Source organism: Lissotriton helveticus, chromosome 3_1, assembly GCF_964261635.1.
Source record: "Lissotriton helveticus chromosome 3_1, aLisHel1.1, whole genome shotgun sequence".
In the NCBI taxonomy this organism is placed as follows: domain Eukaryota; kingdom Metazoa; phylum Chordata; class Amphibia; order Caudata; family Salamandridae; genus Lissotriton; species Lissotriton helveticus.
This window is the reverse complement of record NC_136061.1, coordinates 1,794,221,885-1,794,351,121: the sequence shown is the minus strand read 5'-3', so window position 1 is coordinate 1,794,351,121 and position 129,237 is coordinate 1,794,221,885. Positions and strand designations below refer to the sequence as shown.

At 45.2% G+C, this 129,237-nt stretch overlaps 1 long non-coding RNA gene across 1 annotated transcript; it reads left to right on the top strand.

Moving 5' to 3' along the window:
• Window positions 1-24,179: 24,179 nt before the first annotated feature.
• On the top strand, window positions 24,180-104,114 carry LOC144825155 (uncharacterized). The gene is made up of 3 exons (XR_013609303.1): window positions 24,180-24,302; window positions 102,708-102,806; window positions 103,827-104,114. It is a non-coding gene; the product is annotated as an uncharacterized LOC144825155 (long non-coding RNA).
• The last annotated feature ends 25,123 nt before the right edge of the window (window positions 104,115-129,237 follow it).

Here is a 129,237-nt window from a genome sequence, read left to right as displayed (position 1 = left end):
ATGTAATGCGCAGGGGCCATTTAAACAATTCACATTTTTTGGTGGATCATGTTGAGACTGATCCGAGAGGGGTAATAGAGAACTGACCATAAGACACAGAGAGTCAACTTGGATTATCCGTTTGGGAGCCATAGAATATGACCTAAATACTGATCAAGAATTACAGAATTTTCTGGGCGAATAACATTAATAGAAGTAAATTGGATGTTGTGGCAAATGTTTAATGTATTATACCATTAGTCTGATGTCCATTATAAACAAGGGCCAAATTGTATGGTTTGCAAATAAGATGTGACAATGGATATTGTAATTAGATAATGTGATCATGGTGAAACAGTATTAATAATGTGAAAAGAATTGTTCTTTGATGTCATAACAAGTTTGTTTCCATATCATTTGTAATGATATTATTAAAAATAATGTTTAAATGGGACGTGATGCAAGGAATATAGAGGGGTGGATATACATAAACTATATACACTATCATATAGGCATAGTTTCATTTCTGTGAATATGATTTCATTTGGGAGTCTGTAATCCACTAATTCAGGTACAAACATATAAAACCGTTTGAGACTAGGGATTAATACACTTTAATGTGAGGCGCAGGAATACCCATATCGGTTTTGGAGATCTTAAGAACACGGTAACAAGTTTTTTTTTTTTATATTTTGGCATATGGTCTATCACTTTGATATATACCCTGGATTAATAATAATGCTCATGTGGAGCGACCGATTTGTCAATTAGATACGAACAAGGATGTTCCAGATACACGGTACTCTCACCCTATTGATTTGGACATATGGCTTATACATAGTCCACTAGACGGTGGGTATATTCAGCCGTTTAGACAAGGAGAGCCCCAATTTCACTGCACCATGTCGATTGTGTTAACTTGTGACATGTGATTTTGTAAATTGGTCACTGTTAGGCCGGACATCATTGACGTGAGTCTCCCTTCCATTTTTGACGGATTGCCTCCTCTGTTTTGACCTACTTTTGCTGGTTGTATGTTTTGGGCCCTGTGCCACTGCTAATCAGTGCCACAGTGCAAGTGCTCCCTATGTTAAATTGATATACCGATTGGATTCCATGATTGGCTTATTTGATCTACTGTCTGACCCTAGTACAGTGCACCATGTGTGCCCAGGGCTTGTAGAGCAAATGCTGCTGGTGGGCTTGCAGCACTGGTTGTGCCACCCACAGAAGCAGCTTGTAATGTGTGTCTCAGGCCTGCCATTGCAAGGCCTGTGTGTAGTCTGTGACTACCATGTCGACTTGGCCAAGAGCACCCACTTGCCAGTTCCTAAACCTTCCCTTTGCTTCCTATTAGACACCCCTATGGTAGGTCCAAGGGCAGGGTGCATTGTAAGTATAAGGTAGGACATGCTCTGATGTGTGTAGCATGTTCTAGTAGTGAATTACAGCCATTTTTGTTTTTCACTATTGAAGGCTACCTGTTCTCATAGACTAGAATGGGCAGTGAAGATTGTTACATCCCTACAATCCTAACTGACTCAGGGAACATGGTAGAAATTCGAGTTTAGTGTGCCTGAACTCAGAATAATAAAATACATCTTTTAGTAAAGTTTATTTTAATATTCTGTGTTTGCAAATACCACTTTTAGAAAGTAGGTATTTGCTTGCCTGACCATTTGAGCCCGCCTCTGCTGACTTGTGTATTCCTTGTCTGGGTTTGTGTGCGACAGGGCTGGGGAAATTCCAGGAGACCGTCTGGGACAGCCCAGTGGTGAATAGGGAGATTTACCTCCAGATGGGAGGGGGAGTGTGCACCTGGGACCTGAATAGGGCTGGGCCTTCCCTCCACAATGCTGGCTCCACCCCCTGTGGCTTGTCTGATGTCTCTGCCCTGCACAGTGAAAGGAGAAGGGGAATCCTGTCAACAGAGTGCTCCAGAGCTGCATCTTCCCTCCCCTGTGCTGGCTCAACTTCCTGTGGGGCATCAGATGTTTCTGCCCTGCACAGTGAAAGGAAGAGAAGAGCCATGTAAACACAGTGCTCAGGAACTATTTTGAACTAGGCAGAGGCCTCTCTGCCTTCAGAGAAGAAAGGATTTTGGGGTATAAAAATTGGGACCCAGTCCCACAGACTTTAGATCACTTCTGGAACAAGAAACCTTTCTGCCAAGGAGAAGAACCAAGGAAGCTGCAGGAGTTTGGACTGCCCCTCTGCCAGTGTGCTGTTTGCTGGGTTGGCCTGCAGTGGTTACTTCATTGCCAAGGGAAAGGAGAAGGAACTTTGTAAGGACTTTCATCTACAGAATATTCTCCAAGGGCTTGAACTGTGCTTGCCTTCTACTGAAGTGTCAGGGCCAAAACTCTTCCCCCCCAGCTCCCTCCTGAATTTCCTTGCTGGGAATTCTGACTCCAGTCACTTGCGTGCCGCTGGGAGCAGGAAGCGCAATGCATAGAGAAGAAGCATGTCGCCGCCGCCGCAGCTGAAATCATCGCAACGCCGGAGAAGCGAGAGTTTGTCTCATCTCCCTGTAAGCGTGTGTTCATCGAAGCTGTCTGCTGTCGCATCGCCAGAGAAGCGCGACGCATCGAGAGAGCTGTCATCGCATCACCGGAGAAGCGCATCGTAGGGCCTGTCGCGGCTCCAAAGTACAGAGTCATCGCAAGGCTGCCAGGGCTTCATCGCATCGTCATCGCATCGCCACATCAAGGGCACCATCTTCTTGCATCACAACTGGATCATCGCATCAGCATTGCATCGCATCAAGGCGCCATCTTGCGCACCGCAACAGGTCGAGAATCTACGCATCACCTCCGCCCCGGTATGGCTCACGACGAGTCCCCTACTCTGCGCAAGCATTGAGGAAGGACGCAACCGTTCCCCCGGGTCACGGAACCGACGCATCTCCCCTTCTGCGAGCCTTTTGTTTACTTTTTGTGCCGCATCCAAGAACTTTGTTGAGAACTTTGTCGCATTTACCAACAACTTGAACTAAGAGACTTTTATCATCCTTTAAGTAACCTTTTAGTATAGTATTGTGGATTTTTGTCGTTTGTGGTCTTATGTTTAAGTCTATATAAAGATTACCTATTTTTTTTATAAAACCTGTGTTGTGTCCATCTGTAGTGCTATCACTGTATTGCTGTGTATATTCGCAAATGCTTAACACACTGCCTCTGAGATAAGCCTGTCTGCTCATGCCAAGCTACAAAGGGGGTGAGCAGGGGTTATTAAGGAGAGTAATCCCCTTGTCCTGACTTAGAAGTAAGGGTCCCTATTTGGACAAAGGTGATAACCATTGCCAACTAGAGACCCCCAGATCTAACATTGGTGGTCAGCGGTGAGGAGTTGGACTTTGCATTTGTGTTTCATATACAGTTATTGGTGTACACTACTAGTGAGTGCAGACCAAACGCTACCACATACTTTTTCTTTTTTTTATAGAATCCCTTTTCCTTGGAACTGTTATTTTTTTCTAAAGACTCCCAATTCTTACTACTTTGAGTAAACCAGCATCTGTTGCATCTATGGATCTTGATTTTGAGGAAGAGAGGTCGGAAACCTACACTGTGAAACAGCTCAAGTATCTCTGCAGGAAATTGAAAGTTGCTACACCAGGTATTTCTAAAAAGGAAGACTACCAAAAGGCGCTGAGGGCCTGGGTAGAAGCCAGAAATATCCCTGATCTTGTTGTGGAGCCTGTTGGGGATACAGATGGGCAAAATGATGGGCTAGAGTTTCCAGACACGGGAGGGGTGCCGTCCCCACCTGGCAGCAGCATCTCTTCCAAAGACCTGTCCCCCAGACAACTGGAAGACTGGGAGAGAAATAGAGCACTGAAGCTGGACTTGGCTAAGCTTAAGATGGAGGGTCAGAGAGAAGCAGAGAATAACAGGTTGTCTTTGGAAAGAGAGAGAATGAGAATGGAGCATGAGAGAATGTTGAGGGAGTTAGAGATCAAGGCCAAGGGCTTAGAGATCAATCCCTCTGGTGGGAACGCACCATCTGTGCCTTCAGAAGGCAGGGTACATATTCCCAAGGATGTCATCAAAGATTTTCACAAAGGTGAAGATATTGGTCAGGGGTTTGCAGCCTATGAGATAGCAATGTTGGCCCACCGGGTCCCTGAGAAGGATTGGGGAGCTGGGTTGTGGGGCCGCTTTGTCACTGAAGGTAGGGACACTTTGTTAGACCTGCCCAAAGAGCATAGGATGTCTTATAACCACATGAAGGAAGCACTGATGACAAGGTATGGGTTAACTCCAGAGCTCTATAGACAGAGGTTCAGGAATTGTAAGAAACTGGAGGGAACCACTTGGGTAGAATGTGTCTTTCTTTTGCAGAGCCATGGATGGTTGGGTGAGGGGTAGCAATGTTGATAATTTTTCTGCTCTCTATGATTTGATTGCCAGGGAGCACTTATCTGCTAATTGTTTTCCAAAGCTACGCCAGCACCTTGTTGATAGCAAGTTGACTAATCCTAGAAAGCTTGCTGAGGAAGCGGACCGCTGGGTCAGTACCAGGGTCCACAAGGGTCTTGTGGGAGACTCCGCCAAAGCTGGGCAGGGTCCCCAGCAGAAGAGTGGGGGCGACAAGGGTAAACAGGGAGTTCCAAAAAGGTCCCCAAAGTAATTCCTAAGGCAACCAGGGTAAGGGTTCCCAGCCTTCCCCTGAAAAGAAGTCAGGACTCCGAACAGGTTAACCTGTTCATAGGGGGCCTGTTACCTGCTTTCAGTGTAAGCAGGTGGGACACCGTTGGTATGATCCCCAGTGTCCTCAGAAAGGACAGTATGTGCCACCCCATGCACCACCCAGTCAGATGGCCAGTGTAGCATTGGGTGGGGAGGAGATGGGTGCCCAAGGTGGGTGGGGTCCCGCAGAAATGTCCCTCGTCTCATTAGATTTTGAGATGGTCCCTAAAACTCAGCTGCCTGATAACACTAAAAAATACAGGCAGTGGGTGGCCATCAATGGCCATAGAGTGGAGGCTCTCAGAGACAGGAGCAAGTGTGACAGCTGTCAACTGTCACTTGGTCTCTGAGGAGCAGGTAGTCCCTCATGTATTCTTCCCAGTTGTTGCCGCTGACAACACAGAGAGTCATTGCAAGGTGGCTCAAGTTCCCTTTGAGTGGGGGGGGGGTCTCTGGTACTCGTCAAGTAGCTGTGAGGCCGTCCATACCTGTTGATTGTCTGTTAGGCAATGATTTAGAAAGCTCCCCTTGGGCTAAGGTGGAGAGGAAGGCAAATTTGGAGATGTTTGGTCTGCCTGAGTGGGCATGTGTGACCACTCGGTCTATGACAGCTAAGGGTGTTCAAGAGACCCTGGAGCCTGAAAGTAGGTCCCAGGGATCTGCCTTAAAGAGAAGAGGTCAGGGGCGTGGGAAACCATCCCTATTGTTCCCACGGTCCAGGAGGAAGAAGACCCTGAGGGGGATGCCCTGGAACCCACTGGTGAGCAAGTTTCTGAACTGGGGAACCTACCTGAGCTTGACCCATTGGCAGCAAGAAGGGGGTCCCTCCAGGGAGGAATTTTGTGAAGAGCAAAAGAAGTGCCCTTCTCTTGTGGGTTTGAGGCAACAGGCCACAAACCAGGCAGCAGGTGATCAGCCAGGATCACATTGGATCTACTGGGAGAATGGTCTCCTGTATAGCGAGCCTAAGGTTGCTGAGCCTGGGTCAGCCCGTGTGCTGGTGGTACCCCAGCGCTTCAGAGCCTTCCTACTGGGTTTGGGCTCATGATGTTCCATTAGCTGGTCATCTGGGGCAGAACAAGACCTTTGAAAGGCTTGTCTCCCACTTTTATTGGCCCCAGATGAGAAAGAGTTCAGATACTCATTGTAGGACTTGTCAAACGTGCCAGGCAAGTGGGAAAAGTGGAAGGAGGCACAAGGCCCCTCTCCAACCTTTTCCTGTAGTCAGTACCCCCCTTTGAATGGGTGGGCATTGACATTGTGGGGCCACTGGACCCCAAGACAGCCATGGGCAACAGGTTTATCCTGGTCTTGGTGGACCATGCTACCCGGTACCGGGAAGCCATTCCACTCAGGACAGTGACGGCCCCCGTGGTGGGACGTGCACTGATGGGGATTTTCTCAAGTGTGGGGTTACCCAGAGAGGTTGTGTTTGACCGGGGTACAAACTTCATTTCCAATTATATGAAGTCTCTGTGGAAGGAGTGTGGTGTTACCTACAAGTTCCCCACTCCTTACCACCCACAAGGTAATGGGCTGGTTGAAAGATTTAACCGGACCCTTAAGGGCATGATCATGGGTCTTGAAGAACCAATGAGGCTTAAGTGGGACGTCCTCTTGCCATGCCTTCTGTTTGCCTACTGAGAGGTGTCGCAGAAGTCTCTAGGGTTCAGCCCCTTTGAGCTTTTGTATGGTCACCCGGTAAGAGGACCTTTGAGTTTGGTAAAGGAAGGCTGGGAGCAATCTCCCAGGAAACCTCCCCTGGATGTATATAGCTGCATGCTGGCCTTCAGTAACCAAACCAGGCGTTTCAGGGATCTCGCTCAGGCGAATCTGGAAGCCAGCCAGGGAGAGATGAAGCGGTGGTACGATCAGAATGCCACTCTGATTGAGCTTCAGCCTGGACAGAAAGTTTGGGTCATGGCCCCTGTGGAGCCTTGTGCGCTCCAAGACAGGTGGATTGGTCCATATGAGGTGGTGGAGCGCAAGAGTGATGTCACCTATCTGGTGAACTTGCGGTCTCCAAGGAACCCTTTGAGGGTCCTTCATGTTAACCGCCTGAAGCCCCACTTAGAAAGGGCCGAAGTGGGCATGCTCCTAGTGACAAGTGATGGAATGGAGGAGGAGGCCGAGCCTCTTCCTGACCTCCTGTCTGCAACAGAGCAAGATGGGTCAGTGGATGGTGTCAGCCTTTTTGCCACCCTGACCCCTGATCAGCAGCAAGACTGTCGCCAACGGTTGGGACTATTTTCCTTGGTTCCTGGTGTCATAGATTGGTGCCTGCATGATGTGGACACTGGTGACAGTCCTCCTGTGAATCACAAGGCTTACAGAGTGACTGACAAGGTTAGGGCTTACATTAAGGAGGAAATCTGAAAGATGTTTGTTTTAGGGGTCATTGAGTCCTCCAACAGTCCTTGGGCCAGCCCAGTGGTGTTGGTCCCAAAGGCTGCCTCGCCGTGTCCCACACCTGAACTCCAGTTCTTTGTGGACTACAGAGGGCTCAATTCAGTCACCAGGACTGACGCACACCCCATCCCCAGAGCTGATGAACGCATTGATCGGCTAGGAGCTGCACGGTACCTCAGCACGTTTGGTTTGACGTCTGGGTACTGGCAGATCACCTTGACCGATGGGGCTAAGGAGAGGTCCGCATTCTCCACACCAGATGGGCACTACCAATTTCGGGTTATGCCCTTTGGGATGAAGAATGCCCCTGCCACCTTTCAGAGGTTGGTTAACCAGGTATTGGCTGGACTGGAGGATTTCAGTGCTGCCTACCTGGATGACATTGCAGTGTTCAGCGCTAGTTGGGAGGAACACTTGCAGCAACTCTGGGAAGTGTTGATGGCACTGTGCAAGACAGGCCTCACGATCAAGGCAAGTAAGTGTCAGATCGGGCAGGGTTCCGTTGTGTACTTGGGTCACCAGGTAGTAAGCGGCCAGGTGGCGCCCCTACAACCCAAGATTGATACCATCCTGGCATGGGAACCCCCAAAGATTCGGACACAGGTGAGAGCCTTTTTAGGACTCACTGGGGACTACAGGAGGTTTGTCAAAGGGTATGGCAACATTGTTGCACATTTGACTGAGCTGACTTCCAGGAAGCAGCCCAAGAAAGTGAACTGGACTGACACCTGTCAGAAAGCTTTTGATGCCCTGAAGACTGCCATGTGCACAGCACCCGTGCTTCAGGCATCCAACTTCTCAAAAGAATTCATTGTACAGAAAGACGCTTCAAAGCATGGTGTGGGGGCTGTTCTATCACAGATTACTGAAGACGGCTTTGACCAACCTGTAGCCTTCATCAGTAGGTGGTTTCTTCCACAGGAACAGAGGTGGAGTGCAGATGAGCATGAGGCATTTGCTGTGGTTTGGGCGCTGAAGAAGTTGAGATCATACTTGTTTGGGACTCACTTCCAGGTTCAGACCGACCACAGGCCCCTCAGATGGCTGATGCAGATGAGGGGTGAGAACGCAAAGTTGTTGTGGTGGTCCATCTCCCTACAGGGTATGGACTTTACGGTGGAACACCGCCCTGGTACAGAACACGCCAACGCTGATGGTCTGTCCAGATTTTTCCGCCGTAGTGAGGAGAACTCCCAAGGGGAAGGGTCGTTCTCCCCACATTTCAGCTGGAGGGGACACGTGTTAGACCTGACATAATTGGCGTGAGTCTCCCTTCCATTTGTGACGGATTGCCACCTCTGTTTTGACCTATTTTTGCTGGTTGTATGTTTTGGGCCCTGTGCCACTGCTAATCAGTGCCACAGTGCAAGTGCTCCCTATGTTAAATTGATATACCAATTGGATTCCATGATTGGCTTATCTGATCTACTGTCAGCCCCTAGTAGAGTGCACCATGTGTGCCCAGGGCTTGTAGAGCAAATGCTGCTGGTGGGCTTGCAGCACTGGTAGTGCCACCCACAGAAGCAGCTTGTAAAGTGTGTCTCAGTCCTGCCATTGCAAGGCCTGTGTGTAGTCTGTGACTACCATGTCGACTTGGCCAAGTGCACCCACTTGCCACTCCCTAAACCTTCCCTTTGCTTCCTATTAGACACCCCTATGGTAGGCTCAAGGGCAGGGTGCATTGTAAGTATAAGGTAGGACATGCTCTGATGTGTGTAGCATGTTCTAGTAGTGAATTACAGCCATTTTCGTTTTTCACTATTGAAGGCTACCTGTTCTCATAGACTAGAATGGGCAGTGAAGATTGTTACATCCCTACAATCCTAACTGACTCAGGGAACATGGTAGAAATTTGAGTTTAGTATGCTTGAACTCAGAATAATAAAATACATCTTTTAGTAAAGTTTATTTTAATATTCTGTGTTTGCAAATACCACTTTTAGAAAGTAGGTATTTGCTTGCCTAACCATTTGAGCCCGCCTCTGCTGACTTGTGTATTCCTTGTCTGGGTTTGTGTGTGACCGGGCTGGGGAAATTCCAGGAGACGGTCTGGGACAGCCCAGTGGTGAATAGGGAGATTTACCTCCAGATGGGAGGGGGAGAGTGCACCTAGGACCTGAATAGGGCTGGGCCTTCCCTCCACAATGCTGGCTCCACCCCCTGTGGCTTGTCTGATGTCTCTGCCCTGCACAGTGAAATGAAAAGGCGAATCCTGTCAACAGAGTGCTCCAGAGCTGCATCTTCCCTCCCCTGTGCTGGCTCCACCTCCTGTGGGGCATCTGATGTTTCTGCCCTGCACAGTGAAAGGAAGAGAAGAGTCATGTAAACACAGTGCTCAGGAACTGGTTTTAACTAGGCAGAAGCCTCTCTGCCTTCAGAGAACAAAGGATTTTGGGGTTTAAATATTGGGACCCAGTTCCACAGACTTTAGATCACTTCTGGAACAAGAAACCTTTCTGCCAAGGAGAAGAATCAAGGAAGCTGCAGGAGTTTGGACTGCCCCTCTGCCAGTGTGCTGTTTGCTGGGTTGGCCTGCAGTGGTTACTTCATTGCCAAGGGAAAGGAGAAGGAACTTTGTAAGGACTTTCATCTACAGAATATTCTCCAAGGGCGTGAACTGTGCTTGCCTCCTGCTGAAGTCTCAGGGCCAAAATACTTCACCCCCAGCTCCCTCCTGAATTTCCTTACTGGGAATTCTGACTCCAGTCACTTGCGTGCCGCTGGGAGCTGGAAGTGCGACGCATCGAGAAGAAGCGTGTCGCTGCCGCAGCTGAAATCATCGCAATGCCGGAGAAGCGAGAGTTCATCGCATCTCCTTGGAAGCGTGTGTTCATCGAAGCTGTCTGCTGTCGCATCGCCGGAAAAGTGGGACTCATCGAGAGAGCTGTCATCGCATCACCAGAGAAGCGCATCGCAGGGCCTGTTGCGGCTCCAAAGTACAGAGTCGTCACAAGGCTGCGAGGGCGTCGTCGCATCGCCGCATCAAGGGCGCCATCTTCTCGCATCGTAACTGGATCATCGCATCGCATCGCATCAAGGCGCCATCTTGCAACAGGTCGAGAATCTACACATCACCGCCGCGCTGGTAAGGCTCATGACGAGTCCCCTACTCTGCGCAAGCATTGAGGAAGGACGCAACCGTTCCCCCGGGTCACGGAACCGACGCATCTCCCCTTCTGCGAGCCTTTTGTTTACTTTGCGTGCCTCATCCAAGAACTTTGTTGAGAACTTTGGCGCATTTACCAACAACTTGAACTTAGAGACTTTTATCATCCTTTAAGTAACCTTTTAGTATAGTATTGTGTTTTTTTGTCGTTTGTGGTCTTGTGTTTAAGTCTATATAAAGAATACCTATTTTTTATAAAACCTGTGTTGTCCATCTGTAGTGCTATCACTGCATTGCTGTGTATATTCACAAATGCTTAACACACTGCCTATGAGATAAGCCTGTCTGCTTGTGCCAAGCTACCAAGGGGGTGAGCAGGGGTTATTAAGGAGAGTAATCCCCTTGTCCTGACTTAGAAGTAAGGGTCCCTATTTGGACAAAGGTGATAACCATTGCCAACTAGAGACCCCCAGATCTAACAGTCACTATATGTGCTGTGCATGGCAATATATAACTATTTGAGTGTGTGGCAATACTATATACTGCCATGACCATAATTGGTATTTAATAATGATGTTCTCAGGACACTGGATAAATATACTGATTAGGAATGTTTAGGTTTTCCGCAAAGGTAACAACTTGGACTATATATATGTGGTGTATCATACACTACACATATTGCTTATGTTATTTTCCAGTCCTGAGGAAGTCGCGGGGAACACCCTAGATGACACAACACGTGTTGGCTCGCTGGGCAAATCAAAAGAAAAACAATTAAAGATTAAGAAAAATACAAGAAATTTGTTTCATACTGACTCATTTACTGAATAGGTTTTAGTATGTGTTTGGGAAACTTGTTATTGATACAGTACAGATACTTATACCCATAACTTAATAGCGACAGAGTAACCTGGTATATCATCACCCATCGTAGTAGGAACATGGATGCTCTTTATGACTGGGAGCCAGTGAAGATTCGATATGTGACGGGACACCGAAACACGTGGAGGAATTTTAGAATTAAGCGTGCGGCAGAGTTCTGGTATGTTTGTAAGCTTAACGCTAACTGCCACCTGGGTGTTACCGAAAGGACTCTCGGAGCTGCCAGTCCTTTATCCTTCGGTATACCGCTGTTCCAACGAATGCTCGCCGCACCCGCTTCGCTGCTGACAGCGAGGGGCAGAGGCTGCTCTAACGATTCAAGCCGCTGGGAGGAGGAATTGACGAACTGCAAGGGCGTGTGCAGCAGGGACTGTCTAGACCAGGAGTCCCTGCGCTGAACAGGTGTGTACGGCCGCGCCCCCAGCATGACACGCCCCCCGCCTGCAACGCCCTTATTTATTAGCTCGTCTGGCGCTCAGCGGGATGCGAGCGGGACGCCGAGCGAAGCCCGGGCAAAGGGCGGGGAGTCTGTGGCAGTCAGGGGCTGTCAGAGGCTGGGCTGGGCCACCCCCCTGTCATTTACCATCTTAAGTCCCAGATCTAGTGGTTCCTCTGTGGGCTTAGAGGCCCAAATGCCTACCCGTTCTGGGAAAGCTCTGAGGGGTGGGGGAGAGGGGGCTACAGGGAGCTCTATGATAGGCACGATGGACAAATTCATCACAAGAGTAGCTGCTGTCATTGAAAATGAGATTGTGATTACGGACCGCCGCCTCTCACAAGATTCCTTCCCGGCTAGACGCTCCTCGTTAGGAGCAGTGGCACATGCCCTGTCTCCAACCTCCACCCATCCTGCCTCCCCTACTCCAGGGATTTTGTCCGAGCAGCCACGGATTGTTGCAATAGGGGCAAGCATTGATAGGTTGGAAAGCATGGTAGTACAATCTTTGCCCACTAGTTCTAGCCCTGTGGTTACAGGACCCGCATCTACTATACCCCCAAGCACTCCCACCGGTCAGGTGCGCCAACTGTCCCCTCAGGTCCTTTCTCTGGCTCCTAACCCGTCGTGTTTGGTACGTGGCTCCCTGGTTTGTAATAAGAGAAAAAGGGTCACTAGTATAATGAAGGGTAGCTTCATATCACTTCATAAGCGTCCGAGGAAGTATGTCCCAAAAGGCCGTGCCCTACTAAACGGCCGTGGATCTGCCACACCGACCATAGACCCAACCGGAGGAAATGATCCCCTGGTAACTGAGGCCGAAATTCCACAAGCAAACTCCATCGCCCCTGCTCCACCAACAGCTCCCCATGAAGTGCCTTCCCCTAAGCTCATCGAGAATTTGGTTAAGTCCTTACTGGTCCCGCTTATCGACCAAGTTAAGAGTCTGGGGGATAGGCTCGATAGATTCGAACAGACCACCCGGGATAACTTTTTCTCCCTGAAAACTCTTATTAAACTACAGTCTAAATCTAGGGAGGACAATGCGGGTGGGAATGTCGGGAGGGGGGACTTAGGGGGCTTAACCCAGGCAACACCACCGTTAACATCTGTATCTGCCTCAGCAGTGGGGAAGGACCCGGCAATTGCTAGCGAGACCCCTGCTACTGCAAAATCGGGAACCATAATTCATACTGTCCAGGTCCATGCTAGTACTCCCCCGATAGCGAGGAATGCAAAGTCCAAACCCGACCAAAAGAAGTCGCAGGTGGAAGGGGCTCTTACTAAGCCAAAACGACCGCCTCCCCAAACTGTTGATGCCGGGGTAGCTGCCCCGGTCTTAAAGGCACAAGCAGCAATGAGACATCCTGGAGCCCCTCCTCCGGCGGCCAGACCGCAAAAGGTGGCTCGAAAATGTCCCCCAGTTAATCTTCCCCCAGAGTGCCATCCATACGTTGCCGTCCTCATTAATGTCCCCGTCTTGAAGGACGCCCAGTTAGAAAACCATCAGGCACTGAAGAATAAAACCATCCACTGGCTTAAAGCCAACAGACCCCTTCCTATGGGTATGGATGGGGTGATTCTCGGAGTGCGTAGGGTGGGATGGATTGGACAGGGGAAGAAATCGTTTGAGGGCGATTGTGTGGTAGTCAACTTTCAAGACATGAGAGTTGCTCACGCAATATGTAATTCAGAGCAGGCTACGGGTGGACCAGGTATTGATGTGGTTGACCTAACATTCTTTTACCCACGGCCGGCTATGAATTGTCCTGGCCAATTCCCTGTGGCTACCTGTCAAAACATCTCTGGCAGCCAATGGCCTCCTGTAATACCTCCATTCCAGCCGCATGCGGTGTGGCCGAGGTCGAGCTGGGGCCTTAGGGGGTACTGACTTGATGACTCTTTTGGGGAGGCTCAGGGGGATTTAAAAATTGTGGGAGCTATCCACCCATCCCCAAAGTTGACGGGTTCACCTACCGCAGTAGGGGGGCAGGTAGCCCTAATGGCTAGACGGGAACCAGGTATGGGGCGGGACCCAGATGAAGTTCTTATTGACAACCTCGTTTTGCCAGAGGTATGTTCGGACGGTACTGTCGCGTCTAGTAGCGCTGCAGCTGTGACGGACCCACCTATTAGGGTTTTCAGCTGGAACGTGGCCGGACTAGATAGAAAGTTGGCCTTACCTGACTGGAATGCTCTTGTGGAGGAATACTCCATTTGTGTGTTCCAGGAGACCTGGAGTAAGGGGCCCCTACACAAGGCGGGTTATTCATCCCATTATACACCTGCTGTATACCCGGAATCAGGCAGGGGACGTCCTTCGGGAGGCCTCCCTATTTGGGTATCTTCCTCCCTTAACTGTAGGGTAGAGGAGCACCAAACAAATTGTCCGGACCTCCTTAATATCACTTTAAATAATTCCAGGGGTCGAGTCATTCTTAACATCTTTAACATTTATGCGCGGGGCATAAAGGGAGGCAGACAATCACCCACTATAGATCTTTTAGAGGGCCTGCTTAGATCTTCCCCCCACAAGCTATGTACCCTGGTCGCGGGTGACTTTAACTGTACGTTTGAGCCTCTCGGCTCAGAAGTCACTCAAGACCAGGAGGAGGAAGACTATAGGAGGGGGATACCGGCTCTAGATCTTGCCCCAATCAAGAGATGGACGGAAGTGGCACTCCAGGTCAATTCTCTCACCATGGAGTTTGACCTGAGGGCCCTTAATGGAAGGACTAGATCCGATAAAGTGGGAGCTCATACGTACAATAGGCCTAACCACACGTCAAGAAATGACTACATTCTGCTTGACGTCCACCTATGGAGCTCGGTGGAAGATATGGAGATCATACCCTCCGTTGAGAGCGATCACAACTTGCTCTCTCTCGCCTTGTCCCCTGAGCGGTTTGAGGGCACAGCGAGTTCGGCTGCATGTATTACTGTTCCCGGTGAACCAGTTGTCTCGAACTGTGGCAGACGGCTGAAGTGGGCCAAGCTCACGCTCTCGGGTGAGAAGATGTCTATTATAACGCAGCTCCTAGCCACAGCCTTAGACAATCTGGATTCTCGTGAGGGTGGGTCGGTGAAGCTGGGTGATTTGTTCTGTAATCTCACTCAGGCCATAAGTAACTTGTTTATTGTTCCATCTAGTCATAACGGGAGGAAGACATGCCCCCGGAAAAAACAGGGTTGGTTTAACCACAATTGTAGGGTAACTAAGACACAGCTTGTTGAAGCAGTGAAATCCAAGTCCCAAACAAGGACTAGGGAGGCCAGAAGGTTGTATTCACAATGTTTGAAACTTGCCAAAAAGGAATGGGAGGATAACTTCTGGCAGGATCTCTTGGTTGCAAGTAGAGGGAGAGACGCCAAAGGCTTTTGGGACCTGGTGGGCAGTAGGAATCGCCCTGATGACACCTTGAGAACCTGCACGATCCCAGCCCAGACGTGGTTCAACCACTTCAAGGCCCTATATTCGGCTGTAGAAGGGCCTCTTGATGACCCATTTTCCCTGCCCCCATTTTCACTGGCTGGAGCCACTGACCCCTTCACTGTACGGGATGTTACGAACTTGATTAAATCCTTGATACCCCTGAAAGCAGCTGGTCCTGATGGGCTGCCAGGGGATCTCCTCCGAGCCTATCCGGGTGAATGGGGCACACTGATTTCTGCTCTTTTGAATGCCATCTTAGAGGGAGGTCCCGTCCCTGAGTCTTGGAAAGGGGCAGAGGTAGTTCCAATTTTTGAAAAGGGCTGTCTGGACCAACCAGGGAACTACAGGCCAATAAGCCTCATCGCTTCTACTCAAAAGGTGGCAGGGAAGGTGATTTTGGGGAGGATTCTTCATTGGGTGGATGAAAACCACATATTGTCCAACTTGCAGGCAGGCTTTCGCTCCGGTACAGGAACTATTGAGCAAGTGTTCAGATTATTGCTTCTACACTGGAAGGTGGTGGAGCTGGGCAAAGGCAGTCTTTACCTGGCCTTCATAGACTTGAAGACTGCCTTTGACCTCGTTCCTAGGGAGGAACTCTGGAGGGTCCTGCAGGGTCTCGGGTTGCCCCCTTATATTTTACTGCTTCTCATCAAACTATATACCGACAACTATGCCCAGGTGCGATGGGGGCAGAATGGGGAAAAGACCGATAGGATCCCGGTGAATAGGGGTGTCCGACAGGGTTGTGTATTAGCTCCCACACTATTTTCCCTGTACGTGAATGGTGTGGTAGAGCACCTGCTTGAAGAGCCAGCAGACGCCCCCTCCTTGGGGGGCGTGAGGATCCCAACCCTGTTGTTTGCGGACGACACCCTCCTCATCTCAAAGACTCCCCAGGGCCTCCAGAAGCTTTTAAACTGTTTTCAGGACTTTTGCTCAAAAAGAGGGTTGGTTATTAACGTGGACAAAACTAAATATTTGATCATAAAACCCTCCACGCAAGCTTGGTCGTCCTCCAGTATTGAATTCTGTTCCCCTTGAGAGAGTCTCAGAATTTGATTATTTAGGGATTCGTATGAGTAATGTCATGAGCTGGTCACCCCATATTAACAAATTGACCATCAGTCACACAAGGGTGGGGGGAGCATTGTTGAGTGAGTACCGTAACTACTCTAAGCAATGTGTAGCTCCAGTAATTGACATTTATAAAGCTAGAGCTGTCACAGCATCTCTCTACAGGGCTGAGCTATGGGGCCTTGGTAATTCTGAGGCTCTATCCAAGGCTGAGAATACATTTCTGAAGGACCTTCTGGCCATTCCGTTGAGTACTCCAACAGTTCCGGTGGTTTTGGATGCGGGTTGTAAATCAATTAAGGATCCGGCTCGCCTCCGGCCCCTTCTTCTATGGGCTCGTCTGTGGAGGGTTCCTGAATTGAAAACATATGCGGACGGGCTGTCAGAGGTGATGGGAATGGGTGGTTGGCATAAGATCAAGTGGCTTAGGGACATTAAAAACCTCCTGGGAGACCTAGGTCTGGGGTCCTGCTGGATTACACAATCTGCCCCGCCGAAGGCGACCCTGAAAAAACTATATTGGGAGTGGGTCTCTGCCCAGCTAATCAGCAATCCACGTCACTGCAACTCCACAGCAGCTTACTTGAAAATAAAAGACGCCGTTGCCTTTGAGCCCTACTTGGACCTAATTACAATTTCTGCTGATCGGGCACTTTATTTTAAATTTAGAGTAGGCACTTTACCATTAGGAGACCTGCTCTCAAGATGGAAAATGCCCATGCAGGCATCACCACATTGTGCATTATGTACAACTAGGCCCGAAACTGTGGCTCATTTCTTTTTTGAGTGCCCTGACTACACCCGCCCAAGAAGTTATTGGCTCAAACCTCTCTGCAGACAACTGGGAACTCGCCAGTATATGGTGGCTTTATGGATTTTATTAACTGATACATCTTCCCCCATAGTTTGTAGTGTGTCTAAATTTTTAAAATGGGCATGGTTGATTCGCTCAAAAAGACTGTCATTATCAATTTAATTCTTTTTTAAATAATTTATTGTTGTACAACTAGAAATGTTTTATTCGACTTGGGTTTTAACTTGTACAGTTCTTCACGATGTGCTATTTTATATACTTTTGTAATGCTTTTATGATATGCATATCGAAATAAAGCTATCAACCGTCAACCGTTTGTAAGCTTTGAATTCGATATTGCTGGTAGACCCAAATACAAGCTGTTGGCATAGTACAGTTTGGAAGGAACGAAGGCATGGACAATCATTTTACGAAAGTCTTCGGGAATGAGATGGAGCATCCTTCTTAGTGCCCTAAGAGTAGCAGAACAGGTTGCAAAAATCACCTTGATTTGGGGCTCAAAAGTAAGGTTCGAATCACCCAGTTCTGACAGATGCCAGATTCTGGAGACACCTTGGGGCAAAAGAAAAGACTAATACTCACCACTGTCCATAAATTAGCAAACTCCTAGGACGCTGTCCACAGCAGTCTCCGTTATATCAGACAATTTGGCACTGGGCTCTCTGCCACACCATTTTTAGTTAAAGGAATACCTTCTGCGGATGCACAATGATATTGCAGACCTCCTCAGCAGGATACGGCAACAAGTCCACAAGTTAGAACTCCACCCGCAAGTCCTACATTACTTTCCCAAATGGGGGTTTCCCTCAAATAGATCTGTTTGAACCTGCAGACAGCGCCAAATGCCTGAACTTCGCCTCCAGGTTCCCACACACACAGTCCAGAGGTAATGTACTATGGATGAATAGGTCAGGGATGTTTGCTTACGCTTTTTATCCTCTCCCTCTTCTGTTTATGGTTCGGAGGCTTCACCAAACCTCCATCATGGTTATCTGGGGAGCTCCCACATGGTCTCACCAGCGGTGGTTCACAACTCTGTTCCAACTCTCTGGTCAGGAATGAGAGGCTCCCCAACAGGCCGGACCTTCTAACGCAGATCCATAGACAGATGAGGCACCAAGATCCCTGGTCCCTCAACCATGCGATTTGACTCCAGAGTCATAGAATTTGGATACCATAATCTTCCAAGTGGTGTCTTCAACTGACTTATTACATGTGGTTAATTAACTATCAGAATTATTTGCGTCAGGGCTCTCCTATAGAGCGGTTAATGTTTACAGATCAGCTATAGCAGCAGATCATTGTTTGGTGGACGGAGTCTCTGAAGGTCAGAGCTTACGGACTAAAAGTCGTGCGAAGTATGCTGGTATTAAACCCACCTACTGCGAAATATGCTGTTTTATGAGATGCTAGAGATGTTCTACGGGTCCTACTGAGTTGGGGTGAGAACTCTAGTCTGCCTCTGAAGCATATCTCTTGTAAGCTTTCAGTTTTTCTCTGCCTGGTGTATTTCAGACAGACTTCTGACATGATGGCATTGGATGTCACGAGCAGATGCTATTAACCTGAAGGGGGTTGCTTTTATTTTTAAAGGAAAGCAAAGACTATGACAACTTCTGTTTCCCATACTTTCCTTACACTGAATGAAAGACTTTGTGTAGTGAAATGCTTGAAGGAGTATGAGGGAACTGAAGGTTTGAGAGGAAATACAGCACAAATATCTCATAGATGGTCTGAAAGGGCTATTTCTTCCCACCTTAGCGAGATGGGTGAAGGAGGTTATGAATGAGGCCAATGTGGATGTTACTATGTTTGGCGCACACTCCCTTAGGGGTGCGTCCGCTTCCAAAGCTTCTACCTTGGGGGAGAGGTCTGCAGAAATCCGTAGGGCTGCAGATTGGTCCAATAAAAATATGTTTAAGAGTTATTTTGGACTTGTCAAAAACGCAATTGATAATCTGTTAAATGCACTTTAAACTTGCATAATGTTATCCTCTGTGTCATGCCATAAAAGTTAGATTTTTCATAGCTTGGTGGGCAGAAATTCTGGATTTTATTAGACCTGTCGCAAACGCAATTGATAATCTGTTAAATGCACTTTAAACTTGCAAAAGGAGAGCAAAGACTATGACAACTTCTGTTTCCTATGCTTTCTTTACACTGAATGAAAGACTTTATGTAGTGAAATGCTTGAAGGAGTATGAGAGGAGAACTGAAGGTTTGAGAGGAAATACAGAACAAATGGTAATATTTCATAGATGGTCTGATAGGGCTGTTTTTCCCCATCTTAGCGAGATGGGCGAAGGAGGACAGTGTGGATGTTACGATGTTTGGCGCACACTCCCTTAGTGGTGCGTCAGCTTCCAAAGCTTCTACCTTGGGGGAGGGCGGGGGGTAGGTCTGCAGAAATCCTTAGGGCTGCAGATTGGTCAAATAAAAATATGTTTTAAGAGTTGTTATTTTAGACCTGTCGCAAACGCAATTGATAATCTGTTAAATGCACTTTAAACTTGCATAATGTTATCCTCTGTGTCATGCCATAAAAGTTCGATTTTTCATATCTTTGTGGGCAGAAATTCTGGATTTTATTAGACCTGCCGCAAACGCAATTGATAATCTGTTAAATGCACTTTAAACTTGCATAATGTTATCCTCTGTGTCATACCATAAAAGTTGTATTTTTCATAGCTTTTTGGGCAGAAATTCTGAATATTATTAAAGAAACGGAGCTATGATTATCCCTCCACTTTGATACCCTCACATGTGGGGTTAAAGTTTCTTATCTCAAAATGTCTTGGTTTTTTCTTTCAAAAGAAGTTTTCACTGATTGAGCTTTAAGTTCTGAAGTTTAAGTTCTTTGGAGTTATCTTGTTCGCAACTCCAAAAGAAGGAAGAACGCTGCGTGTGGGGTGACTTTATACCTTGTTGGAATGTTCTTGAAGTTTTATATTCTTCAATTGTTAATGCTGTGAGCTGACAATAAAGGAGATTTGCAAAATCTTAGCCTCCGTCTATTTAATAAAACCCAATTTTCTGCCCTCCAAGCTGAAAAATCTAAATTATCCATACACCCTTTATTCTTTCTTTATGGTACCCCTACTTACCTAATGTTTAGTACTTTTGTGATTTAGTGAAAGAACAACTGTCTCTTTTATGTTTTTATGGTGAGGGGGTGTGAGGGTGAGGGTGTGTGTGAGGGCGAGGGTGTGTGTGAGGGTGTGTGAGGGTGGGTGAGAGGGTGTGTGAGGGTGAAAGGGCGTGTGAGGGTGAGATGGTGTGTGAGGGTGAGAGGGTGTGTGAGGGTGAGAGGGTGTGTGAGGGTACGGGGAGGGTGAGGGGATGTGAGGGTGATGGGGTGTGATGGTGATGGGGTGTGAGGGTGATGGGGTGTGAGGGTGATGGGGTGTGAGGGTGAGGGGGTGTGAGGGTGAGGGGGTGTGAGGGTGAGGGGGTGTGAGGGTGAGGGGGTGTGAGGGTGAGAGGGTGTGTGAAGGTGAGAGGTCATGTGAGGGTGAGAGGGTGAGTGAGGGTGTGTGAGGGTGAGGATGAGGGGGTGTGTGGGTGAGGGGTGTGAGTGAGGGTGTGTGAGAGTGAGGAGTTGGGTGAGGGGGGTGAGAGGGTTGTGAGGGGGTGAGGTTGTGAGTGTGAGTGAGGGTGTGAGAGGGTGAGGAGGTGTGAGGGTGAGTGTCTGAAGTAAATGGTGGCAGGGCAGACAAGACAGAGAGAAGAGATTGCGTGGTGACTGCGTTGGTCAGTTTCAGAATCAGGAAAGGCAGAGTCAGCACAGTCAGCGAGGGATCAACGTGTCTAGAGGCAAAGCATAGCGGATGTAGCATTGCAGCTAGCAAGTCGAGTGTTTTCAAACTGAGTGTCCCTAGAGAGATGGCAACACAGCAACAGCATTTGAGGAGCAAGGCTACTGTAAACAAGCATGGTAGGCTTTTACTTTCATCCAGAAAAAAAACGAGAAAGGTTCAGAGAACGCCGAACAAAACACGGCTTCCCTGCGAAATGGATGAAAAAAAAAACAAGCTCTCTGCATTGCTGTGGCGGGGGAGCGGGAGCGCATTCCTTTGAAGTCTGATGGAGGGGGGCGGGGGAGCGGCTTGGGAGCGGATTCCTTTGAAGTCTGATGCTCAGACGAATGGTGGTGTGCGAGCGGCTTCCTTTGAAGTCTGATGCCGAGGCCGATGGTGTTTGATGTGCACGCGCCTGCCTCACACGCCTGCCTCACACGCCTGCCTCACATGAACTGTAGGCGATCCGCAGGCTAGGTAGACTTTTCGGACTGCTTACTATAATCTCGCCTATTCAATCCCTAACGGGATAGAATAGTCGAGACCTAAAAAGAATGCTTTCTGAGCCTAGATCTAGCTTCCTGCCAAATTTGGTGTAATTCAGGTCCCTGTTTTTTGTGGTACCGCTGTTCAAAACAGTATTTGGAAAATACATGAGGATTTGGCGTCTTAGGTCACCACTTGTTGAACTACCCTGAAACTTTCTATGCACAAACTAGGCAAAAAGAGAACGTTTTTGGAACATTTTGTGATGATTCATCAAACGCATCCAAGTTATTAACAAAACAAAAAAGGCATTTCCTATGGAAAATCTGACCTAACTACAACTACCCAGTGACGACCACCACTGGGTATTATATATAAAAAAAAGTGTGTGTGTGTGTGTGTGTGTGTGTGTGTATTTATACATTTTTAGGTATTCTTATAGAAATATTTATATATATAATGTGTTCTTGTGTATACACACACATATATGCTGTTGAACGGATTTACACCAAATTACAAAAACACACTGTCTGTGTAAAGATCTAGCTTTCTGTAAAAATTGGTATTCCTTTTTGGCTGTAGTGTTGGCCAAAGTTCTTATTGGAAACTGCATGCGGAAAACGTGGTGTAGGCTCCTCCTTTTCCTCTGTCACCGCTTAACAGATCACCCCAAAACTTTCCAGAAAGGAACCAAGGTGGGTGAACTTTTCTTTCTTTAGAAAGTTTCATTAAGGGGGCGTGGCTTGGATGCCGCGCAAGATGGCCGGCTAGGTGCTGAGCTCCGCCGCACCGTATCGCCTCAGAGCAGCTTTCCCGATGTGAAGGGGGCTGTTCCTACACCTCTTTGCCGGATTTCTTAATCGGAACACGAGGAGATTAAACGGAGTGGCTTTGCGGCTTCCAGAGTGCCGCCCTTCATCTAATTTCGCGACGTGACTGTCGCGCCTCACTGAACCGCCATCTTCGACGCTCCTCACGCTACCGGACCTCTGCCTCCACAAACCGCCAGGATAAATTTCTTTCACCATGTATTATCCTGCATCAACGGACTTTGGGGTGAGCAACCGGGACTTTCAATAACTTTCAATAACTTTTTCCTTAGCCTTTATTGCTCTGTCTATTCTGTGGAGTGGCTGCTTGGAAGCTGCGTCATGGCGCCACCTGTGTGAGATTCGCCATTTTAGGCGCTCTGTCTCTTCAGCGCTGCAGACTCTCCTAGCTTATGCGCCCTCCTCCTCACCGACAGTGCACCAGTGCCTCTCATAATGGATTCCTAATGAATAAATGCTTTATATCATCAAGCCTCAGGTGCCCCACGATATCGCTCCTTATAATACGCCATCCCCAGCATTTCTATACATGGCTGCCATTTTAAGCGCTCTGTCTATTTGGCGCCGCTAGCGTATAAACCATTCAATCCACTGGCGCTGTTCTAATGCAACTTTCAAGTGCATCCTGAGGAAAATAATTTTCATTTCGTCCACCTCATGTTGCTGCATCTTCAAGTACTTTGTTTTTCAATATATACACTCCCGGTTTTCATGACACGCACAATCCCTGTGCCCACTGGTGGTGTTTTAGTGAACCCTGCTATGGTCTCCTAGGGCTTTCAACGCTGATACTTCTCTTTCTGTTGGAGTTACTCATACTACTATATTTCTGGAGCATCTTGTAGTACAATATTATTGACCTAATTTATGCTGGAATGACCTTCTGAGACACATTTACTTTGATTACAGAAGCGTGTACTTTCCGCACACTTTTGTCTTCTTCTCAGAGAATTGAGATTAGTTCTTCGACTAGAGTGCAAACTTCCTATGGTAAGGTTACGTAAACCTAAGTTTGTTTTCGCTCCTTCTGTGATTACCCCGGTGACCTCTTCAACTGTTGCGTCTACATCTATTCAATCTACCAAGATGGCGACTTCTTCTCAGCGATCCCCTTCGGGACAATCTTCATCTAATAGATCCTCCCCTCCTGCTACATCCAGTAAACGACCTAAACAAGATTCTCCTACACCAGATAACTCCTCTTCTTCATCCTCCATTGATCTAATTTTGGAAGAAATTCGTGCAATGCGTCCTTTCATCGAAGAGACGAGTAATAATATGCAACTTTTAAAAGATAAATGGGAGACCATGGATGCACGCCTCTCTTCAGTTGAACAACAGATCCCTGAAGTTCAGTCCAACACGCAACGCATTGTAGCATTAGAAAAGACTGTCCTTTCTCTACAGCAACATACGGAGGATTTGGAAAATCGCAACAGAAGAAACAACCTTCGTATTTATGGTTTACCAGAGAATCTTGAGGGTGACGATCCAGTGACTTTCTTTACCTCCTTCCTCCCGAAACTTCTAGACATGCCCCCTTCTACGTCTATCAGTATTCAAAGAGCTCATAGACTGGGAGCACGAACAACTTCATCTACAAAACCTCGTGGTGTTATTATTCTCTTTTTGAAGTTCACAGATCTTCTCTCGATTCTTTCAGCAGCAAGGACCAAGAGGCAAATAACTTGGCTGGGTCAACGAGTCTACTTATCTCAAGACGTATCTAATGCTACTGCCTCCAGGCATAAGGAATTTCTAGCTCTCCGCCCTTCTTTGCGCTCCCTTGGAGCACGATATGGCTTGTTCCATCCTTGTACCTTCAGAGTTACTCATCGGAATAAGACATGGTCTTTTCAAGATCCTGGTGAACTACGAAACTTCCTCCTTCTGCAGAGAGAGGAGGGAATGGAAGCCTCTCCCTCAAACAGTGGCTGAAATGTTTTGTTGTATTTGTATAATGATCTCTAGTTGTTTTCTCTAGTCTCATTTACTCTTATCTAATTCTTTTCTTCGCCTTTCCATTCTTTGCTTACTACTCAAGTTTCCCGTTGTACCCTTGTCCTTCTTCTTGTGTCTCCTCCAACATGTTCTACACTGCTCTTCTTATCTTTCACTTCTTTTTTTCTTTTTTCTTATATCCTGTCTTTGGTTATATGCTTTGTGTCACAGGTTCCGTGATGTACTAATTATTTTCTTTCTTCCCCCATGCAGATATGTATCGGTTGTTCCCTTCATCATCATGGTCCACCCTTTCTACTTTTTGTGAGGTCTCGGTGCGGTTGTGCTTCTGTTCCTGGTCTACCCGTCTTGTAACGCATCACCACCTCCCCACTTGCCCTTTGTGTATTTCCCCCTTCAGGTATGTCTCTTACAGTCATCCTTATGGATTTGTACTGTCTTCTATACCTTCTTTCTTTTCTTCCTTCTCCTTCCTTTGCTGATCCTCTTTCCTTTCGTCTTTTTCCTTTCCCTTTCCCTTTTTCTCCTCCTTCCTCCTATTCTTCCTTCTAATCTTTTAATGGTTTGCTTATTTTCTCCTTCCTTAAAGTTTGACTTATTGCTTGTACAGTATATTTTTGCATTTTTCATTTTGAACAGTTTACTATGTTTTCATCTTCAAAGTTGTTTCATGGAATGTGAAAGGATTTAACCATCCTATTAAGCGGCAAAGAGTACTTTCACACATCTCCTCTTACAATCCTGATATTGTTCTCATTCAAGAAACCCATCTTTCAGATATTGAATCTATGAAGCTAAAAAGACTATGGGTTGGTACTGTCTTGTTTTCTCCAGCATCTCATAGAAAGACTGGTGTTGCTATTTTGATTCACAAACGTCTCAAATGTAAAGTACTTCTTGAAGAAAAGGATGATGAGGGTCGTTGGATTCTAGCTAAATGACTTATCAATGCTATCCCAATTACTTTGTTCAATGTTTATGGCCCTACATGCTTTGACTCCTCTTTTTGGCCCTCGATTACTGCAAAATGCATCCAATACAAAGACGATTCTTTCCTATTAGGCGGAGACTGTAATCAGATTATCGACCCTTTTTTAGATCGTAAGTCCTCTGTTCGTTTCACCCTTCACAAGCCCCATAAACAGTTTCTTGATACTATTACTCAAGTTCATCTTGTAGATTCATGGAGACTCACTCACCCAGACACTATAGATTTTTCTTTTTTCTCTCCTCCACATGCTTCTTTCTCTCGTTTAGACTACATCTTTCTTTCCTCCTCTTTATCTCAAAATCTTTTATCCTCTTCTATTGAACCCATTGTTATCTCTGATCATGCTCCTATTATTACTGTATTTGATCTTCTTCCTCCTACTCCTAAATCCTCTCGCTGGCGCTTTAATTCTTCTCTTCTCGCTGATCCTCTTTTTTCTTCCTCTTTTCGTTCTTTCACTTCTAAATTTTTCCAACTTAACTCTGATCCTGATACCCCTCCCCATGTTCTTTGGGATTCTTTCAAGGCCACAGCCCGCGGATTTATTATCGACTTTGTCTCTAAAAAGAAGAAAAAATTCCTTCAAAAACGTAAAGTTGCCCTTGCGCATATTAAGTCATTAGAACATCAATTCTACACTTTCTCTCCAAATCATATGTCTCCTGACCTTCTTCGAGCTAAAATTGCTTTTAACAAACTTACTACGGATTCAGCTTCTTCTTTTCTTCTTCGAAGTAGTGCACGGTACTATGGAGGTCGCAATAAATCGGGCAAATTACTTGCTAATTATCTAAAATCGCGTAAAGAACGGACTATCATAGACTCTATCTATTCCCCTTCTAATGTCCTTTTACATACGGACGCAGAAATTTTGGACCAATTTCAATCTTTTTATGAATCCTTATACTCTCCTGAAAATCCCCCTACCCCAGATCTCCTCCAATCCTATTTTGAGAACCTGCCTAAACCAGATACTTCCCAACTTAATTTCTCGGACATTGATACTGATCTCACCATTTCTGAATTATCCACTGCTTTGTCTTCTCTAACCAAAGGCAAGACTCCTGGGCCTGATGGCTTTCCAGTTGAATTTTATTTACACTTTTCCGACCTCCTCCTACCCAAACTTCTCTTTCTTTTTCAGTCTTTTTGTTCTGCCGGTCTGGCCCAAGGCTCATTCCAAGATACTACTATATGCCTTATCCCTAAAGAGGGTCGTGATCCCAAATTTTGTAAGAATTATCGGCCAATATCTCTAGTTAATGTAGACTATAAGATCTTTGCAAAATTCTTTGCTCTTCGCCTTGACCCACTCATGCCACATCTCATTGGGAAAGAGCAATGTGCTTTTGTTAAGGGCCGCCTCACCTCAGACCACTCCAGACTCTTCCTTAATGTTTTAAGTAAGGCCCCCTCTCTGTCTATTCCCATTGCAGCTATTTCGGTTGATGCTGAGAAAGCCTTTGATCGGGTTGACTGGTCCTTTCTGATGGCTTCACTGAAATGGCATGGCTCTGGTCCTAAATTTATTTCTTATATTTCTTTAATATATTCTATGCCCAAGGCTTCAGTTCTCGTCAACGGTCAACTTACTCCCCCTTTTACACTTAAACGTGGAGTTCGTCAGGGCTGTCCTCTTTCACCTCTCTTATTTATTTTAGCTCTCGAACCCTTCATATCTTCTATTCGTACCAATCCCTCCATCTCTGGCTTCCCATACGGTGATCATCATCTTAAATTATCTGCTTACGCGGATGACATACTTTTATTTATTTCAGATCATGTTGCCTCTGTCCCTTCTTTATTAGATGAATTTGAGAAATTTTCCCTGGTTTCAGGATATAAAATAAATTCGGATAAGACGGAGATTCTTCCTCTAACTAAATTTTGCCTTCCACATTTCTTTACTTCCACTGGCTTTGCTTGGAATTCTAAGAAAATAAAATATCTTGGTGTTCTTTTCTCTAACTCTATCTCATCCTCTATCCAACTTAATATGAATGCAGTCATCTCTAGAATAGATTCTTTACTCTCCTCTTGGAACCCTCTATTTCTTTCCTGGTGGGGTCGTCTTGATTCCATCAAGATGATGATTGCTCCGATCTTAATCTATTTACTGTCCATGCTCCCAATCCAAATCCCAGCGCTCTACTTCCGTCGTATTGACTCTGTTTTATCTAAGTTTCTCTGGAAGCAGAAAAAGGCTCGTATATCTCTCTCAGCCCTTTGTAAGTCTAAATTAAATGATGGGGTTAACTTTCCGGACTTCCGTCTTTATCATAAGTCCTTCTCACTTCGCCAAGCTTCTCGCTGGTTATCACAGGATATCTCCCCTTTTTCTCCCCTTTGGCTCTCTGTTGAGCATGAATTATTACTCCCTTACTCTTTTCAGGAGGTCATTCGCTTCACTGCTAAGGCTCCATGTCTTAATCCCCTCTTATTTAAACACACTTCTTCTCTTTTACGGCCCTTGGTATCCACAGCTTCGGTTTCTCGGGAATCCTTCTTATTATTACCCATTTGGTATAACTCACTCATTTTAATACGCAATAGACCTATTGCCTGGCCTTCGTGGAGATCGAAGGGTATTATCTGGGTTCACCATCTTTTTGATGGTTCATCTCCTTGCTCCTTTCCTCAATTTCAATCCCAATTTCACTGTCCTTCCTCGTTCGCAAAGAAATATTTCATTCTTATGGAAATCGTTCTTGATCGATACTACTCTCTTATTCCTGATGTACTGCCCGCTTCGTCTTCCTCTCTACTTACCATTCTTTCTACTACCCCTAAAGCTTCCCTTATTTACCGATACTTCTCAGCTCCTGATCCTGATCGTCCCAAATCAAAACTGGAACTTTCTTGGGAAAAAGACTTGGGTCACTCCTGGCCGAATTCTCTTTGGGACAAACTCTGGGCTAAATCCTTGAAGACTTCCCGTACTGCATCTCTAACTCAATCCCTATTTTTCTTTTATCATAGACTTTACCTTTCTCCCCTTTCTCTCTCTCGTTTTCTATCCTCTTCTACGGCTAACTGTTGGACCTGTAATGCCCCCAATGCTGATCTTTTTTATCTCTTCTTCCTCTGTCCCTCAGTTCGACTTTTCTGGACACAGATATGGTCTTGTGTTTCCCGTATCTTTGATCTCTCTATTCCTTTTTCTACCTCTTTAGTGTTTCTGGGTAGCCTTTCAGAATCCTTGGACCTCCCTCCACATTCACATGGTCTTTTTGACCTTATGCTAGCCCTTGCACTACAACATATTGTTTCTAATTGGAAATCTCTGACCAAACTTTCCTTAATTTTCTGGTGGAACCTACTATGTCATTCACATAGACTTGATGTTGCTTTCGCGTCCTCCTGCAAACCCTCTCGAAATGTTGAACTCTATTGGTTGCCTCTCACCCTATATTTGGATCAGTCCGCCAAAAAGAAATACTCTCCATTTTCCTCTGACAATTTCAAACCCCCTTGAACATTCGTACTCTTGCTTGCAGCTACAGGTTTTTAAATTTCACTAATGCAGTTTCTATTCTTTATTCATGTTTTTCCTATCGTTCATCTTTCATATATTCGCTAGATAATTGTGTATTTACTGTACTTTATTGCCAACATTCATTATGCTTATTTCTGTGTCATTTTTGGATTGTGTTATCATGGTTTTATTCCCCTCCCTTCCCTTCTCCTCCCCCCCCCTTAAAATTAAAAAAATGCTTTGCTTTTTCATTGTGCCATCGGCTGCTTATGTTTTATCTCTCTCATAATTTACCTTTTCCTATTGCTTTGCTGATGTCACCTTATTGTATTGACAATTTCACCTTAAATAAAGCTTTCAAACATAAAAAAAAAGAAAAAAAAACACAAAAAAAAAAAAAAGTTTCATTAAGCTTCGTCAAACGGCGCCAAAGTCATTATAAAAAAAAATGTATTCCAATGAAAACTCGGTCCTAACTATAATTTCACAGTGATGACCGCCACTGTGTAATACATGAGTAAATACCGCAAACATTTGTTCTAAGGGTCAACGATTACCACGTGTTGCCAAAATTGTGGTATTACATGTGTGGTAACATCATACAGCCATTTATTATGTTTCGTTTCTGTAATCCCTTGTAAACTCCACCTTAGTCAGTGTGTAATTCGTGCTTTTGAGAGCGTAAGTAGTAAGTACTAACTGATACTCAATCTCTGACAGGTGTTTTGCTTTGTTCTGGCATCAGACCCGTTTCCATTGGCAAACAGTAGGCTACTTCCATAGGCTTTTGGAAACAGGATGTGTGAAACAGTGGGACAGATGACTTTCCTTTCCTATATACTGCCTGGTCACATCAATCGGCCTCTGTGAATATATACAGTAACAGTACGTGTGTGACCCCTGTGCTCTTCTGGGAAATGGCATATAAACAGTAAATCGCGGATACGCCTTTTCCTTTCTCGTCCTGCAGCTTCCAGAAACAAAGTCTCCGACTATTCTTTGTTTAGTTATATTTTGACTATTCTTTGTTTAGTTATGTTTTTTTAATGAAGTTGTTCGTAGTTGAACTGTGTGTTTTCCCATCTCGGTATCCTCATGCATGCCAGAGCGTGCTTTATGTCCAAATTAGGTTGATCTGAATGGAAAATCGCTTCAGCTACATCCATGCGATGGCCCCTGAAACTGTGCTGTATTGAGAAATTCGCTCGTGTTTGCTTTTGTCAAGCGACAAGATTTTTTGAGTTTAGTTCTGCTGCCGTAGCGCCGTGGATACAGTTACCCACGCTCATGCACACTTACAAACTAATGTCTTTTGTTTCAGGTGTCTCCAGCCCAAGTGGCATTGCATTTTCACTAGTTTGGTTATTGGAACATACATAACTCATGTGCAAAATGTTTTATTGAAACAAGAGAAAATATGGCAAATGTTTCCACCATCTATCCCCATGAGGAATGACAGCAAAGGTAGATCTCTGGATCTGCTGATGCCAGTGTGTGACACTACACCCCATCCTGACTTCACTTTCCTCTTCACAGCTGCTCACCCACCTTACACTTCCACAGTGGCGGCTGCAACCCCCAGACTTGCTGCAAGCTGTTCTTCGCTTCGTTCCTCCGCTTGCACCCAGGTAGAGCAGCATTCACACTGGCTCATATTCTGTGTCCACTTTCCAGTTTTACTACTGGGGTGTCATAGAATAATCACTTCACATATCAATTGCTCTTTAACAGAGAAAGGGGGATAATGCACAATGTGTTGGTTGGAAACCCCTAATGTCATGAAAGACCCACAGGGAAGACAAAGGAGTGCAAACAAGTAGATACACGTGGCGAGGAGGTTGGCCAATGGAGAAAAGCATTATGAACAGTTAGTGCAGGGAGGGCTAAGAGTGAGATAGAGTAGGAGAGGGGTAATTCATGTTTGTTGTGGCCTGGAGACAGAACAGGTAATCTCTGGGTCGGGCAGCAGAAGTAGTACTGCTCACTCCCACATCGCAGTGTGCATAAACCGATTCACTTTTGTCATACAGGAACAGCAACGGCAGCACTATGTGCAGAGTAGGAAGCAGAAATGCACAAGAATGGCACAACCCTGCCTACTCTTTGTGGAACACCTATGCAATTCTTGACTGCTAGAGGCAGTAGTATGCCAATACTCACCATAGCATAATACAAATATATCACGAGCATAGAAGAGGCCTCAAGATGTGTCTTAGTTAGACCCTCAGGCTTAGGGGGGCACTGCACTATCAAAAAAATAGAAAAACTGCAGGATCAATTCAATTGGAGGAGTATCTCACCATACTACAAGGATTCTTACAAGGTCATCTCAGAATCATGGTATATATGTATATATTTTCAACAACTATGTTCAAGAAGAACATAAGGAATCATCAGTCATCATCCAAAGTTTTATTAAAAATATGTATTGCTTAGTGTAGTCCTCTCTTTGTAAGCATCCTTGTAGTATGGTGAGATACTCCACCAATTGAGTTTATCAGGCAGTTTTTCTATGTTTTTTTTTCTTATGCATTTGTTCCCCTGTTAACTGTTTGTTCACTCCGGGGCCCTCTTGTGTTTTTGATTAACTTGGCACCGCAGTATGTTCAGGTCTTCAGGCACACAACATTCCCATAAAGTTTGTACATCCAACAAGGCCATGTTGATCCTCCAGTAGGTTTTTGTGGAGATATTCGAACTACCAGGAACCTCAACTCTTACTTCATGTGTACTACCAGCATTCTCTTTATTAATTGAAAGTTGGTCTACCCTGGGAGGACTGCAAGTCCAAGGTATACCTCAACTCATAGAACTGATGTACATTTTGCTGCACAGGCATCCACATGCTCATCCGCTTTCGTGTGAAGGCCGTAGAGTGACTCACCATCTGGCAATTCACTTAGGAATATTTCCCTGTTTAACAGTTCCATCACTGACTGGGCCATCGAGTGGCCATCTTACTAGAAGATCTGGGTCTCCTCTTTGAGAGCCCAGCGTAAAAATGTGTTTATTGTATGAGAAGCCCTAAAATGCAGGGTGGGTTGTGGGAGTGTAGGCAGTACCACTGTGTGCTACAGACAGCTGTGGATATATTATGGGATTGTTTGTTCTCATAATATCAAAACCGTACAATAAGAAAGTGAATCCACAAGTTATTTCATCCATATACACAATAATTTAAGTTAAAATACAAAAATAAGAGCTATTAAAAAGGCTAAATACCCAAACCCATAAAACCATTTGTACCAAAAAAAATGATATGACTAAGTTTGTCATTACATTAAAAAAAGCCTTTATATCAGCTTAGCTTATATGCACGGATTACCCACATCCAGTGTAAACATTTGCAACAGCAATAGCTATAGGTTCTGTACAATCAGTTTTTAAAATCCGTAATGCCTCTTTTCCTGTTTTACTTCACTTTAGTAGGCAAATGGGCTTCAGCCATGTGTGCCTTGGGATTTTATACACTGGACAAATAAATAAAATATGTGCTATAGTCTCCGGCTGTGACGGACAAAATGGACATCTCGTGCTAGCCATGGCGCGCCATTTACTGGTAAATGAATTTACTGGTAAATGAATTTACTGGATGCGTACCTACCCTAAATTGGTGGTACCGTTTCCTATCACAAGGCAGCGTAATAAAGTCCCAGTACCCTTCATATACATTATAATGTTTGATCTCCAGTAAATCTCTTGATAGTGAAGGACTAATTAAGATCCTAAAAGGTTTCATAGAGACCATGTTCCAGTATAGCTCCTTAAGGATCTTCCTAGGCAGAAAGACATTGGCTGTGGGGTTTTGCCAGAGAAAGGTTAGACCCATTGCATTGTAGGTAGCCTTAACCTCTTTAAACCATGAAATCTTGCCCGCACTATCGGCAACGATAACCTCAAGAAAAGCCTGGGCGTACTGGGAGAGCTCAGGGGTAACTCACAGTCTCCTCCAGTAAGCCAGGGGTCTATAACGTGCCAAAATCCTCTATACGTTGGTATCCCAAATCATAGCAGAGGGGTAATAATGGCGTAGATTGAGGGAGGCCAGTTAGTCCCCTCATGAACTTGTTTTGGGAACTCGTCAGCGCCTCTAGATTACTGAACCCCCATAGTTCGGCCCCATACAGGATCGACGCACTGATTTTGGTATTGTAGATTTTAAGCACGGGGGCAATGGGTTTTGTGAGTGAGTGGCGCTGTTCTTTTAATAAAGTGCCTGCAAATTGTGCATGTTTAAGGCCAGGTAGTCAGTGTGAGGTTACAGTCTATTTTAGAACCTAGGGTTATACCGAGGTAGGAGAAAGCTTGGGTCTGCTCTAGCGTGGCTTCATTCATAACCACCCTCCCTCTTACATGCTTGTGTTTATGTAGCACCATGAACTTTGTCTTGTTCACATTGACAAAAAGACCATGGTCCTTGCAGAACACCTCAAATCTCACGATCGCCCTCTGGAGACCTTGTTGCGTTTTAGAGATTAGCAGGGTGTCATCTGCAAACCTTAGCAGAGGGATCTTCCTGCCATCAAGTGTGGGGGCGTCTGTAGGGTGATTCACAAAATACTGGATCACCCTGTTAATGTACAAAGATAGGAGTGTTGGTGCAAGTAGGCACCCTTGATTAACCCCTCTGGCAATTGAACATTTATCGGTTACTCTCCCTTACTGGCCCCAGCGCACTTGTGCAAAATTTGCCTCATGAAATTTAATTAAAAAGGCCAATATGTCAAGTGGCATGCCTTGTTCTGCGAAGACACCCCACATCTTGGCACGCGGCACTAAGTCAAATGCCGACTAAAGAGCTACAAAAGCGGCATACAATGTCCCACCTCTAAGGATTACCATACGCCAATAAATTAAGACAAATCTAAAAACCTGATCAATAGTGCTCGTGTGAGAGCAGAAGCCGGCCTGTAAAGGAGTCAAAATATCGAACTCGTCGATCCAGCCTTGAACTCTGCTCAACACAAGCCTAGCAGTCACCTTCTGGATACAATCAATTAAACTTATGGGTCTGTAGTTACCGGGATCTGAGCAATCCCCCTTTTTAAAAATTGGGATAATCTCTGCACCCTTCCATGAGTCAGGGAAAGGGGAGCTTTTTACAATGGCATTCGCCAGGCACTGGATGTAAGTCACCCATACTTCATGTAAGAACAGGTCGGCTGGTACACAGTCTAACCTGGGCGCTCTACCCCTCGGGACCGTGTTAAGTGCAATTTCAACCTCCTGCTTAGTGAAATGTAAGGATGAAGTGTCTGCAGGAATATTTGGAAGATCAACCAGCACCTCAGAATCTCGAGCGGGGAAGGCAAATTGAGTCGTAAAATGTGATACCCACGACTCAGGTGCTACATAATTGGAAGGTGGTTCACTAGGCTTCCCCTTACCCCATTTAACCAGATTCCAAAATCCAACCATATTCCTGTCTTTACTGGCATGGTACAACTCAGTCCAATACAGCTCGTCCCATGCCCTTTTTGCCTTGTGTTGCACTTTCTTGTATTTCACCCTCGCCTCTTTAATCCTATCCCTGTTTTTAGTTCTCATCGCCCTAGATAATTCTTTATTCGCTTCCATACAGGATTTCCCATACCATGTTTCCACCTATGGTTTCGCCTTGTTCTTAAAATTGTGTACATTGGTTGTAAAAAAGCCCTTGAGCTTATTAAAAAGTTTAATATGGATTGAAATGGCCTTAGACACCATTTCCTGTTGCCTTAAACAATTTAAGAGATCTACTGTTGCATCCGAAGCAAGCAGTCTTATGGCAACTAATTGTACCTCCTTAATGAGGCAATTCGATCATTTCACTCTCCTGGTATCGTTGGTGAGCTGTATTTCAGTACCCACTGAACAAACTTCTGGGGCATAGCTTCCTAACAGATGAAAAGACAATACCAGAGGATTATGGTCACTTTGCACCCTTTCCATAACAACCATATCCTTGAGAAAGGACCAGTGGTCCTTATTAAAATGTATATAGTCTACACGACTACTACACATTCCGTTATTAAAAGTGGGAGCACCCTGCTTATCAGATTTCGTCCTCAAGTTCACAGCCCTTAACCCCTGTTCTAGGCATAGCACTTTAAGCTGCAATGCAGCTTCAGCCCACCATTTTCATCAACATAGATTTTAAAACCGCTACAGGCTGCAAATTCAGAGTATGTGCATAGATTGGTGGTCGCACATTGAAAAGGAACAACTCATGTCATGCCTACTTGATTTTTCACTTTCACGTCTATCATGTGGGCACTTGTTAACTCAACTACAGAAAAAACAAAGATCAGAACTACACCAAATTTGGCATTAAGCTAGCACTTTAGTCAAAGGTGTGCATTTGCTTGGTTTGGTGTAAATCCATTCAATTGTTTTTAAGAAATGAGTGTTACAAATGTGTTGGGAATGGTTAAAATGTAGAGAAATCTTGTCCCATTCAGTTGTGTGTCCTCCTCAGCCTTGCGAATCCGTGAAGGATCCGCAAATCTATTTGAAATAATAATGCATGCCATTGGATAAGGGAGCTTTTGTTCCCATCTTCCATGGTCAATTTGCAGATCCACAAATCTGCACGTTCTCTAATTACGTGTCCACAACAGAAACAATCTGTTACATCCAACATTATATTACACAGTGTGCTGAGCACCCCATTGTAGACAATGAAAATAAAAATAGGGGTGAAAGGTGAACATACCCTGATCCCTGGCTCTATGTGGGCAGGGACCAACAGAATCCACCCCTCCCAAACATTAAAATTAATTTATAAAAAATAACTTCTTTTATGGAATTCACAGATCCTGGGGACTCCGGTTGCCCGAATCCTAAAAAGTCTTAAAAGAGTACCTCACCTGCACATACTTAAAGGTTGTGTGCATTGTGCTTTGGCTGCCCACATAAGATTGGTTGCTGTGGCAGCCTCTGAAGCACTGGAAAATGCCTTCCCTTCCTATATCTATAGAGGAGGCTATAGCAGCTACTGTAAAATTAAAATCTAAGGAATCTCCTGGCCAGACTGGTACACTGCTTATTTTTACAAGCTCTATTGTGCTAAAATAGCACCAATACTTTCGCTCCTCTTCAGTGAATTAGGGGAGACATGCCCCCGCACTGATACCATGTGTGAAGCAACTGTAGATTTCCAAAGTCAGGAAATGACCCCTTCTGTTGTGTATCATTTAGGCCTCTCTTTCTCTTAACCCCTTCAACGCTCATGACGAGCTCAGCTCGTCATGAGGTACACCTCTTGTACACTCATGACGAGCTGAGCTCGTCATGAACCGCGGGTTTTTGAAATCTTCAGCGCACAGCGGAAATCTGCACCGCGTTGATGCGGTTAAATATTGACGTAAAACTAGTCACTGCCATTTTGGCAGTAGGCCTGGGGCCCTTCCTCGCTAGCATAATGGAGCCTGATCAGGTCAGTTTCATTCCAGTAGGCAATGCTGAGACAATATGAAGAAACTACTCCATATGTTCAAGAATGCCCAAAGGAAATAAAGGAATTTTTTACTTCTGTATGCAGAAAAGGCATTTGACAGAGTCAAATGGATGTATGTGGTGTGGGTCCTACAGAAATTGAGATTGGGGCCTTGCATGCCAAGATAGATAAAGGCAAAATACCAAAAGCCCAAATTATAAGAGTGTAATATAACAGTGAAAGTAACAACATCGCAGTTGATTTTAATACAGAGGGCTACTAGACGCAATTATGGGAGTTAGCACTGGAAAAGATACCTTTAAACTTACGTTGTTTGCAGATAACATCAAGCCCTCCTTAACAGATCCACTGAAATCCATAACCCAGGTGCTGGAGTGATTGCAGAAATTTCAAGCAATCTCTAATTCTTAAATCAACATTACTCCGTCTCAGGAGCCTCAGCTGCATCCCCTATCTATCAATCAGAAAGCCTATATCAAATCATACCTAACTCATTCCTTCAGACTGGGTAAAATAGCATCCGAACGAAATGGCCACTGCCTAAAGTAGCTCCGGACCCCCTCAGACATCTCTGAAGATCCGTCTACGTATCTGTTTTCCTCCGCTGTCGGCAAGCGGTGACATCGTTGTGGGTGAGCCCCGGGCACCAAATAGCGGCCTGCAACGGAAAATAGACCATTGCAACGGCATCGTGAGAGGCGTTTGTGGCCCACACTCAGAGGACAAGCTTGGACCTCGAGTGCGCCACGAACCCGCAGCAGTAGGGATGCCAAACCCAGGAGCTCCACCATTGGCATAGCACGCCGACCGAAGCCCTGGACACTCCCAGGCAGACTCTGGGAGTTTACTTGCGGCGACCGATGGTCTTTCTTAGCGAACTGGCTGGCTCTGTTTAACAGGGCGCCCGGAAGACCCAAGGTGACTTCACCGCGCTGAAGGGAGCACAAGTAAGTGAAGCACTTTGCCGGTACAGCTGATACGGGGCATATAGAGTGGCGTGGTGCGGTGCAGCAACTCCTCATGCAAAGCCCATAGATCGAATAAATGCTGCACCAATCACAGCGCATGACCTACCATGCAGTGACGCAGTGATATTTCATAATAATTCGGACCGCATGTTCACGGCCGGACTGGGAAATGAAACCAGCCCTGGCAAATTTTGCCAGACCAGCCTCCGTCCAGCACGTAGCGAGCGAGCGAGCCCGACCTCCACGTGGGGGGGGGCACATTTTTCATTACATATTCCAATTGTATCAACTTTCAAAGCACAGTAAATGGTAGATGATGACCTTAAAGAACATCAGGTTACCCACCCAGTCATATGTACCCATAGGCATTCTTTCAGAGAGCACCAAAAATAAACTCAATATAATCCCCAACATCAATTCCATTGCAAAGTCTGCTCGATACCAACTGCGCCTTCTTTGGGGAATCCGTCGCTTCTTCCCGTAGCAGGACCTTATAACCCTGGTGCGATCGCTGGTCCTCTCCAGATTGGACTACTGCAATTCTCTTCCTACTAGCCTCCCCAAATCCCACTTGTCCCCCCTTAAATCTGTTCTCCATTCAGCAGCTCGTTTCATTTATGGGGCCAAAAGCAGCGACCACATCACACCGATGTTATCCACCCTCCGCTGGCTTCACATCGAGGCTAGAGCTATCTACAAGACTGCCTGTATCACCCACAAAGCCTTGCACTCCTCCTCTCCTAGCTACCTGTCGAATAAACTGAAACTCTCTGGAGGCTCTAGACCATCACGTAATGCGGAAAATCTACTGCTTGAACCTCCCACTTTCAAGAAGGAAAGATCGATGGCCCAATCCTTTTCAGGCAACGCGGTGAGAATCTGGAACTCCCTTCCCCCTCAGCTTCGGACCACCGCCTCCTCCCAGGCCTTCAAAACGAACCTCAAAGTTCTCCTCCTCCAAAGACACCTCCAAAAGTAATTCACATCCTCACTATTATCTGAAGGAAGACCTCCCATTACTGAAAATTCTATTCTCCATGACTATGGAAGTGCCTTCCCAGTGTGTTCTTGTGGTTGGAGTCTTTGCCATTTATTGCAGTATTATCCTTGTACCTGTGTTTGGTACTCTTTTGTAACATGCACACGCCACTTTCCTCTTGTAACACACTGTGTGCTACCTCTCACATTTTGTTTGCCTTTGATATTTGCACAAGTGCCACCATTGCCTACGTAACGTTTGTTCTTGTGCCCAAGTGTCTAGCATATATTGCAGTATTATACCTCTAATTGTACTTTGTTTTCTCTTGTACCCGGCACACTTGTCACTTTTTCCTCCTGTGCACTGTTTGCTACCTCATGTATTTTGTTTGCTCACAATTGTCACTTTTACCTCATGTAACTTAACGTCTGCTTTTGTAATCTTTTCACATGTAATGTTCTCCTCATGTATCAGCTCTGTTCCTATTGTGAAGCGCTCTGACGCCTTCGGGTAAAGTCCGCGCTATATAAAAACGCATAAATAAAATAAATACCCCAACCCCCAGCCGGAACTGCCAAGAGGTCTGAACACTCATGAAAAACAAATGAAGATGTCTGCATAATACATTCATTGACAAAAAATATTGCGTAGAAACGCTGGGAGCATGAACTAGCACTGACTGCGGCAATAGGTCTGGCTATGTATTTACGTGGGGAGGAGAGAGGGGGGGAGGAAGGGGGAGAGAGAGGGAGACAGAAGAAGAGAAAGGGAGAAGTAGAGGGAGAAAAAGAGGAAGAGAATGAGAGAGAGGAAGGAGAGGAATGAGAGAAAGATGGGGAGAGGGATGGAAAAAGATAGAGGGAGTTGTAGAGAGAGGGAGGGGGAGAGAGGGGAGAGAGAGGGAGGGGGAGAGGGAGAGAGAGAGGGGAGAGAGAAATACAGGGATAGAAAAGAGAAAGGGAGGGATAGGGAGAGAGGGAACATGATAGAGAGAAAGGGATAGAGAGTGGGAGATGAACCATGAGAGATATGGGAATAGAGAGGGAGAGAGGGAGAGAGAGAGAGGGGAGAGAGAACAAGAGAGGGATAGGTATAGAGAGAGAGGGATAAATAGAGAGCACATGAGGGAGCGAGAGAGGGGGATAGAGAAATAGAGAGAGAGGGATAGAGAGAGAGAGGGGGAAGGAGGGAGGGAGCAAGAGAGGGAGAGAGAAAGGGAGAGAAAGGGGGCAAGAGAAAGGAAGTGGGAGGGAGAGAGGGAGGGAAGAGAGAGAGAGAAGTACAGGGATAGAAAAGAGAGAGGGAGGGATAGAGAGAGGGAGAGAGAGAAAAGGATAGATATAAAGGGATAGAGAATGAGGAAGGTATGGGGATAGAGAGGGAGAGAGGGGGGATAGAGGGAGGTAGAGAGAGGGGGAGAGAGCGAGAGAGTGTTGGGTATAGAGAGAGATTGAGAGGGATAAATAGAGAGCACGGGAGGGAGCGAGAGAGAGGGACAGAGAAATAGAGAGAGAGAGGGAGCAAGAGAGGGAGAGAAATAAAGGGAGAGATGGGTGAGAGAAAGAAAGAGTGAGAGGGAGGGAGAAGGAGGGCGAAAGAGGGGGCGCGAGCCGCGAGAGGGAAAGAGACAGAGAGAGAGAGTGGGAGAGAGAGAGGGATAGAGAAAGAGAGGGATACAGAGATGTTTACTCCATTTCGTTATTACACAAACAGCAAAACGATGCTAATGTATTTCACAAGCCAAGTGGAGTTTGCTAACGCCAGCAGTAACAGTTCCAACACTTAGTGTTCTGCACACCACAGACTTTCAGAAATGGGGGCCTAAGTTTTTAAAGGGAAGACTTCTTTACAGTGCTTGTCACGCACAGGTCAAAGCTTCAAAGGGACTATACAATGAAGGGAACCATATTATTAATCCCAGCTTCTTACCTTTGCTTAGACTTCATTCCAGGTCATTGTTTTTCACACAGTGTGCCATTCTAGACAGAGACCATACATATGCAAATCAGTGTTGCCTAACACGTTAGAGGCTAGAATGTTTGACAAAATAATATATTCAATGAACCTGAGAAGAGAAAATATCTAGGGCTTAATTTGGGGGTAATGGCGATTAAACTAGTCAGCAGATGTAACTAGTCACCGGAAGTCAAGATTGTAAAATAGATCACTTTAAATATATTTGGGATTTTAGACATCTTGCCAACGGATATAAAGGAATTCTATCCAAAGTATAAACTTGTATGTTTGCTTTTGAGAAAGACTCAGACCATGCAACAGAGGAAATATTTTACAACAGTTTGGATAGAATCCCTTTATTATTTTTGAAGGAGTCAAATAACGCAATCAATTGTAATATTTTATAAGCTTGCACTGTGTATGCATTATATGCTTTTGAATGTCTGTGGTTGCAGTCTAGGAAAAAACTGTGCTCGAGTTTGTCAGTTTATCAGCTGAGGGCACAGCTACGTGGGCCCCGTCTTTTGTTATATAGACATATAGTGACATCTGTAATTACAACTCAGTTAATTGTAGAAATAACTCAATTCGTTTTTAATTTATATTAAGCACAAAGCAATGCAGGGCTAAGTAAATGTCATGGCATGAAGCAGCTCGGTTGTTTCTGACCCCTGCCTCATCTGAGAGAATGGAGCCTTTTGTGTCCAGAGCAACCAGCGAAGAACAACAATTAATTATGGATGAGTGAAAAGATTTGCTCTATGTTTTCATTTAGTGTCTGACGCAAAACGGGGCACATTGCAGAGCTTTGGGCACACATCTGTTGTTTTCCGCCAAGATGAACATTCCTGCTTTTGATATTTTTTCTATATTTGACACAGAGGTCCGGAATGATAGCTTTCTCTCAAACAGTTGTTTTTGGCGGGTAGAATTGAGTCTGGGAAATCCTTTCCACTCATTCACTTTTCAGACAAAATGTGGACAGCTCACAAAATATTCTACTCATAAGATGAAGAGGGCCACGATGTAAATTTATGTGCAGCATATGCATTGCGCACTAAACATGCTCCTTTATGTTTTTAGTTTGTTTATTTGTGATTTAGAGGAGATATAAATAACAGTCTGAAGCATAGGACCACTGAGGCCAGCATAACTGTGATTTGGCTTCCGGTTGCCCACTTTTGTGGAATCTACAGGCCTCCTCAATACTATAAGCAAATATATGTTTTGGTTTAAATTAACACACATTGTCAGTCCCTGGCACTTAAATGAATGTGTGGATGTGCTCCTCGACAAAGGGCAGAATGCCTTCAATCCAGTGCTTAATTTGTGAAATAATAAGTGCCGGGGCTGCTCGTCAGAAAGCCACTGCACCTTTCACCACCCATAGCTCCTACCAGTGCTGCCAATACCAGTACCAACACATCTACTAACCACCACACACCTAGCAGTGGGACAATTCAGACTATTTGAGTCCCTCATAGCTATAAGAATGGATTGTGGCACATGTTTTAGATCTGTTTAATGTACATTGAATTAATAAACAAACGTTGTTGTGCTGATATCTAAATTAGGGCAGTCTGCACCTGGTAGCGCAGTTTGTCTATGTGCCGGTGTTGACAATTGAGTGCCGCCAGTGCTGAGCACCAGAAACCACCAGCTCAAATTAAGCACTGCTTCAATCTCAGTTAAGTTTGCCAGTGGTTGAAGCGGACTGCCACGTGCAGTGTGCTGTTGTGGGTGGAAGACAAATATGGATGACTTAATTACAGATACATAAATGAAGTAGGCTGGCGAAAACCCCTATAAATGTATTATATTTATGTCAGTAAAATCAAAATGCATTGACTAAAGCCAGACATAAGAAAGTGTTTGCAGACTGAATGTGCGCTCCTTCCTACCTATGAATGGTGGAGTGGTGGAGGAAAACAATTGTATAAACATTGCACCCTTCTTTTTACTGTATTCCTTTCCCACGTATCTCAGTGTGATGTAGTTTACTATCATAAATTGACTACAAAACAAAAGATAATTCATGTTGAAGCATAATTTTTGTGCTTTAAAGCAGAATCCATAAGGAACAGTGATGTAGCTCCAAAAATTTAAATATTTGTCTAAACTTTCCAAATTCTCTGTGTCTCAAAGTCGATCTGCATTGGACTGCTTACACCACACATGAAGATGCTGACTGGTTCAAGGCATTGTGTGGACCCAGTGAAAGGTCAAGGTACATGCGAGTGGCAGGCACAGGTTGCGGACAGAGAAAGAACAAAGGGACATTTTAGCTACCTTGTCATTTATGTAGGTTAAGCCCTGCCTCTTTCCTTTGCCACATGGAAAGCATGGGAAAATGTGTATGCAGATAAGGCCCTTCATGAAATTAGGTATCTCTTGTTGTTTTTCTCTGCGTCTCGCAGTCGCACACAAAGCGGAAATATAAAAGCCGTGCTCCGGGGGCTGGCACACACTCCCTCAAGCATACATCAAATTCGCTGAGGCTCTCACCAGTCACCAACCACTCTCCAGGCCTTTCAGAGACAACCCCTAGATGGTGTCACATTCCATCACTCTCTCCCTTTCACACTCACTGACAGACAGGTTGCATAGGCTCACAAAAGCCACGACGAGGTGCTGCAGCGCTTTATACAAAACACCTGCATTTTACAGGGCAATGCTCTTTGGAAAGAAGACCACATCCATCCCTGAAAGGAAAAACATTTTGGCAAACAATACAAGTTTGTGATACAATACTTCAATGCCACAAAACAACAAAAATAGAAAAAATGCTTCCCCAAGTTCTTGTGAGAATGGCTCCGCCACACTTCCTCCTAGTACCCGTCCTTTTATCCAATCCTTTTCATCTCCCCTTTCCTCCCTCTCTGAGTGCCTTTCTCTCGGCTATCTTTCTTTCCCTCCCGCCACCACTCACACTTCTCTAACCCACAATAATTATTATACACACTTAAATCATGTCTGCCTGTGTCTCCTGCACCCCATTAGTCCTCCAATCATTCTCCTCACAGGAAATGAGAGAGCGAGCGGTGGGTGCTCTCTGTAATAGCGCCAGCCAGGGCCAAAGACAACGCAAAACCAGAGCCCGCCTTATCTGCTGCGGCTTGACAGGTCTTCAGATTGTATTCCCAGCAGCTACACGGTAACCCTAGAATAACTGGGGTGAGGAGTCGGACGGTTCCAGGTCCCCCCTGGCTTGAGGAACTGGAAGAGGCACTCAGGGAGGAGGCCTTAGGACACAGACCAGAGTCAGACCACCGCCACTACGTGAGGCCCGCCAACTCTGTGCCACCACATCATGAACACAATCTTTGGTGCCGGGCAGAAAAACGTACTCACCTCCTGCACTACAGTCCTGTTGTTGAGGGCAGACACAAGGGGGCTACAGCTAGTCAGCTAGCCAGTAGAATAATTAAATTATGGCTGCTCCGGACGGTGAAGAAGTGCGCACCTCTGCTGACAACTTGTCTCGTGACTCTCGTCACTGCAGTCACACACAATTTTAATTGCTCAATGCGCTGTGCGCATGCGGGAATCAGGGAATTACATCATCAGCGCACCCTAGAGAGGCGCGCAGACGCGGCGGAGGAGGAGACAGTGCATAATTCTGCGCGCTGCGCACAGGCACCTCCTCCTCCTCCGTGTTTGATTGCACAGACACCATGCGGCGGGCGGTCAATGAATTAACCTTGCTGTTGATGGCCTGGCGCTGCTATTTTTCCTGCAGGCTGAGCCTGCAGCTAGAGCGGAGTGGACTCGCCTCGGTATTCAGGCCTGGTACAGTATTTGACTGGGGGGCCGATTTTCAATCCGGCCATCACTACATCAGAGAGAAGTCACCAGCCAGGTGTAGTGTCTGTCTGAGACTCTCAGACACGACACCTGGTGACTTCTCTCTGAAGTAGTGACGGCCGGAATGAAAATCGGCCCCCCAGCCACAAAACCGGCCCCCTGTTCCAAAACCGGCCCCCACCCCCATCCAGCCTACCGGGGGATTGCCCGGTGCCCGAAAGCACCAGTTCGGGCCTGCGCACGTTCTCCAGCCCAATACCACACAGACTGCCTTGCAATAGAGGGGTAATAATCGGCAGCACAGCACTGATCACGGGCAGCACGTGTTGGGAATCTGCGGTTTGAGACTCAGGCTTCCTATGCATTATAGGCGACAGAAGGAGAAATCCCCCCCTTCTTTACCACAAACATAAAACGACAAAGGCCTAGTAAGCGCAAAGGCGAAGTCAAGAAGCCCTAATACGTCACTCCAGTGGCCCCCAGTCAAAGACCTGGGTACAGCGGAGACCCCACCAAGGGGTAGGAAATCCGAAAGGCCGCAGGTGACAGTGTGTTACCTAGGAAGGCAGCGGTGAGTACTACTGCCCACGTGGTTACCCACAGCGGAGCGCGAACTAGACAAACAACGATAGGGGGCCGAGGCCAACGCGTCAAGCAACAGGATAAGTTGGACAAATACGCCTACACTTAAACCCAGCAAGAAACGATAGACCATTCGACAGCTACAACATTACACACAGCCTCGGGGGAGGGGCCGGAGGTCACAGTACCGGACATACTTACCACCCTGAATAAAGTCCATACAGCTCTGGACTCCCGGATTGGTGCAATATCAGTAGAACTCTCCCTGCTCAGAGCCATCTTTCAAAACATGAGTGCAAGAGTCTCAGATGTCGAAACCACCACGGGCACCCTGCGCGATGATACCAAGGACCTTCAACATCAAGTGCACCCCCTCGAAGTTGAAAGTAAGGTAATGACTGCTAAATTGGATGACCATGAAGGCCGATCTTGGCGCAATTACGTTAGAATAATTGGTGTGCCGGAGGGGGCGGGGAGGTCAGCAATGGGCTTATTTGTGGAAGATTTATTCAAGCACTATCTACAGCCTAAAGGCCTATCACACTTCTTCTTGGTGGAGAGAGCACACAGTGTTCCTGGTGGCAGACCCAGGCTGTGTGCACTGCCTAGGCCGATCCTCGCCAGCATTTTTTATATCCGTGATCGTGACCTCATTCTACAAACTGCAAATGTGGCTCGACCTGTGCGTTTTGAGAACAGTACGATTACTTTCTTCCCGGACTATACAGCTGCAGTGACCAAGCAACCACACAGCTTTCTTGACGGCAAAAAAGAATTGAGAAATAGAGAATTGAAATACTCCATGCTATATCAGGCAAGGTTGCGAGCCGAAGCAGAGGGGAAAATATGTTTTTTTTGCCACACTGGAGGAAGCCAAGGAGTGGCTTGAAGGACGGCATAAAGTCACAAAAGCAGGGAAGGCAAATAACAAATCGCACCAACTTTCGAATGCAGCTGCAGCGAAGGCAGAATCGGTGGAAAGACACTGAAAGGGCAACGATCCCTCCAAGGGATTACAACCGAAAAAGAAGCAGACTTCCACATGTAATGGACAGAGGTGCCTCTTTAATTGACGGCTCTTCTAAAGGACTGAAAATTCTCTTTTTTTGGACTGCCTGCCACTGATTGAATGATACTTCATGTTAACGAATAATATCGATGTACGCGTACTCATCTATGCAAATTTCATAACTTTTTACTGTCATACACTACTGTTGCAGTGATGTTCCGGGGGAAATGATGGAGAGACTACCCCCCTACAAAGGTAATGGGGAATGGGACATAAGCACTCTGCATCGTTGGGGAGGCGAGAAGTTTTAAGACTGTCATGCAGGGCGGCAGGGAGGGGGGCGGGACCAGATACAGGATTTGTTAAGAGTTTATGACATTGTTTCTCATTGTTTAATTTGATCTTCACCGATACTTGCAAATGTTTATGTACTGTTTCCACGTGTTTCCTTACTGTCGATATCTTGCAGACCTGGCTCAAATAACACTAATATCTACACCCACAATCCCTGATATTCCTCTGACACACCACACATGCGCACCATCATTATCACTCATATCTTGGAATGTCAACGGCTTGAGAGATAAGCTGAAGAGAGGACTAGTGCTGCAACATCTCAAACGCAGGGCACCAGCAGTAGTAATGCTCCAAGAAACATACCTAGTAGGATCGACATGTAAGGCGCTAGACCGATGGGGTTTTAAGTTAGCGGTCCACTCCGAATTCACTTTGGGTTCTCGGGGGGTTGGAATCCTGATTAAAAAAAAAATTCCCACTGATTATCCACCACACCTTTACAGACGATCAAGGCCAATTTTCAGCGCTTTCCTGCCAATGGGAGGGACGCATAATTAACTTAGTGACTGTCTACATCCCCCCTGCACTCCATTCACTGGCCTTTCCAGCATTGGGTACATTTCTGCTTACACTGCCAGAGGAGAACTGATAATTGGTGGCGACCTCAAAGCAACACTGGATGACACCCTAGACCGAATGCCTCCTAGACCACAGCACCTCACACGCTCCAGCTTTGCTGATTTTCGAGACGCATTTGGCCTGATAGACACTTGTCGCTTTAAATTCCCGCAGAAACGTCAATTTACCTATCACTCTGGGGCTCATACCAGTCTCTCTCGCATAGATTAGATATTCACAGCCACAGATAGTGGGGGTAGGTTTAGGGAAATATTGCATCTACCCAGAGGTATCTCCGATCACTCCCCTGTCTCGGCTGACTACACCCTACAGATTCAGACATAATGTCGCATGTACCCAATATATCCAGGATATCTGTAAAACCCCAAGATACGGAAAGGTTTACTCACCACAACAACGCACTATTTTGCAGAAAACGAATCGTCAGTGTCCTCACCACTGATACTTTGGGAAGCATACAAACCGGTCTTACGAGTATAAGAGTTGTAGAGGCCCTGGAACAGAAAGTGCACCATTTAGAGACACTGCATGCTAAAGACCCATCCGACGATAACACACATAAGCTTTGCACAAAATAGCAAGAATACCAGAAATACTTATGGGCGGACGCTAGAACCCGACTCTCAGCAGTTTGACACAGGGTCTATGAAACTGGGGATAAGGCAGGCAGGCTTCTCGCCTGGCTAGACAATTGAGCACGGGCGGACAGATGGGTGACAGAGCTCTGACTTGACGATGGTTTCACCACGTGAGACCCGCAAGAAATAGTGGACGCATTAACGATGCACTTAGAGCACGTTTCCACTCCTACAACTATGATTGGAGTGGAAGATGCAATAGCATTCCTAAGAGACATACACTTACCAACACTCACAAAGGAAGAAACTCAGTTACTAGAAGCTGACTTGACAGCGGACAAGTTAATGCTAGACATAAACAAGATACAGTCGGAGAAAGCTCTAGGTCCCAACGGCATCCCAACAGAACTCTACAAGCAAACAGCTGTTAAACTGGCCCCCATCTATTAAAGATGTATGAGGCAAGCCTAAATCAAGGGGAACCTCCCATAGACCAACGTATAGCCACCATAATAGCCATCCATAAGCCAGGCAAACCCCCCTCCGAAAGCACCTCCTATCGACCGATCTCTTTGCTCAACGCTGAAGCCAAGATACTGGCCAAAACGTTGGCTCTTCGACTGATCCCCCACCTTTCCAAATTAGTCGACCCGGATCAATCAGGAGGTATGCCGGGAAGAAACACAGCGCTAAATTTTAGATTCCTACATAACGTCCTAAGGTTCAAACATACCATACAGGAGGAAGCCACCATATTGACTAGGTCGAATGGCCGTTCCTCTTTGTGGTCCTTCATCATATGGGGCTTGGGCCCAAATTATGCTCATGAGTTTGATTACTATACACTAACCCACTTGCACATGTTGTAGCTAATGGATATATCTCACATGAATTGAGACCCGTAACACGGCAGGGCTGCCCTCTGTCGCCACTCCTTTTTGCCTTTGTCCTAGAACCATTAGCAACCTGGATAAGAAAAGACCCAATTATCCACAGACTTCTCTGCGTGGAGGGATGGGAAGACCGCATATTCCTCTACGCGGACCTACGCAGACGTCATTTTGGTATATATAGCATCCCCCAAATGCTCCCTTCATAGACTCCTAAACATATGCGAGGTATAAGGGACAGTTTCCGGATACACCATCAACTGGGGAAAGTCCGTACTGTATATTCTACATGGGCCTCCCCCAGTATTACCCAGGGGTTGTACAGTAAAAGTGGTCACAGACAGCTTCAAATATTCAGGGATTCAGGTCAAGTCTGACCCAGACGACTTCCTCCAGGAACCACTGCAGAGACTGCAACGAGATGCCAAACACTGTAAATCACTGCCACTTACCCTCCTGGGTAAGGCGGCGCTTTTCAAAATGATGGCATTCCCCAAGTTTCTCTATGCCCTCCATAACACTCCCTTTCGCGTTCCCGCCTCCTATTTTAACGCAATAGACTCAGAGGTCAACAATCTCCTATGGGATGGGAAACCTGCCAGGATCCCCACGTGAAAACTGGTCAGAAGCTGGTATGACGGCGGTATCGCACTTCCAAGTGTCCAGACATACTACTGGGCCGCTCAATTAGTAGTGATTAATCAATGGATCCATTCGCCCCACACCGACCTCGTGTACTGAATGGATAGGCATACCCTGGGTACCAGAGGGTTCAATCGGGTGCTCTATAATAAAAAGCAAAAATTAGACTTACTAGGACCAAATGCGCACACGGTCCATGTATGGCACGTGATAACGCAACCCCTGGGCTGGTCAGACAAATTGATGCAGCAAACACCACTATGGAACACAGGCAAACTAGGCACACTGGGCAAGAGTAAGGGGTTCCAAAATTGGGTGCAATAGGGATGTCTCAACTAGGCGAACTCTATAAAGGAGGAAAAAGTGTCACCTTTGCCCACTTACAAGCAAAATACGAAGGGGCCCCCACTGAGTTGTTTCACTATATACAGATCAAACACGCATTGGAGGCAGCCATCCCATTAGAAAAGATCCTTCCTGAAGCCTCCCCAGTAGAGGACAGACTCCTGACAGACCACATGGACAAGAGAGCGATCTCCCTCAAATACGGGAATATAGTCAACAATCACCTAGACCCTCTGCAAAAGTTGAGGGTAAAAAGGCAGACTGAAGTGGGCGAACTGGACGACGCAGACTGGCAGGAAGCAATAGAATCCCCTAGGGTAGTAGCGGTTTCCTCTAGGCCACGCCTTATACAACTTAAAGTGCTTCACAGGACTTATTTTTACTAGAGTGACATTATGCAAGATAAGGATAATCATTGATCAGTACTGACTGCGCCAATGAGGTGAGGTAGGCACCTTTTACCACACACTCTGGGAATGCCCTGTATTTAAAATGTACTGGATGGCAGTAATGAACACCATCACCTATGTTAGCGCCAGTCCTGTTCCGTCTGAACTTCAACAATGTCTCCTGAACATATGGGAACCAACAGACATGAATCGCACAGCCCAAATCTGGGCAACCCTTGGTATGATGATAGCAAAGTGAAATGTGGCCAAGCATTGGGGGGGGGCTGTTACCTCACTCCTTTAAGACTGGTGCAGAGATATGGATATGGTCATGGCGGCTGAAAAAGCCACATATGTTCACAAAGGATGCCCTAAAAAATGTGGAATAACTTTAGAGGAGGTATATGTGCCCCTTCGACAATGAGTTCGGTCTCAGATGATGATGAGTGATAGAGAAATTGTTTATTCAGTATACATTATTCAATGTTTGCCAGATGTACGATGTTCTTACGTTAACAACGGAATATGATGGAAACTGTAATCATATGAACGTGCCAACCAGTAAATGTCAATGTTGCAAGTCTTTATTCAATAAAAAAATGTTTTTAAAGAAAAGGAAGTGGCTTTGAAATATTCGAAAGCCAGAGGGATTTCCAAAGATGGCATACAAAGCAGTTCTCTTGGTTGGGGATAATTGCATTGATAAAAATGAGGATCCTACTTCAGATCCTCTATCTGTTCCAGATGAATTCCCTTCTGAGTCCACCCACAATAATCAAGCAAATCCGAAGCCTGATAAGCTCTTACATTTGGCACAATAAACCACAACCAGTTGCCAACAAGACATTGTAGAAACTAGTCACATGAGGATGCTTGGCAAGCCCACTCTTTCTATCTTTTTTCCGCGTGACCCAACTAAGATTTTTGGTGGAATGAGGGAAAAAAGAAAGAACATGGCAGTGGTGCTTTGTGAGCCACCGAATAGCGGGACTATCTTAAGAGCAAGTTCCCCGGAAAAAGGAATCACAATTGACTTGGTGTTGTATTCATCACCCATCACAAGGTCACTTTAGCGATCTGGAACATAATCACCTAGAGACTGGGATGTACTTTCTTTCCCTCCTTATTTACTCCTTTCTCATGCAACTCAGACTTCACATTAGCCTCAACAACTTTACACTTTAAAGCTTGGTGAGAATAGAAATGCATTATGGTAGGCTCCTTCTTTTTTAACTAACCAATTGTTCCTTTTGAGGAGCTCCAACAGGCAAATCAGCCTCCCTGACACCGAACGTTTCACATACGGTCAACTCCGCCACTGGGTTCACCTTCCATCAATGATAGAGGGAGTTTCAAGACCGGTCAAGGGTCTAGAAAAGTGACTCAAAGGGGGACCCCATGATAGGGCTTTGATGTCTATACTCTACCTTTTTCTCTTAGAGCACCCACCTACTGATACAACATGAGGCCAAAAGTATTGGGAAAGAGAGCTTAGACAGGAAATGTCTCACAGGGGATAGGAAAGACTTTCCATTAGGACTTGCACATTTATTTATACTCAATGTAAGGCACGAGAAATACAATATAAAATCATGACCTACTGGTATAGAACACCGGAGGAGTTTGGGAAATGGAACACACCCAGGGGTGACTAGTGCTGCAGAGGCTTGGGTACAGTGAGCACCCTACTACATTTCTTTTGGCATTGAGCCAAGCTGAGCAGATATTGGAATGATGCACATGGGGAACTTAATGGGGCCTTTGAAGTCACCCAGGGGTAAAGATTTGGCTATGGCTCTAGTAGCTGCAGTTCAGTGCCTATTGGCGTTATGGGGGAAGATCAAGCCATCGGCATTTTCAACCTGGCTAGCCAGAATATGGAACAGCCTGCCATCGAAAAGTTTACTCTAGCAATAGAGAACAAACTAAAATCATATGAAGTGTGTTGGTGTCCATTTATACACTTTGTTTCCGTAATTATAGGGAACTCTCCTTCCCTTTAAGCAATCAGGCTTGCAGTTTCACAAATGCTCCAGAAACAAAAGTTCTAGATTCCACTCAGATACTTACATAAATATGAATAACCTACCCAGACGATTTCTATGCAATTGAGGGGAAAAACATCCCTGGCATTCTTAAGATAACCAATTGCGATTCTCCTATTATCATGCCTAGAGAATCTAGATTTCATCAAAGACACAGAGGCTCACATTATGCAATGACTTTTAATTGCAGATCCAAGCCAGTCGCATCACAATACAAAGGTTCCAATAAGAACACTGAGATAAAGTAAGACATTACACATAGCAACCATCAGCCTCTTTTAAATCTGGCGAAAGTAGATCGAGTAGATTCCAGGAGATTCGAAGTAAATAGAAGCAAAATTGAAGAAGAAGACAATCAATCGACCTCCTGATGACGAAAACGTCCAAAGTAGATTAAGTAGAAGGGTTATCTGAAAGAAAGAGGACAATGAAAATTGTATCCTAAAAACAAAGAAATCCGACTCATATCCAGATGAACAATTGAACAATAATTAATAAACATTTCAAATACATAACATCAAGCTGATAAATAACATCATGTTAAGTTATACCCAATACCATGGGAAGGGTTGGGTGGGATAATGTGAGCCTCTGTGTCTTTAATGAAATCTAGATTCTCTAGGCATGATAATAGGAGAATCGCAATTTCATTACAAGAACGGAGGCTACATTATGCATGTTGGTAGCCCTGTAAAACTACATTAGACATGTGTTCAATTGGTTTACAATAATGCCTTGCAAAGGTACTTGCATAAGACCAGTCAGCAGCTTTAAGGATATCATCCAACTTACCTCCGGACCAAAGAGACTTACTTGTCATGGCACCTCTAAGAGAATGAGCTTGAAATTTGGAAATATCAATACCAGCTCAGACATAGCAGACTCAACCCATCTGGCAATGGAAGTGGAGGAAATAGCCTTATGAGGCTTAACAAAGGAAATGAGAAGTTGATACTCATTAAACGGTCGAAGATTAGACATTGTCATATCATACGCTTTCATACATTCAACTACACAAAGTTTCGGAGAAGGATCGAAACGAGGATAGAAGATTGAATCAGACATGGTCTTGGTTCTTGTATAGACCTCAAATTTAACTCCAAATAAATTATAAGACCTATTAGAGATCTCCAGAGCTTTAACATCAGAAACTCTACGACAGGAGATAAGGCAACGAAGAGTTGCAAGTTTAATAGAAAGAAACTTTCTGCTAAAAAAAGAATTATTCGGCCAGGAAGTGAAAAGATCTAGTATCAAATTCACATCCCAGAGAGAATCATATTTCGGCCTCGGAGGTCTTTTTAGACGAATGCTCTTCATTACCCTACAAACAATAACATTTTTACCGATCGACTTGCCGTTAATAAGGACATGACCAGCAGAGATCGCCAATCTATAACAGTTGATTGATCTATAACTCAATCCTTTGTCGAAGAGTTCAGCGAGAAAATTCACTATATCAACGATAGGTGCTTGAGTGGGATCCAAATCCCTCTCCATGCACCAACGAAACCAGCATTTCCAGATATTGTTGTATCTGTAGTGAGTTCCCGGTGCCCATGACTCTCTGAGGAGAGTAGAAGCTGATGACGAAAGTCCTGAGACTTCGTTAGATCGCCTGACACTCTCCAGGCAAGAAGGTTCAAACTCCCGGATAGGGTCATTAGGTGAGGATCTCCGTTTACGTCCGTAAGGAGATCTTTCAGGGAAGGAATGAGAAATGGAATTTCGAAGGTCAGTTCCAGAACAGTGGGGAACCACGCCTGTGATGGCCAGAAGGGAGTTATTAGGACCAGAAAGCATCGGTCCTGCTTCACTTTCTGCAAGACTCTCTGGATCATTGCGAATGGGGGAAAGGCATAAGCATTGATCCCTGACCAGGGTTGGAGAAATGCGTTCACTGCCTGTGCGCCGGGATCCGGCATCCAGCTGAAGTAACGCTCTAGTTGAGAGGTGAGACGGGTCGCAAATAGGTCTATTTCGAATGGGCCCCAATAAGAATTTAGTGAGTCGAAGACCGCAACGTTCAGTTTCCAATCGCTGTAGCCCGTAAGGAATCTGCAATTCCAATCGGCCGAAACGTTCGACTTCCCTGGGAAATATTCCGCTCTGAGGGTAATTTTGTGTTCTAAACAGAACATCCAGAGTTTCCTTGCTAGGTTCGAAAGGTCGGCAGACTTCGTACCTCCCAACCGATTGATGTAGGCTACTGCCGAGACATTGTCCATTTTCAGAACAACCGAACTCTCCTGTATTGAGTGCTTGAAACTCATAAGGACGTAAAGGCCGGCAGTAAGTTCTAGGAAATTTATATGCTGAGTTGACTCCTCCTGAGACCAAACGCCACCCGTATTCCGGTCTAGGAAACATGCACCCCAACCATGAAGGGAAGCATCTGATTCCAAAACAAAGTCCGGTTCCGAACCGAAAATTGCTTTCCCATTCCAAGCCTCCAGGTTTTCCAACCACCAATATGGCTCTGTTTTGGCCTCTGAACCTAGCGTGATTCGGTCTTCGTACCAAAGACCGGATCTCAACGCCCTTCCTTTTATTCTTTGCAAGGCTCGGTAATTCAGAGGTCCTGGGAATATCGCCTGAATGGAAGAAGATAAGAGACCTAGGAGTCTTGCCAGTTCCCTTAGAGGGATGTCTTGCTGTCTCAAAACATGACGAATCTCTTTCTTGATCTTCGAGATCTTGGAAGGAGGTAAAAGTAGAACACATTTGGAAGTGTCTAGAGTGAAACCCAGAAACTCCAGAGATTTGGAGGGGGTTAGAATAGACTTCTCTTTGTTGACAATGAAACCTAGACTTTCCAGCAGATTCATAACTGTTTCCAGGTCGATGCGAATCTGAGGCAGGTCCTGGGACATTATCAAGATGTCGTCGAGGTAAATAATAAGACGAACACCCCGTTCTCTTAGGAAGGAAGCTACTGCTCTCATTACCTTGGTAAAACACCAAGGGGCGGACGAAAGCCCGAAGGGGAGAGCCTTGAACTGATAAAGATGATTTTTCCAAAGAAATTGTAGGTAAGGTTGATGTATTTCCGCCATCGGGATAGTGAAGTAGGCGTCCTTCAAATCTAGTTTGACTAACCAGTCTTCTTTTTGAAGAAGGTCTCTTAGAAGATGTATTCCTTCCATTTTGAAAGGCCTGTAAATGAGAAATTTGTTCAGGCCCTTCAAATTTATGATCGGTCCCCAACCTTTTCCTTTTTTCTCTACAAGAAACAAAGAGCTTACAAAGGTTAGGGAATCCAGGGGAACTTCTAATATCGCTCCTTTTTGGAGCATAGAGGAAATCTGTTCCTCTACTATTTTCTCCTTCTCTACTGAGATGGGAATATCCCTCGGGAATGAGGTTTGAAACGGAGTTTTAACAAAATCTATCATAAAGCCTATTTCTGTGGACAGTACCCACGGATCTTGAGTTATTTCCTCCCATTTTTCGAAAAGTGTTTCAGTCTGCCCCCCACTTTTGGAGGGATAGAAGGAGAAAGTAAATGAAGGGAACTTACTTGGATGGTTTGAGGAGAAAGATGATCGAGATCTTCCACCTCTTGCTCGATTTCCTCTTCCACGGTTGGAGGTGTTGTAGTAATTACTCTGGTATGAGCCTCTTCCGAAGGGGCGTGATCTCTGGTAGGGCCTTTGGTTATACCGGCCGGAAGAAAGGCCCCTTCTTCCGGCCCTTCCAAAAACATTATTGCTGAATACTCTCTTTATATTCTTTTGGGCCTTATCAAGAGCAGTAAAAGTTGAGGCATACTTTCCCAAAGATCTTATAAGCTCTTCACCAAAGAGCAGGCCTTTTGGATTTCAGGAAGGTTCCTTCTCAGCCATATCTGTGAGTTTAGGGTCTAGTTTAAAAAGGATGAGCCTACGCCTTTCAGCGTTAATGCTAGTATTAGCATTACCTAGGAGAATGAGGGCTCTTTGACTCCAACCTCTTATTAGATCTGTATCAAGCTGGGTACCTTTAAGGTAACATTCCTCAGCGGAGTCAAGAATTCTGCTCAATGCACCAAGCACGTCCAGTAGGCGATCTTGGCACCCTTTAAAGGCTTTTTCAAGACCTTTCCTAGGGTCGCGCCCAAGTCTAAAAAGGTACTTAATTAATTTGGGGTCCATATTAGGGGCATAACAAGCTTTCTCATCGATTGAGGGTCTTGAACACTCAGCCCTTAGAATATTCCTTGTCCCTCTTTCAAGAGGGAAACAAATCAATTTTTAAATAAATTTAGAGACATGCTCCTGGGGAGACCATTGTGAGGAACGGGGATGTTTTAGATTTAGGGGGGGAGAACATCTCCTCTCCGAGGGGGTTTAGAATACTATCTTTGGAAGTAGAAGGGGTTTCATCCTCCTCATCAAAGACTCCCCATCATCTAAATCCATAACGTATTCGTCTGGGTCTATGTCCTCATCTGAACCCTCATGGTAGTCTTGAGCACGTTGAAGCAATGAGCTGCTAGGGGCATCCAAGGTATTTGGGCCGCAAGGGGCACCCGAATGATGTGTGTCATAAAAAACATCTCTATTATTTGAGGTGCGAAGACCATCCAAAGATTTTGTGGTGCTAAGACCACCAATAATATCAGAGGTGCTAGGACCTCCCGTGCTCACTTGCGTCCCGGTAGCAGTGTGGTTGCTTTTCCTGGTACGTTTGGCTCCCAGTTTCTCTTGAATAAAAACATCAGACACATCCTCTTGGGAAGGAAATGGTCTTTTGTGAGGAGCAAATTGGGCAAAGGTCTCCCTTAAACAGTATTTCATTTCCTTCTGGATCATAATGCGAAAATCCTCCTTATTAAAATTAGGGAGTGTAGCATTGTTAACATCTGAATCTGAATCAGATACGTTTTCCATATTGCCCCCTTTTTTTTTTTAATTAATAAAATGCTATTCGCCCCTATTGTATTCTCCCACTTAAAAATTGTCACTATAAGGTCTAGTTATCATAAAGGCTATTTATGAAAATAATTAGAGGATTTTTAAGGAAGCTCTAAGCATTTAGACATAAAATTGTGAAGGCCTAGAGCCCTTTTCACCTAATAGTACCAAAAACGCAAAATATGCAGGAATTGTCACTCTAAAACTCAGACAGCGATGCTCCGTGAGAGCCTCTAACAGCTGTTACCAACTGTCGATGGGTGAGGAAAATTCCTAGGGGAGACACTCACGAAGCGTGAGACTCGCCAGGGAACTTTCCTCTAATGCGCTTCGAATGCGTTTCATTTGTTACCCTCAGCACGGACTGTGGAGGGGAATATTCCTGATTTTTTGTTCAGCGCTAAGTGCTTAAGTGGGCAGCGATTCCAGGCCTCGCCACGATTATTGAGGCCTACGCTTCGTTTGTAGACGGCGCTTCCTTTCTGGTAAGGCTATTCTGATGTGATTCAACAGATCGCGTTAAACGTTTCTAAAAGCTCGCGCTTTGAGGTTGCGCTTAGCTTCAATATTGCGCTTCGTTGTGAAAGAATGAGCGAGATTAAAACTAGGTTAACAGATACGTAGAGTTAAGAAAGACGATCGCTGTGCCAATAAACAACTACCTAGCGCTAACAATTTAAATAAGCCGATTTCTTGTAGACAAAGACAGTAATCACCATAAGGCAACCCAACAGGGAAAGATAAGGACAGTAATCACCACAATACAACCTGAGAGCAGGGGAAGAGAGCAGAAGGAGAGGATGATCTCCATAAATTGCAGATCATGGGGAGAGGGGGGGAGGTGGGGATAGCCATCCTACACACAAGCACCCCCAAATGCCAATCTATTGAAAAAGACACAATATTAATCAAAGTATAGGAGAGAATAAAATGAGCTACTTATCTGCTTGGCAGCACAATCAATCCAGTAAAACTGAGGGTGCTAGAACACATGCAGGCGATCGCCAACAGGGATTTTTCTTATCCGGTCGCTCGACATTTTGCAATAAAGCACAATAGCAACAGGGATCTGTTGAGGTTCTTCTGTTTGGACTGTGTCCCTGATAACCCACGAGGTGGCAACAAATTACAGATACTTAGAAGATTAGAATCCCGATACATTATTGATTTAGAGACCAAAGCACCGGGAGGCCTACATATGGGGGAGGAAATGGTATCTCATTTGGGCTAATGTTGATTGCCAGTGATCGGGACATGACAAATTCTGATGTAATTGTGACCTATTTACATGCAATAGTGATTGGTATGGAATAATGATTTACTGAAAGAATTTTATATGATTGATGTATTCAACATGAAGGTTTGGAATTGTCCTTAAGGGTACCATTATAAATGACATTCACAGTATGATCGTATTGAAGTATTATAGGTCTATTTGAATATATTTGATTAATCTGGGTATTGGCGACCTCCTTGGCTGCAATTGCCGATACATGGCAAGATAACAACTGGACAGTGTCCTATTTATATGCATGAATTGTGAGAGTGCTGTATTTTTCCAACCCGGCTGGGTAATATTTGGGAATTTGGAGCAAACAATAATGTCGCGGGGCACCACAGCGGAAACAGCACCCGCTGCTTGAGTGACTAGTGTTATTGGTGTTTACTGGAGCCTGAATATATATATATATATATATTCCAGCAAGGTGTCACCTGGGAGATGTAGTATTTGCAGCACTCCTGTAGTTTGCTGGTCAGGTGATGGGGGACGGTCAGAAACTCCCTCCAATGGGGAAGTGCAGGATTTTAAAAGGACGCAGGTGGGACATTACTTCTGATTTACAGCGGCATCTGAAGAAGGCTGAAGGCAGCCGAAATGCATCATGCCACATTGCTGTCTCAATAAAACGTCTCCGAAGAAATCCCCTGCGTGGCCTCTACCTTTCTTGACTGGAGGGGTTTGGTGCATATTTTCACGTCTGCCAGAGGCGTGTATAGAGGCCCCATCCTACAAGTTGGCTGAGGTTTTACTGGCTTCTGCAGCAGCAGTGTTTTCGTCTCCAAGTGATTGGATTACCTCAGCCCGCCTCTACAAGTGAGCTAGGCAAGGGCTTCTGTTCTTACAGCTCGTGATTCTACGAGGAGCAGGTTGCACTGATTTCCTGTTCGTGGCCCGGTTGAAACTTATTTTAAAGGCTGGGATGTTATGGGGACTCGAGGGAGAGTTTTGTTTTGTCATCAAAAGACATTTCAAACATCGGACACTCTGCGCCCTTTTCCTGCTCTGCAATTATTTAACTGGACTGAATCTAACAAGTCCATCCCCTGACAGCATCGGTTCCAGCAAGGTGTCACCTGGGAGATGTAGTATTTGCAGCACTCCTGTAGTTTGCTGGTCAGGTGATGGGGGACGGTCAGAAACTCCCTCCAATGGGGAAGTGCAGGATTTTAAAAGGACGCAGGTGGGACATTACTTCTGATTTACAGCGGCATCTGAAGAAGGCTGAAGGCAGCCGAAATGCATCATGCCACATTGCTGTCTCAATAAAACGTCTCCGAAGAAATCCCCTGCGTGGCCTCTACCTTTCTTGACTGGAGGGGTTTGGTGCATATTTTCACGTCTGCCAGAGGCGTGTATAGAGGCCCCATCCTACAAGTTGGCTGAGGTTTTACTGGCTTCTGCAGCAGCAGTGTTTTCGTCTCCAAGTGATTGGATTACCTCAGCCCGCCTCTACAAGTGAGCTAGGCAAGGGCTTCTGTTCTTACAGCTCGTGATTCTACGAGGAGCAGGTTGCACTGATTTCCTGTTCGTGGCCCGGTTGAAACTTATTTTAAAGGCTGGGATGTTATGGGGACTCGAGGGAGAGTTTTGTTTTGTCATCAAAAGACATTTCAAACATCGGACACTCTGCGCCCTTTTCCTGCTCTGCAATTATTTAACTGGACTGAATCTAACAAGTCCATCCCCTGACAGCATCGGTTCCAGCAAGGTGTCACCTGGGAGATGTAGTATTTGCAGCACTCCTGTAGTTTGCTGGTCAGGTGATGGGGGATGGTCAGAAACTCCCTCCAATGGGGAAGTGCAGGATTTTAAAAGGACGCAGGTGGGACATTACTTCTGATTTACAGCGGCATCTGAAGAAGGCTGAAGGCAGCCGAAATGCATGATGCCACATTGCTGTCTCAATAAAACGTCTCCGAAGAAATCCCCTGCGTGGCCTCTACCTTTCTTGACTGGAGGGGTTTGGTGCATATTTTCAAGTCTGCCAGAGGCGTGTATAGAGGCCCCATCCTACAAGTTGGCTGAGGTTTTACTGGCTTCTGCAGCAGCAGTGTTTTCGTCTCCAAGTGATTGGATTACCTCAGCCCGCCTCTACAAGTGAGCTAGGCAAGGGCTTCTGTTCTTACAGCTCGTGATTCTACGAGGAGCAGGTTGCACTGATTTCCTGTTCGTGGCCCGGTTGAAACTTATTTTAAAGGCTGGGATGTTATGGGGACTCGAGGGAGAGTTTTGTTTTGTCATCAAAAGACATTTCAAACATCGGACACTCTGCGCCCTTTTCCTGCTCTGCAATTATTTAACTGGACTGAATCTAACAAGTCCATCCCCTGACAGCATCGGTTCCAGCAAGGTGTCACCTGGGAGATGTAGTATTTGCAGCACTCCTGTAGTTTGCTGGTCAGGTGATGGGGGACGGTCAGAAACTCCCTCCAATGGGGAAGTGCAGGATTTTAAAAGGACACAGGTGGGACATTACTTCTGATTTACAGCGGCATCTGAAGAAGGCTGAAGGCAGCCGAAATGCATCATGCTACATTGCTGTCTCAATAAAACGTCTCCGAAGAAATCCCCTGCGTGGCCTCTACCTTTCTTGACTGGAGGGGTTTGGTGCATATATATATATATATATATATATATATATATATATATATATATATATATATATATATATATATATATATATATATATATATATATATATATATTTCCGAAACCTATACCAAAGTACAGGGAGACGACGCCATGTCTTGCATCAAGTAAGAATTTATTTACAAAACGGCTACTGGATGCATTTCGCCTGACTCGCAGGCTTGTTCAGCACAAAGTGAATAACGTTTGCCACCATTTAAAACTTACAGAAACAGTGTCACGTGATCGGAACTACACAATAAATGTAATGGAAAACAGACTCGTAGTTTCCGCTACATGGCTGCTTAAAACATTATACAAAATTATTTTGTCATAATTTGTAAATAAATTATACCGTGATAAACTTATTAATTACCACATAATTATTACAACACATCATTCAATTGTGCTTAAGATTGTTTTAAACTAATTATTAGTGGTTACCGAAACGTTGGCAATGAATTTCACTTCATGACTATGTCATGAATCTTGTAAATGGCATTCGAGGCAAGTGCCTAATTCATCCGAATAAAAAGACAATACAGCCAGCATTCATTTTCCACAGATATCGAACATGGCTAAAATCAGTGCCACAATCATGTATAGCAAAACCGAAAAATAGCAAATAGAGCCCAAGTGGACATTTTCAATCTATCGATTCTTATTGTGTCTTCCTTCTGTTTCACAGTCTTAATTCACTCCCATAACAAAACAAAGTGCCAAAATAAATACATAAAGATAAAAACATTAAGCAAACAGGGACGGAGGATTGCTATTAGCCAATATCTACACATGTGTATGTAAATCTTCTTCCATATTTAAACCTCCCGGGGTATTGCTATTGAGTTTGATTATGTACGTTGACTCCAATTTTCTCAATTTTTTCTCACGGTTCCCACCCCGTTCATTTGGTTTAATCGCATCTATTACATAATACACTAAACCAGACATATCTTTTTGATGCTGTTTGTCAAAGTGTCTTGCCACCGGGTACGTCTTGTCTCCCTTTTTGATCGCTCTTAAGTGCTGCAAAATCCGCATGTGTACCGGAAGTGTTGTGCTACCCACGTACTTCAGGTCACAAGGACACTGAAGCACGTAGATAGCAATTTCCGTTTTGCAAGTAAAATGGCCTTTGATTTTAAATTCCTTATCTGTGAGGTTAGAAGTATAGGCTGAGGTTTTTTATTTTTATCCCATGGATGCATGCTTTGCACTTAGTGCATCTAATTAAGCCTTCCTTCTTGTTAAGCCACATCGAAACCGGTCTCTTGAATGGTGGGGCTTTCAATGTATTGCTTACTAACATCTGTTTAAAGCATCTTGCTTTTCTAAATGTTAGTTAAAGTCTCCTGGCTACTATTTTGCCCCAAACTGGATCACTTCGTATTAGATGCCAGTGTTAAAATACTTCTAACTCGATTGTGCTGAGTGTTGTATGTAGTTATCATTCTGCAATCATTTTTGCCACCACATTCCTTTCTTTTTCTACTGTTGCTCTTACTAAAGAGAACCTCTTCTCTAGTACGCTTCTTAGCTTTGACAACAGAAGAATTACTACACGTGTCAGTGTAGCCTCTAGCTTTGAAACGTGTTTTTAATGTTCTCAAAGCTTCCTCACAGGTCTCATTATTGCTACAATTGCGAATAGTTCTCACTCTCCCCATAGGGGATACTCATAATGAGTTTTGGTGGATGAAAGCTTTTGGCGTGCAACAATGTGTTGACAGCCGTTGGCTTCCGATACAGTGCAGTCTCAAGTTTACCATTTTGGATGTAAACTGTCAAGTCCAAAAAGTTTACCTCTGTCCTACTGATGTTGCTGGTGAACTTTAAATTCAGATCGTTAATTTGCATCGTTTTCACAAAGTTTACCAACTGCATTTCCGGACCCTTTCATACGATGAAAAGGTCATCGATAAACCTGCTCCAATGCATGATGTTATTCTGCCAAATGTCTGGGTACTGCTTCTGGATCACATGCTCCTCCCACCAGCCCATATGCAAATTAGCAAATTAGCAAAGCTGGGGGCGAAGCAGGTGCCCATCACAGTACCACAGACTTGATGAAACAGTTCACCATTGAACAAAAAGTAGTTGTTTTTTAAACATAAAGACGTCATTTCTATTAGCATTTGTGTGTGCGCCCAATATTTCACTGATCTGTTGCCAAGGAAGTGTTTGACTGCATTGAGGCCATCACTATGACGTATACTGGTGTAAAGACTTGTTACGTCGATTGTTACTAGCAGAAAATCCTCCACCCAAGGTAAATCATAGACCCTTTTAAGAAAGTCCCCCGTATCTTGAATATAGGAGGGGAGGGACTTTGTCAATGGGCATAGAAAAGAGTGTATATACTTCGAGGTGTTAGAGAAAGCACTCTGGATTGCAGATATGATGAGACGGCCTGGGGGATTGTGCTGATCTTTATGCACTTTAGGTATTAAGTACATTACAGGTGTCACTGGTTTATCTATTTTGAGAAAAGACATTTCCTCTCTTTTAAGCAAACCTTGTAAGTACCATTCAGACAATATGCAATTATATATAGCATGACTGTTGAGCATAATTGATTCCGACACTCTTGTATAGTTAGAAGGATTATTCAACTGTTTGTAAACCTCTAAAAGATATTGTTCTTTACCCCAAAGTACCACATTCCCTCCCTTGTCTGCATTGCAGACTATACAATCTGAATTTGTAGCTAGTTTATTCACCAACGCATAGTAATCTTTTTGCTGCTGTGAAACTTTATTAGATTTAGTGAGAGTACTGGTGCAAAGTTTTTTCAAACCATTCACAACTAATTAATTGAAAATGTCAAAAGAATCTCTTCCTGACATAGGAGTAAATCTTGAAGCTGGTCTAAAAGCCGTCGGATCATTGCTCATAATATTTAATCCTCTTCTTCCGCTACCAGAGCCGCCTGACTTGTATTCACTGTCATCAATACATCAAATTCTGCCCCTGCTGGATTTTCTTGCATTTGGTATACATCCAACATTAAGTTCATATCACTCACTCTCAATTCATTATTTTCCCTTATCTCAGGAGAAGTTCTTTCTGTGGTTGGAGCATTGATGTTGTTTATGAAATGTTTTTTCAATTTAAGGATGCGAATAAATTTAAAAATTGTCTATTCTTGTTTTCACATAGTCAAAGTCTTCCTCCGGGCTGAATTATAAACCTAACTTGAGAATTTTTTCTTCTGGTTCTGTCAAACTGATGTTCGTTAGGTTAACAATAGTAGTTTTATCTTCCTCTATTCTTTCTTCTTGCTCTTCAAGTTCTCCAATGCGTTGGCGTAATTTTGCACCTTTCCTCCTCTTTTGTCTTTGCCTCTTCCCCTTTGAGGCTTTGCGTATTGGACAAATTGTCTGGGTCTGAGATTGAATCTGCGCTCTTGTTCTAAAAAAGCGAACTCATCTATTACCGACGGTGCAGGCCCACTGTGTGTATCCCGACTACTGGAACCTTCATCAGCATCTGTGTCAACTTCTGAGCTCACTGCACTGCCCAACTCAGATTGGCATTGAATTGAATTTTTGCTTGCCATGTTGATCTTTTGTCTTCTTAACATTTCGAATTTCTTGGCACATGTATAAATCTGGCCTTTCTCATAGTCCAATTTATCGTGCAAAAACTTCTGCGCCTTTCTTTCTTTAATGGAGGTTTCTAGTTTTCGCAGTCTTGTTTGCATGTCCCCTTTAAATTTGTCTATAAATTCCTGGTCGCTCTCTTTGGCCAAAAATTCACTGATTTGATTGATTTCTTCAATGATTTTTAATCTGTCTGTTTCGGCGTACTTAATGAGAATTAGCAACATCCTAGCCGAGGACTCATGATTGTTCTCCGCCCATTCTCTTAACATCTTAGGGTCCGGGTCCAAATACATTGGCGCTACTAAGATTCTGAGTCCTCTCGGAATTCGTTTCAATTCTAAATATTTAGTCAAGGATTTCGATTCCCACCACTTAGATTATTCCGCTCTTTTCAGTTTCTCCAACCTTTTAAGACGTGCTAGGACATTTACTTTGTCAGCATCCGGTTGAATCGCATTACTGGTTGTCGGTTTATTCGTTGTAACATCAAATACGGCTAGGGCAGCTTCCTCCCTTTCCCTTAATTCATCAGCCAACATTTTTAATGTCAATATTGAAAACTTCCTGCAAGAACCGCCAGTCTCCACACTAATGATTCAGCGCGAAAAGGCTCCTTCTTCCTGGCTTCCACTTTTCCCCTTGCAGACGTTTAAATCAATTACCCTTCCTTACCTCGAGTCTCAGTATGGGGCCGCGGGTCCTCCGACTCGTGGTCTCACCACCTACTGTTCCAGGCTCTGCTTCGGGGTATCTCCAAAAGTACCACTTCCTCCGGTACTCGACAATGCGGGGGAGGCGGCAGTCAATTGTAACACAGCTCCTCACGCCAAGTCGCAGTTAGCGACTTGGCGTGAGGAGCTGTGATATATATTTTCACTGAAAATACAGAGGTTCCAGGGATGTTACGGTTAGGGAATTTAATTAAAAAGCCTTAGAAATTGACTGAAAAAACAAAAGGTTGCAGGGACATTATAGTTAGGTTCAGATTTTACACACACAAAACCATAGGAATTCAGCATTTATAGTTATCTGAGCTAAACTATAACTACCGCCCCCACAATGCACTGCTTATGACCTCACATATTACATCACTCATTACATGGTCAGTGACATCAGTGATGATATCACTGGTGATATCTCAAGTGACATCACTGATTACATCATCCAGTAAGTGTGAGTGCTTCGCAAAAGTTTCTGACACTGACCGTTATATACTGAGCCTCTGCATAGGTTAAATTACTATTCTTTCTGTACTACTGAGTGTTGTGGTTTGCGATAGACTAGCCTGTACTTTGTTCATTAGTGTTTAGAGTAGTGGTTTAGAAGAGAGATGACTATCCACTCAGAACTCTCTCCTGAGTGATAAGAGAGTGTAGTAGTTGATACGGTTGCAGTGAACACTCTGTTGAATGTATCTCAGCTTTCTCCTTTTCTTATTTAAAAAACAATTAAATTGTATTTTATTAAGTATACTGACGTTTAATTTTCTGGGTGATGTCATCAGTGATGTCATTTGAGATGTCGCCAGTGATGTCACTGACCATGTCATGAAAGATGTAATATGTGAGACAAGAAAGAGGACAAATAGGTCTTATAAAGGTCCAACGTACGTACCCTGAGCTAAGTCAAAAGAGAAGGGTATGAAGTTTAACCACCCTGTATACGTACTCTAGGTAGTGAGGACATGGGGAATTCCTCCTATCAGACCTAGGGCCCTCACACACCCAGCAAGCTAGGTGTCATGCTTCATCATTTGGGCCTGCTCCTCGTCGGGCCGGTGCTGCAATGCACGACGGGCACCCATAAAGGGGCTCTTTATCAGAGATCTTCAGTTCCTTGCCGTATGGGTGCCAAGGGTGTGAGGGACCTAAGTGAGTGTAGATGTGAAAGGTGAGTATTAAAACAGGTGAGGGAGTCCTCTATGGTAAACTTTATTGTGGGAGGGTCCCAACAGGGCAAAAAAAGAGAAAGGGAAGGCGGCGGTTTTGTTATAATGTAACAAAAATTGGTCTCATCCCTTCTCTTTTGATGTAATATGTGAGGTCATAACCAGTGCATTGCAGGGGGTCATAAGTTCTAGTTAGCTCAGGTAACTATAACTGCTGAATTTGTATGTTTTGTGTATGTTGAATCTGACCCGAACTATAACGTCCCTGAAATCTTTGGGGTTTTTTCAGTGAATTTTTAGGGGTTTTTTTAACTTCTATTTCCTAACTCTAACGTCCCTGTAATCTTTGTTGTTTTTTTGTGAATTTCAACTTTTAGTGCTATTTCCTAACTATAACATCTTTGTAACCTGTGTTTTTGGTGTTCATTTCACAGTTTTTTTTATATTTGAATTGTACTACAATTTGACCCATAGGTTCAATTTACTATTATACATTTTCAGAAGTTTATAATTACATTTTTTCCCCACATTCATTCATATTATATATTTTAGAACTAAAAGTTAAAAAAGAAGGTATGGTAACTTATGTAGTCTTTCTTTAAATGCACTAAGTCTTTCTTTATTTGTATCTATTTTATGGATCCGCAGATCCATTCCCAAACAAAAGCACACATTCAAAATTAAAACAACAACATATATGTAATACAAACATAAGCTATTGCAATTTCTATAAGGGTATCACTGCCTGTGTGTGGGTGTGTGAGTGGCTGTGTGTTGTGACTTTGTGGGTGTTTGAGTGGCTATATGTGGGGTGGGAGTGGCTGTGTGGGTGTGTGAGAAGGTGTGTAAGTTGCAGTGTGGGTTTTTGAGTGGGATTGTGGGTTTGTGAGTGGTTGTGTGAGTGGATGTATGGGTGTGTGAGTGGTTGCATGAGTTTAGAGTGGCTGTGTGGGTCTGTGAGTGGGTGTGTGAGTGGCTGTATGAGTGTGAGTGGGCCTGTTAGTGGTTGTGTGGGTAACTGGGTGTATAAGTGGTTCTGTGGGTAACTGGGTGTGTGCATGCAAGACCATGTAGGTGTATAAGTGGATGTGTGAGTGACTATGAGTGGCTGTGTGGGTCTATGAGTGGTTACATGGGTGTGTGAGTGGGTGTGTGAGTGACTGTGTGGGTCTGTGAGGCAGGCGTGACTGGTTTTGTGGCTCTGTGACTGAGTGGCTCCATGGGTGAGTGAGTGGTTGCGTGGGTGATAAGGGGTGTGTGAGTGGCAGTGTGGGTCTGCGAGTGGGTGTGTGAGTGGGTTTGTTGATATCTGAGCGTGTGAGTGACTGTATGAGAGGCTGGGTGGGTGTGTGATTGCAAGTGTGAGTGGCTGTGTGGTGTTGCAGGGATTCTGCTCAGGAGCAGAACTATACTTGGGACCATAGAACATCAGGAGACCGGGACTGAGTCACCATACTATCTCAGTACCCTGAACCTGAGTCCGACTAGCTATAGTGGCTCACTTGCCCTCCTACTCATAACCAGAGGAACAAGTGAATTGGCACCCCAGAACACAACACTACCAACCATCTCAGGGATTGTGGTGAAAGGACACTCCCTTCCGCTCACACACTCATACTCATCCACCGTAAGATATGAAAGAGACACAAAGGAAGTTTGAAATGTTTACTTAAACTATTGTGCTCTAGAACTCAGTATATGTGCCACAATCAGAAAACAACTGCCTAGCAAAAATATCATCAACATAGTCAATAAACCGTATATTGTGAAAAGCGCTGTCATAATATGAGACAGAAAAGCCTAACCCCACACCACTTCTACAAATGCAAACTGATTATGCCGCAAAGATCTCTGGGTTTAGTAGCGGACCCTGTACCTTAGCATACACAGATGAACATTCTAATTCTCAGATACTGCAATGATCATCTCTCAGGAAAAACCTCTCTCTCTCTCTTTCTGTGTTATATTGCTGTGCATAGCATATGACAAGGTTCACATGTTCATAAACAACAGCTGCATTCTGTGTTGTGCCTAGGTGTGAGCGCCTGATCAGAACAAAATAACCAGGGACATTGTTGTTTGACCTTGTTTACTGTTCAGACTAAATCCTAGGAAACAATAGAACGAGAAAACACCTGCAGGTTCTGTGTGAAAATATGATGTGTCACAGAAGCAAAACGTGTTTATATAGTAATGTGTGCAAAGCTGATGTGGCTTGTGTTGTGCACAGTTAAGCTAACATTAGGAAAACCAAAATGGGCCCTGTACAGAACACATGACAATGGGTCTGTGAGTAGGTATGTGAGTGGTTTCATGGGTCTGAGTGGGTGTGTGACTGGCTGTATGGGTGTGTAAGTGGATGTGTAAGTGGTTGTTTGGGTTTGTAAGTGGGTGTGTGAGGGTGTGAGTCGGTATGTGAGTGCATGTGTGAGTGGTTGCGTGGATTTGTGAGTGGGTGTGTATGTAGCAGTATGGGTGAGTGAATAAGTGATTGTGTGGGTATGCGAGTGGCTGTGTTGGTCTGTGAGTGGTTTTGTGGGCCTGTGAGTGGGTGTGTGAGTGGCTGTATGGGTATGTGAAATGCTGTGTGGATGTGTGAGTGCATCTGTGAGTGGCTGTGTGGGTCAGTGAGTAGGCATGGTAGTGAATTTCTGGGTCTATGAGTGGGTGTGTGAGTGGCTACATCAGTGTATTAGTGGATGTGTGGGTTTGTAAGTGGGTGTGTGAGTGCATGTGTGGGTTTGTAAGTGGGTATGTGAGTGCATGTGTAAGCCTATGAGTGAGTCTGTGTGTGAGTTGTTTTGTATGTTTGTGAGTGGTTGTATGGGTGTGTAAGTGGGTGTCTGAGTGGTTGTATGAATGTGTAAATGTGTGTGTGAGTGGTTTCTGGGTCTCTGGGTGTGGGTGGCTGTATGTGTGTCTGAGTTGGGCGAGTGAGATTTTTTCTGGGTCTCTGAGTGGGTGTGTGAGTTATTGTGTGGGTGTGTGAGTGACTGTATGGATGCGTGAGTAGTTGTGCGGATGTGTGAGTGGGTGAATGTGTGTTTTAATTGGAGTTTGGATCTGCATATCCGCTGTGAATTCACATGGGGGATTGTGATAAGTGCCGCAGTGGATAGACACATTTTTGTGTGCCAAAAAGGAAACATTTTTGGAACATTTCTTGCCCATGAGCTTCCTCCTCAAACCGCTCAATCAGTCCCATGGTGTCGTGATACCTCTATCCTGACCACTTATGTGCTGTTTATATTGTATTTCCACCCCGGGAACCGTGTCAGGATTCACAACATGGAAGCCAAACTTTTCTCTGAGGGACAAGTTTCAGTGGTACGAACCCACCCGGACCCTCTGCTCCTCCGTCACCAACCTTGTTAGAATACCCAGGGTAAAGAAAGTGACCCTGGGCGGAAGAGCTTTCAGCGTGGCAGCAGCCCGCCTTTGGAATAGTCTCCCTCTTGAAATCAGGAAGACACAAGGACTGCTGCTGTTTCGCAAGAAAATCAAGACCTGGCTCTTTCCCAGGTGCAATAGTAAGAGATCCTTGTTGGTATGCAATACCCTTGCTCTCACAGCTGACTGTCTCCTCCGACCTATCTCATCGCCAGGATGCCCGCAGGGAGTACAGTGCACTCTACAAATGTCAAATAATAAGGGAACGGCCAGCCAATCATGGCATTGCTGTTGGCATGTGGATCCACGTATCCACTGTGGTGGATACGTGGATGATCCAGTCTCTTAATATACTAAATCTTGTATCTTTAAGAGATCCAAAACTACTGACCAGATGTACACTAAATTACAAGAAGCACTGTTTGTTGACCAATATCTAGTTTTCTACCGAGTTTGGTGTAATTCTGTTCAGTGGTTCGGGCTGTGGTTTTGTCTAAAATCCCTAGGGGGAAATTGCATTGGGAAAACATATTTTGGGACCCTCCCTTTTTCTCTGCCCCAGCTTGGCGAATCACCCTGAAACTTTCCAGACAGCATATGAAGTCATTGGCCCACTAGTTTCGAAAAGTTAGTGAAGATTCATCAAACAGCGCTAACTTTACTAGCAAAATAAAAATGCTTTTCCTATGGAAACTAGGTATATATATATATATATATATATATATATATATATATATATATATATATATATATATATGTATATATGTATATATATATATATATATATATATATATATATATATATATATATATATATATATATATATGTATATATGTATATATATTACCTACTGGCGGTGGCCAATAGGTAGTTATAGTTAGGACCTTGTTACCATAGGAAAATGGCAACATTCTATTCCCAATAACTTTGGCGCCGATTGACGAATCTTTGCAAAATTTTTCAAACAAATTCTTTGTTGCGATCAGCCCCTATGTTAAAAGTCTGGGGGTGATTCGTCAAGGGGGGTACGAGAAAAAAGGGGGTCCCAAATCGTGTTTTTTCAATGTTAATTACCATAGGAAACTTTGGACAAGGCTACAGGTCGAACGGGTGAACGGAATTACCCCAAATTTGGCAGGGAGAAGGGTCTTGGTCTAGAAAGCACGCCTTTGTTTATTTGGTTTAAATCCGTTAAGTAGTTTTTGAGAAACATTGAAATGTACAGATATTGATATTTGGGAATTCAGCCAGATGATTGGCTGAGGCGTTACGAGCATGAGCTTGCTGCTGATTGGCTTCGAGCGGTTGCAACTGGGAAGTGTTGGCCGCCATTTTGGGATTCCGTTCAAGCGAGTAAGGGGAAAAAAGGGTGAAAAAAGTGGGAAAGAGGAGGGTAGGAGCGCTGAAACCTCTGTGGGTTGTTTAGGGTGTGATATAGAGGGGGTGCGAAGCGAAGTATTCACCCTTACCGGTGTGAAAATGCTGAGCTACGGAAATTAAGTGAGGTATTGCCTAGTGTGTGATGTTGCTAAGGTGAGCTGGTGCGTGACTCGGGGATTAAAGCGTGAGCCCAAAGTGTGTGTCTCATGCTGTGAAGTCATGTGCCATGGCCGCTGCACTACAGTTGTGGAAGTAGTGTCAGCATATGTTTAGAACTACTAGAATGAACTACTGACCCGTACTGGTCTAAAAGTCCTGGGGTACGGAAAATATGTGAGGTATTGTCTAGAGTCTCATGCTGCTAAGCTGAGCTGCTGCCTGACTCGGGGATTAAAGCGCGAGCCCAAACTGTGAAGTCATGTGCTCTGGCCGCTGTGCCATACCTGTTTAAGTAGTGTGAGCATGTAGTTATACCTACTTGGATGAACTTTTGTTCAGAACATTGTAGCTTGTGTATGGTGCTTAGGGGGCGTTATGGAGGGAGTGTGAAGGTAAATTTGTGCGTATCGAATCAATTTGGTATTTGTGAAGTGCTAACTACTCACTCCTACGGGTATGATGGCGTAAGCTGAGATGCTGATGGACTCGGGGTAAAGTCGCTGAACTAATGACCCCTACCAGTCTGAAGGTGCGGGGTACGGATATTAAGTCAGGTATTGCCTAGAGTATCATGCTGTTAAATTGAGCTGCTCCTGGAGTCGGGGATGAAACGGTGGGTCTAAACTGTGTGTGGTATGCTGTGATGTCATGTGCTCTGGGCGCTGTGCCAAACGTGTTCAACTTGTATATGGTGCTAAGGTGGTGTTGTATAGGGAGTGCGAAGGAAAATCAATACATTATTTGTAAAGTGCCAACTACTGACCCTTATGGGTGAGTGGAGCCAGGGTTCAAAGCGAGAGCTCTATGCTGCAAAGTGAGAAGGTCTGCCCGCTGCGCCACAGCTGTGTGGAGCATACATTTTGGCAAGGGTCCAGGAGTTGCTGTTTTCTGTCTCTAAAATAGCGGGCCTAAGTTGTCAGTTATAGGGTGGTTCTAAAAAGAGCCCTTGTGTTCATTAGTTGGAGCTAAATATAAGTGTGGATGCACAGCTTCAAGTTATTCAGGAAAACCTGGTTTCCCTAATCTGTGAAGTGTACTCCATCCCTTCTGTATAAATCCGCCATATCAAAACGTATATTGTTGTTGTATATGGACCCCATTTTGTGGTCTCTGGGGTATGCAGAGACAGCTTTGTTGACTTTTTTCCGAGATTTTTCAATCAGAGGACAAAATTGTTTGGACCATTTCCACTTCTGTCTTTGGCATATATTGGAATATACCAGGACAGTTTGAGGCAAAAGTAACATCAATTGTCCAAAGGTGTCCTTCATAAGCATTTCCAAACCTACCCCAGTCAATGTGCCTAGGCCTTTTCCACTGCAGTGCACAATCATGAGGTCAGGGTGTTGGAGATGCAAACAAGTTTTTACCAAAGGCACCAATTGGTGCCATGTCAATCCTCTCTGTCCAAACCATTTAATATCCACATTTAGTAAACCAAGGTCTAAGTCAATACGTCTCTGTTCTGCATACCTCTTGCACCAGAAAACATAGCTATGTCCTAGGATCCACACTAGCATTTTGAAGGTATGGCTGAAAGGTATGGAAAGATGTCTGTAGCTCATGCAGTTCCTTCAAAGAATAAGAGTTATGTTTAAAGATGGGGAACTAGTTTCTTTTCGCATACAAAACGGTACCTGATTGGGAGATGAAAAGCATTGTTTTTTAAAAGTAGGGTGCACATTCGTTTTGTGGAAAAGCATCGTTTTGTTTGGTTAAGAAAAAGCAGTTTGCACGTGGAGTACATATTATAGGATACATTTTGCTCAACTCAACCACACCTGCTACTTGCATTTGGAAGGCACTGTTCGAACGTAAAACAAACGTGAACTTATAACCTGTACGTGCCGTTAAATGTTCGAGGAAATGTTGCAAAAAAATATCGTTAGGTTTAAAAAAATGTATGAACTTTTAACCTCCACATGTTATAGAATGTTCTAGAAAGTGTGTTGATAGAATACGTTGCATTTCTGACTTCTATGTGTACTTGAATATTAATAAAATTGTTTATATGAGAAAATTATAAAGACAGTAATAGAGAGAAGTTTTGAAAGCTAAAAGAATCAAGGAACTATTCTAATTTGTTCTTTATTACCTACTGGCGGTCGCCATTAGGTAGTAATCACTGTTACCTGTCTGAAAGTGCGTTGTTGCTCAGAGTGGCATGGTGGTGATATGATATGGTACTACACTTGTGTACGAAATCGAGAGTATGAACCGTGAGATAATTGCTGTAAAGTGATGTGGTCTGGTGTTTGTAGCATACGTGTGCAAGTAGTGTTAGTAGGCGTTTATACCATACAGGGAGTGGGAAGTGAACTACTGACCACTATTGTGTGTTGATAGTATACCGAAAGCGGGAAGCGAAGTAGTTACACACTACCGGTGTGAAGACTTGGGGATGAAATCGAGGTGATTGCTGTAAAAGGATGGGCTCTGGGCCCTGTAGTATACGTGTGTAAGTAGTGTTAGTAGGCGTTTATACCATACAGGAGTGGGAAGCAAACTACTGACTGGTACCGTGCATTTATACTATTCTGGAAGTGGGAAGTGAAGTACTCACGCCTACCGGTGTGAAAACTCAGGGATCAAACCGAGCTGATTGTTATAAAATGATGGGCTCTGGGTGCTGTAGGATACTAGCCGCTGTAGTATAAGTGTGTAAGTAGTGTTAGTATGCGTTTATAGTATATAGGGAGTGGGAAGCGAACTGCTCACCCCTACTGGTGTGAAGACTCGGGGATTAAACCTTGAGCCTAAATTGTGAGCTCATTGCTGTAAAGTGATGTGCTCTGGGCGCTGTAGCATACCTGTGGAAGAAGTGTTAGTTTACGTTTATACAATATAGGGAGTGGGAATCGAAATACCCCTACCGGTCTCAAGACTTGTGGATGAAACCATGAGCTCATTGCTGTAAAGTCATGTGCTCTGTATAGTATTCCAATGTAAGTCATAGTAGAATGTTAGTACGAATTCTACTAGAATCTAAGTATGTGATGTTAGAATGTAGGGCTGTCATGAGGGGAACCTTGCAGAGTTTGTACACTGTGCTGGAGAAGACGGTTGCCTTGTTGTCTACTCCTGTTGGTGGTTGTATAGGCTGTCTTGTTTTCCTGCAGTAAATCTAGTTATCGGATCCACTACTGTCTGCCTCTTCAGTACATACATTTGGTGACGAGTGGGAGAAGAAAAAAAGAAGGCAGCACTCACCAATATTTCGAGGGTGCTTGCGTTGTGCTGAAGACCCGTTTTCTTTGTCTAGCTGTTTCTACTCATGCCAGGGTCGTTGGCTCATTGAACTGTCATCCGACTTCTGGTAGGATTTATATTTTGCGCTTCCTCTGCTTCTTCACTACATTCTGGTCCCTGTACTACACATGTGTAAGTAGTGGTAGTATGGGTTTATACTAACAAATGCATCATGGTCTTAGGGAGGGCGACATGTCAGGCGCAGGGCATACAATGTCCCCGGGGTGTGCATTCACAGGACATTTGTGTTTGCTATTAAAGGGCTGGTGCATGGCTTCCACCTTGTGATAGCAAATACGTGTTTGACTACTTGAAGCGAGAGGAGGAAAACCTTGTATCGCTTTAATAGAGGGGATTGCGGATGGTAAAAATGGAGAAAAAAAAAGAAACAAACAAAAAAAAAGAGGTGTCTCACCCGTTCTTTTAAATGAGGCCCCTGGTGGGTAATGTTCCCTTGCCAATCCAATTATTATATTGCGGGGTCTTTGTAGGACTGGGGATCTTAATGTCACATGTAAATTAGGCGCGGAAGGACACAGAGACATTTTGCAGCCTAGAGGACGCCACCTTCCCGGGTATTGTTTACTAATTGTTCGGGAGGTTCGAGGCCAACTGAAGTCCGGGGATTGCCACACTCCGGTGCTCTATTTAAATATGCAGGGTGGGAGGCAGTACTTATGGTGTTATGAAGTGATATTTATTTATGGATTTTATAAAGCGCACGGCTACCCCCAACGGGGGTGTCCCGGCGCTAAAATTATCTGCTAGAAGAGAAAAGCAATCTAGATAGAAGCGAACAGCCAAGTTTTCAGGCCTCTTCGAAACAAAGCTTCAGATGGGGCGAATCTTAGGTTGATTGGCAAGCTGTTCCAATGTTTAGCAGCTAAGACAGCGAATGCTCTGCCACCCGTTCTTGAGCGACGGAATCTAGGCACAAGCATGAGACGCAGATTGTTAGAACGAAGGTCTCTGACTGAGTGAGACAATCTCAATCTCTTTCTTAAGTATTCTGGGCCGGAGCCGTTCAGAGCTCGATAGGCCAGAACAAGCGTTTTGAATTTGATACGATAGGCTATAGGAAGCCAATGGAGTTCTTTGCGGAACGCAGAGATAGAGTGTCTATATGGGATGTTACCAATCAGTCTTGCCGCAGCATTCTGAACCACCTGCAGGCGTTCAATTTGATATAGAGGGGCCCCAGCATACAGACTGTTGGCATAATCCAGATGGGCAGTGATTAATGCCTGAGTAACGGTTCTGCGAGCCTCCATTGGCAGAAAAGGAAAGATCTTTCTCATCATTTTTAATTTGCCAAAGCAGGTCGCAGTAACCTTATTGATTTGAGGGCTACAGGAGAGGGTGTCATCAAATGTGAACCCCAGGTTGCGGGCAGAATGGACCGGGACTGGAGGGGGGTTAAGTACCGTAAGCCACCAAAGTGGGGGTGGAATGGTCATTTTTTGGTTAAAAAACAGGACCTCAGTCTTGTCAGTGTTAAGCCGTAGATGATTCGAGGACATCCACGCACAGATTTCGCCCAGACAATGGCGGAAGCTGGAGAGGCTGGAGTCAGAGTGATCTCTAAATGAGAATATCAACTGTGTGTCATCCGCATACGAGATCACTCTGACTCCACATGACTCCACCACCCTGGCTAGCGGGGCCAGGTAAACATTGAAAAACAGAGGACTTAACGCTGAGCCCTGTGGGACTCCGCGTTCTAGAGGTTTGCATCCAGATTTAAAAGGTCTGAGAAGAACCCTCTGTGAGCGTTCCAGAAGAAAAGAACAGACCCATGCTAAAGCAGTGCCGCTCAGTCCAATCTGCTCCAGTCGGCCTAGAAGAATTTGGTGGGACACTGTATCGAAAGCGGCGGATAGGTCGAGGAGAACCAACATGGCCTCCTCGCCCTTATCCACACATTCTCGTACAGTCTCCGAAACCTCTAGTAGTGCGGTCTCCGTACTGAAACCAGCACGAAAGCCGGACTGGGAATCATGTAGCAGAGAGTAGGTCTCTAAATACTCTGCCAGTTGTAGTTGGACTGCCTTCTCCAAAACTTTCGCGGGTTTCGGGAGAAGGGAAATGGGCCAGTAGTTACTGAATTGCATAGGGTCAGCATCTGATTTCTTTAGGATGGGCACAAGAAGAGCCTCTTTCCACGCAGAAGGAAATTGGCCTAATCGTAGGGAGGCATTCCAGATGGTGGTGAGTGGCTCCAGCAGTAAGGTAGACAGTTCACTCATGATTTTTGGGGGGACCGGGTCTAACGGGGAACCCGATTTGCACTGTAAAAATAATTTAAGTGCAAGGTCCGGAGTAAGATCCTTAAAGGAGTCTAGGGTAGGAACGATATCCTGGGTGGTAGAGGCCAAGGGGAGGGGAATGACAGGTGTAGGAAAGGAGGCTGCAATTTTTTCTTGAAAAAAATCAGATAGTCCGCTGCAAAGAGACTGGTTGGCTAGGTTGTTGGGAGTCATAGGGGGTTTTACAAAGTCTTTAACAATTTTAAACAGTGTCTTTGCTGAGTTGTCAGCGGCTTTTATTTGGGTGGCGAAGAACTCTGTCATGGCAGATTTTTTAATTTGATGAATTTCTTAAGGGCCGTTCTGTAGATAGTTTTAGCCTCAGCATCATATGTCCGTCTCCAGCAGCGTTCTAATTTTTTACAGTGACTTTTCTCTTTACGTAGGGCGGCTGAGAACCAGGGAGCAGAGGGGCGGACTCTTGCGGATGAAACCGATAGGAGTGGGGCAATTTCGTCCACTGCAGCCGATAAGGTCGTATTAAATGTGTTGACGCAGTCATTGATATTTACCACTTGAGACTCCAGAGGGCAGCTAAATAGCGGCTCTAAGGCAGAACAGGTGATCTTATGCCTTTTTCTCCTGTAATCTGTACCCAATACCACCGGAGTCGGTGCCTGAGGGAGGGGAATGTCTACTCTAAGTAAAAAATGATCAGACCAAGTGAGGGGGAGGGAAGGATAGGTGATGGCCCCTGGAAGGTTGGAGAAAATAAGATCCAGTGTGTGGCCAGCAACATGCGTTGGACCTTGGATTAGTTGCATCAGGCTCAAGCTATGAAGGGCGTCAAGAAAACGCCTTGCTTGAATGCAGGCGGGATCATCTACATGGAGGTTGAAATCTCCTAGAACAATAAAGTGCGGGTGCTTGAGGGATAGATCCGTGATAATGCCTATCAACTGAGATAGTGCGGAAGGAGAAGCTTTAGGGGGATTGTAGACTAAGATGCCGGTTAGGTAAACTGCAGCTAGGTCAGCAATAGAAAAATACATAGCCTCAATCGGTCCAATGTTCGTAATTTTTTTAATAGTAATATTGAGGTGGGATTTGTACAGAATAGCGAGCCCACCTCCCGTTTTTCCCTCTCGGTTAATACCCAGAAAGCGATACTCCGGGGGGGTGGCTAGATGGATATCCGGGTTAGAGGTATCTTTCGTCCAAGATTCTGTAAGGAATAGAATGTCCCAACTGTGAGTGGTCAAAATCGACCAAATTTCGTTGGCGTGGCGAGGAAGGGATCTACAATTGATCAATGCTAGTTTTAAAATGCGAGCACCCGGGGCGAGAGAGGAAGGTAAGGTACGTTCACTCCAAGGGGGGAGAAATAGGTTACACTGAGGACAGTTAAAGGCCTGTCCATCCAAGTAATTAGGGGGGCAGCGGGCCGGTGGGGCACAGAAGCCCACTCCTATTTGTAATAGCTGTGCCCTAGACCAACTTACACGTGACTTGGTGGTTGCCTGAGCAGGGGAACTGGCCCTAGGCCCGAGCCAGGCGCGGGCGGGCGCAGACGGGCTTGCCTTAGGCGCGCCTTTGGCGCGCCATCGGCGCGCCCGCTGCGCCCGCCCGCTGCGCGGTCGGGACGAGTAGTTGTATTTACACATGAGAGGAGGGTGGGAGTGGTCGAGAAGCTGGACCGCTACCCTGCCTGCCTTCCCAAGATGATTCAGAAAAGGGGGTGATGATGAACAGAGTGCCTGAATTAAGCAGACCACTCTTACCCAGTCCAAAGATCAGGGCTTGATCCATCACCGTTTTTTAGCTCACTGCACCATCCCAGCTCAAAACTTGGCTATATGCAAATTAGTCTGTTCCTGTCCCAGTGCATGATGGGAACAGGGCAAACCAAACTACCAAGCCAATTCTTATACTGGGAAGGAAACAAGCTACCGGGGACCGGTTTCTGGCATTTCAGCCTCGTCGGCCCGGCTTGCTTGAATCCTGATGGTGCAATGAGCAAGGGACTCACATCTGAGTATACCCTTCCACGCTTATGGTGGACAAAATGATTCAGAAAAGGGGGTGGTGCAGAAAAGGGGGTGGTGATGAACAGAGTGCCTGAATTAAGCAGACCACTCTTACCCAGTCCAAAGATCAGGGCTTGATCCATCACCGTTTTTTAGCTCACTGCACCATCCCAGCTCAAAACTTGGCTATATGCAAATTAGTCTGTTCCTGTCCCAGTGCATGATGGGAACAGGGCAAACCAAACTACCAAGCCAATTCTTATACTGGGAAGGAAACAAGCTACCGGGGACCGGTTTCTGGCATTTCAGCCTCGTCGGCCCGGCTTGCTTGAATCCTGATGGTGCAATGAGCAAGGGACTCACATCTGAGTGTACCCTTCCACGCTTATGGTGGACAAAATGATTCAGAAAAGGGGGTGGTGATGAACAGAGTGCCTGAATTAAGCAGACCACTCTTACCCAGTCCAAAGATCAGGGCTTGATCCATCACCGTTTTTTAGCTCACTGCACCATCCCAGCTCAAAACTTGGCTATATGCAAATTAGTCTGTTCCTGTCCCAGTGCATGATGGGAACAGGGCAAACCAAACTACCAAGCCAATTCTTATACTGGGAAGGAAACAAGCTACCGGGGACCGGTTTCTGGCATTTCAGCCTCGTCGGCCCGGCTTGCTTGAATCCTGATGGTGCAATGAGCAAGGGACTCACATCTGAGTATACCCTTCCACGCTTATGGTGGACAAAATGATTCAGAAAAGGGGGTGGTGATGAACAGAGTGCCTGAATTAAGCAGACCACTCTTACCCAGTCCAAAGATCAGGGCTTGATCCATCACCGTTTTTTAGCTCACTGCACCATCCCAGCTCAAAACTTGGCTATATGCAAATTAGTCTGTTCCTGTCCCAGTGCATGATGGGAACAGGGCAAACCAAACTACCAAGCCAATTCTTATACTGGGAAGGAAACAAGCTACCGGGGACCGGTTTCTGGCATTTCAGCCTCGTCGGCCCGGCTTGCTTGAATCCTGATGGTGCAATGAGCAAGGGACTCACATCTGAGTATGGGGCAGTGAGTGAATCGTTTTTGGCCACTATAGGTGTGGCAGGGTATACTCAGACATGAGTCCCTTTCTCACTGCTCCATCAGGATTCAAGCAAGCCGGGCCGAAGAGGCTGAAATGCCAGAAACCGGTCCCCGGTAGCTTGTCTCCTTTCTGGTGAAGAATTGGCTTGGTAGTTTGGTCTGCCCTGTTCCCATGATGCACTGGGCCAGGGACGGACTAATTTGCATATAGCCAGGTTCTGAGCTGGGATGGGGCAGTGAGATAAATAACGGTGATGGATCAAGCCCTGATCTTTGGACTGGGTAAGAGTGGTCTGCTTAATTCAGACACTCTGTTCATCACCACCCCCTTTTCTGAATCGTTTTTGGCCACTATAGGTGTGGCAGGGTATACTCAGACATGAGTCCCTTTCTCACTGCTCCATCAGGATTCAAGCAAGCCGGGCCGAAGAGGCTGAAATGCCAGAAACCGGTCCCCGGTAGCTTGTCTCCTTTCTGGTGAAGAATTGGCTTGGTAGTTTGGTCTGCCCTGTTCCCATGATGCACTGGGCCAGGGACGGACTAATTTGCATATAGCCAGGTTCTGAGCTGGGATGGGGCAGTGAGATAAATAACGGTGATGGATCAAGCCCTGATCTTTGGACTGGGTAAGAGTGGTCTGCTTAATTCAGACACTCTGTTCATCACCACCCCCTTTTCTGAATCGTTTTTGGCCACTATAGGTGTGGCAGGGTATACTCAGACATGAGTCCCTTTCTCACTGCTCCATCAGGATTCAAGCAAGCCGGGCCGAAGAGGCTGAAATGCCAGAAACCGGTCCCCGGTAGCTTGTCTCCTTTCTGGTGAAGAATTGGCTTGGTAGTTTGGTCTGCCCTGTTCCCATGATGCACTGGGCCAGGGACGGACTAATTTGCATATAGCCAGGTTCTGAGCTGGGATGGGGCAGTGAGATAAATAACGGTGATGGATCAAGCCCTGATCTTTGGACTGGGTAAGAGTGGTCTGCTTAATTCAGACACTCTGTTCATCACCACCCCCTTTTCTGAATCGTTTTTGGCCACTATAGGTGTGGCAGGGTATACTCAGACATGAGTCCCTTTCTCACTGCTCCATCAGGATTCAAGCAAGCCGGGCCGAAGAGGCTGAAATGCCAGAAACCGGTCCCCGGTAGCTTGTCTCCTTTCTGGTGAAGAATTGGCTTGGTAGTTTGGTCTGCCCTGTTCCCATGATGCACTGGGCCAGGGACGGACTAATTTGCATATAGCCAGGTTCTGAGCTGGGATGGGGCAGTGAGATAAATAACGGTGATGGATCAAGCCCTGATCTTTGGACTGGGTAAGAGTGGTCTGCTTAATTCAGACACTCTGTTCATCACCACCCCCTTTTCTGAATCGTTTTTGGCCACTATAGGTGTGGCAGGGTATACTCAGACATGAGTCCCTTTCTCACTGCTCCATCAGGATTCAAGCAAGCCGGGCCGACGAGGCTGAAATGCCAGAAACCGGTCCCCGGTAGCTTGTCTCCTTTCTGGTGAAGAATTGGCTTGGTAGTTTGGTCTGCCCTGTTCCCATGATGCACTGGGCCAGGGACGGACTAATTTGCATATAGCCAGGTTCTGAGCTGGGATGGGGCAGTGAGATAAATAACGGTGATGGATCAAGCCCTGATCTTTGGACTGGGTAAGAGTGGTCTGCTTAATTCAGACACTCTGTTCATCACCACCCCCTTTTCTGAATCGTTTTTGGCCACTATAGGTGTGGCAGGGTATACTCAGACATGAGTCCCTTTCTCACTGCTCCATCAGGATTCAAGCAAGCCGGGCCGAAGAGGCTGAAATGCCAGAAACCGGTCCCCGGTAGCTTGTCTCCTTTCTGGTGAAGAATTGGCTTGGTAGTTTGGTCTGCCCTGTTCCCATGATGCACTGGGCCAGGGACGGACTAATTTGCATATAGCCAGGTTCTGAGCTGGGATGGGGCAGTGAGATAAATAACGGTGATGGATCAAGCCCTGATCTTTGGACTGGGTAAGAGTGGTCTGCTTAATTCAGACACTCTGTTCATCACCACCCCCTTTTCTGAATCGTTTTTGGCCACTATAGGTGTGGCAGGGTATACTCAGACATGAGTCCCTTTCTCACTGCTCCATCAGGATTCAAGCAAGCCGGGCCGAAGAGGCTGAAATGCCAGAAACCGGTCCCCGGTAGCTTGTCTCCTTTCTGGTGAAGAATTGGCTTGGTAGTTTGGTCTGCCCTGTTCCCATGATGCACTGGGCCAGGGACGGACTAATTTGCATATAGCCAGGTTCTGAGCTGGGATGGGGCAGTGAGATAAATAACGGTGATGGATCAAGCCCTGATCTTTGGACTGGGTAAGAGTGGTCTGCTTAATTCAGACACTCTGTTCATCACCACCCCCTTTTCTGAATCGTTTTTGGCCACTATAGGTGTGGCAGGGTATACTCAGACATGAGTCCCTTTCTCACTGCTCCATCAGGATTCAAGCAAGCCGGGCCGAAGAGGCTGAAATGCCAGAAACCGGTCCCCGGTAGCTTGTCTCCTTTCTGGTGAAGAATTGGCTTGGTAGTTTGGTCTGCCCTGTTCCCATGATGCACTGGGCCAGGGACGGACTAATTTGCATATAGCCAGGTTCTGAGCTGGGATGGGGCAGTGAGATAAATAACGGTGATGGATCAAGCCCTGATCTTTGGACTGGGTAAGAGTGGTCTGCTTAATTCAGACACTCTGTTCATCACCACCCCCTTTTCTGAATTGCCTTCCCAAGATGGCGGCGGCAATTCCGCGTCTACCGGCGTCAGCGCCTTGACTCGGCTGCGCCGGTAGGATCAAGCTATAATTGTAGACCCAAGGAGGTAAATTAGATCTCACCTTCTAGGTAGCGATTTTACAGGGGTGATAAAAGAGCGCCCAGTAAAATATGTACAATAATTAAAACAGTCCTGAAAAATATCCTACACACTGTAATTGATTCTACATGTGAGAAGAAAAGAGCGCCCCCGGCTTTTCGCCTCAGGGGAAAGTTTAGCAAACAATTTTACCGGAGGAGCCAGCAGACGATCCTTAAATAAGGCGGGAGGGCGGGAGTGGTCGAGAAGCTGGACCGCTACCCTGCCTGCCTTCCCAAGATGGCGGCGGCAATTCCGCGTCTACCGGCGTCAGCGCCTTGACTCGGCTGCGCCGGTAGGATCAAGCTATAATTGTAGACCCAAGGAGGTAAATTAGATCTCACCTTCTAGGTAGCGATTTTACAGGGGTGATAAAAGAGCGCCCAGTAAAATATGTACAATAATTAAAACAGTCCTGAAAAATATCCTACACACTGTAATTGATTCTACATGTGAGAAGAAAAGAGCGCCCCCGGCTTTTCGCCTCAGGGGAAAGTTTAGCAAACAATTTTACCGGAGGAGCCAGCAGACGATCCTTAAATAAGGCGGGAGGGCGGGAGTGGTCGAGAAGCTGGACCGCTACCGTGCCTGCCTTCCCAAGATGGCGGCGGCAATTCCGCGTCTACCGGCGTCAGCGCCTTGACTCGGCTGCGCCGGTAGGATCAAGCTATAATTGTAGACCCAAGGAGGTAAATTAGATCTCACCTTCTAGGTAGCGATTTTACAGGGGTGATAAAAGAGCGCCCAGTAAAATATGTACAATAATTAAAACAGTCCTGAAAAATATCCTACACACTGTAATTGATTCTACATGTGAGAAGAAAAGAGCGCCCCCGGCTTTTCGCCTCAGGGGAAAGTTTAGCAAACAATATTCTCATATTCTCATAGAACTCTAGCAGTTGTACAATTACCCAGGTTTCATTTGTCTAATAGTCAGTTAGATTATGTTTAGTAGGTGCACTCTATTAGGTAAGTTTGTCCTTAAAATCTCCTATAAACAGATGATTTTCACAATAAATAATAGTGTTGTCAGAAAAAGAAGACCTATACACTCAGTTATTTATTTGAAAAAAAATAACCTTTATTAAAATACAAATAAATAGAAACGTAACTTTAATAGAAGAAACAGTATAATAAAAAAAATGTGGGTTGGACTCCAGTGGAAGCAGCGCAGGAAACCCGCAAGACAAAAATGAGACATAAGTATGTGTGCTATGTGTAAGAGGTAAAGAAAGGTAGTGCTAATGAAAGGACGATAGTGAGAATGGAAGGGAGGGGGAGTGAGTGGAAGGGAGAAGGGGAGGGAGAGTCAAAAGAAGAGAGGGAGGGTAAGACAGAGCGTCATCCTACTGCACCCAGCCCTTAGTGTTTACCCTCCTGTCACCCATTTGTCTAGGATGCTGGGGTCCGCGAGAAAGAGTGTGGTCCAGCAAGTCCTTAAAATAAAGAGATTATGGGCCATATTATTAAGGAACGGCGATAACATTATCGCCGCTTTAGCGGCAGGAAACTGCCACTAAAGCGGCGATAAGGGGTTGATAATATGTCCTTGTGAATTCCCATAGAAGCCCAGGTTCTGGTGTGAATCTGGGCTTCTATGGGAATTCACAAAGGCATATTATCAAGCCCATTATAGGTGCTTTAGAGGCAGTTTCCTGCCGCTAAAGTGGTGATAATGTTATCATCGTTCTTTGATGATATAGTCATACATTATTAGCTACGGGAAATCGCTTGAATGCACCTGTACACCCATGTGTCTGTAGGGCAGTGCTGCCCGCTGGGCCAGGCCTACAGTACGGTCCAGCAGGTCCTTAAAATGAGATAGATGTGACTGAATGAGGTCAGAGATCACATTGTTATGCACGGTAACATCGCTTTTTCGTACGTACGCACTCAGGGTGATGCATCCTACCCTTCCCGCAGCATCGCGCTCAACAGGTGTCTGTAAGGCTGCCCGTAGGCTCAGGCCTACAGTATGGTACAGCAGGTCTTTGAAATGAGACAGAGATGTGACTGAATGAGGTCAGAGATCACATCATTACACACGGCAGTGCGCACTCTGGCTGATGCATCCCACCCCTCCCGCAGCACCGCACTCAAGAGGTGTCTGTAGGGCAGCACTGCCCGCTGGCTCAGACTTACAGTACGGTCCAGGAGGTCTTTAAAATGAGACAGAGATGAGACTGAATGAGGTTAGAGATCACATCATTACGCATGGCAACATCGCTTGTTCGCACCTGCACACTCAGACTATTGCAGTCCACCCCTCCCGCAGCACCGCACTCAATTGGAGCCCCTGTGCACCCAGGCCTCACTGCTCACCTGCTGTCATTGTTGTGTGAGCAAACACTCCAGGCAGCAGTGCTCACAATTCCGATGGAGTGTTGTTTACAGGATAGTCTACACCCCATGGATCCCTTTCGTAGACGACGGGCAGTAGGGCTCACAATTTAGAGCTTTTTTTTAAAATAATAGTCAGCCGAATTTGCGCTGGGTGCGTGAATCCGGCTGAGAAAATAAAAAAAAACAAAGCGCGGACTCCCGCATTTCATTGTATTGAAGCCCCCGGTAGGCCAGGTCCTGGGGGCAGTGGGAAAAAAAGTGTGGGGGCCCCAATCTCCCGCACACTGCCCCAGGCACTGCCACCTCCTCGGGGCTAAGAATAATGAGTTGTAGGGTGCACCCAGCCCCCCTGCAGCCCAGGGGAACGCCACCCACGGGGATACTTTTTTAATGTGTGGGGGGGGCCTCTAAGGCCCCCCAAGCCCTGGGGACTGCCACCCCCAGGGCTTTTATTAATTATTTTGCGGGGGCACACTGCCCACCCACTGCCTCAGGGACCGACGCCCCCGGAGCACTAATATTCAACTGCGGAGGTCTGTTACGGACCCCTGAGCCCCGGGGACTGTATTCTAGATGTGAGGGTGGCCGCGCGGCCCCCCACCTGGAGCCCTCCATGACCCTGGACACCGCCACCCCCCCCCCCCCCGGCCAGCTCCTGCAGTGTCCCGGGGTACCCACCCCCGGACACTGCTGTTTGCTATGGCAGGAAATCTTTTGCTCTTTTATCCCTCTACTATCCTTTTCAATCAAAATTAACAGAGTAATATGTTCTCCAGTATTAGGGGTGTCTTTCATAGATTCACATGCCTGAATCATTCCCCGTCGTCAGAGTGGGAGTCCCACGGTATATATAAAAGCAATAAATGCCATAAAACTTATAGCAAATATCAGAGATACTAAACCAGGAAGTAAAGTAGCACCAGCTACAGTAGAAAAAACTTCCACATTAGTGACTATCCTAGTCGTTATGTATTAGTCCAAACTGCGGCCAATCAGGCGACAGCACCCACCAGAATGTCCTCCCCAGAGGCTCAGGCTCTCAGATTTTTTACCGCACGTCGTGTGAAGGGAGTCTCCCTGAGCTCTGCTCAGTTTCTTCATTTACTTCATTTATATAAAATTTTGTGATGTCTTCTTACATGAAGTCTATTTGTTGACCCTGTGTCACTGCAAGCTGCAAGCGTTTCCGGTTATCTGCACGAATATATGGATCATTTTCTCTGCCTGTCGCTGACATGGTAGGATGAGAAGGGGATGTTCTTGTGATTTGGCTACCCCCCTTCTGATGTGGGAGGTTTTTCTTTATTTATATGGCGCCTCTATGTTGCTGTGATGTTTTTGGCTTCACTTCACCAGCTGAGATTGCTTCAAAAGTAAAGGGTCTTTGACCTACTCTGAGTCTGCCTCCCACATCTACGCCCAGGCGTTTAGACTGGTTGACAAGACGCTCTTTGTATTCTACGACGACAATCTCTGCCGTCACTGGTGCTCTACGGTGTCACAGGGCTACAGGATCCTGTTGACAGTGCCCTCTTATGCACTGGTTGTAAGTCGCAGGGAGCTGCGCAACCGACAAAGAGCTTCGTCGACAAACAGCCTCATAACCGAGTGCAATTTTGCCTCGTCGATGGTGAGCCTCGTCGACGACGAGTTTAGCCTCGTCGACGACAAGCCTCGTCGACCGTGATGGTGGCATCGTCGACGGGAAGCATCGTCGACGGCGAGGGGGCTTCGTCGACGACAAGTCTCGTCGTCGACGACAAGCCTCGTCGACGACGAGGGATCTCCGTCGACGACGGGCCTCGTTGACGGTGCAGGGTGTCCCCTGTCGACGCTGAAGAGCATTCGTCGACGGTGAAGTGCAATCGTCGACGGTGAGGAGCCTCGTCGACGGTGAGGTGCCTCGTCGACGGTGAGGTGCCTCGTCGACGGTGAAGAGTCTCGTCGACGGTGAGGTGCTTCGTCGACGGTGAAGAGTCTCGTCGACGTTCGAGAGCCTATTCAGCTGAAATAGTCAACTGAAAGCTTTGGCGACGATTGGCTCAATACCAGTGGGCCACTGACAGTGGCCCTTCTGACATGTGGTCCATCTGCAGTTGGCCATTGGCACCCAGCATCTCTTGGCTGTCAACAGTGGACCTATAAACAGTGCAGTTGGGGCCATTAACAGTGGGCACATCGGCAGTTGGCCCGCAGGCTTTAGGTCCGTAAACAGTTGGCCCATTGACGACAGTTCAGCTTAGTCAATAGCAGGCTCGTCGACGACATTCTAAGTCGACAAAATACTCTGTTCATCAAACATCCTCAGTGATGGTGAGTTTTATTGTTGAATGTTGGCCAAGTTAAGGATCAGTTTCGTGGACAATAAGTAGTACGTCTACGGAGGGTTTGTAGACTGACAGCGTCAGCGGTCACATCCATAGTAGTTTAAGTCTGCAACAGTTTTCCTTTGCGGACACTGAAGGTCACGTTTTTGGTTGACCTCTCTGATGCTGTACCAGTCCATGGTTAGGTTCGTCGACGCTTGATTCAGTTGGGTTTATATACAGTGTTCCTTTAGCCTACTTATTAGTCGTAGCCTCCTTTCAGCAAGATCCTCCGGATGGAGTGATGTCTTTTTACTCGACGCCATATTTTCTTGGAATGGCTTCCGACTTAGCCAGACTCTTAGCCTTGGTTTATTTGGGATGCCATGTCCTGTCCTTTGACGAGATCTTGCATGAATCTTTATAATTCTATCCTCCGGCGGATTTCTACGGATTTACCCTCCTCATGTAAGGAACGGTGACACGCTTACGTCAAGCCCTTGTCACCAGGATAGAGGCGGAAGGTTTTTTCTCTTTTAATTGTAGATTGGCAGAGATTTGAGCTCTGCTTAAGCCAAAGATCGGCGCTGGTGGCTCTCTGGCAATCTTTTAGCTCTCTGGACACGATCAATTTTGGCATAGGGGCACAGAATGTGCGTATCCATGAATACCCCTAAACTGACGCTTCTAGAATTTTTAACAAAAAGAATGGAAGGAGATCATCATCAACAAAACACCGTACAGTGCACATTGCATCTCCAAGTTTTGCAGTATTGTGTTGCGAAGTTACCCTTCGCCTTTGGTTCCTCGCCCACAAGTTCAAACTGAGATAATGGCCGTACCTTCTTATAGATGTTACTTCTGGGCCATCACATTGGCCAGACAATACCGCGCCTTCTGTTCTCTACAGTACGGGGATCAACCCTTTCGTGGTGCCCGAGGACAGTTTTCACATTTTATTCCAAGAAGTTCCACCCAGTATCTGGTATACAACTGTATTATGCGACTCTAAATCGTATACAGGAAGTCGTTTTTCCAGGAAACTACGACTTACTTTAGAGCCCATCCTTAGTCCATTCCAAGTGGGATAAGGGTAGAATATCTCTGGGATTTAATTTGGTCACCGATGCCATTTATCTGTGGGGAATTCTAATTGTGATGCCAAAAGGGGCATGCTCTAGAATTTGGCTATTTCTTTTCTGCTACGCCTTCATAGTGACCGCATTCACCTCATCTACGTGAGTCATTCACAAATTGACTTATGGATACATTAGGGACCGTCGGAGTGGTTCTGAATCTAATAAGGAGTTAGGTTTTTTTTTTTTTCCCTCTCAGTTCCTCATCAACTAGCTGGTCAGAAATGTAGCGCCGGATTTTTTGTCATTCCTGCGCAAAAATTTTTCAATTGTTGTACCTCAAAAAGGTTTTTCAAATGTTACTGCCAGAGGACCTGACAAGTGCACTCGACCTCCAGAGTGTCAAGGTTCAGGTGCCAATCCTTCCACAGCACGGGACGTGGCTGCTCTTTCCTCTAAGTTATATTCATTTTCTATCACAGGCCTATCTTTTTAGGACTCTCGGTCCACTCCACGTGATTCTTATCTAGATTCTGGCAGCCTATCTGTGTCTGCCACACATACGCATTCATCATTTCTGAGACAAGTTTATTTAAGAAGGATCACTCTTCTTAATAAGCAATCCAGTACATCCAGACTTTGCAGTCACTGTTTCAATGCCTGGTTTTTATCAATATACCATGTCAAGTCCTAATTATTCCTAGATACGACACAGGATTTTCTAGGAACAACAATCAATGCACATCCAGCAAGGGTGTTTTATCTCTTGCGAATGAGAAGCCTGCAACTCTTTCTTGCTGTTTCTTTTACGTACATTACAGCCTATTTCATTAGATTCTCGAAATTTTTCTTCAAGTTTCACAGATGTCTTCTTCAAAATCCCTGTTCAGGGCCTGTGATTCTTGTAAGAAGAATTCAGTTAATTTAATTTAATAAAATTCCCTTAAAACTCTGTCACTGATGCAAAACCTGGGTTTCTCAGTAAACTTCGAAAAGTCATACCTCACGCCAGCAACAAGAAAGACTTTCTTGGGAGCGACACTGGACACCAAGCTCGCCCAAGTATTCATCTCAAAGGAAAGACAGGACAAGATTCAACGATTCGCTGCGGCACTGTTATTAAAAAAGTGCGTTTCAGTGCGCATGTTCAAGTCCTTCATCGGGATGCTTTCTTCCTGCATTCTTCTCACCCCCAACTGTCGTCTTTGGATGAAGCCCTTGCAAGAAGAGCTCAGTCGCCAGTGGATCCAGGTATCAGGATCCTTCGAGGATATCATCCAAATTACACCGCGAATGCGACAAGCGATAAAATGGTGGACCCACCGATCCAACATACAAGTGGGATGCTCCTTCCTCACGGAAGTGCCCAGGTTCATAATAACGACCGACGCATCAATGACAGGCTGGGGTGCACACCTCCAAGGCATGACGGTCAGCGGGAAATGGAACCAGATCCAAATGAGATGGCACATAAACAGGCTAGAGTTGCACGCCATATTTTTAGCCCTGAAGTCCTTTCAAGCGACTCTACAAGGTGCCACAGTTTTAATACGGACAGACAACACCGCCTGCATGCATTATCTGAACAAGCAGGGCGGCACAAAATCAGCCCGGTTGTTGCAACAAGCACAAGAGATCTGGAGTTGGGCCCTGACTCACAATATCCATCTGTCAGCGGTCCATGTTCCGGGAATCGTAAATGTGTTGGCGGACTCTCTCAGCAGGTCCGGGGGCTGCACTCACGAGTGGGAACTACATCTACCATCTCTACATCGCATCTGTCAGATATGGGGGCATCCGGATTTGGACTTGTTTGCGACATACCAGAACCGGAAATGCCCATACTTTGCAAACTGGGTTCCCCACAAGGACTCGTGCGGGGATGCCCTTTCGCTGAATTGGAATCAAATATTCGCATGCGCTTTTCCACCGATACCTCGGATCCCGAAACTTATCAGGAAGATGAAGAAGCAGCCATGCCGGTTGATACTGATCGCTCCACGTTGGCCCAGGCAATACTGGTTCACCGAGCTACTCCTTCTCTCGGAATGCAACCCTATCCAACTTCCACGCATTCCGAATCTTCTCTCCACCCAGCAGGGCAGGGTATACCATCCGGACCCGAACTCGCTGAAATTGTCAGCTTGGCTCCTCAGCACATGGAATTTGCACACCTGAACCTTCCACAAGATTGCCAGGAGGTGCTGGCTAAAGCCAGAGCTCCATCCACGATCAAAACCTACAAACTTAAGTGGAAACGTTTCTGTGCATGGTGCCAATCTAATGATCTACATCCCATTCATGCGAAACCGGAGCAAATCCTTCCTTTCTTTTTGCATTTGGCCAGATTGGGTTTGGCACATTCTACTCTTAAAGTCTTCCTAGCTGCCATTTCTAGATTTCGTCAAGATGGATCGAACTCTTTGTTCTCTGTAAGGATCATACAACAATTTTCAAGGGATTATTTCGTATGTTTCCGCCTGTCCGGAAACCTCCTCCGGCATGGCATCTGAATGTCGTACTAACTCAGCTCATGCGTCACCCTTTTGAGCCGATCCATAAGGTGGACCTGAAATTTCTGACATGGGAAGTGTCGTTGTTACTAGCCTTAACATTTGCTAGAAGGGTAAGCGATATTCAAGCATTTACATCTAAAGCACCTTTCATCCAATTCACCTCGGACTCAGTGGTACTGCGTACTAATCCAACGTTCATGCCTAAAGTGCCTCTGGATTTTCATCTGAATGAGCCGGTTGTCCTCAAGACATTCTTTCCAGCCCCACAGTCTACGGCTGAAAGAGCACTACATTCATTAGACATTAGAAGATGTCTTAAATGTTATCTCTCCAGAACTTCTGCCATCCGCAAGACAGACCAACTGTTCGTTGCTTATGGACTGCAACGCCGGGGCTGTGCAGTTTCAAAACAGACCATTGCTAGATGGGTCTTCTCTACGATTGGACTTGGTCATCAGCAGGCCGGTAGACCCTTACAGGCCTTGCCAAGAGCACATTCAAACAGGGGCGGTTAGCTCTTCCACTGCCCTTTTTGCTGGAGTGCCTCTTCGGCAGATCTGCAGAGCTGCTACATGGTCTAGTAGACACACCTTTACTAGACACTACTGTCTAGATTCAGCAGACGACGCAGATGCTTCGGTTGGAAGAGCAGTGCTGCGTAATCTTTTCAAATAAGGTGAGCCTCCCGTTCCTCCTCCTCCTATATGCTCTTTAGACGTTCTTTCAGATTCGATGCTTCTTGTATAACTGGTATTCTGTTATATTTATATATATATATATATATGCATTGGATACTCTGACGTCTCCGAGCCTTATGTTAGGAGTACTGCTTACTATTCTGATTCAGGCATGTGAATCTATGAAAGACACCCCTAATACTGGAGAAGAACAATAGTTACTTACCTGTAAACAGGTGGTTCTCCAGTATTGGTGTCTTTCATAGATTCACATGCAACCCGCCCGCCTCCCCCCAGAGACTCACTCAGGCATTTTAGGGTTTCACTCCCGTGCGAAAAAATCTGAGAGCCTGAGCCTCTGGGGAGGACATTCTGGTGGGTGCTGTCGCCTGATTGGCCGCAGTTTGGACTAATACATAACGACTAGGATAGTCACTAATGTGGAAGTTTTTTCTACTGTAGCTGGTGCTACTTTGCTTCCTGGTTTAATATCTCTGATATTTGCTATAAGTTTTATGGCATTTATTGCTTTTATATATACCGAGGGACTCCCACTCCGACGACGGGGAATGATTCAGGCATGTGAATCTATGAAAGACACCAATACTGGAGAACCACCTGTTTACAGGTAAGTAACCATTGTTCTTCACTTCTCAAATTTCATAATAAACTATACTAATATACTACCCAAATAACTGAATAACATATCCACTACTCAAATTACTTCATATTTTTTTTGCTATACTCATTTTCAACAGTAATCCTTTATGTATTCCGAAATGGCGTGCTACTCGCCAGAAAAGCGATTCAACACCCATCAGGGGTAACAAGTGCTATATGAATGCAAATCTTTCTTCCCCTTTGATCCCTCCGCTATCCTTCTCACTCCAAGTAACTGACTAATATCCACTACTGAAATTACTTCATATTTCACCCTATTATTTCACCACTAATCCTTTGTAGGCTTCCTGAATAGTGTGCGTCAACAAGCACTAAATAAATACAAACCTTTGTCCTCCTCTATCCTTCTGCTATCATTCCAAATCCAAATAACTGACTAACCTACCCACCACTTAAAATGTACTTGCATGTTTCACTATACTCATTCAACACTAACCCTCTTGGGTCCCGAAGTAGCGTGCTACTCGCTGAAAAAGTGCTTTGACGCCTCGTCAGTGGTAGTAAGCACTATATAAATGCAATTACAATACAATACAATACCCATGTACTCATGCAATGACCCAGGCACAAACTCATGGCAAATACAGAGGAGGTCATGCTCATTTCAGGGGTACTCCATCGCATAGTGTTCCTTAGTGTATGTAGGTATTTTCACTGTATTCTAAGTGTCTTTTAGCATAGCACTTGCTCCGGTCCTGGTTAGACAGAGTCAGTTACCACCAGTACCCGTAACTAAAAAGTTGCGGGCACAGGAGGACTTTCTGCACCTCTGTTGGTTCTTTCTGCACATCTCTTGCTTCTTCGGGCACTTTTCTTCGTCTTTCTGGACTTCTGTTGCCTCTTTCTGCATTTGTCTTGCTTCTTGCTGCGCTTTTCTTCCTCTTTCTTCACATGTCCTAACTTTGTAGGCATAGTTAGAAATTAGCATTTAAAAAACCTTACAAATTCACTGAAAAAACCATAGGTTTCAGGGACGTTATAGTTAGTTGGACATTTCACTCAAAACCATAGAAATTCCCACGTTATAGTTAGGTCAGCTAACTATAACGCGCGCCCCCGCAGTGCACTGCTGATGATGTCACATATTACATCATTCATGACCTGGTCAGTGACATCACTGATGACATCTCAAATGACATCACTGACAAAACCACTGATGACATCATACACGTGATAATACGATGCACCTCCTCAGACTCTAATATAACCTTTGATACACCCACTGTATATTACAGACTACCATTCTCGAAACCATCTACACACCAATACCAGTTACTACGTACGCACTCACTGATTCTTAGGCCTACACACACATCCACACATTCACCCATACAATCTCTCATACATACAGTCACTCATCAATACAACACTATCATGTCAACTCATACACCTATACAGACACTCACACATCGCCACTCACACACCTAGTCAAGTTTTTTTTTTCTTCAAGTTTTTATTTATTTATGATAACGGAACTCTATCGAGACCCACATAACAGTTTATCAGAAAAAGGAAAAACAACAATAATTACATAGATAAATAAAAATATCAATACAATGTTAGAAAACATTTAAAGAAAGAAAACAATTTAAAACAAAATATTTCGTTTGGGGGATTAAACATAGCTGCAATAAAATCATAAGCAGTGAAGATACCCAACTGAAAGCACAAAGGTTTTAACCATTTGTGCCTGTGTACCATAAGGGCTGGACAAACAAAAACAACATGGTATAAATCCTGGGAATAAAGTTTACAAAAATCACAGATATCTGTACCACCATGCCATTTAGACAAAAGGCAGTTCAATGGGAGTAAATCGTATCTTAACAACAGAATAAATCGCCTAACTGCATGAGGAAGATTCCAACCTAAATATGGCTGAAGTTTTTTAATTTCACAAGAGTTACCAATAGGGAACATTCCTCTCTTAACTTTACGGGTCCTACTATCTGCTCTAAAACTCAACTCCCAAGACGTGGTCTTTAAGGATAACTTTAGTTGGGCAGTTGATGATGAAAAAAGACTTTGTTCATCTATCTGTAATAAAGTAATTGCCTGTCTGAAGTTCCTTACAATAGAGGAATAGACATTATAGGAACCCAATAACTAATTTTTTATTTGAAACCTCAGAGTGCCAGGCTTTCCTTCGGCTATATTAAAAACCCAGCGCACCACACTCGCAACTGCCTGAGACCGTGCACTGCGCAGGCCAAATTCTTGTCTTAACGAAGACGTAGAGCTTGCGGTATTTACAGAGGCTAAATTACGTAGAATTCTTCCTTCAATAGAGTCCAAAAAATTCCAGCATGCCATATCCACTATTTCTAGTCCGTAGATTAGGGATGCGGGGATTTTTGCCCGATAAACTTCGAGCAATATGGAAAAATGCCTCCTACCTGTCGCTTTATATAAGGAGATGAGACTCTTCCCTTGAGCAAGAGCTTTCCTACTATTGTTCTCAATATGAGTTTTTTCGGATAGATTGCTCGTGACTATCTTCCCAAGAAAGGGATAGGATTTAACTACTTCTAGTCTTTCACCCCCAACGGACCAGTAATAATCATTGTATTTAGGTTTTCTCCTTCCACAGAAGCACATTATTTTGCTTTTTGAAATATTAATTTTTAGAAAATGAGCCTCAGAGTAGGAGTACAAAGCTTTTAAACGATGATTCAAGCCCTTTGGGGTGAGGTCCAGAATTAAAATATCATCAGCATACATTAAGCATGCAATGGGTGATCCCCCTAATACAGGTGCAATACCATTGCTAATGGACAATATGGCTTTGGGTAGATCAGCAATGTATAAGGAGAATAACAGGGGCGCCAATAGGCAGCCCTGTTTAAGCCCATTATTTGTGGGTATTATCCTAGAAAGTCCTCTCTCACCACCCATTAAAACTCTGCACCAGGTGTCTGTGTGAAGTGCGATAACTAGTTTCAATAAGCTGGGGGGCATCCCTAACTTTATTAACTTACTCCAAAGCAAAACTCTATCCACCTTGTCAAAGGCCGTAGAGAAGTCGATAAAAGCACCATAAATACCTCCTCTACGGGCTGTGACATATTTTTCAACCAAGATTTGAAGAGCGTAAGATTATCCAGGGTACCGTGATGTTTTCTAAAACCGGTCTGCTCTAGTGGGAGAATAGCGAACATAGTCACCCAGTCATTTATAGAGTTCAGTAAACATTTGGTGAAAACCTTGCCTATGGCATCTAGGAGTGCTATTTGCCTATAGTTTTGGGGTAAATCCCTAACGCCCTTTTTGTAGATGGGGATTAACAAACTCCCTTTCCAAGAGTGTGGGACGATGCCATTGGTATAACAAGCTTTAAAGACAGGGTATAACATTTTTCCCCATAAGGTACTATGGGTTTTCAATACTGAAATTGGTATTTCATCTGGGCCTAATGCACCGAACGAGCGGAGAGCATTAATTGCGGCAGCGATTTCTAATTCGGAAGGAGGATCGTAAGGAAATAAATCTTCCTGCAATTTGTTGGGGTCAAACTCCTCACCATTACTGCTGTATAGACTCTGAACAAAATCTGCCCAGGTCTGCTCATTTATTGATATCGGAGAAGGTCTGGATCTTACCCCACATCCCTCCCCGATTAATGACCAAAAGGTCTTAGACTGGCCACTCTTAGCTGCTTCACGAAGTTTACTCCAAAGAGCATCTTCTTTCTCACATTTTAATCTAACCTTCAACCTGTTTCTTCTTCTCCTCAGAAGTGAGATTCTTTGTCTACGGTCTGAAGTAGGGGAAAGGTATTGGGCCCTGACCAATTTATTTATTTCTTTATTTAGATTACGAAGATCAGGAGGAATTTTGGGCGTTATCTTCACTGGTAGAGGCTTTCGAGCTTTTAGTTTTAAGGTTTGTAAAAATGCCGTAAAGCAGCCTAGTTCTCTGCCTTCCCATAAAGTTAAGTTATCTACTGTATATTCTAATAAATTGGTCAGGTTTTTAATAGTCCCGGCATTCCAGTGGCATTTCCTTTTTTTAATATTGAAGTTCAATAGATCATCCCCAATATTCCATAAGTCTCTTTGAGAAGATGATACATTCAATTTTACAATTAAAACATTATGATCACTAAGATCGGTAACAAACACTGCCAAATCCTTCAAAGAGCTAAAAAAAGTGCTATCGACTATCACGTAATCCAAAATCGAACCACCATTCACTGATTTATGTGTTAGATGGGCAGGGCTATCAGAGGGGAACCTTCCATTGACTATGAAACAATCTGCCTCGATTAAACTCTCCAGGATTAGTTTCCCTCTTTTATTTGTTTTAATATTCTTTGGGAATATAGCTTTAGGTATCTGGAACATTTCCTCCTTTACTTTATTTCTAAATAACTCTAAAGCTCCGTTAGATATTTTACCATTTAAGTCACCCACCAATATAATATAAGGGGGGGGACAAGATTCCTGTAAATTGAGTATAAAAGAACAGGTCTTCTTAATTCCGCAATTATGATTTAGGTCAGGAGGTAAATAAGCATTTATTATTATGACTGATTTATTAGAGCCATCATTAATAAGATTTGTTAAGGTGATCGCCTGAAATAATTTGTTCGGATCTACAAAGTGGGTATAATTCCATTTAACTTTGTTTGATAGAAAACAAGCTAACCCACCTTTCGCTCGGCCTCTTATAGAGGGAGTGGCATTACTCTCCAGCACATAATAGTCTTTCACAGCCGGCAAGTTCCCTATCAACCAGGTTTCCTGTAAGCAGATAATATCTGCATCTAAAGAGTTTAAAAAATAGCAACTTTTCGGAACTCTGGGTTAAACCAGCAACGTTCCATGATATTATTTTTAAGTTATCGCTAAAAATCTGGATTTATTCTAGATGTAAGACCAGATTTATTCGACAGAATAGAGGGTAGCCAGCTCCACTCGAAATCAGCGTCTTTTACCCTAGTTTGTTTTATCGGGAGCGGGTTATTAACTGTCACCTGCCGCTTATTTTTTAATATACGTGTTTTCAACTCTTCAGTCTTTACAGGAAGACTGCCCGAGGGATATGCATTTGAGCCCTGATAGGTTAACAACCCTTGGCAACTTTGGTCGTCTATTTTGACCGGTATAAAAGGATCGACATCGATTCCTCCTATTTGAAATTCTTCTGACCACTGTAGAATGTGATTTAGTACCAATTTAGAGTAGAATTTTACACGTGCTATCTTTCCATTTTTCGAATTTATTAGTTTTACAACATCTATGTCTACCGATTGTATTAATTTTAGACTCTCTATTTCCTGAAAACAATTAACTAGAGCAGATCTATTTAAAATAAGATCTGGATCAAAGATGGGAATAAAATCAAGAAAGAGAGTCTCTACATTTTCACTAATTTTGGGGCCTGTCTTAGATGTGGTTTCAGATGAAAAAGGGATAGCCATGGGATTAAGAGTCACTCTTGAAATAGAATCAGAGACAGGGATTACATTTAGATAGTTTACAAAGGTACGCTGAACATCAGAATATTGCTGGTTTGTATGGCATAATAGTTCTTGTTGAACTACTGTGGAAATCACCTTTGGACTTGCCACTTGTTCATGCGGTGAATTAAGATCCAAATCCACAAGATTGGAATTATTCAATGGGGAATCTTTATCATTTTCAAAAGTAATTTTCCGTTGCCTCTTTTTGTAAAATCTACGATTTGGTTTTCTTTTTTTACAACGTTGTTTTTTTGATACTATTATTTCGGATTTATTCTCTTCTAGTGGAGGAACTTTGTCCGATAGAGCCAGTTGATTTAATGTTTCTTTATTTGATTGAGGGAAAAAAATGGGAAAAATAGGGGGTAAGGTATTAGACTCATTATTCTCTATAGATGGAGATATCTTGATCTCTTGACTAATAAGAGCAGCACAATTGTTTTTAATTAGATTCTCATTCCTTTGGGTGGAAGATTGAATCGGGGCTATAAGGTCCGTATTAATCTTATCCAAGGGATCAGACGTAGTAGATAGATCAGTAATTATTTTATCCTTTATTTCGTTTTGTTCTTCCTTACTTAAATTTTTTGGGGAATTTATTATTTTTGGATAGATGATATCTTCCAATCCTGTATGGTTACTCAAAAGTGCCTTTAGGATCAAGGTTACTGTATCAAATACGTTGTCTGACCCATTTACTAATTTTTCCAAGAGCATTAAAAAAGATGAAATAAGTCGCTCTAGGGCAGTTAAAGAATCAGAGATTACATTATTTTCTCGTGCATATAAATTTTGACGATCATTATCTTGATTTTGGTCGTGGGAGGGGCTAACAAATAAATTCATTTCGGGGGTAGAAAAGTCAGAATTTTTTGAAGGTGTGCTGCTGAAGAGATGTAACACAGGAGTGGCCATGGTATCCTGTCGAGTGGTAAGAGTCTGAATTAAAACTTTCTGGGACTCAAGATTAATATCAGGGAGAGTATAGTCCTCAGGAGGGATATGCAGCGAAGTAGACGAACCAGGACACATTTTTTGATCATTGGTTAAAAGAGGGGAAAGATTATGAACTATTGCTATTACTGGAGAACCTTGATCTACCACTTTTGTTGCCTAATTTTGGGCTTCTGGAAGGAAAACTATGTCTTGTTCTTGGTTCTTATAGGTTAAAACATCAGAATGGAATGGGGCAGTAACACCTGGCAAAGTACTATCTCTTTTATTAGTATGGAAGTCTTGTACCTGTTCTTTAGTACTAATAATAGTATCTTCAATAAGGACTTCTTCTCGATCCACTTTATCTTTACCCTTATCCCATAGAGAATATAGTTGGCATGTACTTTTTACTTGTAGGGCTGGCCCATTTCTATTTCGCAATGGGTTAGATTTAGTTTTAGAACAGGCTCTACCGACTACCACTCGCCCGGATCTTAATTTCTTAGTAGTCATCTTATATGAGAGGAGAGTAGGCAAATGTGGATCACAATAAAATCCAATAAATAGCAATAATAAAATATAAAAAAGAGATACTGGATACTACCGCAATCTAAATAAAAGGGAGACTAAAGGGATGTGGCCCAGCCCAGCCTCTATCAGTCTCTGTCGGTCACAGTCGGTCCCGCCCTTGTCCCGGGCTTCTCCCGGCGCCCCCTCCCGCGCGCTCCCGCGCAGCGGGACCTATCACCCGCTTATAGGCTAGTGGGGCTGACAGGGGAGGGGCCAGCAGGGAGAGCGCCCCAGCTGGTGCCGATTGGGGGTGGTTGCTCGTGCTCCTGGGACTGGTAGTCCTGCACAAGCAACGCGCTCGCAGCCCTGCTGATTCAAACTTCCCCAGTGGTAACCAGATGGTATCTTTGTAAATCTGCCTTGCACGAAGCGGGACCCGCGCAGCGGGTACCGCGAGCAGTGGGCTTCAAGAGCTGGGAGTATTTCAAATGGCAGCAAGTCCAGTGAATAAGCAACAGCAACTAAGAGGAATCCGCTGGTTAGCCTCAGTGAAGGATTTTAATACAAGTTCCAGCGAGGGAGGGGCCAGCAGGGAGAGCGCCCCAGCTGGTGCCGATTGGGGGTGGTTGCTCGTGCTCCTGGGACTGGTAGTCCTGCACAAGCAACGCGCTCGCAGCCCTGCTGATTCAAACTTCCCCAGTGGTAACCAGATGGTATCTTTGTAAATCCGCCTTGCACGAAGCGGGACCCGCGCAGCGGGTACCGCGAGCAGTGGGCTTGAAGAGCTGGGAGTATTTCAAATGGCAGCAAGTCCAGTGAATAAGCAACAGCAACTAAGAGGAATCCGCTGGTTAGCCTCAGTGAAGGATTTTAATACAAGTTCCAGCGAGGGAGGGGCCAGCAGGGAGAGCGCCCCAGCTGGTGCCGATTGGGGGCGGTTGCTCGTGCTCCTGGGACTGGTAGTCCTGCACAAGCAACGCGCTCGCAGCCCTGCTGATTCAAACTTCCCCAGTGGTAACCAGATGGTATCTTTGTAAATCCGCCTTGCACGAAGCGGGACCCGCGCAGCGGGTACCGCGAGCAGTGGGCTTGAAGAGCTGGGAGTATTTCAAATGGCAGCAAGTCCAGTGAATAAGCAACAGCAACTAAGAGGAATCCGCTGGTTAGCCTCAGTGAAGGATTTTAATACAAGTTCCAGCGAGGGAGGGACCAGCAGGGAGAGCGCCCCAGCTGGTGCCGATTGGGGGTGGTTGCTCGTGCTCCTGGGACTGGTAGTCCTGCACAAGCAACGCGCTCGCAGCCCTGCTGATTCAAACTTCCCCAGTGGTAACCAGATGGTATCTATGTAAATCCGCCTTGCACGAAGCGGGACCCGCGCAGCGGGTACCGCGAGCAGTGGGCTTGAAGAGCTGGGAGTATTTCAAATGGCAGCAAGTCCAGTGAATAAGCAACAGCAACTAAGAGGAATCCGCTGGTTAGCCTCAGTGAAGGATTTTAATACAAGTTCCAGCGAGGGAGGGGCCAGCAGGGAGAGCGCCCCAGCTGGTGCCGATTGGGGGTGGTTGCTCGTGCTCCTGGGACTGGTAGTCCTGCACAAGCAACGCGCTCGCAGCCCTGCTGATTCAAACTTCCCCAGTGGTAACCAGATGGTATCTTTGTAAATCCGCCTTGCACGAAGCGGGACCCGCGCAGCGGGTACCGCGAGCAGTGGGCTTGAAGAGCTGGGAGTATTTCAAATGGCAGCAAGTCCAGTGAATAAGCAACAGCAACTAAGAGGAATCCGCTGGTTAGCCTCAGTGAAGGATTTTAATACAAGTTCCAGCGAGGGAGGGGCCAGCAGGGAGAGCGCCCCAGCTGGTGCCGATTGGGGGCGGTTGCTCGTGCTCCTGGGACTGGTAGTCCTGCACAAGCAACGCGCTCGCAGCCCTGCTGATTCAAACTTCCCCAGTGGTAACCAGATGGTATCTTTGTAAATCCGCCTTGCACGAAGCGGGACCCGCGCAGCGGGTACCGCGAGCAGTGGGCTTGAAGAGCTGGGAGTATTTCAAATGGCAGCAAGTCCAGTGAATAAGCAACAGCAACTAAGAGGAATCCGCTGGTTAGCCTCAGTGAAGGATTTTAATACAAGTTCCAGCGAGGGAGGGACCAGCAGGGAGAGCGCCCCAGCTGGTGCCGATTGGGGGTGGTTGCTCGTGCTCCTGGGACTGGTAGTCCTGCACAAGCAACGCGCTCGCAGCCCTGCTGATTCAAACTTCCCCAGTGGTAACCAGATGGTATCTATGTAAATCCGCCTTGCACGAAGCGGGACCCGCGCAGCGGGTACCGCGAGCAGTGGGCTTGAAGAGCTGGGAGTATTTCAAATGGCAGCAAGTCCAGTGAATAAGCAACAGCAACTAAGAGGAATCCGCTGGTTAGCCTCAGTGAAGGATTTTAATACAAGTTCCAGCGAGGGAGGGGCCAGCAGGGAGAGCGCCCCAGCTGGTGCCGATTGGGGGTGGTTGCTCGTGCTCCTGGGACTGGTAGTCCTGCACAAGCAACGCGCTCGCAGCCCTGCTGATTCAAACTTCCCCAGTGGTAACCAGATGGTATCTTTGTAAATCCGCCTTGCACGAAGCGGGACCCGCGCAGCGGGTACCGCGAGCAGTGGGCTTGAAGAGCTGGGAGTATTTCAAATGGCAGCAAGTCCAGTGAATAAGCAACAGCAACTAAGAGGAATCCGCTGGTTAGCCTCAGTGAAGGATTTTAATACAAGTTCCAGCGAGGGAGGGGCCAGCAGGGAGAGCGCCCCAGCTGGTGCCGATTGGGGGTGGTTGCTCGTGCGCCTGGGACTGGTAGTCCTGCACAAGCAACGCGCTCGCAGCCCTGCTGATTCAAACTTCCCCAGTCGTAACCAGATGGTATCTTTGTAAATCCGCCTTGCACGAAGCGGGACCCGCGCAGCGGGTACCGCGAGCAGTGGGCTTGAAGAGCTGGGAGTATTTCAAATGGCAGCAAGTCCAGTGAATAAGCAACAGCAACTGCAACTAAGACACCTAGTCAGTCATGCAAAGAATCAATCACACTCCCATTTCCTCACCTATACAGTTATACACACAACACCTCACTTATTCAAACATATACTAACACATACTTACTCTCTTATACAATCACTGATACAAGTACACACTCGTCCATACAGCCACTCTCACAATCACTGACTCTCATGTATAGTCATTTATATGCTCCAACTCTGAAATACATTGCCTTTTACATATGTAGTTACTTGGACATGCACACTGAGACATCCAATCTCTCACCAACACACCTATACACACACTCACCCGCCCATACAGCTGTTTACACATGCACTCTTGAACCCATACACCCAGTGAATCAACCACTCACACATCAATGCACAGCGTCGAACACCTACCAGCCAGCCACAGCCACACACACACTCAGTCTCTCATACAAATACTCAGGCAACCAATCAATACCCCATTAGGACCCTCATGTAGCTACTGATCAACACATGCAGCAGCTTACACAACAACGGACATACTGATGCTCACATTCAGACAGTTTAGTCACTAACCCATGCCTTCAGTAAGACACATTTAAACACTCACTTATACAGTCAGTCACACACCTACTAAATCCTTCATCCAGACACTTATACGCCGACTCATTCTTCAATACACCTTGGCCAATATATATAAAACATATTAAACTTTACAGAAACACACAGTCCCTGGATGATGTCATCAGTGATGTCATTTGGGATGTCATCAGTGTTGTCACTGACCATGTCATGAATGACGTAATATGTGACATCATCAGCAGTGCATTGCGGGGGGCGCGAGTTATAGTTAGATGAACTTACTATAACTGGGGAATTTCTATTGTTTTGTATAAGTGAAATGTTCAAATAACTATAACGTCCCTGAAACTAATGTTTTTTTCAGTGAATATATATATATACATATACATACATACATGCGCGCGCACACACACACACACACACACACACACACACACACGCACACCCACACACACACACACACTCTCTCTCTCTCTCTCTCATAATATCAAAAGACAGAACGAGAAGAAGTTTGCTACTAAAGCTACAAGGAACTATGCTAATAGTGCTCAGAGGATTATCATGAATGACGGGGGCCACAAGTTGGCTGAAGTTGGGAACATAAAAGATGCCTCAATTTCAGTTTTTGATTGCTAAGAAAATGTGTCATATAAAATTTGTAAAAACAAGCTTCAACCTGACCAGGTACAATGATCAACTGTTATTTCTAACTTGTCTTCCCCTCCAGCGGAGGAAGGGCATTAACGTCTAAATAAAGTAGGCCTCTGTGGAATGTCACATGGGTTGCTGCGTCTTGTAACTCGAGCCCTAAGAATGCTTACACTGCTCAACCTTTTAAAAGTGCAATAAATGCTCTGCCATAAAGTAAACCTAATATTGGATATTTTCCTTCTAATGGGACAGTTACTGATACTTTAGAAGAAAGGCAGGCTGACCTTCTGCTAAACTCGTGCGCTGTGCTTTTTTTCTCCCAATAGGCCAAGGTCATTGGCAGGGGGCTTGGGGAGAACGAATTCGTCAGGGATTGAGAACACAGTGAACAAGTTAGAGTTTACCCAGCTCTGCAGTTTCGAGAGGTACTGTCATATATGTTGCTGCTTCTTGTCGAGGCGTAGAAAAATGTAGAAATATATATTTGATATTTATTTTATTGTATAACGCGGGAAACCTTTCTGGGGCATATCATTTATGTTTAAAGGGTAAAAACAATGGTATCTCTGCTAGGGTGACAGAGGAGTAAGCCTTGTTAACTTCAGAAAGGCAGACTGGATGAAACACCAGTCATTTCACTGCATTGACTTTACATTTTTTGGCTGATCCTTTTTTCATTGGCTACATTACATATATGAAATGATGTGTATGTGTTTGCAGTGACTAATCAATGTTTTTATTCTGTAATGTTCGTTGTAGCTTTGTTGTTAATGTCCGTCGCGATTAGTAATGTTTTTCATTAAAACAAATAATGGCTTCTACAGGTTGTAAGATAATAGATGAAATCGAATAAATTGCAGTCATCCTGCAACGATCCTACTTCACTGCCTTACGTGGCTGGAGATTTATTTATATCGGATTATGGTTTGAGAACAACAGGGTAAAGTTTAATGGTGTTTACCTCATTCCTTGTAATCTTTTGGTGTTTACTCAAGGGTCTGTGCAATAGCAAGCACTGATTCTCTGTAGTAGCAGCCATCTTGTGGTGATGGACCTACGAGGAGACCAGGAGGGATGCAGCTGGGGCATATGAGTCCGTCTTCACACCTGGCGACGCCGCTGCTTAAATCCAACAATCTTCCATACTTTTGTACCAATTTCAGATCTCTTTTCCCGATCTGGCAGTCAGACTTGGCGTGAGGCTGCCCCTTGCACATGCAGTGTGTCCGCTCAAAAGGGCAGCCACCTTAGTGCCACATTAGGCACATCTCCACGTCTAGTTGTGGGGACCCCCGGGGAGTCCCTAAAGTCCGGCGCAGATTCTGCATCACTTCCGGCGCATCGGAGGGTTGGGACGATGTACTTATACTTACCCCCTCCCATCTGGCTGTCCTTTTGGTTCCTCCTGGTCACACAGTCTGTTAACTTGTTCATTTGTGTTGCAGGCGGAGTTACAGGGCGATCTGGAGGCTGAATGGTACATAGGGGTAACCTCATCAGGAGCACAATAGGGGTGCAGAAGCCAAACAACCCCAGGAGAATTACAGCAGGACCCTGGCGGAAAGCGGCTGCGCCTCGCTAGTTCTTCGGGCGGTTGTAAGCCTAAGCAAGTGGGGGCTTACTTGGACATGCTCTGCCCCATAAAAAGCGTGAGTAAAGGGATGGGCTGGTGGTCCACTGTATTTAAGGGGGGTAATCCCCAAAAAATGGTAGCACTAATTGGGTTGGCCACGGTGCAGGTGGGCAGGGCTGCTTAGCTTAGTCACCGCTGCCTGCCCTTGGATCGCCCGAGAGTTAAACCACCACGTTGGCATATATTTCTTGTGTGAAATAAACCTGCAGCAAAATGTTTTTCCAACAAACATGTCTTGTGTGTTTATTGTATTGCTGTGCATGCTATGTTCTTCTTGAGGGGGGAGGTTGCCTTTATTGGCACTATTGAGCTGCGCTTGAGACATTGGATTGTTGCTGAGTTCGGCCTTGGTGCCTGCGCACCTGCGGGCTGAGTCATGGATGGCGGTCTTCTTAAAACGGTTCGATGTTTTGAGTCGTGGTTGATGTGGATAATATTATTGACTTATTGACTTTTTGTCAGTTTGAAAGTATCTTTTTCTGTAAATGGAGGGGATTGCTTTCTCATGATGGTCAAGGTGGTGAAGGAGGTTTACAGACAGTGACAGATTCTGGGTACCTGATAACGAACGGCCTGATAATTCCGATAGGGGCGGTAGCGGAAGTTACTGCTAACCCCATCGGAATGATATGATGCTGGATTACTGAAACTCCGTAATGTTTCACCTGGAAATGTCACCTGCTGCAAGCAGGCAACGTTTGCAGGTGAAAACCCTAGCATAATATGCATCAAATTTAATGACTTCCTTTCCACCCACAAAAGCTCTAGTGGCATTCCTGTTTTATTGTTTCTTCAATCTATATGTCATCTTTAAGATGTTGTTTTTATATTATTGCAATTGTGTAATACTGGAAAAAAACAATTGAGAAGCCCTGAATTGACTTCTTGTTAATAATAAGTATACTTTTTTTTCTCCTTCGTTGCTTTTTATCACTTTTATTGTCAATTCGCCATCTAAAAATGTTCTTGCAGACACGTTAGCCTTTACAAGTGTCAGTAATAGTTTAGTTGGTTTGAAAATTGAAGACGACAATAGATCCACGTTTGCATTATTCTGCCATCTAGTGTAAATATCTGGAACTGTACTTGAGAACTTCTTGAAAATGTTTTCAAAAGTGAATATCAATTTAAGGTATTTCCAGACCAGATCAGTCACCTCTATGGCCAAAATCTCACAGTACTCCTTAGTGGCATTTTCAGATTATTTTCCAAGTAATCAAAAACAGCCATCACACTATATATACCACTATATATATACCACATGTATTTTACAGATCAATATGCTTTCAACGTACTTTAATGGGTGCTTTCAATGAATGGCCGAATTTACTTAGCTCTCTCCTTTCTGTGATACCGGTTGAAGAGATGGTGAGAGTACCCTTGTCAGTTGATATAGTGCAACTCATTAGAAGCCCCTTGCGCCGCGGGAGCTGCACTTCTAATATTGAAAAAAGTGATGTATCTGCAGCGCAAGGGGCTTGTAAATAAGCCCCAAGGTGAGCCACAACATGCAACATTGCAAAATGCCTTAAAAAAAGAAATAACGAGTACAAGTAAGGAAGGCACCAAGGACAGGGCACAACGAGAGAGTGCAGCACAAACAACTCTGCAAGGAAATACATAACAAAACAATCTGCATAAGAAAGAACCACGAAGGAGCCATTTTAGGTTGAAGGACGTCACACTCCAGATGGGAAAACAAGCAACCACAAGTTTTGGCCTACTTGGGTCTCATCAGTGAGGTGCAACAAGGGTCCAATAGCATAACGAACAAAGGACCCATGTCATGGCATGCCTGCCATATCAAGGGCGTCTACTGTAAAAGCAACAAAGTGATGTGTTGAATGCCTGAATTAATCTCAGCCACTGTCGAATGCTCAGACTGCATTCCAGTGCATCGATGAACTGGAATGCAGCCAGAGTAATTGCCAGTGGCTGTGGTTATTGCAAGTATTCCACTTATCACGTTTGTTTATATTTCCAAGTCATTTCAATGTTGACACATTGGACCAATCCCCAGGCTCCGTAACATATACCAGAATGGACATCTTAGCAATATCTAATGTGTCAGAGAAGCCCGCCTGTCACTTATAAGTGGCAACACTGGCATGTAGGAGCTGCTGTGTGATACTTCTTCAGCGGGCGTCCAACCCACAAGACCCCCACAGCACCACAAGCTCCCCAGCCAGCACCCATACAGTGTGCCAGAGGGAGCTGGCAATGATTTTTTTAAATGGGAACCCCAGTGCCCACCCGAGGCTCCACAACATACTCAAATGTTAGCGCCGTGGTTGAGCCCCAAGGCTCCCGCAGTCCCTGCTATTGCCCCAGCCAGCACTCATACCAGGTGCTGGCAGGAGCAGGCAAAGCTTTTTAAAGTGAGTGACCTGGTTCTCACCCAGAGCACCCATGGTAAGCCTAATCGTTGGGGCCGTAGTGGGAACCCCAATACCCCTGTGGCCCTTTCCAGCTCCCCGGCCAGGGCTCATTATGGTGTGGGCAGGAGCCCTCTTTTTATTTTGCTCCCACCTGGGTGGGAGCAGCTTTTTTCTCAGCTTCCGCCTGGGGGCAGGGAGCAAAGTTGTGTTTCCTGCCCTGGAGAGTTTGGGTAGGAAATAGTTTATCTTAACTACCCTCTCGGGGCTACTTAGGCTGAGCCTGACTTCCTCGCGCTGCGGTAAGGGGTAGTGGCAGTACCTTCTGACCCGCTAGCTCGCCAGAGGCTTTAGCACTGAGCCTGCGCTCCAACTAATTTGTGACTGTGATTGCCTGAATGCATTTTAAAATCTGTGATTGAAAACGGAATTTTAGACTTTTTAAAATGTGCTATTTCGCATTGCTCACACTCACTATCACCACACTTATCTTGTTTGGTGTAACGCTGCCATAGGAGACGCATTTCTGACCACTGATTCGTCTTCCCTCTGATTGCAAGGGGGAGGACACCACTTCCTGCTTCGAACTGCTTGGCGGTTAGCGCTCTAGCAGCTGGGTCTCTCGGGGCTACTTAGCCCTCGCCTCTTTGTGAGCGCGCAGCGATCGCGCGCAGTGGAGCCGAAGCTACGCCGAAGAGTAGCCAAAGAGTGGCCCGTCTGCGCCCGTCCGCGGCAGGACGGGGCCAGGGGCCACTCACTCTGCTCTATTTTCTATCTTCTCTATCTTTTATTATTTTATTATTCACTATGGCCTTTTCAAAGGATACACGCCTTATGTACACCTCACAATCCCTACTAGCTCTCCGACCTCAGGGACAACCAAGGTGTGCACGTGACAATTGGCCATCCCCTGAAGGCCCGTTCTCTTGTCTTCAATGTAGACTACAAGCCACTTCTGATTCCATTATCACTGGTCTCATAAGGACCACTAATACTAACACTGAAACGAAAGGCTGGAAAAGCTTTCTTCTAAATGTTCGGTCACTTCCTCGCCATCATGACGAGATCTGGGACACTATCCAGAGCCTCAAACCAGAAATATGTTTCCTTACGGAAACCTGGCTGAAACCCCACACTGCTCCTTCCATAACTCTGGGTATCCCTCAGGGATATAAAATTTTAAGACTGGATCGCCCAGTAAAAACTGGTGGCGGAACCGCCATTATCTATAAAGAAAAGCTCCATATCACAGTGTTAGAACAAACAATTCTGCCTACTATGGAAATTATGATTTCTAAAATTAATACTAGATCTAAGGATCACTGGAGAGGCGCCCTAGTATACCGACCCCCGGGCCCTAATGCTGGCTTTTCACTAGCTTTAACGGAAATACTAGCCCCATATATGAGAGCTAAAGAAAATTTCATCCTGCTTGGAGATTTTAATTTTCACGCAGACGTAGCTGAAGACTCTGATACCAAACTTCTTCTAGCTGACCTTGCTCTTCTGGGTCTCCACTTAAGAAACAGTGGCCCCACCCACAGGAAAGGCCACACTTTGGATTTAATATTCACCAACCATCCCTCGATACAATGCCACCCCCCTAAGTCTATTAACTGGTCTGACCATAGTATGCTGGAATTCTCCTTTTTACAACTAACTAAACCCTCTGATCCCCCTATCACCTTGAGCATTAAACGGAGACCATGGCATAAAATCACCCCGGACTCTTTTGAGCAAGTCTGGAGAGAACCTACTATTTCTGATTCTGATAATACAGAATCGGCTCTATCCAAACTAAATAATACTCTTTTGGATACCATAAACTTATTAGCCCCACAAAAGATAGTCAAACAATCCTCATCTGCCAAAAAAGAAACATGGTACACCGAAACCCTAAAAATAGATAAACAAAAATGCCGAAAGCTGGAAAAACAATGGAGAAAGAACCATTCTCCCGCTAGTAAGGAACTCTACTTGCAGGCAATATCCACTTACTATAAAAATATAAAAAAGGCAAGAAAAACCTGCATACTATCTCAGCTTGAGGAAGCCGGCAACTCAACTAAAGAACTATATAAAATCCTTAATACCTTTACCAATCCTTCGGCTTGCGAAAGCCCCGACACCTTCTCCCAAGAGTTGTGCAATAAAATTTCTAAATTTTTCGAGGAAAAGATCGAAACTATCTATGATAAAATCCTGGCCAAACATTCCAATATTTCGGAAAACCATAGTATTTTATGCCAAAAAACCCCCACAGAAACCTTCAATGACATCCCAGAAGCCACGGAGAGTGATATTTTATCACTACTGAGCGACATGAAATCTGGCTCCCCTCATGATCTTCTCCCTGCCAGACTCACAAATAATCTGAGCAGAGTATTATGCCCAATTATCCAAAAAATCCTCAACCTTTCCTTTAAAGAAGGTAAACTTCCGCAGCAATGGAAAGAGGCAGTTGTGAATCCGATACGTAAAAATACCATCTCTCCCTGGACGGAACTCTCCAACCTCCGCCCCATCTCTCTTCTGCCCCTCCTGAGCAAGTTGGCAGAGAAATTTGTTAACATCCAGATTTCCGGTTTCATAGAGGCGACAGGGGGCCTGGACCAATCTCAATCTGGGTTCAGGCCCAACTACAGCACCGAATCAGCTCTCCTCTCCGTAACTGATAACATCAAAATGTCACAGGATAGAGGAGACTCAATGATTCTGGTGCTGTTAGACCTGTCAGCCACTTTTGATACTGTTTCTCATAAAATCTTGTTGAACCGACTGCAAGGAGTGGGCATTGGAGGTCTAGCCCTGGCATGGTTGGAGAGTTTCCTCTCCGGACGCTCACAATCTGTCAGCCTGGGCCCCTACCATTCCATCTCTAGGGCGCTCACGAAGGGGGTGCCACAGGGCTCATGTCTAAGCCCCACATTATTTAATGTGTATGTGGCCCCCCTTGCTGAGATTGTGAGGAAGTATGGATTCACACCAGTGTCTTACGCCGACGACACTCAACTCCTCTACCCTTTCCATGCCCTTAATTCTAATGTTAGGAAAAATTTTGCGGAAGGTATGAGGGCTGTTTCAAATTGGATGGCTTCCAACTACCTCCAATGCAATGTCGGGAAGACAGAGGTGATGCTCTTTGGGAAACCTAACATACTCTGGTCTCCCGACTGGTGGCCTATGGACTTAGGACCTGTACCCTCTCCAAAACGTACAGTCAAAAATCTGGGTGTGAAATTGGATCAAAACCTAACCCTAAAAGAACACGTAAACGTGATCGCTGGAGCCTGTTTCCGCACTATTGGCCTGCTTAGACGAGTTTTCCCTCTCTTACCAGACACCTACAGAAATACCCTTGTGCAGACCCTGGTCATAAGTCGATTAGACTATTGTAACGGGCTCCTGATACAAGCCAATGAGGATGCCATCAATCGATTACAGGTGGTCCAGAACACGGCGGCCAGATTGATCCTAAATGCTCCCTCAAGAACATCTTCCAGACCCCTGTTGAGAGAACTACACTGGCTCCCTATACGCCAACGTGTTAAATTTAAGATCTGCTGCACTGTCCATAAGTGCCTGTTTGGAAACGGTCCCAATTACTTAACTCAAAAACTACAGCTTTATAAACCGGACCGAGATCTGCGGTCAAGCAATCAACTTCTGCTAAAACCCCCTTTTGTCAAAAAGACCAGACAGGGTGGCCGAGCTTTCTCCTTAATGGGACCGACTTTATGGAACAACTTGCCCCTTAGCCTCAGACAGACCACCAATCATCTATCATTTAGAAAAAGCCTAAAAACCAACTTGTTTGCAGAAGAATAATCTACTGTAATGCCATCACTGTAACTTCTAGCTCTTCTGCTATGCCCCTGTTTTTTTGCACCAACTTAGTGAGCAAAGCGCGGAGATACCCCGTATGGGGTCGATTGTTGCGCTATACAAGAAATTAAATAAAATAAATAAATAAATACCCGCACTCTCCTGGGCAGGGAACACCAAAGTCCTGGGGGAAGAGGTCGCTTGGACGCAGACCCTGAAATAGAGCCCCCGGGCATATGCTCCCAGGCGCCAATCTACAGTTAGTAGGGTGGGGGTGGCGTACGCCTCCCTCCCAAAATTTAAAACTCAGCCCAGGGTGGTGGTCTCCAGGGCCTTATAGACACAAAAACACTCATGGTGGTGGCCTTGCACCCTCTCCCCTTTTTTTGAAAAGCGACTAAGGAGGATTGGGTCACCGGGGCCTAAAAGAGGCTCTGGGAGGTGGGAGGTGCAGGTCCCACTCCCCTAAAAAAAACTACAGATCCCTCGGGTTGTAGCTCACCATCAGGGGTCATGTTTACAAAGGGCCGGAGTCCACGTTTAAAAAAAATTGTTGCCGCAAAACCTTCATGGATCCGTGACGCTTATTAAAAAATTATATGTTTTGGTCCTCAGCAATCCTCCTTCCAGGCCTGAGGGGGCAGGGTATCTCTACCCTGCCCCCCCTGTATGTTTTTTAATTTTTTTTGTAGAACAGAGGACTGAAGCCTAAAATGGATGCCGCCACATCATTGTTGATGTGGTGGCAGCCAATCAGATCATATTTATTGATCTGTTTGATGTACGGATACTCAGCAGCATGAAACACACAACATTTTTTAACCAAGATTTTTCAAAAACTACCAGATTTACACCAAATCATAAAAAGCCCGCTTTATGGATCAATACCTCCCTTTCTCCCATATTTGGTATTATTCTTTTCAGCAGGTTTTGTGGTATTGCAGTTCAATTTTCCCATGGAAATCTGGATAGGGTAAATGCATTTTGGAACTTACCTTTTCCTGGCACCCACTTGATGGAGCACCCTGAAACTTTCCAGAAAGGAGCTTAGGTGAATGAGACTTTTTTTGGAATGTTTAGCGAACATTCGTCAAACTGCGGCAAAGTTATAAACAAACCAAAAAATCCTTTTCCTATGGAAATGTGACCCTAACTATAACTACCCAGTGGTGACTGCCACTGGGTAGTTTAGTTAGGACATATATATATATATATATAGGCAGCATTTCTGTCATTGATCCAACAGCTATGCTCATGCAAACATTTGGCGTGTTTTAGATAGTTTTTACTGTTGCTCTATCAGCATACGGTTGACAATGCGATATGTCTTGCAATTGGAGCGTTTACCAACAAGTCTTGCTTTGTGGTGACATGTGGGCTTCGGTATGTGGGGAGCACAAGGCCTCAAGTACATAAAAGAATCCTGCAGCACTTGAGGGCCATCATAAATGCAGATCCTTTGTATCCTGTGGCTAGACACTTCGAACAAATGCACGGTAAAAATCCAACTGGTCTAACCTATTTTGTCATTGACAGCGTCCCCCCCAAAGAAGAGGTGGTGATAAAGAAGGGCTATTACGCAAACTAGAGACTAGATATATTATCTTGCTGGACAGTAAGATACCTAATGGTCTCAATAACAGTGAGGACTGTCACACATACTTATAGTTTAGTCATTCTGAAGTGAACTGAACTGTGCACTGAGGCTGTAGTTGCAATATGCTATCTTTAATCTGCATTTCATTATATTTTTTTCAACCTATGAACTTTCCCTGTCCTCCACACTTTATTTATTGAATCATGAGATATTTTATCTATTTCTTCCAATTATTAGGCACAATCTTGTTTTAAACACTGGTAGCACTTTGATTTTACTGTTATGTGTGATTGTAATTTTTAGCTAATCTACACTGAAACCATTGCTATTTTGCACAAGTATTTGAATTGCCCACATGGGCAGCATTTCTGTCATTGATCCAACAGCTACGCTCATGCAAACATTTGGCGTGTTTTAGATAGTTTTGTACTGTTGCTCTATCAGCATACGGTTGACAATGCGATATGTCTTGTAATTAGAGCGTTTACCAACAAGTCTTGCTTTGAGGTGACAGTGGCACGGATCAGGAATATTTATATCATTTTAATACATTCTTAATTATTTATGTGTTTTAATGTATTTTATTCCGAATGGGCGCACTATTCCTCATTATTATTTATGTGCAATCAGATTAAATATGTAATGGTTTTAGTGACAATCAGTGATATAATTGTATTTACACAGTTAGGAATAATGTAATATGTATTTCACGATTATTATTGAAAGCTAAATTAACTACAAATGGATAACTGCATTTAATCATATAGTATCTTTACTATGTTTATCACACAGCAGGCACCTTGCACTTTAAAACGGGTGGCCAGCCCCCATGACTGCGTCATGTGATCAAGGCTCTTGGCAGCCGAAACGCGTCATGGCAGACTGGTGTTGGGCAAAATAAATAAGTAAAAACACCGAAAGAATGGGTCTCGTCTCCTCCTCATTGTTTGGCTGGGCATGCTGAAGTAAGGACGAAACATACCGAATATATATAAATAAATATATATATATATATATATATATATATGGATATATGTCAGTACAACGCGATCTTTTAGATCGTGGAACTTTACAACGCGGTTATTACAACGCAAGTCTTTACAACGACTTGCGTTGTAATAACCGCGTTGTAAAGTTCCGCGATCTAAAAGATCGCGTTGTACTGACATATATCCATATATATATATATATATACACATATATATATATATATATACATATATATATATATATATATATATATATATATATATATATATATTACCTACTGGCGGTCGCCAGTAGGTAGTTATAGTTAAAACCTAGTTTCCATAGGAAATCCACAACATTCTATTTGGAATAACTTTGGCGCCGGTGGACGAATCTTCGCGAATTTCTCCAAGAAGATGGCCTGCTCTGCTCCTTCCCTGAAAGTTTGGGAGTGATTCGTGAAGCGGGGGCCGAGGAAAAAGGGGGGTCCCAAAACGTGTTTTCCCCATGCAATTTCCCATAGGACCTTTAGCTGGGGCTACAGCCCGAACGGCTGAAAGGAATTACACCAAACTTGGCAAAAAGGTACAGTTCTGTTCGCAGATGGACCTTTTTGTTAAATGGTGTAAATCCGTTCAGTAGTTCCTGAGAAAATCAAAAGTAAAATCATAAGTATATCTAGAGGTGCATACAGAAAGCTTACTGTAAGCTTACTGTACTCTGTACCTTCCCGAGCACGAGCTGGATGCTAATTGGCTGTCAACTGTCTGTCAACACTCTAAACCAGAAAGTGTTGGCAGCCATCTTGTGCCTCGGTAGACGGAGGCACAAGAAAGCAGAAAAACAAACGTGTAGAACGCAAAAAGAGGGCAGGGTAGGACAGCCAATTATCTCCAAATAAAGAGATGCAAACTCCGTTGTGGTGTGCGGCTACGACTTTCCTTTTCCAAGGAGGGTGTTTGGGGAATATTTAACGGCGTGGTTCAGCCGTAAGCTACGCACCGCCAGCAAGAGCGCCACGGTCTGCCCGAAAATGAACCGCCTTGGTAGAACGCGAAAGCGATAGGACAGATAGGTGCCACCAAAGACTGTCTTCGGCATTGGTTCCAGGGAAACCTTGAGAATGGGTGTTTCCAGGACAAAACGGACTTCGCATCATGGGATAGGCATGAAACATAACCCACTGGAGGGTAAAAAAAATTGTATAGAAAATGAGGAACTACACAAACCATAAAACCTTGCGATGGAGTGTAACGCCCATTGGACAACTGACAATCAAATAAAAAAGTGCAGTTTCTGTCATGTCTAACTGGATGAAAGCGGTGCAACCCTTTGAAAAAGTTCAGGACAATCGAACGAAACATGTTAGGACAGCCGATTATCTCCAAATAAAGAGATGCAAACTCCGTTGTGGTGTGCGGCTACGACTTTCCTGTTCCAAGGAGGGTGTTTGGGGAATATTTAACGGCGTGGTTTAGCCGTAAGCTACGCACCGCCAGCAAGAGCTCCATGGTCTGCCCGAAAATGAACCGCCTTGGGAGAACGCGAAAGCGATAGGACAGATAGGTGCCACCAAAGACTGTCTTCGGCATTGGTTCCAGGGAAACCTTGAGAATGGGTGTTTCCAGGACACAACGGACTTCGCATCATGGGATAGGCATGAAAAAGTTCAGGACAATCGAACGAAACATGTTAGGACAGCCGATTATCTCCAAATAAAGAGATGCAAACTCCATTGTGGTGTGCGGCTACGACTTTCCTTTTCCAAGGAGGGTGTTTGGGGAATATATATATATAGGTAAACGTAGTTTACAACGCGATGTTTACACTGCACAACCTTTACCACGCTGCCATTACAACGCAAGTTGTTACTACGACTTGCGCTGGATGGCGCTGTTGGTTAAGGAATATTGTAATTTTATATTCCAACACCTTCCCTACTGGACTGGTGTTGGAATATGAAATTATAAGATTCCTTAATCCGCGCCCTCCAACGCAAGTCGTTGTAAAGAAATGCGTTGTAAAGTTCCGCGATCTAAAAGATCGCGTTGTACTGACATACATCCATATATATATATATATATATATATATATATATATATATATATATATATATTACCTACTGGCGGTCGCCAGTAGGTAGTTATAGTTAAAACCTAGTTTCCATAGGAAATCCACAACATTCTATTTGGAATAACTTTGGCGCCGGTGGACGAATTTTCGCGAATTTCTCCAAGAAGATGGCGTGCTCCGCTCCTTCCCTGAAAGTTTGGGAGTGATTCGTGAAGCAGGGGCCGAGGAAAAAGGGGGGTCCCAAAACGTGTTTTCCCCATGCAATTCCCCTAGGACCTTTAGCCGGGGCTACAGCCCGAACTGCTGAAAGGAATTACACCAAACTTGGCAAAAAGGTAAAGTTCTGTTCGCAGAAGGACCTTTTTGTTAAATGGTGTATATCCGTTCAGTAGTTCCTGAGAAAATCAAAAGTAAAATCATAAGTATATCTAGAGGTGCATACAGAAAGCTTACTGTAAGCTTACTGTACTCTGTACCTTCCCGAGCACGAGCTGGATGCTAATTGGCTGTCAACTGTCTGTCAACACTCTAAACCAGAAAGTGTTGGCAGCCATCTTGTGCCTCGGTAGACGGAGGCACAAGAAAGCAGAAAAACCAACGTGTAGAACGCAAAAAGGGGGCAGGGTAGAAACACCCTCACCCCCTGGGCCTGCTCAGGGGGTCCCACAAGGACCCCCAAGCGCCCCCTCCCAATTTTTTTTTTTACGAAAATCGCGGGGTACGAGTACCGTACGCGTACCTTTCAGAGTACAAGCTGCATGCTCATTGGCTATAAACACTCCAAACCTGGAAGTGTTGGCAGCCATCTTGTGCTCGGTAGACCGAAGCACAAGAAAGCAGAAAAACAAACGTGTAGAACGCAAAAAGGGGGCAGGGTAGAAACACCCTAACCCCCTATGCCTGCTCAGGGGGTCCCACAAGGACCCTCAAGGCCCCCCCCCAATTTTTTTTGGGGACAAATATCACGGGGTACGAGTACCGTACGAGTACCGAACGAGTACCGCACGCTTACCTTTCCGAGTACGAGCTGCATGCTCATTGGCTGTGAACACTTCAAACCAGGAAGTGTTGGCAGCCATTTTGTGCTCGGTAGACCGAGGCACAAGAAAGCAGAAAAACAAACGGGTAGAATGCAAAAAGGGGGCAGGGTAGAAACACCCTGACCCCCTAGGCCTGCTCAGGGGGTCCCACAAGGATCCTCAAGGTCCCCCCAATTCTTTTTGACAAAAATCACGGGGTACGAGTACCGTACGAGTATCGAACGAGTACCGTACTCGTACCTTTCCAAGTACGAGCTGCATGCTCATTGGCTGTGCGCATAAAAAGCCCGCTTTATGGATCAATACCTCCCTTTCTCCCATATTTGGTATTATTCTTTTCAGCAGGTTTTGTGGTATTGCAGTTCAATTTTCCCATGGAAATCTGGATAGGGTAAATGCATTTTGGAACTTACCTTTTCCTGGCACCCACTTGATGGAGCACCCTGAAACTTTCCAGAAAGGAGCTTAGGCGAATGAGACTTTTTTTGGAATGTTTAGCGAACATTCGTCAAACTGCGGCAAAGTTATAAACAAACCAAAAAATCCTTTTCCTATGGAAATGTGACCCTAACTATAACTACCCAGTGGTGACTGCCACTGGGTAGTTTAGTTAGGACATATATATATATATATATAGGCAGCATTTCTGTCATTGATCCAACAGCTATGCTCATGCAAACATTTGGCGTGTTTTAGATAGTTTTTACTGTTGCTCTATCAGCATACGGTTGACAATGCGATATGTCTTGCAATTGGAGCGTTTACCAACAAGTCTTGCTTTGTGGTGACAGTGGCACGGATCAGGAATATTTATATAATTTTAATACATTCTTAATTATTTATGTGTTTTAATGTATTTTATTCCGAATGGCCGCACTATTCCTCATTATTATTTATGTGCAATCAGATTAAATATGTAATGGTTTTAGTGACAATCAGTGATATAATTGTATTTTCACAGTTAGGAATAATGTAATATGTATTTCACGATTATTATTGAAAGCTAAATTAACTACAAATGGATAACTGCATTTAAGCATATAGTATCTTTACTATGTTTATCACACAGCAGGCACCTTGCACTTTAAAACGGATGGCCAGCCCCCATGACTGCGTCATGTGATCAAGGCTCTTGGCAGCCGAAACGCGTCATGGCAGACTGGTGTTGGGCAAAATAAATAAGTAAAAACACCGAAAGAACGGGTCTCGTCTCCTCCTCATTGTTTGGCTGGGCATGCTGAAGTAAGGACGAAACATACCGAAAATATTTCCAGGACTGCTTCCCTGGACTCGACGAGACCCCTCCACGTTTGGGCTAGTGCGGCTTGAAGCTACGGTTCCAGGTTATGGAGCGCCATTACAACTCCGCGAAGGAGACGCCGACGGAGCCCCAGGAGAGGCGGAGATTCCAGTGACGTCGTGGGGAAGAACGTGAGCGGTTCCGGGTCAGAGCTCGGCGGAGGTCGACAGCGAACTGGAACTGCACCGGGAGTACCTACAGCATCGCCGGAGCCCCGGAGAAAATCCTGTGTGGAGTGGTACAGGGGTCGACTACCCAGCATTGTCGGGTAGGATAACAATCGATTTTCCCTGTTTCAATATACGACCCAAAATTTATACACCATGTCTGCAGACGCAGTACGGGGGCGTGTGGAGGCCTCCAGGGGTATGTTCACGGACTCCCCGGCTGGGGGGTCTGTTTCAAGTGCAATTACAGCCTCGGTGCCGGAACCGAGTAACAACATAAAAGGACTATTCAGGGCATTAGAGAAATGTTGCAAGAGTGAGCAGGCGAAGTGGTGGGAGCACAGCTCTCTGTCCGGTTACTTGGAGGTAGGGAGGGTGCCCCGCGGCTTGAGAATAATGCTAGCACCCTCGTATGAAGACCCTGACCCCCAAATGCTCATTGATTGGGCTCAATGCAACTTAGACTATTCAAAACGCTCAATGCAGATACTGATTCAATACGCGGAAAGCGACAGAACCAAACTTTTGGCGGAAATAGAAAGACTGGAAGCTGAAATAGCCAAAATTCCAAGTTCCCCCGCCATTGATAAATACCGCGTTGAGATGGAAGCGTGATTGAAACATGAAGAGGAAATAATCAAACGGCGCAAAGTCTACAAATTTCAACGCGATAGGCTTGACTACGAGCATGGGCAGATTTTTACCTTCGCCCGGAGATATGACAATTTAAAACAACACCAACAAAAACATGACAATCAAAGTGCTCCAATGGGCACGCCTATCCAATCAACCAGCGACAGTGTATTGGAGACCTCTTCTGTATCTGGTAACAGCTCTCAAGTTGAAAGCGAGTCTGACAATGAAGCCAAACGGAATAAAAGGTCGGGGTTTCGCAAGTTCACTCCCGCCCAGGAGTTAGCTGTGGTTCAACAAGACCGAAAACAAACCCTCCGCTCTGGCACGCAGGGAGCAAACGCAAACAAGCCAACAGTAAACGTGCAGAGAGGAGGAAATGCAAAAAAAGGCGGCAGCACAGGAGGGAGGCAGAGGAGGCAAAAATCAAAATGGCAATACAATCAGACACCAAAGTAGAGGGTGCCAAAACTGTGGTCAATTTGATGATGTAGTGTTAACCCAGAAAGAAACTTCCATTTTGTCGCTTGGGCTATCCTACAGTGCTATAAACGACTTTGATTACGCTAGCACCCGAATTGACCTATTTAAATATGTTCGGAAGCTGAAATTGAAGAAATTTCACAGCACACTAAGAACCACCACCACGATTCCCTCTTTCCCATCCGCTAATCCTATGAACAAATCGCCTACATTGGGATTAGCACTCACACAAGAACTACTAGAATTACAGGAACAAGATGGGTTACTAGCTGAGCCGGCCTTAGGCGGAGAACCAACACTCACACCCTGCAAAACACCATTCAAACCAAGATCCAAATTTTGCCCTATGATGCTGAAGGACAACTTAGACATTTTTCATGATCGAGTTGCATTGGAATTAAAGAAGCCACAAATCAACAATGCGAATGTAAAAAAGAACAAATTAAATTATCGTGACATGCAGTACCATAACCTAATAAAAAAACTGAAAGGACACAAACAGCTGGTTATTAGACAGTCAGACAAGGGCGGTAACGTCGTGCTCTGGCCCAGAAAAATGTACCTGGAGGAGGCTTTGAAACAATTAAATGACAGGGATTGTTACAGGAGAACCAACGCACAAGAAGTGTTAGCAGCAAAAAATGAAAACTACTCGAAACTGATGGCTTGGAGGAGTAATGGACTGCTCACACTCGAGGAATTCAAATACCTCAAAAATGACCATCCTGTGACCCCTGTAATATACTTCATCCCTAAAATTCATAAGAACTATCACCAACCGCCAGGAAGGCCAATAATTTCAGCCAGGAATAGCCTTCTGGAAAATGTCAGCAAATACATTGACTTTTTCTTGCAGGACTTTGTCAAGAAATTACCATCTTTTATACTCGATACAGGAGACTTACTGAAGAAACTTTCCAATTTTGAATGGCAGCCAACTTTTCTTCTAGTATCTTTAGATGTTACCTCTTTGTATACGAGCATTTATCACAAGGATGGAATTAGGGCAATCCAGTACTATCTGAGCAAGAGACCTGCTGAGTATGCAGAACATTCCAAAATGATAGTGGACATGATTTTGGCTTGCCTCAACAACAATGTGTTCTTATTCTCGAACCAGCTTTTTCTGCAGACCAGGAGGGTGGCCATGGGGGCCTGCTTTTCTCCCAGTTATGCCTGTCTTCATATGGGCTACTGGGAGGAGCAGGTCCTCATGAATTGCCATTCTGCCACCATGAACACTAAGGTCAAATGTTGGTGGAGGTACATTGATGACCTCTTTTTTTATATGGGATGGCACTCCAGATGAAGTCACCGCTTTTATTGAACAACTCAATGTCAATATTGTGAATTTACATTTTACCAGCACTTTCAGTCACATGTCTGTTGTGTTTCTTGACGTAGAAATCTTTATTGATAAGGGCAAGCTACAGACTAGGCTATATAGAAAACCGACGGCTGGCAATACTGTGTTGCACGCCCATAGCCACCACCCAGTTCACCTGATAAAGAGCATCCCCTACGGGGAGATGCTCCGCATCAGGAGAATCTGTAGCAATGACACTGACTGCCTGGCGGCGCAGAATGAATGCAAAAATAGATTTCTCGCTAGGGGTTATGACATGGGAATTATTGACACTGCTATGAGTAGAGCCAACAAGCAAGAAAGACATCAATTGTTGGGTTCCTCAGATGAAATAGTCAGGGCCCCCGAGTCTGATCCACCCAATGAAACTAGACTCATCATGACATACAGTAACCAGCACAAGTCCATTTGGAAGATTGTCAAAAACAATTGGTCCGTAATCAGGAGTGACCCTATTGTAGGCAGTCTAGTGACCACTTCGCCCAATATCACATACAGAAAAGCTAGATCAATGCAAACCAGTTTGGTCTCTAGCAGTCCAGAACTAGTCACGGGCTCGTGGCTAGGCGGCAGTAAAGGATTTCTGAGGTGCGCAACATGTAAAGCATGTAAAAATTGTGTCAGCAGATCAGAATACATGATACCATTCTCCCCCAACCCCATCAAAATAAGAGAAAAACTAAACTGCAAATCAGAATTTGCAGTCTATGTTTTAGAATGCCCATGTGGGCTTCGGTATGTGGGGAGCACAAGGCCTCAAGTACATAATAGAATCCTGCAGCACTTGAGGGCCATCATAAATGCAGATCCTTTGTATCCTGTGGCTAGACACTTCGAACAAATGCACGGTAAAAATCCAACTGGTCTAACCTATTTTGTCATTGACAGCGTCCCCCCCCAAAGAAGAGGTGGTGATAAAGAAGGGCTATTACGCAAACTAGAGACTAGATATATTATCTTGCTGGACAGTAAGATACCTAATGGTCTCAATAACAGTGAGGACTGTCACACATACTTATAGTTTGGTCATTCTGAAGTGAACTGAACTGTGCACTGAGGCTGTAGTTGCAATATGCTATCTTTAATCTGCATTTCATTATATTTTTTTCAACCTATGAACTTTCCCTGTCCTCCACACTTTATTTATTGAATCATGAGATATTTTATCTATTTCTTCCAATTATTAGGCACAATCTTGTTTTAAACACTGGTAGCACTTTGATTTTACTGTTATGTGTGATTGTAATTTTTAGCTAATCTACACTGAAACCATTGCTATTTTGCACAAGTATTTGAATTGCCCACATGGGCAGCATTTCTGTCATTGATCCAACAGCTATGCTCATGCAAACATTTGGCGTGTTTTAGATAGTTTTGTACTGTTGCTCTATCAGCATACGGTTGACAATGCGATATGTCTTGCAATTAGAGCGTTTACCAACAAGTCTTGCTTTGAGGTGACAGTGGCACGGATCAGGAATATTTATATAATTTTAATACATTCTTAATTATTTATGTGTTTTAATGTATTTTATTCCGAATGGCCGCACTATTCCTCATTATTATTTATGTGCAATCAGATTAAATATGTAATGGTTTTAGTGACAATCAGTGATATAATTGTATTTACACAGTTAGGAATAATGTAATATGTATTTCACGATTATTATTGAAAGCTAAATTAACTACAAATGGATAACTGCATTTAAGCATATAGTATCTTTACTATGTTTATCACACAGCAGGCACCTTGCACTTTAAAACAGGTGGCCAGCCCTCATGACTGCGTCAGGTGATCAAGGCTCTTGGCAGCCGAAACGCGTCATGGCAGACTGGTGTTGGGCAAAATAAATAAGTAAAAACACCGAAAGAATGGGTCTCGTCTCCTCCTCATTGTTTGGCTGGGCATGCTGAAGTAAGGACGAAACATACCGAATATATATAAATAAATATATATATATATATATATATATATATATATGGATATATGTCAGTACAACGCGATCTTTTAGATCGCGGAACTTTACAACGCGGTTATTACAACGCAAGTCTTTACAACGACTTGCGTTGTAATAACCGCGTTGTAAAGTTCCGCGATCTAAAATATCGCGTTGTACTGACATATATCCATATATATATATACACATACGAGCTTTCCCCAGCCACACAGGAAATCCAATTAATTGACACAAGTAAACGCTCCTATTGCAAGTGATTAATAAAGAGCTAAATCACCATGGAAGAAAGAGCAAATAAACGTGCGCTACGCGCAGAAACAGTATTTCAACAAGCATTTGCAATGCAATAGGTCTCGCATTTGGAAAGTTTGAGCTATTGGTCTTGTAAATGACACCATCTTTATTTATGTGTTGGTTTTGAAAATAGCGAAATTAATAGCTTTGTCATTTACAATGTCAATACTTTTAACTTTTGCAAATGTGACACCTATAGCATTTGTAATGCAACATGTTTTGTATTTACGTGACTTAGATGTATTGATATTACAAACAAGAATGGCTGTTAATTTTTTTATAATTAATACTTAAATAAAAGTTATTGTAATTTAATAATGGCAATAGCTTAAACTTTTGTAAATAACTTTTGCGAAGATTATGTTCAGTGTATTTTATAGTGACGAAAATCCAAGAACAGAAGTGAAATATTAACATCTTTTTGTGACATTTGTAATAAAGCTTGAAACATTGAGAGAACATATTTGAACCAGTTGTTGTTGAATGGTTGCACAGATTGATGCTGTGGTGGCGCGGATTGATGTGGTGGCGACAAGTGATGCTGTGGCGTTCAGTGATACTGTGGTAGCGCATAGTGATGTTGTGGTGCCCCTGAGTGATGCTGTGGTGCCCCTGAATGGCCCCTGAGTGATGCTGTGGTGCCCCTGAGTGATGCTGTGGTGGTGCGATCGATAGAGTGACGGCGATAGAAAGATAGACAGAGTGAGGGCGATCGATAGATAGAATGATGGCGATAGATAGAGTGAGGGCGATAGATAGACAGAGAGTGTGAAGGCGATAGATAGAGTGAGGGCGATAGATAGAGTGAGGTGGCCTCGTGGTGGACGTGGTGGTGGTGAACATGGTAGTGGTGGAGGACGTGGTGGTGGATGTGTTGGTGGAGGACGTGGTGGAGGACGTGGTGGTGGACGTGGTGGTGGACGTGGTGGTGGAGGTAGGGGTGGTGGAGGTAGGGGTGGTGGAGGTAGGGGTGGTGGAGGTAGGGGTGGTGGAGGTAGGGGTGGTGGAGGTTGGGGGGGGTGGAGGTGGGTGTGGTGGAGGTGGGCGTGGTGGTGGTGGTGGACATGGTGGTGGTGGACATGGTGGTGGTGGACATGGTGGTGGTGGATGGGGTGGATCCGGTGTTTGTGGACGTGGTGGTGGATGTGGTGGATGCAGTGGTGGTGGAGGATGTGGTGGTGGACGTGGTGGTGGTGGACATAGTGGACGCAGTGGTGGTGGATGCGGTGGTGCCCAATTTTCAGAGGGGACTGGCCCCTTCACCCAGCAATAGTTGTGTTTACACAACAGAGCTGCTGGTTGCTCTGCCAGTTGTTGTCAAGGGTTGTTTGGGTTTAGAAACCGGTTCTGTGGCACTTCAAACAAGGTGTGCGTAAACAAGCACTTTGTACTTATAGCCCTTTCTTATGAGAAGCAAAGCTGGCAGTCTCTGTTACTGACAGCCTTGCGTATCGTAAGCAAGGCTTATACGTACAAAGTGCGTGTTTATGCACCGCTCCAGTTCCCAGCATTGCAGGTGGGTGAGGAACTACACCCACATTACGCAGCTGCTGCTACTTAATGGTACTCACTAAAGACATCTCACCCAAGTCTGTGGATATTTTAGCTCCCTTCACGTAAACCCACAAAATAAACTAATAGACACGAACACTGCCAAGAACGCCATTCACCTCAAAATTAAAAAATCTCCACATTAAGCAAGTCACACAGCTTAATCATCGTGTAATATACAAATGGCATTTAAATGTGTACGCATGAGACATACAACCATTTTGGTTACTTTGGCTGAGAGACAACTGGATATATTGTGCAAGAACATCACCAGAAGCACCCCATCACAGTGATCGGAAGTACATGTACTTGACGTCTTTCAATACCCATGTAGAAGAGTTATACAAAAGCAGGTTTTTTTTAAATATATGTACTGTTCAGTTTCCAGGGCTTTAAACATGTGCCATTCACTGACAAGTCCCAACACCATTATGAAATACGATGATACAAAAATTAACTGCGACTAGTACAATATTGTGCAAGAACATCACCCAAAAAAATGAAAACATATTTCACAGTGGGGACGCCACATGAGAACCTCAAACGCTCAATACCAAACGGTTAAGGCGCTTTAGGAGTGTACCAGAACCGGACATTCTGTATTGTGACTCAATTCTGCCTGTGCTTAAGAACAGAACCCGTAAAATGTTATGAGCCTTTAAGGTTTAGCAAGGGGAAGAAGATGTCCGTTTTATGTTGTGACATGACACAATCACAGTCTACGAATGTACAGCGTGTCCTTCATGATGTGGCTGCAATGGTTCTTTCAGGACATAAAACACAGTTTTGGACACCTCCCCGCAAGCCATCGCGCAACGCTGGCCAAGTCCCCTTTCAAAAGCCTTTGTAACAAGTCTAGTGGAGGTGCCACGCAATCAATGGTCCATCGGGACGGTTTGGGACAACGTGCAAAGCGCCTACCTGAAAATGATGCGCCTTGTGGCTCATCGCACACTCATTTTGCTCCTCCGAGCGGCTGGGTTTACGCAGCAGAGGGTGCAGCTCGGCGCAGGCCAGCAGCTTCAGCGGCCGCCACAGACCACCTGACCTGGATTGACCCCCCAGGAGGGTGGCCAGCAGTGCGGGGCCCCATCCAATGTCCAGCGCCCGCCGGCCCCTTCGGCAGGGCTCCTCCTGCCGTCTCTGGCTGGACTCCTGGCACGTCATCAGGCAAAGTATAAATAACGGAAGTTCCGGAGCGTCACGTCGTGGGGCGGGACGTCCGCTTTTTGCAGAAAGCCCGGCCCACGGAGAGCAGCGGTGGCGCGGGGCTCCCAAGCATGAGGGAAGCCCCGCATGTGGTGATGCGGCGGAGAAAACACCAGGGGAGTGCGGAGCCTGTAGAGCGCAGCGAGGCGACGCGACAAAAGAACACGGTGAGTGGAGGGGGGGGATAGGTGTGTGTGTGTGTGTGCGCATGTATGTGCGTGTGTGTGTGTGTGCGCGCGTGAGCCCATGAGTGGTGGGGGGTGCGTGCGTGGCTGTGTGTGTGCACGCGCGTGAGCCCGTGGGGGGGGGGGGGGGGGGGTGTGTGTGTGCGCTTGTATGTGCCTGCATGTGTGTGCCTGTGTGTGTGCCTGCCGGCGTGTGTTTGCGCGCTTCAGGGAATCTGAGGCAGGAGATGTGCACGGCGCTGGCCTGGACGTGCGCGTCCACAGATACCAATCCCCGCGCTTGTCCGACCCCTGTCTCAGATTCCCAGGAGGCGGGCAACATTAGTTGTCGAGCTGGACGCAATTCAGCTCGACCTAAAAAAGGATCCCACTTTGCTTTGCCGTTAATGCTGAAAGGCATACTTTAAGGTTCTTTAAGACCTTTACCATCAAAAGATATACGCAACAGCATTTGCAAGAAAACCCATTATGATGTTTGCATTACTTACCCAGTATATTCTCCCAATTTGCTTTGATCATGAGGTCACTGCTTTGTACAAGCGCAGCCTAAAGCTTTTCATATTTTCCTGTATATGTGCCCGTTATTACTTACTTTAAGCTTAGAGTTGATCAGCAGCCCTTGTTGAAGGAGGGACCTAGCAATAGCCTGGCCCATGAACAGGCTGTTCGTCTGATTTTAGGGCCTACCAAAGGTGATTAATATAGCAGTACCACTCATGCAAATAATGGAGTTTCTTTCTACATTTTTGCATCCTGAGGAGTGGAGGCAATCTCAACTCTAAGTTTCTAAAATTCTGCATGAAAATTTTGACCACGACTCAAAACTTCTGATTGTTGCCTTTTCTGCTTTCTTTTCATTCTGCATGCCTCCTCTCTATGAGAACAGCCTACTTTAGGGCCATGTCTGTCTGAATCTCTGCTATTGTATTTTCAGCAAATTTCTAACATCTCATTTCAAAGATCATAACCTGTCTTTCTTTGAAGGTTAAACCTTGCAATCGAGCAATACCCACTTTCTTCTAACTGACCTACTAATCCCACCAACCATTTGCATTACCTCACATACCCCCCCCCCCACTAATGATCACACCTAATCGCTACTAATTTAATCCACTGCAGAGACACTGAAATAAACACACAGAATTGTCTCCTTCAGAGCACAAGACAAATCCAAATAATAAACACTGCATTCATCATTACATTTTGGGTCTGGACTAGTGTGTTGACCAGTGTAAAGCACTTTAACACCTCGTAAAGAATAGTAAGCACTATATAAATGAAATCACAAGTGAAAAACTCTGCTGCTCCAGTAACAGACAGAAAGGCCTATGGGTGGGCATAAAAGAAATCACATTGATGCAAGTCTTGAAAAAAAATTGGCAGCATTATTTAAAACTTCTGGCAGCTGTTGAATTAGCGGATAACAGCATGTTTCTGCTACAACTTCCTAACTAAATGTCTCACTGAAACAAAAGTATGCTAGCTCTGAAGTCAAAATAAAATATAAGCCACTTTCCAGAATAATGTAGTGACTAAGAGAACATCCTTGACACCCACTGTTCAATATTTACGTGTATTGCAGTCCAACAACATTGTCCATTTCAAATAGCATGCTGATGACAAACATCAAAATTCAAATGGAGAAAACAACGGGAGCAAAAACAAAGATCACAGGCTGCTGTAAACCACGTACAGTAAGTAGTGCATGAAGAAATAGCTTGTCTGCGCCAAGGAGCACAAAAACCTTTTAATTACAGCCAGGTATCTCAAAAGGAACCTACCTAGACCCTCAATCTGTAGGATAAGGGCAACACCAACACCTGTCTGCAGAGTGGGAAACATCTAGGTAATCTTTGATTTCACTTTTCTTTGTAATCCAACATAATACAGCAACAAAGGGAACGAACAATCAACTGGATATGCTCCAAAAAGGTAAGAGCTGTCTTTTTAGCGCTGTGTGCACACAACACAGTGTAGGTAGGGCCGGACCACTCCTCAACAATGATCCCAAGAACAAATAAATAAACGATACTTGGAACAGATCAGAGCTGCAAGACAGTGCTTTCGCCTCAATAACACATGGAAACAGCCTGGAATTAGCTTCTTTGGCCCCCAGCAGGGAAACCTCGAGTTCAAAACCATCCACAATATGCAGAAAGCATTTCCACAGAGGAGCCAAATAACCTTAAACCAAAACAACCCCAAAAAAGTCTGTGCCATGCTGCAACCAAACTTGGAATCTGGATGTCAAATCAGCAGTCCGTCAAAAAACATCCAACAGGACAAGACATAGCTGGGTCACTCCTGGTAAAAGGCCCCTCCCTCCCTGGCTCTGCACAGCCATAGAACCCCACTCACAGGTCAGGCAAGTCGGTAGGAGCCAGCCAATCAAAATAGGACGGTACCCGACAGATCATAACAGGTAAGACGCCCTTGGCTAAACAACTGCCGCACCACAGCCTAAGGACCCAAAAAAACTATGTGGAGTTCAGGACACTCAAAGACAGCTGCCTGAACGAGCAGAGCCGACAGACGCTGCCTCTTGCATCGTACTAAAAGGCACTACACAACTTAAATACTGAAGTCATGTATCCCTGTCTATACCTCGTAGCGACTACTAGTGCCTCCCCATATATGCGTTTGTCAACACTATGTGAGTGCCATTACCGCAAGATAGCCTGTTAGCACTACACGTCTAAAGCTACTTTCTGCAGCCACCTTTGCAATCTGTACTGCATTAAAAGATACCCTCCTCTTCTCCTCACATTCTTCTGTAATGTGTGCCCCGTTAGAAAGTGCACGCAAAATGCACCTTCAACCCTCCTCTGTGTAAGAAAGGACAACGTTAGCCTGCGCACCTGCCTCCATGAGAGGAGTAAATGCCCGCTACTTATGCCACCCACAATCCTGCCAGTCAGCCCCCGCAGCCTTGATAGCATGGATAATAGCAGAGATCGCATGAGAGGGGGCTCCAATGTTGGGCCAAGCACATCCTTGGGAGAGAATGAACATTTTGCCAGCCAGTCACCAGCAAGGACAATATCTCCGAGAGCGCGAGGCGCCCCCTGCCCTGTACAGGTGTCAGCTTTAGACCGCTGGCTGCCCCTCTATTAGACTCCGTCCTCTCCACAGGGCCTAGCGCTCTGTTTCTGTAGGAGTTTCAGGACTCCCTGAAGGTCACACAGCTCCAAGATCACTTATTAACTCTTTACTGCGCATTTGAGCGGTGAATGACTACCCCACAACCCCGGCTGCAAGGGGGGAAGGGAGGATGGGGGAGGGGAGGGGAGGATGGAGAAGGGCAAGAGAGCACCCACCTGTGCTGTATGTCGGCCGGGTAAACTCAACCCCACCCTTCACAGAGCAGGAGAGAGTTCCGACCGATCTGCTCCAAGTTAACTATTATTTACGCTCCGGGGTCTTCGCATCTCCAAGGGGTGCAGGTGTATTGGGGAACAAGGGTAGGGCTCAATGCTGAAGGTGTGGGAATGCAGTCTGGGGCAGCTAGTTTCTCCGTGGGGTGGGGGGCGATGGGCCGTGCTGTTCGAGGATTTAAGGACGTGCACGAAGAGGAGAGACCAGCCTTTCACAACCCCACCCCCTCCTTACCTGGCTTTCTCCTCCCGAAGAACCAGAGGTTCGGGCCCCAGGGCTCCTCTTGCGCTGGGCCTTGCCCATGGCAGGAGGGCGCTCTCACATGGTGGGGGGAGCTGCAGCGCCACAGGGGCCGAGCGGCACGGGAGCAACAGCCTGAGCGCTGTCCCTGTACACCCCGCCCTGCGGAGGGAGCAACAACCTGCAAGTTCCCCTGCGGATCCACCGTGCAGAGAGGGAGGGGCCGGGACAACTTTCCCTGCACACCAAGGGGTGGAACAACGCGAGATGAATCAAACCATGGGCCAATCAAGGGCGGGGCGTGGAGGATGGACGGGGCCATTCAAGGTTTATATCACAATCAGGGGCAGGCCCTACAAAACAAACGAAGTTCTACAAAACCTGACAAAGTGCGGAGTCACGAGAGGGGCGCGGCTCCAATCCAATGGGCCGCCCCACCACACACAGCCTAGAAACACAGCAGCGGAGGGTGCAGGGCGAGATGCTGAGGCCCCCGGCGGCGAGCAATGTTCGTCTTGCAGGTGCGTCCTGAGCGGCACCCTCCAGGCAGTGAAGTAAACTAGAGGGACCTTGCGGATCTCCG